The sequence below is a fragment of the Phacochoerus africanus genome, chromosome 9, assembly GCF_016906955.1.
Source record: "Phacochoerus africanus isolate WHEZ1 chromosome 9, ROS_Pafr_v1, whole genome shotgun sequence".
Lineage (NCBI taxonomy): Eukaryota > Metazoa > Chordata > Mammalia > Artiodactyla > Suidae > Phacochoerus > Phacochoerus africanus.
This window is the reverse complement of record NC_062552.1, coordinates 27,013,321-27,157,499: the sequence shown is the minus strand read 5'-3', so window position 1 is coordinate 27,157,499 and position 144,179 is coordinate 27,013,321. Positions and strand designations below refer to the sequence as shown.

General features: G+C 37.4%; 1 protein-coding gene and 1 non-coding gene across 2 annotated transcripts; both read left to right on the top strand.

Annotated features, from left to right (window-relative positions):
- Nucleotides 1-30,373: 30,373 nt before the first annotated feature.
- Nucleotides 30,374-30,480, top strand: LOC125137070 (U6 spliceosomal RNA). The gene has a single exon (XR_007137375.1). It is a non-coding gene; the product is annotated as a U6 spliceosomal RNA (small nuclear RNA).
- A 10,924-nt stretch (nt 30,481-41,404) lies between these two features.
- On the top strand, nt 41,405-141,224 carry HCRTR2 (hypocretin receptor 2). The gene is made up of 7 exons (XM_047796323.1): nt 41,405-41,992; nt 105,477-105,655; nt 114,344-114,587; nt 126,104-126,219; nt 136,114-136,334; nt 138,601-138,722; nt 140,698-141,224. Exons 1-7 carry the CDS (start codon nt 41,770-41,772, stop codon nt 140,925-140,927), a joined length of 1,335 nt encoding a protein of 444 aa, XP_047652279.1. The 5' UTR covers nt 41,405-41,769; the 3' UTR covers nt 140,928-141,224.
- The last annotated feature ends 2,955 nt before the right edge of the window (nt 141,225-144,179 follow it).

Here is a 144,179-nt window from a genome sequence, read left to right as displayed (position 1 = left end):
TCTTACGGGGTCGTGGTTCATGGTGCTCTGAGACAATTACAATAGCGTCATCCAAGGTCTCTGATCATAGATCATCTTAATAGAGAATGAAAATTTTGAAATATGGTGAGAATCACCAAAATGTGACATGATGAGCAAATGTTGTTGGAAAATGGCACTGATGCAGGATTACCACCAACCTTTGATTTGTAAAATATGCAATGTCCGGGAAGCTCAATAAAACAAGGTATGCCCATATTTTAAGGATTCTGAGGCACATAAATTATGGATCCAAATTATGTCAACTTTGCACTGATTTATGACTATATCATGGTAATCACTGCAATGTATTCAGAATAGAATATACCAGAGGATGGAGGCAAGCAATGTTTCTAGGCTATTGCTGAAAGTTCGATCTAAAATACCCTCCTGTTGAGAATACAGTCACATATATATGACAGTGTCAAATGGTCTCAGAGCCAGTTAATCTTTTCTATTGCTACAAGGAAATCTCAGTCCAAGTATTTGTCTCAGCTAAGTCAGACTACTAATTATATTGTCTTTTATTAACATGTGATTTTAAACAGTCAAATACATATAGCACCACAGAGAGCATTCTAGATCTGAATCTAATGTTTCATGTTCATTGGAGTGATATTGATAAGAGTAATTAAAAAAAAAGAAAAAAAGAGTTCCTGTTGTAGCTCAGCACATTAAGAACTCAACATAGTCTCAAAAAGGATGTGAGTTCGATCCCTGGCCTCATTCAGGGGATTAAGGATCAGGCATTGCCACAAGCCGTTGGCAGAGGTCGCAGATGCAGTTTGGATCGGGAGCTGCCATGTCTGTGGTGTAGGCTGGCAGCTTCAGCTCCGATTCAACCCCTAGGCCAGGGAACTTCCATATGCTGCAGGCGCAGTTCTAAAAAGAAGAAAAGAAAGAAAGAAAGGAAAAAGAAAAAGATCTTATAGTGTCTTGTGATGTTGACAGAAATTCAGTACCCATTCCCCTGATCCCAAATCTGCGGCAACTAGTCAATTCTGGGCCACTCTTCATCCTTAAAATGCATGGAGTTTCTCACTTCACACATTTCTTACCTCTTTTTGATGCTCATTTTCCTCCATGGAAACAGAGAACAATTTAACCTTGAGTTTAAAGCTCTTATCAGCACCTTCTCTTGCCAATTCACCTCAAAGTGAGATCTCAACTTTGCTGCTTGTGTAATTACAAAAAATTCATTAAATATAACAAAAAGTACACCTTTAAACATTCCTTTTGACTCACTGGGAAAAAAAATCAAGGGGTAAACATATGGGAGTGTGGTAGTCTATGGAAATGGTGCTGTTTGAACATTCAGACATACTTTAATTCATTTTATATGTATTTTTTCCTTTTTGCTAAAAAATCAATTTGACAAATATTTATTGAAAAACATACTATGTTTTAAAAAGTATTCTAAGGAATATTCCGACTTCTGCAAGATAATGTTTTAAATAATTTGATTTGATATTAATTTAAATTAATTGTTTAAATGTTCTTAACCACGAAGCATTTCACAAGTTCGATTTTCTCAGACTTCATCATGATAAATACATTCCATAAGGTCCAATGAAACACTGGGTTAAATTCAGCCAATCTACTGTTATTTCACACATGGCTCTCGCACGTATCTTGATGTCTCTTTTCCTAGCATCTTTCATTAAGGTAGTAAAAATGCCTGTGTTTACTTTGGCTCTTACAAAACATACTCAATTTTTTGTTCACTCCAACACAGATTTGACCCTTTCCATGGCTCAAGAAGTAATCAAAGCACCTTGCATTTTGCTAGTGTTTTTTTTTTTTTTTTTTCCTTCCAAGGTGACTCCACAAATGGCTGAAAAGACCACTTCAGAAAATTATTGATCGCTGGTTTACTTCTATTTGTCATTAGCTTGCTTTCCGTATGGATGTCTTATTGGTAGGCACAAAGATAATTCCGGTGATTTTTCCTTAGCAATGTGATTTTTATTGTTTCTTTATGCTGGCTTTATTTCTTGTCATTATTTTGAAATGGAAACTAGTCTACTTGCTAAAACGTTTACAGACTATAAAAGGACAGTGCTGCACAGGAAGTCTCCATCCCACCAGGACTTCTTTCCTGGTAATGTCGCTAAAGCAGCCACTCTTAGCAATTTCTTATCTTTTGTTTCCGAGATAATATAGACAGATGTGAATATATATCTATCCCCCTCTGTCTCTAGCTCCTGCTTTCTTTATTTTTTTCCCTCCGGGACTCCCTTTACTTATTTGAACATACCTATGTTTTTATTTTAAGGTATGATTTATTCCTTAGGTATGTGACTTTGCTGACTTCGGGGCTCATTTTCAATGACTATGATCATGACTATTCAATTACTTTTAAAGTTTATTTGTGTTGTTTTCTTTCTTCTTTTTTGTTGAAGTATAGTTGATTTGCCATGTTGTGTTTGTTTCACATGTGCAACATCTGTCTCTGTCTTTCCATAAAGAGGGATCGACATAGCAGATACATACATGAACTGCATGTATATATTTATTCCTCTTTTCCTCAAAAGGTATCATAGCTCATGTACTATACAATATTTCCCTCTTCACTTTTTTTTCCACTTAGCCTTTTATCTTAAGTGGCTTAATTTTTAAAATAAATTTATAAATTAGAATTATTGCAAAAAGGATAATTCCACAAAATATTTGCTTTGTTTCAGGTTTCTCCTTTAAGATATCAAGTTTTATGTGCATTTGAACTTCATGATAATGAGACCAATATTTCAAATATCCATTTCAGTATGTCCTTGACTTTTTAAATTTACTGCTGATGTTTCCAACCACCTACTCATTGTGGTTAGACAAGTACTTCCATCTTTTTATTATGCACCTGATCTGCCTCTGGAAAAATGCCACGGCTGCTGCATTCCATGAGTTTTTCTGAATATCCCTCGTGATTTACGTGTGTTTCCATTTATTTCAAACCGACATCTAAATTTCCTAACTTTAGCAGCCTATCCATCTTTTCAATTGAAAAAATAATTTTAAATAGTTTTGTCTAAACTACGGACTCTAAATTACACCAAAAAAAAGCTTGATCACATTTGAATTCTTATCAAGAAATAACATGATAATGGGAGGTGAAACCAGATTTTGCATTTAAAAAATATGATTTGAGGAGTTCCCGTCGTGGCGCAGTGGTTAATGAATCCGACTAGGAACCATGAAATTGCAGGTTCGATCCCTGCCCTTGCTCAGTGGGTTAAGGATCCAGCGTTGCCATGAGCTGTGGTGTAAGTTGCAAATGCGGCTCGGATCCCTCGTTGCTGTGGCTCTGGTGTAGGCCAGCGGCTACAGCTCCGATTCGACCCCTAGCCTGGGAATTTCCATGTGCCGTGGGAAGCGGCCCTAGAAAAGGCAAAAAGGCAAAAAAAAAATATATATATATATATATATACACACGTATATATATGATTTGAATAAAATTGCAACATGAAATCAAACTGCTTTATGGTAGTTTTATGTTGAAGGCAGTATACGTTTTAAATGGTTTCATAAGGTGATAGACTTACTTTACAGGAAAAAAAAGCAAAAGAAAACAAAACAAAATATCCAACCAGCTACCTGTGCCCCAGGGACGCCCCTGCACATTTGCAGACCCTCTCTTTTCTGCTCTGATGACCTCACATTCATCCTGCTCTCTGGCACTATTAGCAGCACCCCCCACCCCCCACCCCAGCAGAGCACCTGCCCACTCCAACTTGACCTCGTTTCAGATGACAACGTCTGTACCAAACTCCAACAAGCCAGATTACCCAACACTTAGAATCCAGTCAACTGTTTTAGTATCTGGGTTCACATACAAACAGAAGAAAATTGATGTGAAAAAGACTACTTCTTTTGTGCATGAAATAAAACGTTTAACACAATTTATGATTTGTTTTCCAAAATCTTCAAAGGAGGATGGAAAAGTGGTGATGTTAGGAGAAGGTCTCAACTTTCCAGTAAGGGAGAGCACTGTCTTCACACTTTGACCTGAGGAATAGTTTTAGTTGGGCTGGTTTTTGATGTTAGAACATTCTGAAGGGAGTGGAAATACTTAGCCCAGGAAGAGCCATGGATGGAGTGCAGGGATCAAATCCTAGTTGATAATCAATAAGTGGGTGGGTGGGAAGCAGTAAGACTTTCAGTCATCAGGTGCTTTTTTTCCAATGATAATACTGCATTTTTGGTTTGTTTGTTTTTTTTTTTGTATTTTTGGTCTTTTTGCCTTTTCATGGGCCGCTCCAGTGGCATATGGAGGTTCCCAGGCTAGGGGTCTAACCGGAGCTGTAGCCACCGGCCTACACCAGAGCCACAGCAACGTGGGATCCGAGCCTCATCTGCGACCTACACCACAGCTCACGGCAACGCTGGATCCTTAACCCACTGAGCAAGGCCAGGGACCGAACCTGCAATTTCATGGTTCCTAGTCGGATTCGTTAACCACTGCGCCACGACGGGAACTCCGATAATGCTACATTTTTTCAGAGGTGGATGGTCATAAAAGTTAGAAATGCGCAAACCAAGGTCTTGGGGACGGTAATCAAGTGGCAGAGGTAGAGCTGGGGGTGAGGATTCTGCAGAAGTGTCTGCAGAGCTAAGGTTTACTATCACAGTGTACCCACTTTTCCCTTCTAACTCTGTACCTTATGCAACTATGCCATTTTGCCTTCAGCGATATCTATTCTGTTGATTTTATTGACTTACGAGTTCTCAACCTACCTGCTCAATTTCGATGTCAGTGGCTTGGGCACAAAATCTAGTTATCAGTCTAGATTCTTAGCTCCTAATACAAAGTGGAAACTTTCTTTATTTAAAAGAATAATCAGATCGGTTTCAAATCCTGCTACAGTAATTATATAAAAATCACACAATTTCATCAATTTTCAGCCTCAGCTTAGCTACTTGTAGCATAAAGATGGTAACATCAAGTTCATTACGTGACTGAATTGTGTGTGTGTGTGTGTGTGTGTGTGTGTGTAGCAGATGTGTTGTTTGTCATCATGCCAGGTATAGTCTCTGAAATGGCAGTACCATTTTTTTTTAGGGTTATTATTAATTAATAATCTTTGTTAAGTGGAAAGGAACTGATGTGTCAACTAGTTTACATGTAGATTTTTGTAGATCTATAGATACTTCAACAGTTGCTTAATCTGAAAAAGACAAAAGTTGAAACAACAGAGAATGAAGCATAAATAGTAAATAGTTATTAATCCAAGATTACTCTAAGTTCACATTTAAATATGCACATTTAAGTTTTCAATTTCTACATCTCTACATTTTATATTGATTTTTTTCTGTGAGGTATGTGTGAGTAATGTATTAAATTATCTATGCCTGTTTTTCATGGGGCTTTAAAATGCCCTGGATATTCAAGATTTTTTTTAAATCTAAGCTAGTTTTCCAGTTTAAAGTGGCATCTTTTTGTGTCGAGATGTATTTCCATTTTTTTAACTTTTAGAAAACAGTGTCAACAGATGTGTGCTGTGCAGAAGTTTACTGATTTTGAAAAGAATCAGAGTAACACAGGAAGCTTGAAAAACTTCTCTGCTTAAGAATTGATCATCTTTTTAAGGGGATAGAAAAGAGAAGAGTGAAAAAGAAGACAGAGAGAAAGAGAGAGATAAGGAGGGAGAGGAGCAGGGGAGGGGAAGAGAGAAAAGAGAACCACCAATTTGTGGTTACAATTGGAGTCATTTCTTTAGGAAACGTCCAGAGTACAGTTGATCCAAAAGGAAATTCATAGTGATGTATTCCATTAGATCTGGTGGTTCCCAATGATTATATCAAAAACAGTAATTATTCTGAATAGTACTATAAAGAGAAAAAAATCAAGCTCTTATTCCAGCAGCATTGATTCAGAAGCCACTACTCAAAGGTCATAATAACGAAACGTACTAACAGTCTAAATGATATGAGTTCCGAGTGATTAGATTGGTTCACAAACCTCTCAGAAGTATCATTATGTGGAAAAAAGGAAAGTGCGAAGAAGTCACAGGCTACAGGGAGCATATTTCCATCATCACTAAATGGGCCTTCCTTGCTGCTGAGACATTGGGCTTTAAATAAAACCTCTGACACCAGAGTCTGCGACACTACATCTATAATTGCATATAGAAGATAGAATCAGGGGGAAAAAAAAACACACATTTACAGTATGAGGTCAACAATTGCATCGAAAGGAAAGAGATAAGCCGAGTCGAGATAACTTTTGAACTTGGGGACTGTTCCGATGATGCCTGGAATATAGACTCATACTATACAAGGGTCCAAGTTGACAAACCATCAGAAATGTAAACTTGAGAAATATCAACAACTTATATTTAAGTACAAATTTGTAATCTTTAAAGCACTCTTGAGTCCATTGCTATGTTTGATATTAATCACAGTTTTGAAAAATTAAACAGGAAAGTGTCATGATGGCCATTTTCCCACAGGATAACATAAAAGTTCCATGAGGTTGATTCAGACAGATCTAAATTAGTGAATCAGGGATTAGATTTAAGTCTCCTAGATCTCAGATCAGCGTTCTTTTTTCATGATTGTGTGATTGAACCCCTTGTAATTATTTTCTACCCTCTCTCCATCTACGGGGGTCCATTTCCTGCCTCCTCTATTTTTAAAAAATGGAAAGGGGTTAAAATACTTTGAAAGGGGGTGTAAAAAAGAAGAGTGAAAAAGAAAGGGAGGGAGATGAAGGAGAGGAGCAGGGGCAGAGGAGAGGGAAAGAGAGCAAAGAAAACCACCAATTTGTGGTTACCATTGGAGTTTCTTACTGGAGTTTCTCTTGAGGTTTTAGCCACCAGGCTGCTGTGACACTGTGATGTGTGCTAGCCCTTGGGATAAAGCCCTATCAGAAAAGAAAATGGAAAACTCACTCTCTTGTCATTTGCTCTTTCAAATTTTGACTCCCATCCACCATTTTCCTGTTTTTACTGAGTTTTTGGAATCCCCAGGGAGTAGGTGTTTCAATTTCATTTATTTATTTATTTATTTTCACAATTGTTTTTCATTGTAATAAGCAGAAGGAGTAGCGTGTAGTGGGTTTACACTGCTCTAGCATACTGGAACTCTCTATTTTTGAATTCCTAGCATAATATTATCATAAAGAGAGTTGGCAACATCCAAAAAAGACACACTGGATGCAGTGCCCCACATACCAGGCTTTCAAAGCCAAAGCTTCTCTTTGTGTCTTTTCTTCTGTGACACTCTTGATCTCTTGCTCCTGAAAATTTTGCTTCCTCGTCGTTCTCTTCAATAGCTCTGATTTTTTGTGTGTGTGTGTGTGTGTCTTTTTGCCATTTCTTGGGCCGCTCCCGTAGCATATGGAGGTTCCCAGGCTAGGGGTCAAATTGGAGCTGTAGCTGCTGGCCTGTGCCAGAGCCACAGCAACTCGGGATCCGAGCCGTGTTGTCGACCTACACCACAGCTCACAGCAACGCCAGATCCTTAACCCACTGAGCAAGGGTCGGGATCGAACCCGCAACCTCATGGTTCCTAGTCAGATTCATTAACCACTGGGCCATGATGGGAACTCCCCTGATCTTTTTTTATTATTATGATTATGTTAGCCATCTCTTTCTCAGCCTAAACTGCCTCCCTCTTTTCCTTTTTACAGGCTCAGCCTGTGGCATATGGAAGTACCTGGGCCAGGGGTCAAATCAGATCTGCAGCTGCAGCCTACACCACAGCCACGGTAATGCCAGATCCTTAACCCACTGAGCAAGGCCAGGGATCAAAGCTGCATCCTCACAGAGATAATGTGGGGTCCTTAACCCGCTGAGCCACAATGGGAAGACCAGAGCTTAACCTTAATAGCCAAGTTCCCTAGCAGACTGTCTTAGCACCACTGCTTTGTTGATGCTAATTGTGCAATTTCATCAAATCTCCTGCTTTTGAAAACAGCTCATATGCCGATGATTTAGAGATATTTCTTTCCCACTCAAAACTCGTCCTAAGTTTACTCACATATTTGACATTTGGTACTCATATTCCTTTATTATCCCATAATTATTCAGCATGTCCAACATGGAAACTCTTCTCCAAATGTGCCACCCTCTCAGTTGGCGCTGTAATCTGCTTAGTCTTCAGAACTACAAGCCTGCAAGTCAGGCCACAGGCTCTTCCTTTGGATGCTCCATTTCTGAACAAATGCGGTCTCCTGTGCCCTAAATACTTTTCATTCTGCCTTCTCCATATTTCAGGGATCTCTTCTCTCAACAACTTGTCCAGACAAATGCAAAAGCTACTTGTCAGAATTTCCTCATTCCTGTCTTGTTTTTCTTTTCTTTCTTTTTCCTCCCTTTTTTCCTTTTCTTTTTACAGCCACTCCTGCATCATATGGAAGTTCCCAGGCTAAGGACTGAATCAGAGCTGCAGCTGCCCACCTACGCCACAGCCGTGGCAACACCAGATCCAAGCCGCATCTGCAACTTACACTGCAGCTTGCGGCAACACCAGATCCTTAATCCACTGAGTGAGGCCAGGGATCAAACCTGCATCCTCACAGACACTCTGTCAGGTTCTTCACCCTCTGAGCCACAACAGGAACTCTAGTCTTCTTCCCTTTTTTAAACAAAAATTTTTTATTATGGTTGATTTACAATGTTCTGTCAATTTCTGCTGTACAGCAAAATGACCTAGTCATACACATATGTACATTCTTTTCCCCATATCATCTTCCATCTATCTATCACAAGTGATTGGCTATAGTTCCCCATGCTATGCAGCAGGACCTCATTGCTTATCCATTCTAAATGTAGTAATCTGCATTTACTAACCCCAGACTCCCAGTCCATCCCACGCCTTCCCCCTTGGCAACCTTCCTTTTAAATGTATCTCCTAAGCTCCAGTCAGTGTGTCCTATCTAAAATACAAACCTGGCCATGCATCCTCTTAGCCGATGTTCTCCAACTGCTCCACTTCTCCTGCCAGATGGCTTTCAGACTCCCATGCAGGTTGTCTTTGAAAGCAAATTTGTTTTCACCCTAAACCATTAATCAACACCTATTAACCTACCCCTATTTCCACTCCTTCTTCCTCGCTTTGTATTTTAGTAATACCAACTCACGTGTATTTTCCTGGACCGACCATGGGGTTTCAGGCCACCAGGTGGTCATTTGATTAACACTGATGTTTCAAAAGCCCTTTCAGGTGTCAGTGGAATTAAACTCAAGTAAGGCTTAATCCCTTCCTTGTCTATTACTTCTCTTTCCCTCATACATGTCTGAACATGTATGCCCAGAGACAACAAATTTTGACCTCTAAACCTCTATCAGACCTTTCTCTGACTCATGGGGATCTATTTCTAACTTCCTACTTGACCACTTCACTTGTGAAACTCAAAGGCAGCACACATTCAACGGGGCTTTCGTGCAACTTGTAATCTTTTGTCTCAGTGCTGATCCTCTCCCATGTTCCCGTGTGTGACTGTCACCACCACGGAGCCACTTGTACTACCAGGAAACTTGGGAATGTTCTTTTCATATTTTTTTCTCCTTTATTCCCAATAGGCATCTCCATTAATCCCATCTCTAATATATTTCTGGATTCATTTCTTTGGCTTTCAAAGCCATCACCACATACTACTTCATCCACTCTTTTCTCCCTTCTGCTCATTTCCCATGTTACAGCCAGAATGATACTTTTTCTTTTTTTTTTTTTTGGCATGTGGAATTTCCTAGGCCAGGGATGGAAGCTGCACCACAGTAGTAACCAGAGCTACAGCAGTAACCACAAGGGATCCTTAACCCACTGAGTCAACAAGGAACTTCCAGAATAATACTTTGAAAGTGAAAATCTAATGATATCAATTACATGCTACAATATTTCAGTGGCATTTTTTTAAGTTACAGTTGACGTACAATGTTGTACCCATCTCTGCTGTAGAGCAAAGTGACCCAGTCATATATATATATATATATATATATATATATATATATATATATATATACACACATATATATATATATGCATGTATTTATGCATTCCCTTTTTTATATTATCTTCCATCATGGTCTATCCCAAGAGACTGGATATAGTTCCCTGTGTTATATAGCAGGACCTCATTGCTCAATGGCATATTATTTTCCTTAGTGTCAAGGCAAACATTCTTCCTACAAGTCTAGAACATGACCTTTAAATCCAGCCTCAATCTTGGAAATCCACTGTTCCCTCATATCCCAGGGTTTTTCAAGATACTGTGTTTTTCTTTTGTCCTTACTTTATTAATCTCCACTCCACTATCACATGACACACACACACACACATATATATATACAGAAACAACTTATAAATACTTCTCTCCTTTTGAAAAAAATAGCATCCACTCCATTAGTCTGTTATAAGAAAAAATTGAGTTGAACATCTGGCATAGAGTAAATGCAGATACACTTAGTACTACTGCAAGTTTTTAGTGCTATTGTAAATTTTCATTTTAACGTACCTTCACAGATATTCTGAATTAATTTTAATTAATGACATTCATGTCACAAAATTTGGAAAACATTGCCAAGCAAAAGGAAAAAGTCAAAATCACCTAGAACTCTACTATCCAGAAGAACGACTTGACCACTTGATATGTTTTTAAATGTACTCTATTAAAAGCGTATCAGGTCAGTTATTTCCTCAAAGACAGCATCTCTGCCTTGGACATATCTTCATGCCTGAAAAGAATGTCCTTGAGATTCCTGAATCATAATCATCAGGGTTTAACAAATTCTAGACACTAAAGGAGGAACTGAAAAGGACCAGTGCTACTGCAATTTCAAAATGCAAATTAAGATTCCAAGTGGTGAGTTTAAGCTGAAGATTCAAAAGAGTAAGGTTGACTTGAAACATCTAGCACCATGAAATTAACAAAATTTAAGGGATGGTTTCAAGTGTATCTAATGGCCCATCAGTATTTTCTGCAATTAAAAATCTCTACTTTGATGATATCAAGAAATCCAAAGCTTTAAGGGTAGACTGTGAGTGATTTTATATATATACACACACACACACACATACACACACACATAAATATAATATAGTAGTATAATATATTAATATTATTATATAAGTTCAGAGTAATATAATAATATTATTATAGTATATTACATATATTATTATATAAATGCGGAGTAATTCATCTTTTCTAAGACTCTGACTTCGGAATTTTCCTGTTGTGGGAATGTTTTTGGTTGTGCAGAGAATGTAATTTATTTTCAATATTCAAATTCCAGATGTTTCTCAGAAGGTTGAAAGATAATGTAATTTGTTGGAAATGGCTTTTAAGCTATTTCAAAGATGATTGCAGGCTAACATTCTTGTGTGAATATTAAAACCTTTATAGCTTCCTAAGCCAATTTAGTTACTAATATAATTTTAAGGATAGCTCTTAAATATTAATTTCACAACTCAAACTGATTAGTAACATTAAATTGAATCAATAAGAGAATTAACACTTAGGTCAGTTTATTTACTATTTCAACAAGCTCCTCCCCCCCCCCAAAAAAAAGGGAAGTTTTCTTAAGGTAAAATACAAATTTGAAAATAGTCATTGTACAAAATTTCATTGGAATAAGAAAATTAACATGCGTTGGCAGTGCTAAAAATAGAATTGATCTCATGACAACAGAGTAATATAAGATCACTTGTTAAAAAATTAAAATATCTTATTCATTCCATCACTTATTTATTCTATAAACATTTGTCACACCAATACCAGGTGGAAAAACTCTGCATAGGGTGCTGAGGATGTGAAAAGAAGTGAGATGCTCCTGCTTCCAAGGAGTTAGTCAGTGAAACAGAAAAGGAAGCAATTTAGTAAACAATGTGACAAGCCTTACAATCAGCCTAAGTCTGATGTGTTTAGGGGACATAAAAAAAAGAACGTTGCCTTAAATCTGCACACCCAAGCCAGCTTTCTCTGTACATTAAATAACATAACTTGCACATGTATTTGTGGCTATTTTTAAAACATGTCTAAATGTCTCTTTAACAAAATTAATAATCATCAATAGAATTTTCCTTTTATAATAGTTTTGAGTAACCATATATAAAAGTCAATGACTGTCATAAGGATAAGACTTTTCAATAAGTATATGTGTACTTACACACACACACACATACACGCAGATATATATATGCACACATATTTTTGTTGCTGTTGTTGCTAATTTAATAAGAAATACTCATAAAAATAAATCTGAGATCCATCATTTTGTCTCCTGAACTTTTTTTTTTTTTACAATATATATTTCACATGAGAATGAGTAACCTAGGAGTAGTAAGTAGGTTTTAGCCCTGACTGACTGCTGAAGACTCTCTGAGTGCAGTGGTAATAAGATTTCTAAAGATGGCTGGACCAAATATAAACAATGTAGCTCTTGATTGTCTGTGTGCTATTGGCACAGGAAAGGGGACTATTGGCCCATTGTGCCTGCCATCCCTAGAGTGGGTTAACCACAGAGACGTCACCTGAGTAGCATCAAGAATATGGAAGCACAGGAGTTCCTAGTGGCACAGGAGTTCCTGGTGGCACAGCAGATAAAGGATTCTGTGTTGTCATTGCTATGCTCTGGTTACTGCTGTGGCTAGGGTTCGATCCATGGCCTGGGAGTTCTGCATGCTACAGGCATGGCCCAAAACAAAACAAAACAACAACAACAAATGAATAAGGAAGCATGTTAAAATTAAATGTGGCTGGGGAGTTAGGTGTGAACAGTCATTCAAAGATGGGGTGCTCCAGTAGGATGCCCCTTACACACTGAAGTCAGCTCTCACCTGGGAAGGAAGGCAAGAAGGGAGTCGAGGGGTAATGGGGAGGAACCCACATGCAGGTTGCAGACCAACTCCTTTTACCTCTCATTTAAGTTACATTCATGAGAAGAAACAAGAGTGTCTGGAGGCATTTTGCTTTATGATTGGGTGGATTTTCATGATTCATCCTTTAGGAGAGAAGACCAGCTTTTTACCTGGATTCCACAGATCCATAATGACCCTAGCTTTTCAGCTGCAGCAGCCTTCTGGGCAACAATAGGGAACAAAACAGTGTGGCGTGCAGTTACATGCAAACAATTCTTCAAAAAGTGGCATGAATGACAATCGCATATTAAGAACCTTGACATACTGAGCTCCATTGAGCAACAGAAATCTTAGCTTGATAGAATAACAATCTAGATATGATCACTGATAGACACAACATATTCATGTTGAATATAAAATCAAATTAACACCAGTAGGTTAAATGGTAGGTCTTATTTTTAGAGTAAATTTTTTCCCCTTAGCATGCCCTATCAAGGTTGACATTTCCTCTCTTTGCTCCTCTGTTTTCAGTCCCTTCTCTCATGCATTTTTAGGCATACAAAGCTGAAGCTGACAGGCCTATTCCTCCCATTTGCTTTCTCTCTCTCTCTCTCTGTGTACGTGTGTGTGAGACTGTAGACACACATTCACACTCACCATGGAGGCCCTTATAAAATGCCAAAAATGGCATCCTCTTCACTCCCACACTCTAACTTTGGTCTCCCTGTCTACTTTTCCTATAGGAATGGAATGTAGGAGATTGGAAAGAGAAATTCCTTTAATCAGAAAATGACAATTTCAAAGGAGCCAAAAATATGTCACCACATTTATGAACATAGATTGTGAACCCAACCTACACTATGCAATTTGATTTTCATAGTCATTCTTTCAAGTAGATAGGAAATATTTTATCATCTTTTCTTTACAAAGGAAGAAGATGGAACAACAAATTTAAGTGACTTTACCCAAGTTGATAAATCAATGAAATTGCATTGTTATCCAGATTTTCTGAATCCAATTCCTAGGCTCTTTTGACTATAACCTTAGAATTTTTAATTAGGATATCTCAGTAGCTTACCCTCCCCCCGCCTCAAAAAAAAAAGAAAAAAAAAAAACAACTCCTTTCTCTTCCTTACAAGGCTCACATGGTTTGGCAGTGTGTCCTGCTCCACATGGAGACCCTGGCTGATGAAGCGTCTCTATCTTGCAGCTATGCCATCTGGACTTTGATATCTCCTTAGCTGCTGAGGCAGAAGAAGAGAGCACTGAAGGGTCTCATACCAGCAATTAAATCCTTCATCATTTCTTCTTACAAACGGTTATCCAGAAATAGTCACATGGTAGGAAGTTTCAGCCTTCTGTGAGTCCAGAAGGGGAAGAGAATCGGATGAGTGAGTAAGCACTGTAAGTCTTCTGTCATGGTGACCTTGGATGAGCAATGGTCACAGAAATGAAACTAAACGTTAAAAATCATTATGGAATATTTCCTATTATTATATCAAGGAATAAAATGCATTTAAATTAAACCAAACACATTACGTAGGCTAGCCACGTTTTTTTAAATTTTATTAATTTTATTTTATATTGGAGTACTGTTGATTTACATTGTCGTGTTAGTTCCAGGTGTATAGCAAAGTGATTCAGTTACACATATACTTGAATCTATTCTTTTTCTGATTCTTTTCCCATATATGTTATTATAGGTCTACTCTATTGAGTATGGGTCCCTGTGCCACATAGTAGGTCCTCGTTGGTTATCTGTTTTCTATAGTGTGTATATGTTAATCCTAAAAACCTAATTTATACCCCTTTTTCCCCTTTGATAACCATAAGTTAGTTTTCAAAGTCTGTGCATCTGTTCCTATTTTGTAGACAAATTAATTTGTCTCTTTTTTTTTAGATTCCACATATAAGTGATATCATGTAATATTTGTCCTTCTCTATATGACTTACTTCACTTAGTATAATAATCTCTAGGTCCACTCATGTTGCTACAAATGGTATTATTTCATTGTAATGGCTGAGGAATATTCCATTGTATATATGCACCACATCTTCTTTATCCATCTCTCTGTCAATGGACATTTAGGTTGCTTCCATGCCTTGGCTACTGTAAACTGCTAGCCGCATTTACGTGTCAAAGCCCAAGAGGCATCCAGCTAAAATCTTCCATAATGTTTGTGAAAACAACAGCCTTTACTTGTCCTGAGAATACCGACAATTCTTATTTAGGAACTGAGCTTTTAGGTGCCTCCAACTTAAAGTCAAAACAAAGAGAAGGAATAAATAGAGCAGCAGAGTTGCTTATTAATGAATTATTTTTCCCTGATAAAGTAATTAAAAATTCCCAAATCTACTGTATTATTTCAGATAGCAGCACTGTATTACAATGTTACCTGTATCACCACAGGTAACACCGTGATTTTTTTTTGTAGCTAGAAGTTATCAGGCAATTATAAGAAAGGATTATCATTCAGTATTATTCTGAATACAGGAAGCTTGAGCGCTTAGCTAGGTAAATGACCAGAGCAATTTTAAATCTTAGAAATCAAAGAAACAGTATGATCTAGTGGAAAAAAAGATGGAGTGCAGGGTCAAATGTCCTTACTCTGGTTCTTGACTTTGCCATTCACTGAACCTCAGGTGGGTTGAATGTAAAAATATGTAATTATTGCACCTATCTTACTGGGTAATTGTGAGGAACCAATAGGATCATTTGACTACTAAATCATTTGGTCCTATGGACCAATAGGACTGTCAAGCACTGAAATAAAACTTAGTTGTTATTGAAAATCTGTTGGGGAGTTCCTGTTGTGGCGCAGTGGTTAACGAATCTGACTAGGAACCATGAGATTGCAGGTTCGATACCTGGCCTCGCTCAGTGGGTTAAGGATCCGGCGTTGCCATGACCTGTGATGTAGGTTGCAGACACGGCTCGGATCCCGAGTTGCTGTGGCTCTGGCGTAGGCTGGTGGCTACAGCTCCGATTCGACCCCTAGCCTGGGAACCTCCATATGCCGAGGAAGCGGCCTAAGAATTGGCAAAAAGAAAAAAAATTAAAAATAACAGTAAAAAAAGAAAATCTGTTGGCCTGATATAGAGAAAAGGAAAGAGCAAGTTCTATGAAATATAAGAACCAGACTCTACCATAAAAAATATGGCTGGAGGAACTTTCTGCTTTCAAGTCTCTTCCTTTCTCAGCATGGTATACCCTGCTCTTCCTTCCTCTGTGCAGGTATAAGAAACTTGGGGTTCATCTCATGGTTAAGAACAATGCTCACTTTTATAAGTATTTTTTCTAAATCCATTTTATATGATAAGTGAAAAAGTTGTGTGTCGGAAAAAAAGAAAAAACAAAGAAGCTTTAAATTTTGAAGCGTGCTGAAAAAAATGAAAGTTAATTTTTTGTCCTGGAATATTTACCTATAAAGTTATTCCATATGATCAATATGATAGACTTAGCCCAGTTTAAGGCAGATTTAATTTGCATATGTGTCTCCAGCAAGTAATGTGAACTCCTTTCAACAAAACGAGTATGAGTGAGATCCTGCAATTTAAACCATAGATGTGAACTTGATCAAATCAATGAATAATTTAATCAAATAAATGAAGAAAGTAATAACTCATTAAAATAAAATCTCTCCTGGAGGACACATGTGACCGGTGTTTCACAGTGATGTGCATTTGCTGTCATGGTGCTAGTATTTTAGTTCAAGCTAGTGGATTGAGAAATAGATGTTAAAAAAAATTTTGGTTTTTTTGGCTATAAAGTCTGCTTTATATGAAAGAATTCCTTCTGAAATATAATCCTCATCTTTCATTTTTTTTCTAGAATTAAAATTTTAACATGGGTCATTTTAAATTGCTTAAACAGCCCGAGGGTTAGAGATTTCCTGGAAAGATTCTGCTTCAGAAAGCCGGAACTTAACTCACATTTCCAGTGCACTTAGGAATATTTCCATATGGACCGGCTAACATGGGCAAACACCCAACCTTGCTCTGTCTCTTCCCTCTTAACATATGTTGAGTGAAGAAATGAATCATTCCTTCATTCAACATGTATTTGTTGAGACTTTTGTTAGCCACCCTTACGGGTACTGGGAATGCAGCTGGTAAGGGGCTGGGAGGTGAGCATGGGGGTGTGTGTTTTGGGGGAGAGGCTTTCTAGAGATAGAGGGCCTCTCAGAAGAGTTGGGAGGCAGCAGAGACCTGAATCAGTCATCCAGACAACATTGGAAGTGCAGATTTAGAAGGACAAATTGTGTTTGCATCTGGAAGGAGACTGTTCCACCAAAAGCCCAAGGTCTGAATACCCTTGGTATATTTAAGAAAGAAGTAGCAAAAAAAAAAAAAAAAAAAAAAAAGGAGTTCCCGTCGTGGCGCAGTGGAAATAAATCCAACTAGTAACCATGAGGTTGCGGGTTCAATCCTTGGCTTCAATCAGTGGGTTAAGGATCCGGCATTGCTATGAGCTGTGGTGTAAGTTGATGTCGTGGTTGATATGGCATTGCTGTGGCTGTGGTGTAGGCCAGCGGCTGTAGCTCCTATTCGACCCCTAGCCTGGAAACTTCCACATGCCACAGGTGCAGCCCTAAAAAGCCATAAAAAGAAAAGAAAGAAAGAAAGAAAGAAGTAAATGAGGTTACCATGGCCTGAGAAATGGCCTCAAAGCTAGATCCTGGAGGGCCTCAGATGTCAGAATGAAAACTGTGGGTTCCCCTTTAGATATGAATGGTAGCAGCAATGGAAAGGGTGTGCATAGGAGGGAGGATATGGATAAATTTGTGTTTGAAAGATGACCCAGGGCCAATCTGAAGACTAAAAAGGATTCCCATGCAAATAGGGACACAGCTGCATCAAGCCAAAAGCCCACCTCCACACACCAAAGATATTTCATGGTTGTTATTTAAGGAGCAGATTAATATATGAAATTAACTAAATACTGGAAGTTCTAGAAGCCCAGCTTTGATATGTCTGAACTTGGTGACTCTGTTTGGTTACTTCTATACTTTTTGAGGAAGTCGAGAAGTTCTGTAATCTTTAAAGTCTCAGTGACACTTATCAGTACAATAGAATGATACCTGACTTTCCCTCCACATGGAATGGCGGCAGGATCAAAGCAGACAACGTGTAATAAAAGCACTGGGAGAACCATAAACTTCAAAGCGTGGTGCTCTGCAAATGCCAGGTATTATTATGCATAATTATTGGTCCTGATTTGATTTTCAGCAAAGAACTCTTTGTTTTCTCTCTATTGGTCAAAGTAGAACCAAACATCATTCTAAACTACAACTAAATCTTGCTACCTAGTACCCCAAGTAAGGTAAGTAAAACTTAAGCAGGATTATTTAAAATTTTTTTAGAACTTTTCCCTGAAATTCAGGAGGTACAAAATTGGCCAATTTGACATTCTTAAAGCTGGTGATGTAATATATATATATATATGTTATATATATATAACATATATATATATGTATATATATGAAATACCACTGTTTTCATTATGAGAGTGAGCAATGGTGGCTTAACTAACTATATTAAAGATTACAGCTGCATCTCAAGACACCCAGCTACCTATCTGTGCCTGTGCACCCTGACTCCTGTCCAGACACACCGCAAAGAACAAAGCAGAGTGAAAATGTGCTCTTTGGAATTTCCGCTGTGGCTCAGTGGGTTCAGAACCTGATTAGTACCCATGGCCTCCCTCAGTGGGTTAAGGATTCAGCCAGTGAGCTGCAGCATAGATCGCAGTTGTGGTTTGGACCTGGCATTGCTGTGACTGTGGTGTAGGCCAGCAGCTGCAGCTACAATTTGACCCCTAGCCTGGGAACCTCCATATGCTGCAAGTACGGCCCAAAAGGAAGGAAGGAAAGAAGGAAGGAAGGAAGGAAAGGAAAAAGAAAATGGTGCTCTTGACTTTTTGCAGAATTTAATCTAATCTAACTTTTTCTGAGTGACTTGAGAACAAGCAGGAGGTCTCCCCAGACCTTCCTAACCTTCCTTTCATCTCACTTGCCCACTCTCCTTTTTCTCTCATGGTTTTGAAAATATTAAGACCAACAGGAGTTCCCACTGTGGCTCAGTGAGTTATGAACCTGACTAGTATCCATGAGGATGCAGGTTCAATACCTGGCCTTGCTCAATGGGTTAAGGATCTGGCCTTACTGTGAGCTGCAGTGTAGGTTGCAAACATGCTCAGATCTGGCGTTGCTGTGGCTGGGGTCTAGCCTGGCAGCTGCAGCTCCAATTCGACCCCTAGCCTGGGAACGTCCATATGCTGCAAGTGAGGCCATAAAAAGAAAAAAAGAAAGGAAAAAAAACCTACAAAGAAGTTTAAATGCCTGGTTAGGGAGATCCAGCCTAGTTTTGGAGAGTTCTAATCTATCAGGTCTTACTCTGTATTTGACTAATGGTTTCCTCATTGCTGGATTCAGGTTTTCTCCAATCTCTTCACTCAAATCTTGCCCTGGTTTCCTGGGGAGATGGCTCCATGATGGCTCCCTTTTTTTATTTTTTATTGTTATTTTTACTAGAATGTAGTTGATTTATGGCATTGTGTCAATTTCTGATGTACAGCATTGTGACCCAGTCATACATATATACACATTTTTTTTCTCATACTATCTTCCATTGGGTTCTATCCCAAGAGATTATAGAACAGAGAAAGGTGAGGGAGAGAGGAGAGAGAAGACCGTTTTTTTTTAACATGTTGCCTTCCTTTCCATCAAGTCTTTCGGGGATAGCATCACAACATATTTGTAATCAAAAGGTGGTACTTACAGCTATTTAGATTTTACAAAATGTGTGTTATGTATTACATGCTTCTTAAAAACGGACATACACACACACACACACACACAGAGGCGCTGCAAAAGAAATCATAATTTTATGATGCAGAACGGAAGCACACACATAAAAGGAAGTTGTAGAACAAGGAAATTGACCTACGTCTTTCCATTTTAATTCCAATTGTTTCCCACTATGGAATCAGAATTTCCTAGAGAGACTATGTTAGAATAGTCTCATAAATGTATACTCACAAGGAATTTAATATTTTGGATCAGATACAGATAAATTGGCCCTGACAGAATAAAGTAGGGTTTTCAGAGTGGCTGCAACTGACTTGGAATTCCTGCCCTTTCCCTCACTAGCTTTTTAAGTAAGTTCAACAAGTATTACTGGTCACTTATCAAATGAAGGGCACTGTGACAGACACATATGCCAGAAACAGTTAGGCTCTCATTTCTAGATGAGAAAACCAGGAAAGAGAAACAAAATACCTAGCTTTACAAAGGGAAGACAGGAGAAGTAAATACTCCTGATCCCAGTTTAATTATCTGCCCATTATGGCATACTGTTCTCTGATCGCTAATAAAGCATTGATTTCATTTGTTTAAAGAATATGACTTTGGCAAACAATATTTCTATGGAAGAGCTTGTTATTTCTTTAAAGGAAGCTGTTGGATGTTTCAAAATCTATAACATCTCTTTCCAAGGAAGCACTTATTCCCAAAAAACCACAAGTAGACAGAAATTTAACAAGTACATTAAGAAATTATTATTATTATTATTTGTCTTTTTGCCATTTCTTGGGCCGCTTCCGTGGCATATGGAGGTTCCCAGGCTAGGAGTCTAATCGGAGCTGTAGCCCCCGGCCTACACCAGAGCCACAGCTACGCAGGATACGAGCCACGTCTGCAACCTACACCACAGCTCACGGCAACGCTGGATCCTTAACCTACTGAGCAAGGGCAGGGATCGAACCCGCAACCTCATGGTTCCTAGTCGGATTCATTAACCACTGCACCATGACGGAAACTCCAAGAAATCATTTTAAAAGATAACATATTAATGGTGACTATTAACTGATACATACAATTAGAACATCACAAATATGAGATATGTATAATAAAACTATTGACAAAAATAAGATGAAATCTATCAAAAACATACAAAACACATCCAAAGATTTTTTCTTCATTAATCCACCAGACATAGACTACGAAGAAAAAAGATAATATATTATAAAATTTTATTATTATAATTGTAAAAATTTTTTAAATGCATAATTTATAAAACTATAAAATTTCACCTTATAATCATCAAAAATATCACAGTAAATTCCAATGTGGTTAATTAAAGAGTAAAATCAAGATGTGAGGGATGTCAAAACAGTACATAAAGAAAATTAAATAATGAGATTTATCTTTGCTAAATCTTAAATAATTTTGTAAAGACAGTTAAAGAAACTTATGGAAAAATTATGGCATTTTACAGAGTACATCTCAGCCAACCACTTAATTTTTTTACGTGACATTAATGGCATATTAGTTTTCTTGGACACAAATCTGTCAAAGTCTTTTAGAAACATCAATGTATAAGTAGTTGAAAGAGGACAAATACATTATTTTTCTTTTTGGAGGTTGGAAGCATAGTTCTCCAGATATTTCTTCTTTTTTTTTTTTTTTTTGTCTTTTTAGAGCTGCACTCACGGCATATGGAGGTTCCCAAGCTAGGGGTCTAATCGGAGCTGTAGCCACTGGCCTACGCCAGATCCGAGCCATGTCTTCAATCTACACCACAGCCCATGGCAATGTGGAATCCTCAACCCACGGAGCAAGGCCAGGGATTGAACCCGCAACCTCAAGGTTTCTAGTCGGACTCCTTTCCACTGCACCGTAATGGGAACTCCATTTTTTTTTAATTTTCATTTTTAAAATTAAAGAAGTAGCACTGAGCTGTAATGAAAACACCAAGATTGATAATAATGTATATTTTTCCAGCTGTGTGTGTTATCAGACCCATAGTTCTGAGTCACCCACATTGTTCTTATTCATGCAAACACCATTAAAAGTAATCAACAAATAGAATAGAATATTTTGAGTAAGTAGATGACATTTTTGAGTAAGTAGATGACATTTTTGGAATGCGCATATTCTCTTCCCATAACATCTCAGAGCCTAGGCACAATCTACTAAAAAATGGATAGAAGCAGATGATATGTAAGTAGGTAGGTAAGTAGGTGGTAGGTAGACAGATAGAAACAAAGAGGTCCTTGCAGTACATGTAAAAGATTATATGCAACTATTATTTCTAGGTAATCAATGAGAGTTTTAAACTATTGGATAAAATATCACTTTAAAAAAATTTTTTTGGTCTTTTTGTTTTTTTGTCCTTTTAGGGCCACTCCCGCGGCATATGGAGGTTCCCAGGCTAGGGGTCTAATTGGAGCTGTAGCCGTCGGCCTACGCCAGAGCCACAGCAACTCGGGATCCGAGCCACGTGTGCAACCTACATCACAGCTCATGGCAATGCCGGATCCCTAACCCACTGAGCAAGGCCAGGGATGGAATCTGCAACCTCATGGTTCCTAGTCAGATTTGTTAACCACTGAGCCATGACAGGAACTCCTGAAAATATTTTTTAAGTTAGTAGAATAATAGTTTCCTGTATTTATCAATTAACATACAATTAAAGAATGGTATAGATAGTTTGAAAGGCCATCCCTCAAATTCTCTTGAAAAAAAGTTTATCGAGGTATTATTGCCATACCAAGAGCTGTGCATATATGAAGCATACAGTTTAACGAGTTTGAATCTCTTGGATTCTTATAGTATGTTTTAGACATTTGGTGTTTTAATTTAGGAAATCGTCCATTTTTATCTACCATGTCCTTTTTTTTTTTTTTTTGTATTTTTCTTTGGAACACAAAAGGTAATTCTTTCCTGGAGTTTCTACAATGATTTCAAAACAGTGTGTGTCCACAGACCCACTGTCTGGGTCCTGCTATTGACATTTTCATCCCAAATGTTTCTGCCTTTCTTTAATGCAATGTTAAAAAATTATAGTTTGTTCAGAAGGAAGGTTTGTCAGAAACATATTGACTCTCTTAGAAAATGATTTCTATTTCTTTTTTGTTTGTTATCTTATTTAGCATTGTAACTGTGACTGATACAATCTTGGTCGATCCTTGCCAAGCTAAAGAAATTCTTTTTTATAATAATAGCTAATATTCAATTAGTGTATGTGCTTTGGCCAGCTATTTCTAAATTCTTACACTTTAGCATCTCATTTAACCCACACAATAATTGTGTTAGCGTGGGTAACACTGATATCCACTTAATATGTGGGAAAATGAGACATGGTGGGAGGTTAGGACACACTCAGGATTGCTTAGATATCAGCCAGGCTGACTCTAATCTCCTTCTTTAAAAAAAAAATTATGGAAATATACTTGATTTACAATGTTGTGTTAATTTCTGTCGTACGATAAAGTGATTCAATTATACATATACTTCTATTCATTCTTTTCCAATCTTCTTGCCTAACAGCCTCACTCTAACTATTCTATAATACAGATTAGAGCTAAATTTTAAGCAGCATTGGATTAGTCATTAACAGCTTTTTTTTTATCATATCTAAGTGTTAACATTAGTTTTATGTCATTATCAGGATCTTTAAAAAGGAACAGAACTCGCTCATTCGTCATAGATCATGGTAAGGAAAAAACGGAACAGCCCCGGACCTTTATGGGTACATATTTCCTCCTAGTTCTCGTGAAAATTCTTTTCTAACATCACTCTATCCTGTGTGTCTCTTGATCACAGCCTTTTCTCAATGTCATCTGCAGAATAGTTTTCTTCCATGAGTCCTTCAAATATTGGTGGTCTAGGATCTTAGGCTCCAGTCTCCCTCTCATCAATTTCTGAGTGATAGGAGCCATTGAGCGTCTATGCTCATTAATGGCTTGTGAATCTTCTTGGCTAGACCATGCTTTTCTGGGAGCTGTGGATTCGTATATACCAGTGTCTTCTTAAGAACAATGCCGAGATCTTCTACGTGGGTAAGATATCAGAATTGAATTCCTCAATGTCCTTCCTATTCAAACTGCCTTTTTCTTCTATTTTTCTCAACTTCAGTGATTAGCTTTATTGTTAGCATATTACCCCAAAGAAAAGCCACTCATATATTTTGTTGCCCATCTCACTACCTTTCCCTTTTATATTTCCCCAGTCATTGAGCCCTATAAATGTTACTTCTTCAGTGCTATTTAAATGTGCTCCTGCCTCCCATTCATTTTATTGCTGATGTACTTTGTGTCTTTATAATCCAATGTGTAACCCGTTGTAATAAACCCCTGCTTGGTCTCTATTGATTTTCTCCTCGATCTGTTCCATTTCCATTTGAAAACCCAGTATCTTTTCCAAAAAAAAAAAAAGAAAGAAAAGACAACCACTTTTATTGCTGTTGCTTACATGTTACAATAATTCCACACACCCAGGAAAATGACCTAATTCTCTGATGTGGCAAATAAGGTCTTGACAATTTTGCCCAATCTCCTTTTCCACCTTCTTCCCTACATCTCTCCTCATACTGCACTGTACGCACATGAAACCCCTTTATTTATTTTTATTTACTTATTTATTTTTTGTGTTTTTGCCATTTCTTGGGCCACTCCCATGGCATATAGAGGTTCCCAGGCCAGGGGTCGAATCAGAGCTGTAGCCACCGGCCTACGCCAGAGCCACAGCAACGCGGGATCCGAGCCCCGTCTGCAACCTACACCACAGCACAGGGCAACACCAGATCCTTAACCCACTGAGCAAGGCCAGGGATCGAACCTGCAACCTCATGGTTCCCAGTCGGATTCGTTAACCACTGCGCCACGACGGGAACCCCTGAAACTCCTTTCTATTTGCTGAACATGATATCTTTTTTTCATTTTTAAACAAAAATCTAGTATGCAATCTCTCTGACCTCTCTGTCACCATTTTCTTAAATCAGAATAGTCCTTTTATTTATGCTATAAATTGCAACTCCCCATACAACAGCCATTGATCGGGTGAGCATTCCTTCCTTCTGTTCTTCTACCTACTGTTGCCATCAGCATGCTGAAATTTATTTTTCTTAATGTACCGATTTTTAAACTTATGTTTATTTTTTTCGCTTTTTTTCTGGGTTCTTCATGGATATTGGTCTATAATTTTCTTTTCTAGCAGTGCGCATGTCCGGTTTTTGTAATGCTAGCCTCTTAATATGAACTTCAAAGTGTTCTCTCCTCTTCTATTTTTGGGGAAGGGTTTAAGAATTGATATTAACCCTTCTTTAAAGGTTTGGTAGAATTTACCATTTGGTACTGAACTTCTGTTTGTTGGGATGCATTTGGTTACTTGTTCAGTCTTGTTACTGGTAATTTGTCTGTTCAGATTTTTTTTTTCCTTATGATTCCCTCTTGGCAGGTCGCATGTTTCTAGACAGGCAAGACCATTTCTTCTAGGTTGTCTAACTTGTTTGTGTATAATTATAATATAATTCTTCGTATTTCTCATGATACTTTATATTTGGTGTGTCAGTTGTAACAACTCTTTCATTTATGATTTTATTTACTTGAGTCTTCTCTCTTCTTAGTGAGTCTGGCTAAAATGTCCTTTTTTTTTTTTTTTTTAACCCTTTCAAAAAAACAGATTTTAGTGCTATTTATCTTTTCTATTGTCTTTTTAGTCTCTATTTCATTTATATTCACTCTGATCGTTGCTATTCCCTTCCTTTCACTATCTTTGGGCTTAGTCTATTCTTTAAGTTCTTCAAGTTTTAAAGTTAGGTTTTATTTGAAATCTTTCTTGTTTCTAAATGTAGGCATTTATTGCTATGAAATTCCCTCTTAGAACTTGTTTTGATGCATCTCCTAAGTTTTGGTATGCTGTATTTCCGTTTTCATTTCTCTCAAGATGTTTTTAAACTTCTATTTCTTCTTTGACCTTTTTGTTGTTAAGTAACATGTTGTTTAATCTCCACATATTTGTGAATTTTCCAGTTTTGTTGTAATTTATTTCTAGTTTCATTCCACTGTTATTGAAAAAGATGACTGATATAATTTCAGTCTTCTTAAATTTATTGACTTGTTTTGTGACCTAACAAATGATCTATCCTAAATAAAATTCCAGGTGCTTAATAAGAATGTGTATTCTGCCGCTTTGGGATGAAAGTTCTGTAAATGTCTATTAAGTCCATCTGGTCTAGTGTGTTGTTTAAGGCAATGTTTCCTTACTGACTTTCTATCCACATTGTCTGGATTTCTAGATTGATGAAAGTAGGGTATTGACATCACTTCCTATTATTGTACTGCTTTCTTTTTCTTCTTCTTTTTTTTAAGACTATATGCATAGCATATGTAAGTTCCCAGGCCAGGGATGAAACTCATGCCACTGCAGTGACCCAAGCTGCTGCAGTGACAATGCCAGATCCTTAACCCACTGTGCCACAAGGGAACTCCCGCTACTTCTCCTTTTAGATTTGTTAACATTTGTTTTATATAAACCTAAGTTTCAAAATGAACAGAGTATGATATTAGTTATATAGTTGATATTATTTTGTAAAAAATTCCCCTGTAAAAAATTTGGTACATAGTAGATAAGCAGCAAATATTATCAAGATAGTAGAGAACAATTATAAAATTTGCATGGAATTGGCATATATTCAAAATTTATATCAGAAAGGAACAATGTTATCTAGTTTGGAGGCCATAAACTCTGAAAAAAGATACAAGCCTTAATGCAAAAGTAATAATTAATTCACATAATAGCAAGGAAAAAGTTATATTGTTATAAAATTCTTATTACTACACTGAAAAAGACTTGCAGACATTAATTTTCAAAATACAGATTTATAACAAGACTGACATTTTAAGGTCAAAAATGCTAATTGAGTCTTCGGCAAATGTAGGATGCCTTATTGGAAAGATGTTGGAATAATTAATTTTCCAGATAAAGTATCTGATGTTTGATTAATAAAGTCAGAATATCAGTTTTTGGTAAAGGTGAGTGAAAAAGATTTTCTCTTTAGGATTACTCTCACATACACTTTTGATGCCAATATTTTTGCTCAAACTATTTTCTATACACATAGGAATTTAGGAATTTTGTTCAGTTTATCTTTCAAATTTTAATCAAGTGTTTTTGAAACTTCAGAATAAATATGAATCACCTGGAGATATTGCTAATAATATGGAGTCTGATTTAGTACATCTGTGGTAGGGCCAAGGTTTCTGCATTTCTAGAAATCTCTCAGGTGATTCAATGCTGCTGACACAAGGACTACACTTTGAACAGAGATTTAGGGCAGTGTTTCCAAATTTTGTTTCACATTAGTTTAAACAGAGATCTTTAAAAACTACCGATGCCTGAACTATAAAAGCAAACTCAAAAGTTTCAGCACAGCAAAAGAAAAAATTAATAACATGAAAAGACAATGTATGGAATGGGAGAAAAACTTTCCAAACTATGTGTCAGATAAGGGATTATATCTAAAATATATAAAGAACTCATACAATTTAAATAATAACAGAAAAATAATCCGATTAAAAAATGGGCAGAGAACTAAATAGACATTTTTCCAAAGAGGACATCAAAATAACCAGCAGGCACCTGAAAAAATGCTTGACATCACAAATCACCAGAGAAATGCAAATATAAACCACAATGAGCTATCACTTCTTACCTGTTAGAATGGCTGTTGTCAAGAAGACAAGAAACCATAGGTTCTGGGGAGAATGTGGAGAAAAGGAAACCCTTACACATTTTTGTTGGGAATGTAAATTTATCCTACCACTATGGAAAACAAAACGGAGGTTCCTCAAAAAATTAAAAATGGATCTACCATATCATCCGACAATTGTATTTTTGAGTATCTACCCAATACAGATACATATGCCCTTTCCTGAAGAGATATATGCCCTTTCATGTTTATTGCAAAATTTCTCACAATAGCAAATATATGGAAACAAATGCCCATCAACAGAAGAATTGATAAAAAGATGTGGTGTGTACATATACAATGAAATAGTAAGTCATGAGAAAGAAAAATATTCTGCCATTTGTGACAACATGGATGAAACTTGAGAACATTATGCTAAGGGATAGAGGGTAGAAGGATTAAGAATGATGTCTTTAAAGGTACAAATTTATAGTAAGTAGTAAATAAGTCATAGGGATCTAATGCACGGTATAAGGAAAATAGACAACCATCATCAGACTTGCTAAGAGACTGAAAATTAGTTACCCCAACCACTAACAAAGAAGGATAGTTATATAATGTAATAGACATGCTAAATATTACTACAGTAGCAATCATATATTGCAACATTTAAATGTACCAGATTAACACTTTGTACACCTTAAAATTACACAATTTTATATGTCAAATATATTTGATTAAAATGGGCCCATTTCAATTGTAAACATAGATACAGAAATCTTAAATAAAATATTTACTAAATTTTTTTTTAAATACCTACTTGTGTCTAGCTCTTGTTGCAAGACATTTTGATTTAATTGGTATGAGATATTCCTGGGGCATTGTGAGTTTTTTCAACTCCCAGGTGTTTCTAATAGGCAGCAAATTGGCAAAGTGCCAGATTAGGAGATGTTTAAAACTATTGCATACCTATCTTTTCATAATATGTATGTTGATTCTTTATTTTGGTTATTTTCATTTGTTAGTTAAATTTGTAGTATGTCTACGAAACAGTATTTGGATAAAAGTTTAGAATACAAATTAACCCATGATATTTTACGAAAAATGTACCTGAGTGATGAAAATGCATACTATATTGTGGCTCTTTTGTAGTGAATGTATAGGGAAATATATGCTAATTTGAATAATAATGCTGTTGGCTTAATACAAGCATTTCGTTAAGTGTACACTACACAGGCCCACACGAATAGTTATTAACAAGAATATCCATTGATGACTGGAAATTATAAGGAAAGACATTCTTTCCTCAGATGTCGAGTGACTCTCACGCATTGACAGCCTTACCTTTCCCCCACCTACACCAGCATCTTTAGGTGTTTACATCAAACTTGAATGAAACAATTGTTCCAGAAGCAGGTGGCTAGAGTGGACTGAAAGATAGTTGCTAGGGAAACCTAATTCTGGGCAGTGGTAGAAAGGCAATTCCCTCTTCCTACACAGTTTCAGTTTGTGGATCCTCCTTAATTTGTGGCAGAAAAATGGCATATCTCCAAGATGCTTCCAATTGCTAAGACTCTACAGGGCTGGGGTTCTGAACTTGGAAGGCCCTGAAGGAGTTCCAGGTAGAGTTCCAGTTTGTTTATACAAACAATTTAAAGGGAATAGAAGCCTTTGCATTTCACTACGTATTTAAATGTGTATGGGAATCACTAAATCTTAAGAACCACCACATTAGAGGAATAACTGTATGCTAGTGCCATTTTACAGACAGAGCCTCCGAGGAATAATAAAACAAAATGGCCTTTTCTTGTAGAAACATTTTTTTTTTAATTTATCCTTGAGTGGTAAACTTAGATATTGCCATGAGTGAGGAAAGTTAATATCTTTTATTTAAAATATTTGTATGAATACTTATAGCCTAAGGACAATTATCTAGCTGACTATTCCAGCGTGAACATAGCCAGAGGACGTCATAAAAAAGAGAACTTCCCTGTCACCTAGACCGTCAAATCTTCTTTTCCCCTGTTGTATCTTATGTTCGCAATTCTTTCAAAGTTCTGCTTTATTTTCTTCCAACTAAATACGGCATTTATTTTGTAGGGAAAGAAAACCACTTTAATGTGAAGAGTTCAAAGTCTGTTCTCATAATTTTCATTTTATTTCAAAAGAGGTCATCAATGCATTTAATATGTAGACTAGTGTGGGCACCCAGCAGGCTTTAATACTGCACCGCAGGGCTCTTCTCTGAGATAGTGCAGATGTGGCTACTCTTTTGCAGAATCTTACCAATAAATGCAAGAGGACCCAACTGAGAGTGGAAAGTGAGGTGGGGAAATTGCTATTATTAGTTTTAGCTGTGCTTCTGTTCTGTTCTTTGTATCAAGCATGCGTACGAGGAAGACCAAATGAGGACATATCAAAATATCTTTTTTTTTTTTTGTCTTTTTGTTGTTATTGTTGTTGCTATTTCTTGGGCCGCTCCCGCGGCATATGGAGGTTCCCAGGCTAGGGGTTGAATCCGAGCTGTAGCCACCCGCCTACGCCAGAGCCACAGCAACGCGGGATCCAAGCCGCGTCTGCAACCTACACCACAGCTCACGGCAACGCCGGATCGTTAACCCACTGAGCAAGGTCAGGGACCGAACCCGCAACCTCATGGTTCCTAGTCGGATTCGTCAACCACTGCGCCACGACGGGAACTCCCAAAATATCTTGATAAAGCCAAACTGGCCATCCAAAAATGAGTAAATTAGAAAGTAAATCTAAATCCTTTAAACACAAGGTTCAAGTAAAATGTGTAGCCGTAATTCATACTTTACGTTATGTCAATGTCTCAACCATATAAAAAAATGTCCTTCACTTGTAATGGTACAAATAAAAGTATCAAAAATACTTTTTTATAATATTAGCTTCAGGATTTATGTATGTATGTATATAGGTGTCCTTTGTAAGATTAAGGAGGCTCTCTTTGATATCTTGGTTTCTGTGAGTTTTTATCATAAATAGAGATGGACTGCTATTTATTTATTTATTTTTTATTGACATGTAGTTGACATACAATATTATGTTAGCTTTAAGTTTATTACAATGAGTGCTTGCTTCGGCAGCACATATACTAAAATTGGAACGATACCGAGAAGATTAGCATGGCCCCTGCGCAAGGATGACACGCAAATTCGTGAAGCGTTCCATATTTTTTTATCAGACACAACTTAGAATAGATTTACAAGGAGATCCCGCTGAATAGCATTGAGAACTATGTCTAGATACTCATGTTGCAACAGAAGAAAGGCTGGGGGTAAAATGTAATTGTAATGTATCCTTGTAAGAATAACCTGACCCCCTTGCTGTACAGTGGGAAAATAAAAAAAAAAAAAAAGAAAAAGAAAAAAGAAATCCTTCACAGCAAAAAAAAAAAAAAAGTTTATTACAATGATATGACATTGACCTACATTACAAAATTATCACCATGATAAGTCTCCTAGCTATTTGTCCCCACATAAAATTATTACAATACCATAGACCGTATTCCTCATGCTCTCCATTGCGTACCTGTGGCTTATCTGTCTTACAACTGGAAGTTGAAATGAATTTAATTTAACGTCTATTTTAAGAGAGAAGGAAATTTACCTGTCCTGCATCTCTGTCTACCTTAAATTAAATTTAAATAGAATTTGGATCCTTATTTTCAAAAATTATTTGGAATACACTATTTAAACAAGACAAATGTTCTCAGTTCTCAGAATTTCTAATTGGATATGATTTAGAAAGCTTGGTAAGATTACAACACTTCGATGTGGCACTTTACTAAACTTTATATTTTTCAATTCTGAGCACTTTCATTCAAAATACAAAATAGTGTAATCTAATAAGGACCCTGTCTTTGATGGAGACACAAGGATCATCACTAGTCATGACATCTCCCTCAGGTCAACCTTAGGGTCAAGAATGCAATCCCAAAACATACTTAAAAGCTCACTCGCATTCTACTGGCAATACATTAAATTATTGATTTAATACTATATGTTTAAACCTATTAAAATCAAACCATGGTTTTACTGCTAGGTTACAGTGGTGTTGTTTTTCATTTGTTTCTGATTTGCCCCTACCAAATTTCGAAGTTTTGTCCCTACGTTTTATGTGAAATACCAAATAAACCCAGTTAGGGAACAGAAATATTTTAGGACTCTGATTCTTTTATAATTTCCAAATTTTATTTAAATAATGTTCTACATGTAAGCACAAGAAGCAGTCAAGGATGTTTAAATCAATCCAAATTCACCTCATTATGAGAGATCTTAAAAAAAAAGATAATTGTTATGTTTTGGGCTTTAGCGGGAGACATTCAGCCACTGATGTTAAATGTTTTCTATAAATGTATAGTGTTTAATCTCAGAAACACTTGTCTGAATTGCCAAGGCCTATGAGCTATTCACTGAAGAGATGTGCGAGGGTGGTGGTTAGACTTTTTCAGCATGCGTAATGTTAATTTATTCCAGCGCTATAGGAAAAAATTTTGTAAATAAGTTAGTTTTCAAGGTAATAGAAAAAAATAGAGTTCTTCTTATTTTAACTTAAATCCATTGGTATTTCATAAAATATATATATAGTTTTGAAAAAATTTTTGATTCATCTTATATAAACATGAGAGCAACTCTTGAACAAGAGTGAAAACTAATTTTATGAGTATTACTATGTCACAGATTTGACTGATTTTCTGTGACTTCAGAGCTGTGTGACCTTGAACAAGTTCAATCCAAACTTCAGACACCGTTCTTACTTAGAAAATGAGGAAAGAGTGGTTCCTGTTGTGGTTCAGTGGTTAATGATCCCAGCTAGTATCCATAAGGACACAGGTTCAATCACTGGCCTTGCTCTGTGGGTTAAGGATCCGGCATTGCTGTGAGCTGTGGTGTAGGTCACAGAGGCAGCTCGGATCCCGAGTTGATTGGTTGTGGTGTCATAGGCCAGCAGCTACAGCTCTGATTCTACCCCTAACCTGGGAACCTCCATATGCCATGAGTGTGGCCCCTAAAAGACAAAAGGCAAAAAAAAGAAAATGAGGAAAGATAATCACAGCTTCATCTGGCATTATGAGGATGAAATAAGGCAATATGTGTCAAGTTCTTGAGGCAGTGTGCACTCAATACATGTAGTATTTTATATATATATATGCACACACACACTGATGTCATTATATCATTATAGTTATATTACTATTACTAACGTGGCTATTGTAATACAATTGGAATGATTGTGACTCATTTTATACAAGCTATAATAAAGACTAAGAGAGATAGAGTAATCTTAGTTAAATTGCATAGGTGTCTAATTCTACCCCAAGCCTGATTGCTGCTATTATTCTCAACACCCAAACCAACACCTATAGTATGATATAAATACTGTGAGTGACAGTTTACAAAGCATGCATAATAAATTCATTTAACCCTCACAACCATTTATATGTACGAAGTTATTATTAATCTGGAGCTGAGGAATCCAAGCTTTAAGTTGAGTGACTACCTCGAATTTAAACGTGATGAATAGTAAAATTAAAATCAAAACCAAAGTCCCTCTGTGAGGCTGGTACTATTCTGATATCAAAGCCAGACAGTTATCACAAGAAAAAAAAAAAACTACACACCAATATTTTTTTTGAAAGTAGATGCAAAAATCCTCAGCAAAATACTAGCAAACTGAATCTAGCAATATAGAATAAGGATTATGTACCATGGACAAGTGGGATTTGCCCAAGGAATAGAAGATTGGTTAAACTTAATCAACCAGTGTGGTACACCACAGCACTAGCATAAAGGGTAAAAAAATTCGACACATGATCATCTCAATAGATGTAGAAAACATTGACAAAAATAAAACATGTCTTCCTGATAAAAATACTCAACAAACTAGGAATAGAAGGGAAATTCCTCAGTTTTACAAAGAGCATCTATGAAAACCCACAGGTAATAACATACTTAATACTGAAAGCTTTCCCCCTAAGATCAGGAAAAAGACAAGTAAATCCACTTTTACCTATTTTAGTCAACACTGTAGAGCAAGTTCTAGCTAGTTAGACAAGAAAAGGAAATAATAGACAACCAGATTATAAAGAAAGAAGCAAAACTCTCTCTGGCAGATGGCATGACCTTATGTATAGAAAATTCCAAAGATGTCACATACTACAAAATTACTGGAGTTGATAATGAGTTCTGCAAAATTGCAAGATACAAAGATGCAAAAATCAGTTGTACTCCTATACATTATCAATGAACAATCTGGAAGTGGAATTAGCAAAATGATTCCATTTGCAATAACATTAGTAGGAATAAAATGCCTAGGAATAAATTTAACAAAGGACATGCAGTTGTATTGACTCAAAAATATAAAATACTGTTGAAAAAGGAGTTCCAATTGTGGCTCATAGGGTTAAGAACTCAACTAGTATCCATGAGGATGTGGTTTTGATCTTTGGCTTTGCTCACTGTGTTAAAGATCTGATGTTGCTGCGAGCTGGGATGTAGGTCACAGATGAAGCTTGGATCCTGTGTGGCTATGGCTGTGGCTGCGGCAAAGTCCAGAAGCTATAGCTCTGATTCCACTGATTTGACTCCTAGCCTGAGAACTTCCATATGCCACAAGAGAGGCCCTAAAAAAAAAAAAAAAAAAAAAAAAAGAAAGAAAGAAAGAAAGAAAATAATTAACGAAGACCTAAATAAGTTGAAAGATACTCCATGCTTATAAATTGGAAGACAATATTTTTAAGATGCCATTATTCTGCAAATTGATCTACAAATTCAACACGGTCTCAATAAAAATTCCAACGCTTTTTTTTTCTCAGATGTGGACATGTTGATACTAAAATCATAATATATGGAACTATAAAGGATTCAAAATAGCCAAAACAGTGTTGGAAAAAGAAGAACAAAATTTGTGGACCCACACTTCTCAATTTTAAAATACACTACAAAACTCTAGCAATCAAAACTTTGTTATACTGGTATAAGGACAGACATATAGATTGATGGAATATAATTGAAAGGCCAAAATGAACCCTTGTTCATTATGGTTAATTGATTTTCAACAAGGATGCCAAAACCATTTAATGAGTAATAAGAGATTTTTTTTTGGCAAATGGTGCTTGGACAAATGGGTGTCCATATGCAAAAAAAAATTTTTTTAAGGAGAATTTGGACCCCTTTCTTACACCATATATGAAAATGAATTCAAATAGATCAAAGATCTAAAAGTAAGCACTAAAACAATAAAAGTCTTAAACGGAAACAGAGATGCAGATCTCTTGGGTCTTGGATTGGACAGTGGTGTCTTAAATACGATATCAAAAGCAAACTAACAAAATAAAACAGATAAATTGGACGTCATTGAAATTTAAAACTTTTTGCATCAAAAGACACTGTCAAGAGTGTGAAAATACAACCCACAGAATGGGGAAAAAAAATTTGCAAACCAAGTTTCTAATAAGGATCTAGTAACCAGAATATATATTTTAAGTACTCACAAGTCAATAGTGAAAATACAAGTTTCCAAATCAGCAAATAACTCAAGCAGATATTTTTCCAAAGAAGATACACAAATGGCCAATAAAAACATGGAAGGATGCAAGGGTCATTAGTCATTAGGGGACTAAAAATCAAACAATGAAAAAACACTTACCACCCACCATGATAGTTATAATTAAAAAAAAAAAGAGTGGAAAATAACAAGTACTGGTGAGAATTGAAGTAATTAGTAAACACAGACATTGCTAGTGGTAATGTTCACAAAAAACTTGTGCATGAATATCCACAGTGACATAATGTATAATAGCCAAAAGGTGAAAATAATCCAAAAGTTCATCAACTGCTGAATGGATAAATAGAATTTGATAGAGCCATACCATGGAGTATTATCCCTCCATAAGATTACTGATATATGCTACAACATGAATGAATCTTGAAAATATAAGGCTAAATGAAAGAAGGCAAAAAAAAAAATCCCACGTATTATTTGATTCCATTTGTAGGAAATTTCCAGAAGAGTTAAATTTGGGAAGTGCCAGCATTTGGGAAGATAGGTGAATGGGAAGTTATGGGATTTCCCTTTGGAGAGATGGGAACATTCTGGAGTTAAGTAAAGGTGATGGTTGCACAACCTTAGAAATATGTACACTTTAGAAAGGCAGGTATTGCACTCGCATTCTTCTTCTTGGGGAGCTATTCTTCAGAGGGGCTGAGAGTCATGGGCAGTTCTCAGAGACAGGTGCCTAGAGTGGGCAAGCACGCCCAAAGTTACAGTCATCACTTTACCAATAGAGTGCCTTGAAACTCATGATCTTTTGCTACTCTCTATCATGATTCTTTCCATTTTCACCATTTGTCATGGTAAAAAGGAAAGAGTTTTTAGATTATGGGAAGAAGTGAATTAACGGAGTAACATATTTGACAAGATGATTAAGTCCTTTCTAGACTAATGATTTAGTAATAGACAAATATACTCACATACTCATGGTTTTACTTAAACCAAGGTGACACATACTTACAATTTTTCAAATATACATTTTTGAAAAGGAATTCCTCCCTTCAATTCAGTTCAGACCTGATCAACAGGTAGTGACTGACCACTAGCTACATACAAACGGTTGTGCTAAATTCTGGAGCTGCGATGAACAATTAGACAATATTCATGACCTTAAGTGGATGCTATAGATAAAAATATTTATACCTGGGAGAACCTAGAAAGAGATTTACTTATTCTAGGGGAAATAGCACTCTGCAGGCTGTAAAAATTCCCCCTGCAATTCTGCTCTCCAGCACTCCTTAAAATATAATGGGAATCTTTAAAATATATGAAATGTATAGAATTTCACAAATGCTTTTTTTAAAGAATCAAAACTTTCCATACGATGAATACTAACAAAGGAAACAGTGATCATACTGAAAAGTTCTTGGTGCTTTACTGTAGAAACAAAATAGAGTAATGGACATCTGGAATTGGATCATGACAACCCTGCTCAAGGACCCTGCCGCTTTCTACCTGTGTGACCTTGGGAAAGTTACTTAACCTCTCTGTGTCTCACTATAGTCATCTGTAAATTTTGTAGTAATATAGTACTTCATAAGACCTACCTCCTAGAGCTGTGAGATCAATTGAACTGGTGCACATAATGTGCTAGGCAGAGAGCTTGGCCCATGTAAGCACAGAGGAGGGATGATGGTTCATTGGGTTTCACAAACAAGTCACTAGTTTCCATCTGGTCCCAACTGTCTTTCCCAAATCTCCCCTAATTTGGCTGCCGCCCTTTATTCTTTAGTTCTGAGCTTAGATAATACATCTTTCAGAGAGTCTTAACCCTACTTTGAGAGGGTGGATGTTTCTCCTTGCCCTTACAGACTTTTGTACACCTAAGGGCATTTGCTTTACCGAATTCAATTACTTGCTTACTCTTCTATGCTTTTCAGGAGATAAAAACTTAATAACAGGGGAACAGTGTCTGTCTATGTTCACCATAGGCCAGGAATAGAGCAGAAGTTTCAGATATTGTTGAATACAAGAATCCTGAGGGTAAAATGTCAGACCTGATAACACCGGATAGGAGGGAAAAAGGAACACAGAGAAACCCATCTGAGATAAAACTTAATTAAAAGAGGGAGGGGGTAAAAGAAGGATGGGAAGAAAAAAAAACAGAGGAGACAGAAATGTTGTGTCGTAATTCACAAAAAATGACTTTGATCATTGATGTTGGAGTCTTTAAGGGCAGGAGATGATTTCATTCTCAGGAACCCACTCAAGAGTCACTCCTAATTGTAACAAGTCATCAGAACTCCCTTTTCCTCTTTTTTATCTGAAAAATGTATTTCTAGCTCCCCCACCCCCCACCCCGTGATTCAGGGACTTTTCCAGAAAGAACTGGGTCAAGGTCATATCATAAGAAAATATGATGTCTGAAACCTAAAAGGTCGGATAACGTCCTGCACAACCAATGCATTTATTCTTGGAATTTTGAGCTCAGTATGGTCATTATGAAGAATGCTCCAACTTGAAATACTGTATTTTTATTTCTTTAGATAAAATTAAAAATGGTCATTCTGACAAAAAGGAAGGAAGGAAAACAATATCTTTTCAAGTACCAGGAAGTCAACAGTGAAACACTTCTCTGTTCCTTTCCTACCTTTAATCTTCAAAATATACAGCAAAACAGAGAAATAAACTTTAAACGTACTGATATCATGGAGTCAGGCTCCCTTAAGGCAGTGATACAGCAAGATGCTTTCATTCTGAATGATGTCTCTTCAAACTATTAAATTTTTTATTCACACCCAAATCCCCCTCCATCCCCACAACTACCACCTTCCTTTTGACAGCAGGATTAGTCTACTAGTCTCCTATGCAGCCCTTATCTTCAGTCTCACCAGTCTCTGTCTCTAATCCACTCTCCAGATGACTGCAAGGGATGGTCATACAAGCCTGTCCTTGCTCACTTCCCCTGGCTTTTGCCCACATGCTCCGTGTTTTCTCCTGCATCCAAGTCTCCAGGTGATGCTGCCCTCATCCTTGATCACTTAGGCATATCCTCCTTCTCTCCAAGGGGTCAGCCCAAGAGTGACTTTCCCTGTGGGGGAGCCATCCATTTCAGTTTTCTCCGGGCTAAATTACGTGTTCTTTCATGTACTCATCACACTCTGTGCTTCCCTCTACCCTAGAAACTCACAGAGTGATTCTATAATGATACTGTTTCTAATTCATCAGTGGACTGTGAGATCACAGAAGCTAGACTATGTCTAATTGATTGTTAAGTCCCCCCGCTCTTAGTTATGTGCTCTTGGACCCAAAGGAGATCCTCAGAAATATTTATTGAAATAGATCCATAATGTTATTATAGAGCTGCAAAAAGTATGGTCTCTCATCAAGAATAAGGATATAAAATCTGATTCACCCTATATCACCTGAGCTCTCTGAGCAACCTAACTACAACCACTGAGAGAACAAAAAATCCAATTGAGAGATGCGTTTTCCTTTTCTTTCACATTCTTAATATGTTCAGGTAGTGGGGAAGTTAAAAATCAAAGCGACAGAAAAAAAAATTAGGCTGGGTGGTTAAACAGAATTACTCTGACTATTGTGAGCTGCATTTCTTTTTTAAAGAAAATATATTAACACTTTGAGTAATTAGTATGTAAAGCAAATAATATTCACATCATGAGATCATATAGTTTAAAATTTTATTCCACAAACATTTTTCAGATCGCTTTCTCTATACCAGACATTGTTCTAAAAATATCAATTCATTTAATTCTTACAATGGCCTTAAGAGGTCATCACAGCAAATTTGGAACTTTCTTTACTGTCTTGTGATATTGGGCTGACTCCTTCTCCCCACATCCAGCAGAAAGATTTTGAGTTGTAGAGACTAATATCTACAGAACAAAAAATTCTTTTCAAATGTCCTAAACGTTATCCAAAAAAATCTAAGGACGGAGGTCACATCACAATGAGTACTGCAGTGTTTATCATCTCTAATGTGCTTGTAAAAGAAAAAACAAATGATAATTTGAAGATTTGAGTGAATTTTTATGTGCATGGAAGTGTAACACATTTAAAACAAATGGCCTAATCAACCCTGGACAGCAGGAAACGGAATACTTGCAGGATCAAGAGAAACCCAGTCTTGTCACAGCATAAAGCACATATCCTCATTTCTCCTTATTGACATCTTTAGGAAAGCGTTATGATTAATTGCAGGTAGAAGACTTAAAAAGAGCAGATGGAAGTATTGATGACTTGAAGTGCCACAAAATGAAAGCTAATGGTACTAAGTACATAGGATTAGCACACGGGGTCCATATTTATGGAGTGTCAATGATAAAGAATTTGCAGAGGTTAATGAATACAGGCGGGAACCAAAGTTGCAACAACTACCATTGTAAAAAGAGTAGCACCGGGAAGAGAAAAATACAGATATTACTAAATCAAAGGAACACATTATCCCACAGGATAACATTAGCAGGTTTGTATCAATGAACATGAAGGAAGCCGCAGAGGTCCTGCTTGTCAAATTTACTGATGGCATGAGGTCTAGAGGAGTAGCTGATGCTTTGGATAATAGCATCAGCATTTAAGACAGTCTGGTTAAGTCTCAAATTAACAAAATTAAACTAATATATGCATTTATCTTTTGGGTATCCTACTTACATGTCACCTCTGCATACAAGCCTTTTTGACAATGGGTTTCTAATACGGCCTTTGGGATTCTCCTCTCACCATCACTTCACCTTGTTTGGTTTTCATTGTAACACTAATCCCTTCCTCATATTTTTCTTATGTATTTATTAGTTGATTATTGGTTGATTTGTTTCCTTTCTAACTTCAGCAGAAAATAAAATGCATGAAAGCAGTAACCTTAACTTGCATCACTGAGTGAAATAAGAGCCCAAAGTAAATATTTGTTGACAAAAATAAAATGTCTATTTATTCATTCCCTTCTCTTACAAAGGAATTTGGCCAGTGCAGATTGGGAAAATACCACAGTAGTATTTCTTGTGAAACATGACACCTGTAGAATGACAGAAGCAGTAGGGTGGGCTTAGAAGAAATGATGGTTTTGCCACTGATGATTCACTTGACCTTTGGTAAATCATTTAATTCCTCCAGGAACAGTTTCCTCACCTGTAAAAACTGTGCTCAGGGGGGTTAGATTAATGTACATGAAAGAATTGTGTAAACTGTAAAGTATAAAATTAATGTGAAGAATTATGATTGAGGATGGGACGGGGGCTTAACTAAACACTCAATATGAATCAATAGAGTCTTGTGACTTTTGAAAAAAATAATTAGATACAAACATTGCTTGCATCCATAGAAGAGTGTACATTTTGTACTAGCAAACCAGATTACTGTATTTCCTCCTAGTCGCATTCTCTGCAAGATATCGACGATTGTCTAAAGGAAGACCCAGTGAGTGTCGGTGGTGGAGATAGGGTCATTTGGCAAAAATATTTCCAAATAACAGTGTTATTTGAAAATAATCGGGGAAAGAGTGAACCTAGGAAGCATGGAAGGCAGAAGGAGGAACTGCAATCCTTATTTTGAATATGTGATGGATTGTCATGTGAAAGATTCAGTGCATGTAGCACCAAGATGCAACTAGGACTTGGAGTAAAAGAGTGAGAATGACAAATGTTGGTTTAAGACATAATTTTAATGTAAGGAACAGTTCTCTAACCTTTAGAGCAATCCTGTGATAGTGGAAGACGTGAACTGAGGTAGTCACAGCCAAACCAGGTGTGAATACTCACCATATTATCAGAAGGCTTCTAATATTACATTGACGTTCAGGCTAGGTGATTCCAAGGGCCTTCCCAAGTCTGGGTTGTAATCAGTCAAATGCAATATTCCTATCGCAGTTATTGAAAGTGAAAGGGTCATGAACTCACACGCTGACAAATCCCCAAACGCTATTCTTAGAGACAAAAATCAATCCATGAGAGAAGGCAGGTGACATCAGTCCTGAGTCAATGAGAAGAAAGACCAGCCGGGGGGATGTGGTGTTCCCCAGAGAGAGCATCTCTACCTGAGTACCAGTACATCCTACTGGGGACCTGTTTAATGCTGCAGGGTAAGTCAGGACTTCCTCTGCTTGCCATTAACTGTGATCATATTTACGACCCTTACGTCCTTCAAGGATCTGCGGTTGTATTTGACACTTGCTGTTGCGAGTACAAATTCCAGCCATGTAGACCTTTCAATTCAAACCTTGCCTCCTTCTCCACTTTGGAGGGTGAGAGGAGAGGAGGGGGTGCCTTAAAGATTCGTGGGTACTAAGTTGGCAAAGCCAAGCAAATGTTAAAAGACTTACCAGAAATGACTTTTGCATCTTCTTGCCTGAGGAACACAGTGGCTCCCCCTCATTACTTTCTATTTACATGACCCAGACAAAAGCATCCGCAAATCTTGTATTAACCATGTGTTGCCTAGTTTGCCATGTCCATGGACCTACACACATCTCTGTTCACAGAATCTACACTTGGGAAATGCAAGGGAAAAAGTAGAAAAGAGGGAGATGAAACCTGCCGAGACACAGGTTAACATAATTTTCACGACTTTTTTTTTTTTTCTCCCACTTCAGCCCCAGCTCTCCCCAGGCGCGGGAGGAGGTTGTGGGCTGCGGACTCAGCGCTGGAATGAGGAGTCATTGAGCCTGAGCCGAGGTACCTTCCCCTCCCAGTGTCACCGCTGCAGCCTCCAGTGCCCCGGTCCCTAGATGCTCAGCCTCCTCGCTTCCCGGTGCAACATCGCCTGCAAAGCCAGCCCAGCAGCCGCACAAGTTGCCCGGCAGAAGACTGGGAGGCATTGGCTCCGTAACTTTTCACGTCATTTTCTGCTCGGGAGCCCCTTGTCGCCTGTCCGCGCCGCCTTCCCACCGCAGACCGCGGCGCCCATGGGGCAGGGGCCGAGCCGCTTGCAGCACTGAGCCGACCCGGACTCGAGCCCGTGATGTCCGGCACCAAACTGGAGGACTCCCCCCCTTGTCGCAACTGGTCGTCTGCTCCGGAGCTGAATGAAACTCAAGAGCCCTTTTTAAACCCCACCGATTATGACGACGAGGAATTCCTGCGGTACCTGTGGAGGGAATACCTCCATCCGAAAGAATATGAGTGGGTCCTGATCGCCGGCTACATCATCGTGTTCGTGGTGGCTCTCATTGGGAACGTCCTGGGTGAGTGTGCCCCTGGGCAGCCCCGGGAGGGGCCGCCACGTCCATGCGCCCAGGGCTGCAAAGACCCCTCCTTCCCCGCCCCGGGATGCAAACAAAGAGGTCGCTGCTCTCGGGGTGGGGTATGCTATTTGGAAAAAAAAAAAAAAAGTTTTCTGATTTTACTAACCAGGACCGAGCCCTGGAATGGTGAATCTTTTTTCTGCAGGGAGAAGCGGGCACCCGTGTTTCTTTCGCCAGCACCTGGGTTCTAAGCGCATGGAGACCTGCAGCGGCAGGGCTCTCTAGGTGGTTTTGGATGAGTGTGGGGAAATTAGTCATCCTTTTGTGTAACGTGGCCGGATGTTTGGGGGTCTTGGAGGGAGGTCAAGCTGGCTGGATGCAAAGCTGTGCTCTTAAGGAGCAAGCTCTCTTGGGCTGTGGAAGTCACAAAGGATTTGCGAGCTGGGTACAGTGGTTTTTGGCGAGGGGGTTGAGGCTCTGTCTAGAGGTGGTAAGAAAAGGGCAGGCAGTGGGGACAGAGGCAAAGCATGGAGATGCACTCACTCACTGAAGCTGAATTAAACAGGAACCATGCCGGGAGCTAGCAAGAAGAAGGAGGGGCATCTGAGAAAAGTACCAAGGAGATCGCAATCATTCATCCATCCATCCATTCATTCGTTTAGCCACTCTACCGATGTGTTTTCCAGAGCACGCTTGTATCTAGGCTCAGGAAATATTTGCAGCCGATCCCCCCACCCCCACCCCAAAGACGAGACCAAGCTTAGGGCTAGGTTCTTGCTATTTGTCCCTGTCTAGTTTTGTATGCAAACATAGATTCCTGCCCACTCCCCACCTCTGCACAATTTCTAAGGGTCAGGGAAGGGGTGCAGTGGCGTTATAGTGGCTGTAGTGATGGAGTTTATTAGGGCAGCTCGGAAATCCACTTTATGTTTAAAAAAAAAAAAAAAGGAGCTTTGGAAGAGAGGGACGACTGAACATGAATTGTGAATGGAAGGAGCCTGCACCTTGATGAATGGAGAGTGGGAGGCGTTTAAATGCAGAGGGCAGAGTGGAGGGAATCTCTGTGGAAAATGATGGGGGCAGGGGAGGCTAGGAAAAGATACTCTTGATTTTGAGTTATGAAATGGGGGAGAAGATGGGTGAGGTGAAATAGGCTCTGAGACTTTGAAGTCCAAAGCAAAATTTGTACCTCCAATGGAGAATGATAAGGGACTTATCAGGCTTTCAGCACTAGCCTGATTTTTACTTTCTCCAAGTGTGTCAGTCTGGGTAAGAAGCATTCAAAGTAGTCTCTCATCAATTTCAGAGAGTAGTTGGTACTATATGACTGAAAGGCATTCCTGAGAAAGTTGGTGGCATATTATTTGATAAGAAATATAGCAATCCTCTGAGAACTTTAGATTGTTGTGCCTGTAATTTTTTTTTCAGGCTATTTTTATTTTGTTGCTGTTTTTTTAAAAAGGCAAACCTAAAGGATGTAAACAAGGTGGATGAAGGTGGAAATACACATGATTAGGGCCATTTGTTGTAAGGATAAATCTTTTAATAATAATGCTTTTCTTGTTTTTCTTCTTGTCATCTCTCTTTAGAGTTACAACAATTTAGATCTATGGCTACTAGCATAGCAACATTTCACTGCCTTATGCTAATGCTTAATAAGTGAATAATCAAAATTGAACATCCCCTGAGTACCTACTATGTGCCACACACACACTCTCTCACTTAAACTTCAGAGTAATCACATTTGACAGAAGAAGCAAGGCTTATAGAAATGGGATGACTTACTAAGGAACATGATTCAGATTCTGTTCCATTTCTTCTGACCTCAGGTCCAGAATTCTCCATTGATTGATATTCCACTCTAGATCTAGAAAGCATATAGAGAATGAATCCTTTGCACCTGGTGTCTGCAAGCCTCTTAAATGCATTTCCTGTTCTCCCCTGCGTCTATGTCCACTGTTAATAAATTACCACAAGGAGTTAATGGTTCTGTAATTCTCCTCAACAAAAAACCATCCAGAGAGGAATGTTATTGCACTGCAGTAAAATTTTGACATGTTTTGCAGGAATAGCAACAAATCATGACTCTTTTCCTTCCTTCATTTTATTTCAAGCTTAATCTCTGTGATAAAATTTGCTCCTTTTTGCTGTTATTTTATTCTGGCTTGCACAGACCTGTGCTGTATAGTCTTCATATCCTAATTGCATAGTTTAGGGATACGTGTTTGCTAGCCTGTGTTTTAGTCTCAAGAAGGAAACACCTCTACAGTAAAGCAAATTGTTTCCTATGGTCAAGAAAGAGCACTGTCCACAGCCTCAAGTGCTGAAATGGCCAATTTTATTCAGTTAAAAAAAAAAGATGTACTCAAAGCACTCTGCTCTCAAGAAACTGACAGCTGTTTTCCTCAGGACTGAAAGATACTGAAATCCTCTCTGGCTGAACTGAAACCCATATTCTGTACTGAATATTCCCTGAAAGTTGATGAGGTTTAAGTTTGACATTTAAACAAATGAGCAGTGTCATTACTCACAGACAACTTCCTGCTCTTTGAAGTCACTGTCAAATCGACAAAACAGATTAGATTGAGAATTGCTTTTTTGCCCCCGTGGTGTAAGTAATTTTATGCAGAGAGTGGCAGGACAAGAAATCACATTATTCATACAAGATAAAGAGGCAACATTAGGTGTGAAGGTGAAATATCCGTGTAGGTGGGAGACCCTTCAGGTCCATCCACCATTTGCACCTTCATGTAACTGACTACTTGGAAAATCTCATCCTTGTTGAACTTACAGATATAATGGAATTAGTTAGAAGTCATTTCCCTCACTATGCGCTTTTGCGAAGTGATTTAACAGGATATGCCCTGAGACGAATGACAATGTCTTGCTCATGCCCATCTATTCTTCTACTCTCCATGGTACCTCTCTCATTATAGCTTCCTCCACTATTAGATGTTTCTTTCCAGAGACAGAAAGTGGTTTCCTGGAAAAAAAAAAATGTTAACAACAGTCATTCAAAATAAGGCAAAAAATACATGCAATTCATGAGTATATGATTCTAATAAAGACAGATACATGTCTCATTATAGAATTTTAAGCCCTAGGAAAGAAGAAGAGATGGATTCTTTTTGGAAGCAGTGTTTTTCCAGTATCTTCAAAATTATGTTACATACAACCTATTCCTAAGTTTGCCTTGTACGTTAGCCAAATAGATGCATTCAATTATTTGACCAGTACATTTTGAGCAATGTTATGTTTTTAAAATTAATGTGTTGGGGGGGGAGAGTTCTTGGGGACACTCAAGGGAATTTATTTGATATCATTCCTACTTCTTACACCTTGAGTAGAAACTAGATGGAGAGATGACTTCTAGTCAGTTCAAAGTATTAAACATCTGGAGGAAATGAGCAATTCTCTGCATCTCTTCCTTTCCCATGCAAAGATCATGATTCTCACCTGGGATGATTCTATCTTCCCTATTCTTGTCTTCATATGAAAAATGAGGAGAACATTCCACAAATGACATCAATCCAGCTGTGCTTCTTGCTTGTTGTGTGGCCACTAGCAAGTGATTGAATTCTCCAATTCCGTTACTTACAATTGAAAATTATGGTTGATACAACCTGTAGTATGGAAATCCTATGAGGATATAATATATGGATATCCTGTACGCAGATATATAGAGAGGTATACACAAATATTTTTTTTCTTGACTCAGGAGACACGAAATGCTGATTTCTATCCCTTCATTTCCACTATTGAAATCTCTCCCTAATGTGGCTGGTAGCCATTGTCTGCCTCCATGGCCAGTCTGTAGCTGTGTCACTCTCTATGGCCTCTGCCCTGGCATTTTTCTCACTTGAGTGTTTTCCTGAAAGCTGTTAGTAACATGGCAACGGCTCATGTTACTCTTCTCCATACCAGCCCCACCCACCCATCCCCCAACAGATGCTTAGTGCCTCCATGCTGACTACTTATCTTTGCCTTCCCACCGCTCTGTGAAAGGTCTCCCTATCATGATCATTTCCTCTCCATTTAAATTAGTCTGAACTAGATTCCATTCACCCAGAGTCTTTGAAGTGTTACTTGGCCCATCTTTCATTACTGATATTTTAAATAGCCCATGTGGTGTGTGTGTGTGTGCCCAATACATTGATTTAACTCAGTTAAAGCACACTACTCATTTAGAAATGTATCCAATTAGAGTTAAACTAAATTGGGTAAGTGGGATGGGAGGAGTACGTGTAATAGAGTTACTTCTTACAGAGCTAATTGTATGCCCCCGATGTGGCAGTGGCAGAGTTGCAAGTTCCCACTACTTGTAAGCCTAAGAGATCCTTCTTTTCTACTTCCCCCAATGCCTGTCTTAGGTCCGTGAGTGTTTTAAAACCCATCCTTTCCTACACAGGACGCAGAAAGAGGTTAGAGATAATACACTCCTATCTCTGCCAAGACTTGGGATAGAAGTCATGAGTAGTGTCTGTAAAAGGCAATTGTAGCCACTAAGCTTTAAACTTGCATATTTTAGTTAGAGAATGCAAATCATGCTTAAGAATGAAAGTAATACTTCTACATTTTTACTAAAATCATAGCCACTTAGTTTTACCGGATAAAATAAATCATGTTTTTGATTTGAACAGAACGTCAGTGATAACTTTTTAAATGGCTGTCTCATAGATAACAGTAACATTTATCATGGACAGACAATAATGAGACAACGTGTGCTACTGATCATTTAAATGGAATAGGTTCTTTCTATATTTGAAAAAAATTGTGTGGAAAGTGAAATAATGAAATGATACCAATGTTTAAAAGAGGCTAAACCTAATATTTGATTCAAATACATCAAGTTTGAAATTTTTCCTTGATTTTATTAGAGCATGCATATGTATTTTACATACGTATATGAATTTTTATTGTTTCCTATTTTAGAGCATATTTGCAAATGCTCCCATGCAGCAGTTATGTGAGCATTCCAAAGTCCCTGAATTCTTACTCAGCTCCTCAGATTTCAGGAGTATCCACCACCGGTATTATTTTCCTGGTGAGAGTCGATCTTTCCATCCCTCTTCCTGTAGAATTCTGATACACACCACAACCTTACTGATGCTGGCCCACTGGTGAGGTTTGGTCAGTGACATGAGATGGGTGAAACAAAGATTATTTTTCATCTCTAGTACTTCTTCTCGCTGCAAAGGAAAATGAACAATATTTATTGAGTCCTATATGCCAGGTCCTGGAGGCTAGGTTCCATGATGAATATATGTATTTCCTTTATGCCTCATAATATAGCAAGGTGATTGATAGCCTTAGTTGATAAATGAGAAAAATGAAACTCAAAACACTATTTTAACTTGTTTCAAAGTTTAGTCAGACAATATAAGACCTCGGTTTCAAATATGGATTTACAGGTTCCATGGCCCATCTGTGTTCCATGACTTCACTCTGCTTAGGTCCCGGGCTTCCAATCCTGATGGAAACAGGGATGAGAGGAGAGGCTGGGCATGATGCTGAGGTGTGCCCTCCAGACAATTTACAGAGCTGGGCTGGCCTGTTGCCACACTATTCCTCTGATAGACTGCATTTCTTCAGCTGGGAGGATGAGCTCATTTGATAAGCTAATCAAGGTCAGACTAGGGTTACTTTACAAGAGAAAATTTCAAGGTAAAATAGGCGCTGCCAAAAATACTTTATACTCATTGTATGAATGTTAGATCATTGTGGCCAAGGATGATTTTCTTATGAAGGTGCTGTCTTTAGACACCATTAGAGCCTGAGGTCCTAAACATTGACCATCTCAGATAAAGATCGTTTTCTTTGCCTCTTTTGGTTTTCAAACCTACTCATGCGCTTTATTGTTTTCTTTTCCTGATGAGAAAACAGTCATAAGTTTCAGTTATTGATTTACCTAAGTCAACCTTCATACCACGTAATAGAGTTCTAGAGCATAATGACGTTACATATATCCAAAGAGGCATGACTCAGTACCCCATACGTGAAATGACCTTTAGACGCTGACAGTGGAACATTATGAGAGGCTATTGAGTGAAATACATGACATATATGACCAGCCTTTTTTTAATATATATTTATTTTATTTGTTTATTTTTTGCCTTTTATGGCTGCACTTGTGACACATGGAAGTTCCCAGGCTAGGAGTCGAATCAGAGCTAAGCTTCCGGCCTGCACCACAGCCACAGCCCTGCCAGATCCCTGACCCACTGAGTGAGGCCAGGGATCAAACCCACATCCTCATGGATACCAGTCCAATTCATTTCCACTTCTCCACAGCAGGAACTCCTGTGACCGGTCTTTTGAACAGCTGACTCCTAGGACTGAGTTTACTCATTCTGTCTTTGTTCTCATTGAGAGATCATCTCCTAATCAAATATATGGATTGCATATATATTTAAACAGCCTGAAATTCCTTGCCATTTGAACTCTTTTTCCTTAAACAAAACAAAACAAAACCTGTTTGGAATAAGTATGTAAATATTGAAAATATTTTTGGATTATCATCACTGAGTCTTTTCCAGTAATTTACTTTCACTATCACAAACATAAGAACAATGATTAATATTTATATATTAAAGAAGTCATTGTTATATATATTTCCTCTTTATTCTTCAGAACAATCTAATGAGATAGGTCTGATTTAGTGAAAATAATCAGGTACTTGAAATGATTTGAAATCACTTTCAAAAAAGTTTGAATACATGCAAATATCTAGGGATTGTGAGTCAGCTTGGGAAAAGCTTGCCAGTTTTTTAAATTCTGAGAGGCCGGAATAAGGATACCAGCTCCCTTTGTCTGACCTTCAGCTAGGATGTCTTTAATCTGACTCTATCAATGTTCTGAATCCAGATGCACATTAACCAGATTTACAAAAATTGCAAATAAATAAACAAAAAGTCCAACATTTTAATTTAAAATAAGAGGTTATGGGAGTTCCCATTGTGGCTCATCAGGTTAAGAACCCAACAAAGTGTCTGTTAGGATCCGGTTCGATCCCTGGCCTGGCTCGGTGGGTTAAGGATCCAGCATTGCCACAAGCTGTGGTGTAGGTAACAGATGCAGCTCTAGCCTGGAAACTTTCATATGCCACAGGTGCAGCCATAAAAAGAAAAATAAATAAATAAATAATAAAAAGTCATGCTGCCTGCTGAAAGTCATGAGGTTGGATGTGACACGATGTTTACAGCTTTTGCTTGGATGTTTTACACATGAATTGAGCCTATGTTAAGAAAAAAAATAACAGTATATATTCTGCATCATTCAGCAATAAAAAGAATGAGAAAGAGCAAGAGGGACTATGGAAATAGCTTTAACATCCCCCTTTCCCCAACAAATACTAGGGGAAAAAATAAGAAAAATAAATTAATTAATTGACATAAATAATAAATAAATAAAATAAGAGGAGACTCGTACAAGTCTTAGAATACTTCAAGTTCTTTCAATCCTCACAGTCCTTTCTGTAGACATAACTATGTGAAGAGCTGTATTAGTCTGCAAAGGAAGGCTGAGCCATGGCAGCACATACACCCTAAATGCTCACTGGCTTAGCATCCAAAAAGTTTATTTCTTATTTTTTTAACACCTAAGTCGGTTTAGAGAATCTGTTTTCTTCCACTGATTCAAGGCCCAGGTGGCCTCCAGGTTTATGTCCCACCTCATCATGCGGCCTCCGTGGAATGAGCCTCCAGGATGGGAACCAGCGAACAAGGGTCCCCCATCTCCTGGTACTCACCCCCTTGTCGTCCCCTTCCATATCATGCCACAAGTGGTCTGGTGACCGACAGCATGCAACAGAAGTGACAGTGTGTCACTTTCGGAATTATGTTATACAAGTGTTCGTCTGCTGCCTTGAGTGCCCACTCTCTTTGATTTCTTGCTGGAAAGAAAGTACGCTGCCTGTTCAGAGCAACCCACATGGTGAGGAATTGAAATAGCCAGCCAACAGCCACAGATATGATCTTAGAAGCAAATCCTTCAGCCAGATTGAGTCTTGCGATGAGGGCAACAACAGCCTCCCTTCCTTCCACCAGTGTGACTAGATTATAGACCCAAGATGGAATGATCTGAGTCTCTCGCAGACCTCTGACCCTTTAGAAGCAGTCAGATAATTAATGTGTAGTGTTTTAAGTTTTTAAATTTGGGGCTAGTTCTTTTACACCTCTAAAGTTGTCATGGTGGGAGAAGAGTGAACTGGAAAAAAAAAAATACACTGGCTCTTAACTACCTTTACCAAAAAGCAACACATGCCCACAATTGCTTGGCCAAATCCAATCACAATGTATCAATCTAACTATAAGTCCGGCTGGAAAGTGTAAGGGAACTTTGTCTCTGTTACAGGAACCATACAATAGCTAAAAGTATTTTAAACTTGCATAGCCTCAGAAGAAGGGAATTTAGAGGAATCAAGTACTTGATGGCATAGGCTAAGATAAGCTGATAGAAAGAGCCACTTGAGCCACTTGATATCTCGGGACTCTGCCAATAGGAGTAACTTAAGACATTGGAAGACTTTGTGCCAATTCCTGTCCTAAGAATCTAGGGCACAAACATAATAGAAACCAAGGAACCTACACTCTAGGTGAAGAGACAAACATATTCACAGATCATTTCAATATAATGTGTTAAGTGCTCTGAGAGAGGGGTTATAGGATGTAGTGGGAACACATAAAAAGGACGCTTCATTTCTTTGGGGGGATTAGAGGGAGATCCAGGAAGAGATGACACCTAAGCAGAGTTTTAATGCATGAATTCAAGTAACACAGGTGACGAAAATTGAGCAAGGTGTTCTAGGCAGAGGAAACAACATGAGCAAAATCAAAGAAGCATGAAATAGCTTGGACCATGGAGAGAATGTTAAGCGACTGGCTAAGTCCAGTGTGAGTGCAGAAGAGGAGAGACTAGGGATGGAGCTGGGGCATTAGATAAGGGCTGAGGTATGAAATACTGAAGGGCTCAGCTGCCTCTGAGGCTACAGCATAAAGAGAGCCCCTCAAAGACTTTAAGGGGGGTGTCATTGGAAGACTCAGGAAGGTTTTTCACACTGGAATTTGTGTCCTGTTTGAGGCTCACTTAATCAAGCCTATTTTAATGAAAAAAAATGATAATAAAAGGCAATCAACATGCTTGCAGGTGGCAATCAAAATTACTTCTAGGAGGCTCTCTCCACATGCTGCATAAAGAAGAAAAGGAGAAAGGGAGAAAGAGATAAAATGAAGAAGAAAGAAATAAAGAAAAGGGGAAAGGGGAGAAGATAAAAATCCAGGGGAAATGTTCCCGTTTTTGCTTTACTGAGTATTTAAATTTGAGAAGTAATTCCTCTTTAAAATATTTTTTCATATTTCTTTCCCGAGATGCACTTATAAATCTCATGTGCCATAGCTCTCTTAATATTTTCCACTATCCTATACAGCTTTTCAGTAAAATTATTTTCTGTCTTAACTTATTTAGGGGGGTCTCGTTGGGTTGCTGTACTCTTCGTTATCCATCATTTTAAGTTCTAGAACATTTTTTGGTCTCACACTAAAACCCAAAAGATGACAAATTTGAGATCTAATGAAACATTTTCATATTTTCCAACCAAATCCCCAATTTTTTACTTCAGGTAACTTGCAATTTACTAAATATGCTCATTTCAAAATTTATCTTAAGTGGCATTTTTTTTTATTCTTATAATCAATGGAGATATTACATTAACCCCAAGTCAGCCTTTAGGGAATTACAGAAAACATTTCTCTACAAATTGACAGGGTAAAACTTGAAAATTTCTAAAACTGTCATTACTTTTAAAATATTTTATTTGCTCCTCTTACCTCACAAGGGGAATACAGCACAGATGAAAAAGTGTAATATCCTTTTCTAGATTTTCAGTGAGTTTTTATTCCTCCTTGGTGACTCTAGAATGAATTTATAAAGCACATGGTTTATAACCATGCAGAGCCCTGATTGTATCACTATATTGTTAGAACTGGGATCAGAAAAATCACTGTCTGTAGTAATTTATTTCATAAATTCAGAGTGAATTTGATGAGTCATCCACTTTGGTAGAGAACCATATTGCTTATAAATACCATTTTGAAGCCAACTTGTCTTTCTTAAAATGTGCAGATTGTGCTCATCTTTCTGGGGTGGAAGTAAAGAGGTGTGGATAAGCGCTTATGAATCCAGTTTGTCACTGGGTGAAACTGAGTCAACTTTTTGTTATAAAAAAAAATAGCTAAAACTTAATCTCTCCAATTAGAATACTCAGTAAAAAAAATTCCCCGAGTTTTGAAAGCTCAAAAACAAACACATTAACCAATCTTACCAGCTGGTGCAGGAAAGGGACTTCATAATTACTAGGACATTTATGTGCTGGGGCTTGATTTATATTTCAGACACAAGGAAGCCTAGAAAGCCTTGTTCTTTGAAGTCATCAGAGATGGTGATGGTGACTCAGAGATTCCTGAAAGTCAGGAAGATTATCCTCGTTCATAAATTTATGTGTTTTCTTTCTGCAGGCATGATGAACATTGCAACTGGTTACTGAGAGGAAGCCAAACTATCTCAGTGGGAGAGGGGAAAATAAGCATGTAAGAACTTAAAAACAGAGCTAAAAACGTGTGCATGCTCGTATGCTCACATACACGCATTTGGGGGATTGCATTCATATGATTAATGATTTTAAGGCACCCTTGTTTTTCATGCAGGATTAGGAAGCTACCTCCCAAACTTTAAAAATGCCAAAAAACTGGAATAGAAGGCCTCGACTTTCTCAAAAGTCAAGAGAGATTTTCGACTATCCCCTGAGTAAATGAGCTAGACTTTAGGGAAGCAAAAGGATAAATGCATTCGAGATGAGGATATCCTTGAATTAGCATTCATGTAAGAGAGGCATCCTTCAATGACTGATCTTTGTGGCATAACATATTTTCTCTGAACAGACTCAATCTATCCCTGCTTTTTCAACTTCATACTTTTTAACCCCTTCTGGCCCTCTCCTGGCTGGCTCCTGCTCAGCTCACTTGGCCGTATCTTCAGAGAGGGTCTCTAAGGAGGCCAGTCTGAATCCCTCTGTGACCACCCCATTTTGTCTCTGTATAGAACGTTATTACCATTAGAAATGACATTGTTGGTTGCTTTGTTAATTTTACTCTTGGCTCCCTGAAATAACATGGAAGTCCATGAGAACTGTTTCTTTATTTTTTGTTTTTATAGGTGCATCCTCAGCATCTAGAATAGTGCCAAGCATACAGCAATGTTTAGCTGCTAAATGAATTAAAGGATGAGACTTCCACCAGGAGGAAAACTTTAGATATAAGCATATTTTTTAAATTAGGCGTTGCAGCCATTAAATTTCTTCCATGCAATTTTTTAAAATAAAACCTCAATAATTTGAATTATGTTTGTGATAATAATGTTCCCTATCTTAAGGAACACACATTAAAATAAATATTATATAATTACCAAAGTGATGATTGTAGGAGATCATTTGTAAAATCTCTCCCCGACACTGCAATCCCCATGACATTATCATGGAACTCTTTTGCTTTTCTCTGGAAGAACAAGTGAGATTTACAAACCATGGCAGTTTTTTTTTTTTTTTCTTCTCAAGAAGGTTACATAAATACATTTCCAAATAACATGCTATATCTCTGCAGTTACTGAGGAGAACATGTAATATACAAAAGCCTTACTGAAGTCCTCTTTGTTTCAAAGTGATTGTTTGTTTGTTTATTTGTTTTTCATGTTTTTATATAAGTCTAAGGAAACTTTTGACCATTTGTTTCCCAGAGGGTGTGAGAGAGCTAAGACCAAATGTTATCTTGACTCTATAGTTTCTGCAAAAAATGGATGCCACACATATTCCTATATGAGCCCAGGATGATTCAGGAATGTCCAAAGGGTCTCAGCTTTAGAAATCCTTTGTCATTTTCCCCCATAAGTGACTTAGGCAACTCTGGTACATTAGACTGTGCAGACAGTTGAAAAAACAATTATATTTTCAGATGGAACCCAAGAGTGCTATTGGTAATAACTAGATAGTTCTAAACACTTCATTCAATGGCAAACAAGGGAAACAACAAGCCTGACTAATTCTGGTCCTCCATGTCCTGAAATACTCATCAAATTATAAAATTTTAAAAATCAAAGTACAATATTGCCCAGAGATGGGAGGCTTTTCTAATTCTAGCAGACCTGTGACCAACTGAAATGAGGTTATCAATAGTTCTCATTATTGTGAATTAAGTAAATTATAGTCAAATTTATATGTTAGGCTTTTGGGAGTCATTATATTGCCCTCATTACAAAACTCACCAAGAGGAATTGTCATCAACTGTCTTAAGTTACTCCTACAGCATCCTCGTGGTAGGGCTGTCATTCAGTGCCTTTTCCAGGAAGCGGAATTTAGTATTAAAGGCTGTTATTGCATTAGTTGTTTGAGTAGATCTACATATGATCTACATGGCCTCTACCTTTCTGATCAGTAAATCGATACAATTGCTTTCTTCTCCATTTCCTCTCTTCCTTTGATAGTGCACCTATGCTAGTGTGCATAACAAGTTGAGAAATTTTTGTGTGATTTAAGGAAAACACATTTTTTTATAAACTCAACTGAAACAGACTTGAGCTTCAGTGACTAATCAACCCTGCCTCAGTAATCCAAAAGTCATTGTAGATACCTGGCCTCAGAGACTAGAGGAGCAGCAGCAAGAGTCAAGCCGGGTGTAGATTTTTCTCTTCTGGTAAACAGGCGTTCCTAAGACTTCTCTGAATGCTGAGTCACCACCAGCAACAGTGACAGTATCTATGGCATTTTGGTTTGAAGTCATGCAAGTATATTTTTATCATCCACATGCAAAAGGCAACCTAGAGAAGCAGAGGGCTCCGTCCAACTGTAACAACAGAAGGCATACACACAAAAATAGGGCAGCCTGAACCAACACACTAGTTTTCTGGAGCTTATCTAATTTGGAGCTATTTCCTTTTCTTATTTCATTCAGCAAATATTTATTGAGCACCCACAACGTATAATCTGTTCTATTGCATTCTGTGGAGGAAATACAGAGTGAAAGAGGCATGGAACTTACCTACAAGGAATTTCTAATCTTGTGGGAGAGACTAACAGGTCAAGAATAGTCAATAGTATGAGGCTTATGGGACAGGCACATGCTAAATATTAGAACATAGAATCTGACTCAGGGCCGGAGGGGGAAAGTACTCCTTCTCCAAAGAGGTAGCATTTGAGGTTTTGTTGACATGTGAGTATCATTTTAGAAAATTCCAAAGGATGGAAAGAAATTACACTTAAGTTGATGAAGTAGAGGGTATAAATTTATGATTTCTCCCAGATCTATAAAGACTATGCAGAAAATGTTGTTCAGGGAATTCCAGTAAGCACAGGCTTTTATGAACTTCTTTTTTGGGGAAATTTCAAGTAATAGAGACTTCAAGTAATCTCCTTTGATGCTTTATGTTGCTTTTACCATCTGCTTTATCATGTGGGGATATCTGCCCAGTCTCACCTGTATTTTTAAAGCATGGTAGGTTGGATTTTTAAAGTCTGAAATGCCTGGAATTATTTTGAAATGAATTCTGATGGATCAGAGTTTCCCAAAGGAAGATAAATCTGGGACAGGGGTGAGAATGGGTTGAAATTATGATACAGCAGGTACTGGGAAGCCAGGAAGGAGCTGGCCTGAGACTCTTCAGAACAGTGATTATGAGGGTAAAACCAAAGCAGTGAGATTGAGTATAAAAAAGAAAAATATAAGGTATTCTGGAAATACAAATTGGTAACTTATCCAATGTGGAGAATTTGAGAGGAACAGAAAAGAATCTTAGTATTAATAGACATTTTTGGCCAAAGAAAGTGCAATGATGGTCTTATTTACCTTTTTCTTAACCTAGGCAGGAAATATAGAAAGAAAGTCAAGTGTTGTGAGTAGAAGGGCCATGATGAATTCTGCCAAGGCAAGTTGAGTTTATATAGTTAGAAGACCATGCATGTGATGCTGTCCAATAGGAAGTGGGGATGGCTTTCCCAAATGCCACTCACAATTAGTTTTCTACTCTAAAGGATCTTTTTTCTTTGATTATGCAGGCAACATCAACAGATTATGTGAGTATTATTTAGACTTCCGGAATAATAATAAGGGAATGTAAAGTTTTTCATGGGTACATCAAGCAGGGAGACCTTTTTTTCCAACCCTACATAAATTCATTGGTTCAAAAATATGTATGGTGTGTCCATAGCAGCAAACAAAATGGATAACACTTCTTCTTTTAGGAAGTTTATATTCTGGTGCTGATACTGAGGATGTATTTTGACAGTAGAACCAACAGGGTTGACTGACGGATGGTATGTGGGCATGAAGGAAAGAGAAAAACCTACATTTTCATGCCAAGTAGATGGGTGGTGGTGCTGTTTATTGAGATATGGGGTCCTGGGGGATGTGCAGGTTTGGTGTAGGGAAGGAGAGAGAATCAAATGTTTGATGTCAGACAGTCTAAATTTGAGATCATACCTGTAGGTGTATTGTGAACACTTGAATATGCAGTCAGGAATTTAAGGAAAAAGTCAAGCCAGGCAAAATAAACCTGAGATTTGTAACCAAGATCTTTTAACATATTCCCCACCAATATGAAAGACTCTCTATAGAAGGAACGTCACAGTGAATAGAAAAACAAATTCTTTCTTGCAGATTATTTTGCTCTTGGCTTTCTCATAATCGTGGCTCTATTTCTTTACATCTTGAAAAGGGTCACCTTGAACTGTATGTTTAAAAAAGAAATGAAAACAAAAAAACACTAGAGGATGTGTCCATGTGTGACTTTACTGAGTGAGAATTTCAGGGGTGCTGACTCTAGACTCTGCATTTTAAATAGGGTCCCAGTACACTGACTGAGAATTCCTGCCACAACGAAACATAATAGGAGGCCTCCTGCTATTGGAGACCCCCTATTTTTGGAAGCCACCATGACAGCCCAGTGCTTTTACATTTGACACAAATTCAGTTGTGTCAGTAAAAACCTCTCAGAGGCGAGAAGATTAAAATACCTGCTTTGAAATGGGATTTGGCAGAAAAACAAGAAAATGCAGCAAAAAGACCAATAGGAAGAGTGAAAGGAGAAAAAGGAAGGGTTAACTATGTGGAAGCCCCAAAATTTCTCTCACTGATAACTTCTAAGTAATACTTCATTATAACATGTTAAGCCAAGGTGTCAGAGTGTAGAGGGACTCAATTTCTTATTATAATAGTCCGTATATACTGAATGTCATACAACTTTACCAAAAATAGACATTTCAAAAGCCTGGCATGATAAGCAGAATTCGCTGCATATAGAATTGGTATTGTAAAGACTTAGAAAAATTCTAGAGAAAAATAGGAAAATGGATTTCAGAGTGCAAAGATTTCTTTCTCTATTTTCTAATTTATGATTTTCTATTTGGAGTCATTGTTTCAGGATTAAAGCAAAATCCCTTTCCTAGTGTGTATCCCTTAAACCATTAAATAAATTATATACATATTTCATTATGCATAATAAATGTAATTAATCAATTACATCATGGAAAGAATTGGGGGGATGTTATGGAAACAAAAGGTGCTTGACCATACAAAAGCTTGTGGAGGACTGGCTCTGATTTAGATGCGGTGGTGCAGATTTATTAAATTACAGATGTCAGGAGTTGTTGGTCACAGAATAGGTACTAAAGTTATGTGACAGTCTAAAAACAGCAAAAACTTTTCGGCAATGATATTGAAGGCATGGAAACACTGAATGGACATGGATTGAGACAAGGAATAAAAATTGTCCTCTGACGACTTGACCACACTAAGGTTTTAGAAAACGTTTTCACTGAAATATCCTTAATCCACTATGTGGAAACAAGGAGACAGGTGGCTACCTATTCTTTAATACACTGGAGTTTGCAAATATTCTACCTCCAAAGAGCAGATGTTAAAAAAATACTGTGAAATATTTATGACTTGAGATGTATTTGGCTATAGTAAGTTAGAGAGGAGGCTTTTTTTTTTGGACTGAAATAATTCAGATTTGGAATATGTAAGTCTAATTCTTTTCCTGTACATTGCGTATATGTGGTATATACATGGAAAAAACCTGTGTTTATTCACATGTATTTTAAGGAGTTATTAGTGGAATTCATTACAGAGAATTTAATTCTCCTTTATATTCAGTTCAATCTACTCAAATTTAAAGCATCCATTTTCAGTTCAAGAAAAATATTTAGAATTTCTCTTGGCTTTTATTAAGAAAGCCATTATCGTCAACTTGCTTTCAACTGGATCCTGCAAGGTATTACCTTGTGCTTACTTAGAGTATTGGTATGTAAGAAAAGTATTGATTGACAAAACTTTTAAAAGTCACTCGTTATTAAATCTGACTGACTTCCCCTTTGCAAGCTATCTCTAAGTACTCTCTATTATTATATACATCCTGAATACTGCACAGAGACAAGGTATATGCTGTATTTCTTCTGCCTCTTTTTCTATTCAACGTTATATTTAAGTGCTTAAAGTTCTGCTTTTTGCATTGAGTGAGTGTAAGAAAACATGATCTGTGCTCAGATTTAAGGAGTGAAGAAAATGTATGGAAGGTTTCTGGATAATGTTTGCAAGGTCACAGGGACAGATCCTTTTGGAAGGTCATGGAGTACCATTTTCTTGAGAGATAAGGTCAGTATTTCGTAGCCTGGATCCTGATGTTCTTCAGAGACCTAATTTGGGTGGTGTTGAATAGGTTTAAATGAAATCTGAATGTTGAGAGAACATTCATTCATTCACTCATTCATTCATTCATGAAATGATTATTGAGCATATATTTATTGGCAGGTATTCTTGACACTAGAAAAAACAAAGATCAAAAAGATTTTCATCATTGTCCTCAAGGATGTAATAGTCTCCCAGGAAGGACAAAAAAGAAATGTATGGAAGAAAAAGGCTGTGTAGTATCTATTGTTAAAGAGATATGAACATTGCCCTGAAATATAGGACTGTGTATAAAATTAGTTTCCTGATGAAAAGGAATTATTAACGCAGGAGATTGGTGCATCAAGGCAGTAAATGACAAGAGGGACAAAATATGAAAGAAAAAGTGCTTGTAGAAGCAGAGCAAACACAAACTATTTTTTTTGCCACCTCCAGCTTTAAGTATCCTCAGAATCACAAAAACAGTCTTGGTCCCTGAGAATTTGTTTTCTCTTCCACTCTGAGTAGCAAATTTAGGATTTTGTTACCTCTTTGACAAACCACAATTTACAGAGGAATTCTCTTGCCCCCCATGCCATCCTTCTGCTTACCTGTGAGACTTGACCAAAGTATCAGTATCTCCAAGTTTCCCGTCAAATATAATAGTTTGGTCGTTAGATTGTTACTTTCTTTTTTAAAAATCTTATTTGGCATAGCTGATTCACAATGTTGCATTAGTTTCAGGTGTACAAAAAGTGATTCAGTTATACATTTACATATATCCATTCTTATTTTCCCTTATACATTGAGTAGATTTCCCTTCCTGCTGTACAGTAGGTCCTTGCTAGCTATCTATTCTATGGTATATATTGCTACTTTCTTTTAAAGTGATTTTTAAAAATAAATCATTCAGTGTTAGCATCACTGTTTGCATCAATGTTGGACCCCAGTACTACAGAGTTAATGCTGTTAACGAGTGAGTTAGTACCCTTGGGTTTCTGACCTTTGCATGTCCTTTCCTCCTCTGTTTTTCCTGCCTTAAGACTAGTTTCTCAACTTGTTATCACCTCAGCAATGAAGCATAAATGGGTGGAAAAAAATCTCAAGTTGGTTTTCTCCCCGGGACACTTGGCAGAGTTTAATTTTTTCATAATAAATTTTTTTTTAATCTTTTTGCCTTTTCTAGGGCCGCTCCCATGGCATAGGGAGGTTTCAAGGCTAGGGGTCTAATTGGAGCTGTACACCACAGCCTACACCACAGCCACAGCAACACAGATCCAAGCCATGTCTGCGACCTACACCACAGCTCACGGCAAAGCTGGATCCTCAACCCACTGAGCAAGGCCAGGGATCGAACCTGCAACTTCATGGTTCCTACTCTGATTCATTAACCACTGAGCCACGATGGGAACTCAGACAACAAATTTAAAATTGTGGCTAAATAAGACTTTGTTTCATTTGTCTAAATTCCCTATATTTCCCATGGTCATATATAGTTGAGTTAAAAGCACAATTTCTCCTACATTTGTATTATCAACATTATTAGGAACAGGAGTTTCTTTTACAAATCTTAGGGTGGGAGTTTCTACAGCTAGCTTAAATGATTGGGTTTTACTTATTTGTAATAGCTTTAGGATGCATATGATATTATTGGAAACATTATCGATTTGAAATTCTAATAGGGGAAAATATGTTATTGAGTAATTAAGTGACTTCCCTTTAAAAGAGAATAATGCTTTATTACTGAACAACAAAAAGAAGTATAATTCACTTTAAACATGTGCTTTTATATTGCAACCCATTTCATCACCTGAAAAGCCTTATCATTTAGTGGAATTTTGAAAATGATTCAATATATAATTAAATATGGACATTAATTTTCAAATTTCAAATCTGAAAATATATCAGATATGGTAACTATTCTTTAACTATGTGTTTTTCCTATTTCACTACCAAGACTATAGGACTTAAAATATTAATATTAAAGTCTAACTTTTGGAGATTCCCAGGCTAGGAGTCTAATCGGACCTGTAGCTGCCACAGCAACGCGGGATCCGAGCTGCGCCTGCCACCTACACCACAGCTCACAGCAACGCCAAATCCTTAACCCACTGAGCAAGGCCAGGGATCGAACCCTCAACCTCATGGTTCCTAGTCGGATTCGTTAACCACTGCGCCATGAGGGGAACTCCTAAAGTCTAACTTTTTAATAAATGTGATGGACAATGTTATAGAAATAAACTTGAGATTTACTTTGGGAGATTCTATTCTGTTCTGCTCAACTCCCTAATATTCCATTTCTGTAAGGTTGGCATTTAATTATGTGCCTTTGTCACTGACTGGGCTGGAAGTATGACTACTGGGAACACAAAACAATGAAATATTAACGGCACTTCTTTGTCACAAATCTGGTGCCTTTTTAATGAAAGATTTATTGGCCTCTTGGATTTCTATAAAACAAAAGAAATGTGGCTTTTAGTGAAAATATAATCATATGGGAAGATAAAATTAGAAAAAATAATGGAGAGATTAATACAAAATATTTAAAAATCTAATAATGCAGACAAAGATACATTGTTACCTCTCATGTTTTTCAACAAAATTATCATAAAAACCACTGTGGAAATGATAACTGTGAAGCCATTAACTTTTAGAGTAAAGGGCAGGGAGAGACGCATGGATGAAGAAGATACCCAGTAACAATATAGAACAGAAATGGCAAATGAAGATAAAGTGAAAAATCAATAGGACATTAACTTTTTTAAAACACAAAAACATCACAATATATAAAACACCTCAGGAAGGGAAACATCACACACACAATAATAATAATAATAAGGAGTTCCCATTGTGGCTCAGCAGAAACAACTCTGACTAGGAACCATGAGGTTGCGGATTCAATCCCTGGCCTCGCTCAGTGGGTTAAGGATCCGGTGTTGCCGTGAGCTATGGTGTAGGTCGCAGACGTTGCTTGGGTCCCACATGGCTGTGGCTGTGGTGTAGGCGGGCAGCTGTAGCTCTGATTTGGCCCCCAGCCCGGGAACCTCCATATGCAAATAATAAAAATAATAAATAATAAAATGAAAGGAAAAGCATACTAAAAAGACATAAAGACTTAAAACATTTGAAATATTTTTTTTGAGAAAAGTGCTGTATCAAGTTGTTTTAGATACCCACTGAAGATAAAACCAGAGAAAATAGCTTACATGTAAATCAGAGCAAATTAGAGTCACTGAAACAGGCATGGTAAGAATATAGAAGACAAAAAGAAACATAATCTTCTATATCTCCACCGTGCCTAAAATGTCAAAAAATTTTAAATTTCACTATCGCATAGAGATCTGTAATAAATACCTGCTGCCTTTTGTCTTCCCAGAAACAACATTCCTTCTTCCCTTATCAGCACTAGTTCTACCTTGTCCATCCCATGGAAATGTGCTTGGAGAAGGAAGAACTGTCCGCAGGATCAGAGACAGAAAGGGCCACTCATTCCCTGTGCCCCCAGCCACCGTGCCTGACAAAGGGATAAAAACACGATTCACATGGAAATAACTGCTTTTTCTGATGGATTTTACAATCACTTATAGGAGATAAATGAACTTTTTTTAATCTAAGATTTTGTTGCTAGGAATGATTATATGTAGAGACTCCTTAAGATATTTCCTTAGCCCACAGATGAAAATCATCCATAGGAGCTGAATTAGACCAGCTGAGAAACGCTGAGAGATGGAGCGAAGCCTGGTGCAATAAACACACTTTATTTTGTTTACATTCATTCGATTTGGATGGTTGGACACAAAGTCCTGAGTAAAACAGGAACCAGCCTGCATCATATAGGTAGTGAGAAGGAAAAAGTGAGAAAAAATAAACTAAAAGGAAAAAAAGGTAAAAACGGAAAAAGAAAGTGAGAGGCTCTGACTACCTCTATTTTCTGGCATAGCTAACACCCATTGGAGATTGGTCTTCTCTAAGTGTATGCAGAAGGAGGAATACTCCATACATGTTTGCAGCCTGCGTGGACCCCCAGGAAACCCTGACATAACATGTCAAGGAGTAGGCCATTCCCTCAGGAATCTCAGATATACCTTGATGCTGAATTACACTGAAATATGACCAATACATGTGATCTTTCCTAGAACTTTAACCATACCCTAATTTCAGCATTCCTACCTCTAAACTACTCTAACATTAATTCCACAACTAACTTGAATTCTGACCGTAGCTATAAACCCATGGACTCCTAAATTTGACCTGAATACTGTAAAACTGAACCTAAATGCACCTTTAAGAGACCTAAGCCTAAACTAATCTCAATCCCATCTCTGTGCCCAACCATGAAGCTGACCCCAGTTGTATCTCTACTTCCAACACTAACCCCAAACCTATCTCTGATCCTACAACTAATCATAACCCTAACATTAACCCCAGACTTAGCTAACATTAGCTCTAACCCTAACCATAATCCTAACCTCAAACTTACTTCTAATTCTAATGATAACCCAAACTCCAACCTACCCCAATGCTAATTTTTATCTCAAATCTACCTCAAACCCCAACCATAACACTAATTACAATCCCACTTTGAACCCTAATCTTGACACTAAGTAGAGCCCCGAATATGAACTATCCAAGACTCCAAAACTAAACACAAACCCCGGATCTTGAATCCAAGCCTGTACACTAATCTCCATTCCACCAGTAATTCTACCTTTAATATTGGCAACACATTTATTTCTAACATTATCTATAATCTTACATCTAAACTAAATTTACACCTAAATCTAATTCTAACCTCAATCCCAACCCTACCAAGAACCATAATCTTAAAAAACCTAACTCTTTTTCTTACCTTAATACTAACATTAACCCCAAATCTAACTCCCATCTCATCCTATGACTAAACCGAAACCTATATTTAACCCTAACCAGAAACTTGGTCCTACCCCTAACCCCACTCAAACCTTAGTGAACACTATCTAATCATAATTTCTAATGTGAAATTTACCTCAAACCTTAATCTTAAAAAAAACCGCAATCCTAGCAATAACCCTAAACCTAAAACTGACCCCAACCCTTATCTCTATCTCAACCCTAATCTTCCCCATCACAATCACATATTTAACACTAATCTTAAATTTCAAACTCACTTTGAATCTATCTTTAATCCTAACCCTGAAACATTGACCCCAAGCCTGTCTTGAACCCTGTCTAACTCTAAAACTAATCCCAAACTTAATTTTTACCTTAACCTTAAAATTAATCCCAGTGCTATCTCTAACCCTAATCCTAATATTAACCCCAAACCTACCACTGACACTAACCCAAATCCCACCTCTAACCGCAACTGTAATTCCAAACCCCATCCATAATTTATCTCAGCACCCACTAGTGCTCCGAGCATCACTGCTTTGCTTTGCTATCTTGATTTCCTCACTGTATTTTGATAATGAATTGGGAAAAAGCATTGTGGAATCAGGATCTTAGAACTATTGCATTATCCAGGATTTTCTCTGATACAAGTGACTAAACACCGAAAACCAGCTAACAAAAAAGACATGTATGTGTGTGTGTTGTGTTGTGTTGCATTGTGTTGTGGTGGGGCAGATAGGAGCTAATGGCTCAAGGAACTGAAAATTCAGAATGCATTGCACAGATACCTGGATTCAGAAGTCCCATTGCTGCCAACAGGTCCTGTTCTGTTTCCAACTGCCGACTCTCACTCTTCTCCGTTGGCCCCCCTTTCAAGTTTCCTGTGACATACTAGCGTCAACGCCAATGGAAAAGAGTCATCCTCTTCTCCTGGTTGTTCAAGCCTACATCCCGGGATTTATTTAGAGTGAACAGAGTTGACTTTTCTTGAGTCAAGGTGCCACCCTTAACAATCATAACTAAATTGAAAACATGCTCTGATTGGCCAGCTTTAAATCCCATGCTGACTCCCAGGAACAGGAACTAACCCCGTTAGATGGACTTATATAAAGAGCAGGAGGCTTGGCGGGGGGGGTCCACAAAAGAAAAATCAGGTTACTATAACAGAAGGAAGAGAAGTGGATGCTGGATGACAAAAAGCACAAATGTCCACTAAAATGTTTGAGGAAGAATTTCCCTTCATTATCTAGGAATGAGGATATTATAGTTTTGACTATTTTTTAATGCAGCATGTCATAAAATCAAGGATGGGTCAGCATCTTGAAAATTTGGAGACTATTTTACTAAAGATATTTAGAAAGGAAAGGATTGAGTACTTTCGGGAATGTAAACAATGGCTTTCTATCTTGGGCAATGTAGGTGTTTGCCAGGAAAAATTTACTCTTGACTTTGCTCCTTTTCTAACTCTTTAATACTATATACATTTTTTTGATCTTTAAATTATCTCCTTTCTTCTTATCGATCCACCACAATCCACATATTCAAATCCAGGTACTAAACTGATTTTTCTAGTATTAGATTCTACATGTCAAAAAAAGCAATGGAAAAGTAAATATGAAACAATCGTGCATTTAGGAATAACAGTGTTCAGTGTCTCTTATGTGCACTTTAAAATAATCACATTTGTTTTATTTTGAAAAAAATAATGAGAAGATGCAATTTGAGGTTAATTTAAAGCTAAGGGACAAACATTCATTATAGTTGATGATGTGAGAAAAATATATTAAAATTCCAGGTTTCTCCCTTGTTTGTGTGAATGAAATGAAAAATTCATAAGAGAAGGATGTAATCAGTCAGTCAAAAATCTAAATCCATCAAAGCATCATTTACTGCATGCTATCAATGCGTTTGGGACTTGAATGAATACACTGAAAAATCTTCGTTTTGTGCTATGCATGCGAATGAATACAGGCGCCGGTGGTTTCATTACCCTTTGCCTTATTTCACATCTCGGATATTGCAGGTTTTTTAATTGGAAGTTTATGGCAACCCTGCATTGAGGGTTGTCTATCAGCATGATTTGTCTAAGAACATTTGTGTACTTTGTGTCTCCGTGTCACGTTTTGCTAATTCTCACAATGTTTCCAACTTTTTCAGTATTATATTTTTCCGGTGATCTGTGATCAGTGAACTTTGTTACTACTGTAATTATTCTGAGGTGCCAGGAATTACAACCATGTAAAATGTCAAACATAACCAATAAATATTGTAGGTGTTCTGACTGCTCTATTGACAGGCCATTTCCCCATCTCTCTCCTTCTCCTCTGACTTCCCTACTCCCTGACACAAAACAATATTTAAATTAGGGCCGTTAAAAACTCTACACTGTCCTGTAAGTGTTCAAGTGAAATGAAGAGTTGCGTGTCTGTCACTTGAAATCAAATCTAGAAATGATTAAACTTCGTGAGAAAGGCATGTTGAAAGCCAAGATAAGCTAAAAGCAAGGCCTCTTCTGTCAAAGTTAGCCAAGTCGTGAATGCAATGGAAAGCTCTTGAAGGAAATTAAAAGTGTTACTCCAGTGAAGACGTGAATCATAAGAAAGTGAAGCAGCCTTGTTACTGATATGGAGAAAGTTTTCGTTTCTGGCTAGATCAAACCAGCCACGACATTCCCTTAAGCCAAAGCCTGATCTAGAGCCAGGTCCTAACTCTCTTCAGTTCTGTGAAGGTGGAGAGAGAAGAAGCTGCAGAAGAAAATGTTGATGCTAGCGGGTGTTGGTTCATGAGATTTAAGGAAAGAGGCTATCTTTGTAACATAAAAGTGCAAAGTGAATCAGCAAGTGCCTAAAGAAAAAGTTCTAGCTAGTTATCCAGATGTAGCTAAGATAATTAATGAAGATAGCTGCATTATGTAACAGAGTGTCAGTGTAGATGATGCATCTAATTGGGAAAAGGTGCCATCTAGAATTTTCATAGTTTAAGAGGAGGAGTCAATGCGTGGCTTCAATGGACAGGCTGACCCTTTTGTTAGGAGCTAATGCAAGTGGTGCCTTGAAGTTGAAGCCAATGCTCATCTGGCATCTGAAAATGTGCCAGGGCCCTTAAGAAAATGTGCCTGTGCTCTATAAACCAAACAAAAAATCCTAGATGACAGCACATCTGCTTATAACATTGTTTGCTGAGTACTTTAAGCCCCATATTTAAACTCACCGTTCAGGAAAAACAAAAGATTACTTTCAAAGTATTACTGCTCATGGATAATGGACCTGGTCATTCAAGAGCTCTGATGAGGATGTACAAGCATATTCATTTTGTACTTCTGAGAGCACAGCATTCTTTCTGCAGTCCGTGGATCAAGGAGTAATTTTGACTTTTAAGGGAAGTACATTTCAGGGAGTTCCCACTGTAGCACAGTGGAAATGAATCCGACTAGGAACCATGAGCTTGTGGGTTCAGGATCCAGTGTTGCCATGAGCTGTGGTGTAGGTCACAGACATGGCTTGTATCTGGCATTGCTGTGGCTGTGGTGCAGGCCAGCAGCTATAGCTCCAATTGGACCCCTTGTCTGGGAACCTCCATATGCCATGGGTGCAGCCCTAAAAAAGCAAAAAAAAAAAAAAAAAGAAAAGAAAAGAAAAGTGAAAGAAATACATTTCATAAGGCTGTAGCTGCCATAGATGGTGATTCTTCTGGTGGATCTGAATAAAGTAAATTGAAAACCTTCTGGAAAGGATTTACCATTCTAGATGATATTAGGACATCTATGATTTCATAGAAAGGGGTCAAAATATCAACATTCACAAGAGTTTGGAAGAAGTTGATTCCAGCCCTCATGGATGATTTGGAGAGACTTGAGACTTCAGTGGAGGAAGTAACTGCAGATGTGGAAATAGCAAGAGAAAGAGAATTATAAGTGGAGCCCGAAGATATGACTGAATTGTCGCAATCTCATGATAAAGCTTGAATGGATGAAGAGTTGCTTCTCATGGATGAGCAAAGAAAGTGGCTTCTTTGAATGGGATCTACCCATGTGAAGATGCTATGAAGATAGTTGAATTGACAACAAAGGATTTAGAATATTACTCATGAACTTAGTTGACAACGCAGTGGCAGCATTTGAAAAGATTGACTCTGATTTTGAAATGTTCTACCATGAGTAAAATGCTATCAAACAGCATAATGTGATACAGAGAAATATTTTGTGAGAGTCAATCAGTGAGCAAAATTCATCATTGTCTTATTTTAAGAAATTGCCTCCCCAAACTTCAGCAACCACCATCCTGATTAAGGAACCACCAGCATGGAGGAAAGACCCTCCATCAGCAAAAAGATTATGACTCCCTGAAGGCTCAGATGATAACTAGCATTTTTATCAATAAAGTGTTTTTAAATTAAGACATTGAATTATTTTTATACATAATGCTATTATTGCACACTTAGACTGCATACGGAATAGAATAAATACAACATTTATGTGCTCTGGGAAACCAAAAAAAAAAAGTATGACCTGCTTTATTGTGATATTTGCTTGATTGCAGTGATTTGGACAGAACCCACAGTATCTCTGAGGTATTGAGGTATGCCTGTGCAGTAGAATGTGTTAAGAGTTGCTGTTTGGAAGTCTGACAAACCTGGGCTCTGCCATACACTGCCCCAAGTAAACATCCCTGTCCAGCTGAATTCTCTACCTGAAAAAAATTACTTTGATTGGAGCAATCAAGATGAAAATGCACATTTATTAAAGATCTTTCTGTAAACACTTTTTAGCTGAATCTAGATGCTCTTTTGTTGTATGTAAACTCTATCCTTAAAAAGTCCTTTTTAATTATTTTTTTACTATATGTTTTTGAGTTGCAAGATTAATTCTACCATAGTTGTTTCCAAGTCTGTCTTTTTTTTTTTTCTGCTTTTTAGGGCTGCACTCATAGCATATGGAGGTTGCATATGGAGGTTCTCAGGCTAGGGGTCTAATCAGAGCTACAGCGGCCGGCCACAGCCACAGCCACAGCCACAGCAATGCCAGATCCAAGCTGCATCTGTGACCTATATCATAGCTCGCGGCAAGTCCGGATCCTTAACCCACTGAGGAAGGCCAGGGATTGAACCTGCAACTTCATGGTTCCTAGTCGGATTCATTTCCGCTGTGCCACAATAAGAACTCCTGTCAATTTCTTAATAAAGGCATTCACTGCTTTTTTCCCTCTATCCTGCTGTAATTTTTCAAGATTCCATATTTCTCTTTACAATTTCCTTTATACCACTCTCAAAATTAAAATGTATTGAGTAATTTCTGATTTTTCCCACTGATGATAAAACATTTAGTATAATTTTGACTCTGCTTGTCTGCAGTTACAGGCTCACTATATTTTATGTGTTTTTATTACATATTTTATAAATTTTACTTTGTATAGGAGCTTTCAGCATTTCCTTTGAACTCAGTGTATATATTTACAAACTATTCACTACATTCTATAATCCACTTTAATATTCAACTACAGTTCCTCATACTTTGTTTTTCCAGTGTTGATGTCTTGTTTCTGATATATGTATTGATTCTCTGGATCCAAATTCTTCTTTCCTGGCAGAGTATAATTTCACTAGCTTAGCAAGTGAATGAAAGATTGACTGGACATAAAATTCTTCAGCAATAAAGTTTTAAAATCTGATTCTGTACATGTTTTTCCAAAGATCTTCGCACTGTTGTTCTCTGAAGAAGCGATTTTTAGTCAAGCCTGATGTTTTGTTTTTTTCAGAAGTAGCATGTTTTTCTCCTCCACAGTAATCACTTCTATAGATTATCTTAAATTTATTTGAATATATTTCATCGGATTTGAGTCTCATGTTTAAAAAATATTTCTATTCTTTATTTAGAGTTATGTTTTCCTCAGTAGTGCATATAATCTTAAGACTCTACCTATATCAGTTCAATTATTCTCACTTACACACTTTTATCTCATTCTCTTTTTCTTCTGAAGTCTAGTATATTTCTCTGCTCACTATTGGTTCTAATCTCTAGTGCCTCTGGTATTTTTAAATTCTTTCTTTGAATTTCAGGTCTCATGACACTGTCCTATTTTTAATGTTTAATGTTTTGTTGAGGGACCATTGATTTAAAACATTATCAAACATTATGTAAGTTTCTTGTGTACATTATTGTCCCCACTTCTGTATACACTGTGGTGTGCTCACCACCAAGAGTTAGGTTCCATACACCACATGCATATACTCTTCACCCATCTTTTGGCTACCATTGGCTTGGAGTATCATTTTACATCTTTTGCACATTTATAAATATATAATTATTTTTAAAGTACATGTCTAGTAATATATATAGTAATATTTTACGCTTTTTACATGATTTTTATTTCTTCCACTATAGCTGGTTTAGAGTGTTCTGTCAGTTTTATACTGTACAGCAAAGTGAGCCTATCATGCATACATATATACATTCTTTTTCTCACATTATGTTCCATCATGCTCCGTCATAAGTGACTAGCTATTGTCCCCAGTGCTATACCAGGATCTCATTGCTTTTCCATTGCAAAGGCAAGAGTTTGCATCAATTAACCCCAAATTCCTGGTGATCCCATTCCCTCCCCCCCTCCCTTGGCAATCAGAAGTGTATTATCCAAGTCTATGAGTTTCTTTTTTATGGAAAGGTTCATTTGTGCTATATATTAGATTCCAGATATAAGTGATATTGTACGGTATTTTTCTTTCTCTTTCTGACTTACTTCACTTAGTATGAGAGTCTCTAGTTCCCTCCATGTTGCTTCAAATGGCATTATTTTGTTCTTTTTAGGCTGCGTAGTACTCCATTGTGTATTATTAAATGATAAATACAGTACCTCAACTATCCTTTTTCTTACATTGATTTATTAGTAGGAGAAGAAAAAAGCAGGCAAAACTGATTTATCATGAGTATAAATAAACCCATAAATGCCATATTCAGTGCTTAGGAGGAATTTACATAAATCTAAGAGTTTCATTCCACCTCCTACTAGCTGTAGGTTAATTTAATATTCTACAGTTCAAGAAACATTTTAGTATATCTTGTTTTTTCCCCAGATTATTTAGATCCGCAAGCCGAAATTTTATAGCAAGTGTCTAGAAAATTAGCCAGAGACATCTTCTATTACCATCTACTTATATTACTCATAAATATGAATGATCATTGTGTTGGCTTGAAATGTTTCCTGACCGTAGATCTAATCAATGAATTTATTCAAGAAGCAATTTTAAAAATTTAATATTAGAGAAGAATTTGAAATAAAATTAGAAAAATTAAAATTTCCTGCACTCATAGTAGAGGTAAGTTCAAGATTATATAAAAGCCTATAGGTTCTCAGATTTGAGAAGATGAGTAGAGAAAACTTTTCAAATAATATGTTAGTTGCATTATAAATAAAAATTTGATAATATATATAAAATATTTTTAAGATTTTTCTATTTTTGCTATTCAAGTAGGAAATGATACTTGCTAGCTACATAGATCTGTTTCTTTTCCTTCCATCACCTATTCTTTCTTTTCACCCATTCACAAAATTAAATCCATTGGAAAGAATTGAATATCCATAAGCAAGAGGTCTACTTTTTTTTTTTTTTTTTTTTGTCTTTTTGCCATTTCTACGGCCGCTCCCGCGGCATGTAGAGGTTCCCAGGCTAGGGGTCCCATCGGAGCTGTAGCCTCCGGCCTATGCCAGAGCCACAGCAACGCGGGATCCGAGCCGAGTCTGCGACCTACACCACAGCTAGCGGCAACGCCGGATCCTTAACCCACTGAGCAAGGCCAGGGATCAAACCCACAACTTCATGGTTCTTAGTCGGATTTGTTAACCACTGCGCCACGACGGGAACTCCAAGAGGTCTACTTTTTGGGGAGGTAATTGACTTCTATTAAAGGAAGAGTCAAGCTGAATCCTAGCCTTCATCATCTTTCCCTTAAATGTGCCTGACTTCAGGAGCTGTCTTATTTTCATGGACTGAGTTTTTTCTAGACATGACTCTGTCAAAAGCATGACAGGAACAAAGAGTATTTGGGGGACAACAGCCACTCCTCCGCAGACACATATACCCGGTCCCATTGTGGTGCAGCAGAAATGAATCTGATTCGTTAGTATCCATGAGGATGCAGGTTCGATCCCTGGCCTCGCTCAGTGGGTCAGGGATCTGGCCTTGCTGTGAGCTGTGGTGTAGGTCACAGATGTGGCTGGGATCCTGTGTTGCGGTGGCTATGGCATAGGTTGGCAGCTGTAGCTCCGCTTTGACCTCTAGCCTGGGAACTTCCATTTGCCATGGGTGTGGCACTAAAAGGCAAAAAAGAAAAAAAAAAAAACTCTCTCACTTTTTCAGAAAATTGGGGCTTAAGTAAATGTTTAATTAGGCTTTGAGAGCGTTTAATAAGACTAAGAAAAGGCTGGGTATTGGCTGAAGGAAATTTCAGATGTTCTAATAGTAGAAATAACTAAGTTATGGTTCAACCAATTTTATCAGAAGTGTGGATGTAGTTATACAAGTTACCAATTAATTTTTGATTAAATATATATTTGAATCCATAATATTTGAAACAACTTGAAACTTAGAGAACCACTGGGAATAATTATAAAAATGTAAAATGGCAAGATAATTATAAATAAGAAAAAATAATTATAAATAAGAAAAGATATCATGACTGAAATTATACCTGGATATTCTCTTCACCTTCTTTGAGAGAAAAATATTTAATCTCCTATTTGTATTTATTTTATGAGACTAGCTATGTGTTCAAAAGATGAGCTAAGATAAAGCATGAGAAATAATACAGATTTTCCAACAGAAAATGGAGATAATGTAAACTGTGTGAAGCCATTAAGGATTTAATAAGCATTTGGTTTATTTTTTAAAAATAAGGGCAAGGAGTATGGTAAAAAAAATAGCATCTAACTATTCATATTTCCAAAGCCACTGATGCTTTTTAAAATGTCAACACACCAAGACTTCAGGTTCACATCCTTGGCTCATTTAACTAGAACAAAAATAATGCCTGCAAAAATAAGATATGTGACACTTATTGAAAATATAAAAGGTTTTATATGCATTGTTATAAATCAGAAAGATTTTATCATTTAATTAATTTCAAAAAGTTTTTAACATAACCTATTCCTCTTTAAAGATCACATCAAAAGAGGCAAAAAATGGATAATTATTAGAGAATAATTTTTGTGTATGTGAGTGTTATCACTAACAGAATAAATTTCCAAGTTCAGGACTTATTATGCAATGAAAGAAGGAAAAAGGGACTTTTAAAAAAAAGAATTTGGTGGAAGACAGGAGACTTTATTATAGTTCTGTCTTTGTAAGTAATTGAAGTGTGGGAATATAAAATATGCTTATTCTTCTTGGCCTTGTTTTGCTTTCCCATGAAATGGGAAGATTGAAGATAACTTCTAAGTTATCCGTAAGATAACCTTTGCAATTACACATTGAGATTTGAGTCTTCTTATTATGCTTCATAACAGGGTTGGAAATTCTGAATTCTGTCCAATTTATATTCATCAACAGATGAACACATTTCAGTAATAAAGGAAGAAAAAATTTATTTTACAAATGTATGTCCTAGCATGTAAAAGAAAAACACTCAGTTAGGAAAGGACATGGTGACATTCTAAATGAAGTATGTCCTATGAAAAACAGAAAGTTTTCTTTGCTTTGAACTCAGTTAAATGTAGAAAGCAATAAGTTAATGATTATCTTTCTTTTCAGTGCTTTCCATATCTGAAAAATACGGATGTGACTTCTTTCAAAATTGCCATTTGAAATAAACCTAAATATCCAATTAGATTATGAGCATCTGGGAGGCAGGGACCAAAATGATACTTTTGTGAAGTTCTAGTAGGACAAAAGGGTGGAAACAATAGGTAGAAAAAATTAGCCTACAATAGAGGGGAACATCTAAGAATTGTAAATGATGAAAAGGGAGGAAATGATGACGTCAGCTCCTAAACACTTTAAATGTTTAGACAATTTATTGTAAAGGGCTATTGTACTAAAGATTTTGCCTTGAGTGGGAAGTCAGACAAGGTGATATAGTTCCTTCCAACAGTCAAATAGCACAAATCACTTTTTTTTTCTATTCTCTATAAGTATTCAGTGTCATGAGAAGGCATGTAATAGGCATTGCTGAATTTCAGCATATATGCATTCATTTAAAATATCTGCTCCTACTCCAGATATTGAAAGAAACAGTTTATCTAGGTGATCCTAGAACAAATTTAGCTTTTAAAACGATACCAATATTTTTTTGGTTTCATATATCTTTCTCAGATCTAGCTAAGCTTCAGTGGCCTTATCATGGGATCACTGAGATTTCTGTTTGGACAACCATGGATGGCTAACTTAATGAGGCAACATTTGATCTTTTAAACAAGAGCTACTTTTGTTTAACCAAAGAAGCAGAATTCTGAATTTCATCTAAAATCCCCATTTAAGAATGTATCCTTCATAGATTTGCCTCATGACCGATTAGATCAAACCCTGCAGTGATGTATATATTTTTATGGGAACAGGATGGTTATTCCGGGGTGCTGTCCGTGTCATCTCTTGGTTTCTGCTGTGATTCATATAGATGAAGTTGCACCTTACACTTCAATCCCGAGTCATTCTTTGCATTTTTCTGCAGTGATGTGCATTTTGGGACTTCCACATTAAGTCTGAATGGAATCCAGCCATGATAAATATTTATAGGTAAATTTAGATGAGCTTAATGATGAGCTGGGTTTTAATCAACATCAGACTTAAATGCACTGTGTAAATGAAAGAATTATGCATTGAATTGACATTTGTGCAAAAGCATTACTTCCTAGAGTTTATGTGGGGCTAAGCAGAGTGCTTAGAACACAAGGATTATCCTATCTTGAACTATATTGTCATTTAAATCAGGTCCTTTGTACGGTAGGAAAAAAATCGTATTGGGGAAATAACAATTAAAAACATAAATAAATAAGAAAAAATATATATATAAGGAGAAATAAAATAAAATAAAACAAATCAGGTCCTTTGGGCCTTAATTCAAGGCCCAAATCTGGGTATGACTGCTGAGTTATCTCTCAAAAATGAGATGTGAAGAACTGAAAAATAATTGCAAGTTGAAAAGTTACTACAAGTTTTACTTACTATAATTCTTTTGTTATAGTTGTATTTTCTAAGTTAACTCTCTGCATACGAAAGTTCTGTGCTGTATTGACATAATGATAAGGTAAACCAGACTGTTTTCTAAATCCATTAAAGTGGAGGCCATGAAGGTAGTTATGTTATCGGCATGCTCAATATATGATTTAATCTCTAGGTTACCTGAATTCATGTACTTATGAGTCATACAATAAAGGAGTCTTAATCATGCTATTTAAGTGTCATTGAAAAAGTTTTATTAAGAAAATTTACCTAGAGAAAGATTATAGATTACCTCACTGAATGGAACAGTTCTCTCACAAAATGTCCTTAGGTTTCTCTTTCAGAATGGCACCATTCAAAACTACCTAAGTATAGCTTCTCCTCTGTTAACAAATAAAATACATAGATAAGAGGATTATTAAAAATGTAGCAGTCCAGCAACATGGATGAAACTAGAGGACTGTCATACTAAATGAAGTAATTTGGAAAGAGAAAGATGAACACCACACAGTATCATTTATATGTGGAATCTGAAATGTGGCATAAATGAACCTATCTACGAAGCAGAAACAGACTCACAGACATACAGAACAGACTTGTGGTTGCCAAGGGGTCTGGGAGGGAATGGGATGGACTGGGAGTTTGGGATTAGTAGATGCGAACTATTAATATATGGAATGGATAAGCAATGAGGTCCTAACATATAGCACAAGGAACTATATCCAATCTCTTGGGATAGACCATGATGGAAGATAATACGAGAAAGAGGAAATATACACATAGCAGGTATGTTAATAGACATAGTGTGCCTACATACTTTAAATTACTATATATGAATTAATAACACAATTATTAGAATAGGAGAAGTCTTCAGTTTGTTATGCCATAATGGAATCGTGTGTAGAATCCTGGAGGATAACATAGGAGAAAACCTATATGACTTCAGATATGCTGATGAGCTTCGGATATAACATCAAAGGCACCATCCATGGAAGAAATTATTTATAAGCTGATTTCATTAAATTAAAAAAATTCTGTTTTGCCAAAGTCAATTACATGAGGATGAGAAGACTTAGACTGAGTGAAAATATTTGCAAAAGACATATATAATAGAGAATTGTTATCCAAAAATATACAAAGAACTCTTAAAACTCAACAATAAGAAAATACACTATTCAATTTAAAAAGTGGGTCAAAGATCTTTAACAGACTCACCAAAAAGACATACGGCTGGCAAAAAAAAAAGACATATGAAATGCTCCACATTATATGTCATTAAAAGAACAATGAGATACCACTACACACCTCTGAGAATGGCCAATACTCTGGAACACTGATAACACGAAATGCTGATGACAATATAGAACACATTGCCGGTGGGAAAGCAAAATGACACAGCCACGTTGGAAGAACATTTGGTGGTTTTTACCAAACAAAACATAGTCCCACTGTATGAACTGGCACTTGCACTTCTTAGTACTTACCCAAATGAGTTGAAAATTTATGCCTATGCAAAAACTTTCACATGAATTCTTATATCAGCTTTATTCATAATTACCAAAATTTGGATGCAATCAAGATGTCCTTCAGTAACTGAGTGGATAAATAAACTGTAGTACATCTAGACTATGAAATACGGTTCGGTGCTAAAAAGAAATGAGCTATCAAGTCATGATAATAAATGGAGAAATTATTTAAATGCATACGAAGTGAAATATATTTCCTAAGCCCAAAAAGCTGAATATTTTTTATTCTGGAAATATTATGATTTCCATAATATGACATTCTGGAAAAGGTGAAACTTTGGAATAGATTTCATGTGATGTGTTTACCACAATAACAATTTTAAAAAATAATAATTGCTCGAGAACTTGCCAAGTGTACTTGTGGTAACTTAAGTTCTTATTGCTAAAAAGAGAGGGGGGGGCAGAAGAGTACAGTCTATTTAATATTCCAAGCTATCTATTGTAGTTTTAGAGAAATTTTACTGAAGCAAAGTATATAAAGTATTTTTTGTACTAGTGACCCATTTTTTTTTCTAGTTTATTTCCCATTTTTTGGTACTGAATTTTTAATTAATCTAAATTATTGACACCATATTTGACATTTTCCTAAATTCTCTATTAGCAGCTGGGAACCTTTCAGCTGTATCTCTGAGATGCCAAGCAATTAGTAGATGTGGTCAATTCTGTAACAACAGTCCATCTGGTTGCTTTGGTGAATAAGCCCTTACTCAATTTTCTTCATGTCCTCTGAATTATCATTGTCCCATAAGCAAGAATTAAAAATACAGCACTGCTTATGAAATTTCCTTTTATTTTTTAGGGTGGCATAAGGAGGTTCCCAGGCTAAGGGTCAAATCAGAGCTGTAGCCGCTACCCTACACCACAGCTCACAGTAACATCGAATTTTTAACCCACTGAGCAAGGCCAGGGATTGAACCTGTGTCCTCATGCATCACACTAGTCAGATTCGTTTCCGATGAGCCACAATGGGAACTCTTTCTTTTTTTTTTTTTTTTTGTCTCTTAGGGAACTTCCTGAAGGAATTTTTAACCCCATGGAATGGGATGTGTTTTCTTTGTTTGATGTCCTTTGACCCTAATTAACTTTTAGAAGTAAACAATATTTGCAAAATCATTTTTAATTGATAGGGGTCAGGAAGAATTTTTTTTTTTAGTTTGTCATTACTTTTGTTACTAATGTAATATGTTATACATTATTTCCATTTCTAAACTTAACTCTAGATTTGTTTCATATTGCTATTTTATCACTTGAATACTTTATATACCATATTTTTCAACTTTCTGTAAGGTATGTAACATTTTCAAATTTAAGATAAACTGTAGGTTTAAATAAAAATTTGATTGTCATGGAAAAAGCTGCAGAAAAAATCTCCAACAGTTCACCTGGCATAAAATGTAGTCAAACTTAATTCACACATATCACATACTAATTTTTAGCTAATTGACCATTTAAAAATAATTGTTTTCCTTAGGAGTAAGGAGGAAATTGCTCATATTAAGCACCATTAACAGCAATAAACTCTAAGCCAAATGTCTACCTAGTAAGCATCAGTAATAGTAGAACAAACGCGTACTTCCAAGTGGGCACACTTTTTGTAACTCGTGTTTTGGAGACAGTTGCTGGCATTTTTTCAAATGTGTGATATTATTCATTATGTATATAATGGGTTATCTTTTCAGATTTAGAGTTATCTTGAGTACTCCTTACTACTTTAACTTAAAGCATTCTATTTTCTTAAATACATTTTGGTTTCTAAACATTAAGTTAGACAAATGAAAGGCATCTAACAATTAGGATGTGACAATTATTTAGAGTACATATTATTGGTCTATATTCACGTAGGTGTTTGCACACCTTTATTATACAAATATACAAACAGAAATATAACTTTACACATGTTCTTTTATCTCTATCCCTAGGTTTTTAGCTCCAACACTTTTTAAAAAATTAAACATGTTCTCATTCTATTTTTTTTTTTTTTTTGGTTTTGGGGCTGCACGTGTAGCATGTGGAAGTTCCCAGGCTAGGGGGCAAGTTGGAGCTGCAGCTACCAGCCTACACTGCAGCTCACCGTAATGCCAGATTCTTAACCCACTAAGCAAGGCCAGGGATAGAACCTGCATCCTCATGGATGCTAGTCAGGTTCATTACACCTGAGCCAGAACAGGAACTCCTGTTCTCATTCTTGCTGCCACCTTTCTATAAATTTATTGATAATAATCCAGAGCAGCATGGTGCTCTCGTCCCAAATAGTGAGCCAAAGCCATGTGAGGTGTTGCAAGCTTGGTCTGCGAAGGCAAAGGAACTGATTCAGCAGATGCTTCTTGAAAGTTTCTATTCTATGTTCCAGAACCTGTGTATGGCATGGAGAATAAAAACATGAACACAACTCAGTCACCCTCATTCAACAAGGTTCAAGTACATGGTAACACCAAAGCACTGTATTGTAACTCCATATGCACATGGAACATATATGAAGAATTATGTTGCAATCACTGCAATCACTATACTATAAATGCATTTAAACATTTAATCCATTGAAATTGTAATTCATATTTTTTTATTTTAATAGCACAGTGTATCTTTAAGTGGTTTGGACTTTTTTATTTTAAGTATTGTAGATTTACCGTGTTGTGTTCACATCTGCTGCACAGCAAAGTGATTCAGTTGTACATATATATAATGCTCAAAAAAATATTCTTTTCCATTATGGTCTATCATTGGACATTGAGTATAGTTCCCTGTGCTATACAGTAGGATCTTGTTGATTATTCCCTCTGTGTATTATAGCTTACATCTGCTAACCCCAACCTCCCACTCATCCCTCCCCCAAACCTTCTGCCTTGGCAACCACAAGTCTGTTCTCTATGTCTGTGAGTCTACTTCTGTTTCATAGATAGACTCGTTTGTGTCATATTTTCGATTCCACACATAAGTGATATCACATGATGTTTATCTTTCACTGTCTAACTTTACTTAGTATGATAATCTCTAGCTCCATCCATGTTGCTGCAAATGGCATTACTTCATTCTTTTTCATGATTGGGTAACATTCCATGGTGTATATTTACCACATCTTCTGTATCCATTCATCTATCGATGGACATTTAGGTTGTTTCCATGTCTTGGCTATTGCGAATAGTGCTGCTTTGAACGTAGGGGTGCATATATCTTTTTGAATTATAGTTTTGTCTGAATGTATGACCAGGAGTGTGATTACTGAATCATATGGTAACTCTATCCTTACTTTTCTGAGAAGCCTCTATACTGTTTTCCATAGTGGCTTTACAAACTTACATTCATACCAACAATATAGGAGAATTCCCTTTTCTCCACATAATTAGCATGTTCTTCACAGATACTAAAAATGTAAATTATGTTCAGTATAGCTTCTTTTAAGTATAACCACTGTTAAATGCCTTTGTCACTCTTTGCCTTACATATACTCATTTGTACTTGAAATGTTTGGTAAGCCCTACTTCATATACTTATCATTTTCATCTATTCTCCATGAAAACCCTTCCTCCCTAATTGGTCTTGGATATGTAATGGGAGGAGCCAACAAGATGGTTTTAATTTCAGGGACATCAGGTCACAGAATCCTTTATAAGAGCAACAGTTACCAGAGGTCACCAATGTGTGTGTCTTTAGAAGTGGGCTGATCCTTATGCCTTTCATCTTGACTTTCTCCTTTTTCTTTTTCCCACTGTGGTTTCATGGCCATGGCTAAGCCCATATTATAATATGAATCAAAGTGCTCTAAAGTGCTATTCAAGATGGAGTCTGAAAGAAAAAAAAATGTTGATCCTTATGGCATAAGGAAAGTTTACAGACATCTAAAGTCGTTGTATTGACATTCATGCAATCTCTGAGCTATCTGAGCTGGAGGAGGGATATCAAATCCCAGATGATTCTTCAAAGTATCAAAACAATCATGAAAACAGGATGAAGTGATAGAACATAAATTTTGAAATAGGGATGAAGTAAAGCAAGAGGCAATCGGCATAATCTAATAATTATAATTGGTGTTCCCTGAGTATCCCATTAGATGCCAGGCATTTTTCTGTTACTTGGATCTTCTCACTTAGACTTACACCTTTCTATATGGTCAATATTTTTATATCAGTGTTACAGATAGGGCTTAAGAGAGGTTTAAGTGACTAGACAAGGTTATACACCAGTAATAAGGGGTTGATGCTCTTTCAGCTGGGTGATATATATTGATTGTTTATTGGGAGTCAGGCATGAAGATATCAGTATGTGCATTTCAATTAATTTTTACATTAATTCAATGTGGTAGGAATTAGTGCCCCATTAGATTCATGTCACTGAAAGAGATTGACCAAAGTCACAGAGATATGATATATTGGAACCTGTATTAGAATCCAGTACTATCTGGGAGCTCCTATTGTGGCTCAGCAGGTTAAGAAACTGACTAATATCTTCGAGGATGTGGGTTCAATCCCTGGCCTTGCTCAGTGGGTTAGGGATCTGGTGCTGCTACAAGCTGCAGCATAGGTCACTGATGTGGCTCAGATCTGGTGTTGCTATGGCTGTGGTATAGGCTGGAGGCTGCAGCTCTAATTTGACCTCTAGCCCGGGAACATCCAGAGGCCACAGTTGTAGTCCTGGGGAAAAAAAAAAAATCAAGTTCTATATGACTCCAATTTCTCTCCCCCATCTCTTGAAACTCTGTGTGTATGCACACATGCAAACACATAAAAACCCATCCTAATTTTTTGTAACATGATTAATGTTTTAATATCTGTGTTTGAACAGGGAATTGAGCACTGCATAAAAATCTGTTCTTCGACAGTATACCTGCCAATAACACAGAATTGAATATTTGGCTATTGGCTGTCCTTTTGTATTCCTATAGTTTTATTCTATTCCCATGAAAACTGTATTATTCCGAGGACAGGTACTGCAGTGTATGCCTCTCTAGTTTTCTCATAGTGTGTAGTCCTTGATTCAAAGTAGATGTTCATGGATTTTCTTGGCGGGAAGAATGGGGGGAATTAAAAATAAAAGGGTGATTTATATTGTAAACAAGGAAAGGAGAAATGGGAAAGATACATGGAACTAAACAAAATGAAATTGAGATTTAGGGGTGTAGATAAATCTATATAAGTATCAACATCATGGGACACAGCATTCAGAGAAGATATATAAAGAGGGACAGAACCATTATATTTATCCGAATAAGTAGTCCCTTGACAGTTGAAAGACAGGACATTATTTGGGTACTGGGTAGAGTTTGGAAGATTATTCAGTGGGCTAGTTTGTTGGGGCCTAAGGCAATGGGATGCAAACAGATAACAAGGAAGGAGTCAGCTAATACTCAGAACAAATGCAAAAGTCATGGTTGAAGTAGAGAGGGTTACCAGAATAGTGATAAATTACAGAATCACAGCAGAAAAACTCATTGCATAGCATGAATAGTGGTAGAACCAGGGGGAAATAAGACAAGCAGAATAGGGGCATAAAAAATGTGTGAAATTTTTATGTAAGAGTTCAAATAAGGAAGTTAAATCCTGAAGAACAAAGAATTTTTAGTTCCAGTTTTGAAAGAATATGAGAGTTTTAGAAACACAAATTAAAATGTAAAGGCTCAATATGGGATGTTACAGGATTTGATCACCCTGAGCATGTGAATTCAGTTAGTGATGCTATTTTATAGCATCTTTAATTTGCAATATAGATGGAAAAGTAAGACGTCCTGCATCTTACAGTCTGTGACTGCTGAGAAGTCAGGGTCATAATACTCATTACATCCATTCTTTTCCATTGGAATCACAATGACTTCTTCAGTAAATTACTAGCTATAATGTTGATAGACGTTATAAGGGAAGCAATTTTTTCCCCAATAACATGTTCCATTGTTTTGAAGCCATCAAATAAATAGCCCCTGAGCTCTCATCTACATTCTATTTTTCTGTCGAGGTCTAGTTCAACTTGCTGTATGAAGTGGAAACAACTTTCTTAGAAGATAAGTTCATTTGTATTCTTAAGCTTTTTCAGACTAGACACTTCAATTTTGTTGTCTTTTTTTCCTAAAATAATTTTCCTTAACAATAAAACAACCAAAAGCTTTTCAAATTCTCTTCATTCCAGTTTAAATTCTGTAGTATAGATCTAGATATTAAAAAAATTACTCAGATTTGACTAACAACCATGAACTTAATAAGCGGTTTGTTTTTATAAGTGGTATTTACACCAATATCTCTAATTATTACTACTACTACTAATAAAGTCAACAACAACAAAAAAATTTGAGATCCTTAGAGCCTCATAACTCATATCTTATAGACTGGCAGCAGTATTTACCTAATCCAGAAGCATCAATTTTTTTTTCAAAAAGTACCATATGAATTAAAGAAAAGAGGTGTTTATGCATGAATGTAAATGAATCTATTTAAATAAATTAAAATGAATTTATAACATCTAATATGAGTTAACAAAAAGATGAATTGGTCTATTCCAGGATGTGGAGGGAACGAATGTGAAGGAATGACATCAGAATATTTTCTCTATCACAGAGCATAGTGACGAACATATCACTTCTATATAAATTTCCTCTTAATATGAATGGATGCATGATTCTTGGAACAGATGAGAAAAATCCAAATCACAGCACATAGTTTTGTATTTTTGACCCAAATGAACAATTATATGTTAATATGTGGAAGTTTATTTTTGCAAACAAATATCACCTACAATAAATATATCTTGAAAGAACAAATGAATGAATAAGAGTTCAGCCAAAAACTCAAATGTGGCTCAATCAATGCTGTTACCCAAGGAAACATTTCAAAGACTTCCCTTCTAGTTCATGTCTAGCCAACAAGACCAAGGTCCATACCGCTTGTTAACCTCTGTACTTACCCCTGCTTCAGCAGGTATCTCTGGAATGACAGGGAATTTGCATCACTTCTGTACAACATCCTTCACTGGGGGCTGTGAGTCCATGAGAAGAATGAGTGATATAAAATTTTCCATGACTAACTCAGGAATTACTACTTCTCATAACTCTAATGCCCCTAGGTTCTTCCCAATGCCACTTCTAGAGTAGCGTCATTCTGGGTAAGCATTGAGAAAAAGACACAATTGTACTGAAAAACAAGTTCTATCAATATCCTCCTTACACAAGTGATCTATAGTCATTTCAATAACTAAGCAAAAATGCTTGAAATTTTAAAATAGCAATCACTTATATTTATCATACTAAGCCTAGACATGGGTGTTCTGTTAAGGATACTTTTTAATCTTAGACCAGCAAACATTTAAATATCCATTCTCAGCTTTTTACATTACTGTTAACAAAATTAGACAGGCGTGGAGAGAATAATGCTCTCTTTTAAGAAGAGAAGCAAGGGCAAATATCTATATAAAAGTATATAGTCAATCATTGTCCTTGTTTTATTGGGGAAGTGTATTAAAAAGAACTCACACTTTCACCATTAAAAGTGTCAGGGTTGTTGATTTAAAAACAAATGTCTACTTCATATCTTTTCAAATTAGAAATACATGACCCTAACATAGTAGATTCAGTTGTTATGAAGTGACATTTGAACAAAAACAACAACAAATGGAATGAAAGGAAAAGAAGAAAAAGCAAAGGGCTCAGCCATTAGAGGAAAAAGATTGCCAACATTTGCAAAACCATGAGGTGGTGAATGACAAACTACAGACAAGCCAATGTGAGCTATTTTGACAAGCCTTCCCCTTAATAAATGCTACATCATCTTAGGCGAGTTTCTGTCTTTAATCATGCATTCTGTTGTTGTTGTGCTAAATTTAACTGCACCACAGCACATTTTCTGATGGATGTTCCTTAAGCACATCACATTGAAGGTTTTTGAAATGAACCTCATAATCTCCTCACCTCCACGCTGCTCCTCCTGCTATGATGAATTCCTCCATCTTTGTTCATTCTCCACCATCATTCACAGAACAGATGTGTCCTAACCCATTTTCCCAAACACATTTTTGTATATCAAATTATTTCCTGTCTTACTTCAAAGATCTATTCTGACAGAAACATTTGGCCTCAGCATATAATTAAAAACTTAACAATACTAATAGTTGCTTCAAAGAGCATCTTCTCTTTGTCAATATGCAACTATTTACATTCATTTGCATGTAATTCACTTTCATACTCATTCACCAGGGGAGGAATATTACTTTTTCAAATGGGCAATTAATTAATACAACCTTTACATATTCACTTATTAAAATGCACTGCACAATTCCTATTTCCTTGGGACTTCTCACTGAATCCGTGGGATGTGAATTTTGCACAGCTGTGGCCATTTATGCCATTACTCTTATTATCTAGAAGAGTCAGGTACACATTCTTTTCAATTTTTTTTTTCTTTCTCTACATGGACAATAAAAAGTCTCACTTTCTGTGACATGCTGTCTAAAAGGACGACACCCTACCTAATTCGGTGTGAGCCCTAATGATTGCAGGTCAAGTTTATCTAATGAATAAAGATCATTATCTCCAGTGAGATTGTTTAACTAGCCAGTGTGTACTGTTGGATGACTGAGATAACTTGTGGGAAATTTTATTGTCTCACACTTTGAAAAATGTATACTTTTTTAGTGAATTTCTATCATGCGCTCATGTTGCAAACTCTGTGCCAAGCATGTTTATGTTCATTAAAACAATCTTATGAGATATGTACAAGCATCTCAACCTTATATGTGTCAAAACTGAAGCACAGGGAGGTTCAGGAATTTGTACAAGTTTAAAGGATATTGAAGCTGGCATTTGAATTAGGTTTTTTAACTTTAAAATATATGATCTTTACCTACATAGAATCTATGTTTGAAAAGGAGAATTTTAATACAAGTCAATTGATGATGATTTTAAACACTAGGCTTTTTTTTTTTTTAATTTCTATTTTTCTTTCAAAAAACAATGCTTTTATACCTCCACACTTTGTAGCTGTGATTTGGAGACTTGAACGTCTTGCGATCCAAGAGAGGTGAGATACATTTTATATGGCCAAGTGGGAGATAAAGATGCATTTTTCCAAATTAACAAAGCTATTTTTAAAAAAGGGTTAGTGTACAGTCTTATTTAACTTCATGCGAACGTCATGATCCTGGACAAGCCTAAAATTAGTACTATCTGGGGGAGATGCAAATGGCCTTTCCTCACACTTATTTACTCAGTTACTGCAACTATATTCAGAGGTAAGAAAGGAAATATGATTTAAAATTATTTAGTGAAGTTAAGCATATGGTAATAAGTAGCAGATCCACTTCCATTCATCAAATATAAATTAGTGTAAAATAGAAAGTAACATGGTTTGTAACAGAGATTGAACTTTTCATAATCGTAATACACATACCCAGACAGAAAGGTTTTCCTTTGGTCTCTAGTTTAGGTGCAAACACATTTAATGTGGTCCATCCCTTTATCTAAAAGGTCATTCTGTTGTTTTCAGTCTCCATTGAAGACACTCTCAGACACTATTTCAGGGATTTATGTGAGCAGAAATGACATAAAGTGTCAAAGGAGAAGTAGGTACTATAATTTACCTATATTGAATTTTTTTTCTCTCCAGGATTAAATAGTCATGATAAATTATCTAATGTCAAAAACTAAATGAGCCATGAGAATATCACATAATCAATCACTCAGCAACCATTCATTGGTCACCTAATATCTTCAGAATAGAGGCCCTGACCCTAGGAAATAAAACATAAAATATAGATTCTGTAAAATGACATACACAATTTAAGATACAAGAGACTATATGAGATGGTTTAAAAACTTGAAAAGTACTGTAGGAAGATGGGAGAAAAGTACCTGGACTGATTTGGAGAATATATCATTTTTAAAATAGGTCTAGGTTTAAACCAAAAAATCCTCAGGTTAATTCTGAAAAAAATCACATCCTAAAGTAGCCATCAAATTGCCCCATAAAATTTTTAATAAGACTTCTTTAAAATAACACAAGTTCTGGTGTTTTTGCCATGGTACAGTGGGTTAAGAATCTGACTGAAACTGCTCAGCTTGCTGTGGATGTGTGGGTTCAATCCTCAGCCTGGTGTAGGGGGTTAAGGATCCTGTAGTGCCAAAGCTGTGGTGTAGGTATGGATTTAATCTTTAGCCCAGGAACTTCCATGTGCTGCGGGTGCAGCCATTAAAAAAAAAAAAAAAAATCTCTTCTGCTTCCAAATAGCCAATAAACACATAAAAATATGTTAAACATGACTCAATAAAATATCTAACATAAAAAAAGATTGACAATATCAAGTGCTGACAACGACATAGAGCAACTAGGACATTTGCACCCAGTAGTGAGAATAAGAACTGGGAGTTCCCATTGTGGCTCAGTGGAAACGAATCTGACTAGGAACCATATGTTATGGGTTCGATCCCTGGCATCGCTCAGTGGGTTAAGGATCCGGCATTTCTGTGAGCTGTGGAGTAGGTCGCGGATGTGGCTCGGATCTGGCATTGCTGTGGCTGTGGTGTAAACTGGCAGCTACAGCTCTGATTCGACCCTTAGCCTGGGGACCTCCATATGCTGCGGATGTGGCCCTAAAAAGACCAAAAAAAAAAAAAAGAGAGAGAGAGAGAGAGAGAGAGAGAGAGAGAGAATAAGAACTGATAGTGCAACCAGCATTTTGGAAAATATTTTTGCAACTCCATAGTAATGGAGTCGGATTACTTCGGATAGTAATCCGACTCTTCAGTATGTAACTACCAGAAACGTATACACATATCCATCAAAAAGCATACACAAGAATGTTAATAGGAAACTTGTTTACCATAGTCTTGAATTAGAACCAACCAATGTCCATGGATAGAAGGTAAATGGTAAGCTAATCACACATTGGAATAATATACAGCAAACAAAATTATAGAACTGCAGCTACATATATAACACAGAATGTCTTGCATAACGTAAGGATGAGTGAAAGAGACACAAAATAACGTGTGGGATTTTCTTCCCTTTAAATAAAATTAAAAAGACATAAAGAATAGTCTATGGTGTTACAAATCAGGATATGGGTTTCCACTGGGTTACATGTTGGTAGAAGAGAAATGTGCAGAGGGCTTTGGTCATATTCTATTTCTTGGTCTCATTTAAGACCAAGTGTAGGAGTTCCTGCTGTGGCTTGGTGGGTTAAGAACCTGACTACTATCCATGAGGATGTGGGTTTGATCTCTGGCCTTGCTCAGTGGGTTAAGGATCTGGCATTGCTGCAGGTTGTGCCCAGATTGCAGATAGGGCTTGGATTTGGCATTGCTGTGGCTATGGTGTAGGCCAGTGGCCACCACTCAGATTCAACCCCTAGCCTGGGAACTTCCATATGCTGTGGGCACAACCCTAAAAAGATTTTTAAAAAAAGACCAAGTGTACAGTTGTGTACATTTTGTTCACACTTGGCCTTGGGGGTATCTTGTCTAGTGGTATATCTGTACCTTTTTCTATATTTGTGATACTTCAATAAAAAGTAAGTTAAAAGCAATGAAAACAACAGTAGCAATAACAAATCCCATTAATAATAAGAAATAATTATTCAAACTAACATTTTAAAATAAATGCATTGATAATAACATTTCACTCTGTGGCATTATTTTCATATTTGTCTGATATGCCTTAACTTTAGAGTTGTTTAATTTATCAAACTTTCCCTTTAATATTTTTGAGGAACTTTGTTCAAGAAAAGCCTTATTTATTCCAAAGTCATAATGATGAGAGTTTTTTTTTATCTTTTATATTTAGATTTATAATTGACCTGGAATTAACTTTTGTATATGGTGTGATATAGAACGGATATCTTATTCCATGTAGATAACAATTTCCTTAGCACCATTTATAGAAATGGAACTTCTTTCATAATGCAGAATGATTTTCCCTTTTCCGTACATCATGAGTCCATATAAGTGTAGGTCAATTTCTCAACTTTTAATTTTGTTTTTGTGACCTCTTTTTCTTTGTGCCAGTTTATTGTACTGTTTTCTTTAATGAAGCTTTATAATAAGATTTGATAGCTGGTAGAGTGTGTTCTTTTAAACGTTTTCTTCTTCAATACCATCTTGACAATTTTGGGCCCATTGATTTTAAAATAAAATTCAAAATCAGTTTGTCAATCTCCAGCTGCCCCCCAAAAATGCTGAGGTTTTGATTGGGAATGCATTGACTCTACACAAAAATTTTAGAGAAAATTCATATCCTTATACTCTTCTTTCTTTTTATATGAATATGTTATCTTTACACTTATTTTTATTATAATTATTTTTTTGTCTTTTTAGGGCTGCACCCACGGCATATGGAGGTTTCCCAGGGTAGAGGTCCAACCAGAGGTGTAGCCACCAGCCTATGCCAGGGCCACAGCAACACGGGATCCAAGTCATGTCTGCCACCTACACCACAGCTCACGGCAACACAGGATCCTTAACCCACTGAGAGAGGCCAGGGATCTAACCCATGTCCTCATGGATGCTAGTTGGGTTCATTAACCGCTGAGCCATGACAGGAACTCCTGATTATTTTTCAATTTTTCATATTTTGTAATTTTCTATGTAGAAGGTATATGTATCTCTCATTAAATTTATCCTAGATATTCAATATTTTGATGCTATTATAAAAGGTATTATCTTTAAAATTGCATTTGCTAGTTATTTATTTTTGGTTTATGGAAGCAAAATTGATTTCTATACGTATGCTTTATATTTTGTATACTGATTTTGTATACTTTGTATAGAGTGTGCTACCAGCAAATGTGATGAATTCATTTAATAAGATTAATAGTTTATCTGGAGATATTTTTCCACACCTTTACTTACAAAATTATGCCTCTATGAATAATAATAGGTTTTATTGCATTCTTTCTAACCTCTATGAATTTTATTTCTTACTTAATTGCACTGACCCCAGTGCAATGGTGAGTAGAAGTGGCCACTGGGAGAAATAATTTACTCATGTCTGATCTTTGGGGGAGAGACTCTGAGAATTAGTAAATTTTTTTGTTGCTAGTATTTCTGAGATTAGGGAAGAGATCTACTCCTGGTGTGCTAAGAATTTATTTGCGGATGCTGAATGATGGCAAATGTTTTCTCTCCATTTGTTAAGAGAGCACAGGAATTTGGTGCATTTTCCTGTTAATATTGAGAATTACATTGAGTGATTTTTTTACATGTTAAGACAAATTTATATTCCTGAAATAAGCCCCTAATTGGTAATGATGGATTATTCTTATTACATATCTCTAGATCTATTTTGCTGATGTTTAGTTTAAGCTTTTAGCATTCATTTTCAAAATAGTTTCTAAGATCATGGCTTTTTCTGCTGAAATATCTTTTTCAGGTCTTTGGTATTGATGTTTGTGTGGGCGCATAAAAGATTGGGAAGTATGCTCTTCATTTTAATTTTATAGGATATTTAGAAAAAAATCATTTCTTTAATGTTTAGAAGAATTCAACAGTGAAGACATAAGGACTTGGAGCTTTCTTTGTGGAATTTTTTTTCCAATTATAGATTAAACTTTTTATATTGATATAGGGCACCTCAGACTTTCTTTTTCTTGTATCAATTGTGATGAGCTATAATTGTCTACTACATTTAAATTTTTAAATATAATGCCATACGTTCTTAAATTCACCACACTTTAATGTGCATAAGATGTAAAGTTCTAATTTTATTTCTGATTTCAATATTTGTAACTTCTCTGGTTTTTTTTTATTCTTCTTGGTATTAAGTTTATAATTAATTAGTATTCACAAAGAACAAACTTTTGGCTTTTTGGTTCTAGTTCTACTTATTCTTTAATTCATTATTTCTATTCTTTATTTCTTTCTACTTTCTTTAGTTTTAATGTTTTATGTTCTTTTTCTTTTAACTTTTTGAGATAAATATTTACATTACTGATTTTCAGCTTTCATTTTCTGGGAGATTCATTTTATATTTTTAAACTATAACTTAGTTTATTTACCTGGGTTTTTGATAGTTTGTATTTTAACTGTCATTCAGTTCAAAATAATTTAATTCGTGTTGTAACTTAGTTTATACCTCAGGAGTTGTTTAGAAGTGCATTACCTAAAATTCGAACATTTGTGTGTTTTTCCCAATATTTTTGTTGAATTTATGTTTCATTCTACTAAGTTCAGTTAAGTTAACCACTATGATTTCCATACTTTCAAGATTGTTGAGACTTGCTTATATCCCAGTATATGATACATTTTTGTCCAAGTCCCATGCATACTCTGAAATAATGGGTATTCTTCAATGTGGTATACAGTATTGCAGATGGAGGTGAATCAAGATTCATAAATATACTAGGTAAAATTTGTTCATGACATGAATCTGAAATGGATCTTGCTGTCTGTTTATCCTATCAGTTACTTAGAAAAATATAATATCCCTCTGTGATTCCTATTTTGGTTGTATCATCTTTTGCTTTGTATATTTTTGAGGCTTTGATATTAGAATTGTTCTCTCTTCCTAGTGGATTCGTCCTTTTATTATTACAAAATTTCCCTCTTTAGCTCTAGTAATTCTTATTGCCTTAGCATCTTGTCCAAATTCTGATTTTAAATTTTTTTTAAATCGCCTTAAAATTTTGTCCACAATTAATTTAGCTACATCATTATTTTTTAAATTCATATTTGCACCCTTGCATTTTCCATTTTGTCACTTCCTTTTATTAAAAGTATGTTGCTTGTAAAAGCAGCATATCATTGAGTCCTTTTTTAAAAATCCTCCCAAGTAATCTTTGTTTTTCATTTGGAGTTTTAGAGTCTTTTATACGTAATATAATTACTGGTCTATTTGTTTAAATCAGTCATCTTATTTGTTTTCTTTTTGTTCCCTTTGTTCAATTTTTCTTGTCTTTTACCTTTTAATAACTAATATTCTCTCCAGTTTGGCTTGTTAAGGATTCACTTGCTCTTCTCTTAGAGATGTTCCTAGAAATGAAAACATGTCATTGACAATACAGTTTAATATAAATTAGTATTTTTAAAACTTCTTAACACTGCAATAAACCCTGCTTCTTTTTCTGCTACTCTTATTTAAACCCCACAAAACATGGTGAGGATGAAGATGTTTATTATTTTATATAGCCAATCAAAACTGATATTTATACACATATTTGTAATTTCCATTATTCTTTATTACTTTCTACATTTTTGTATTTTCAGCTGATCATTTTGTTTCTGTCTAACTCCCTTTAGTTTTTTCTTTGGTTTGGGAATGTTGTGGACAAATTTCCCCAGTTTTTGTTTGTCTGAAAAATACTTTATTTCATTTTTATTTATCAAGTATATTTTCATTAAATATGCAATTCTACATTATTGTTAATCTCAGCATGCTGAAGATGATGTGTTTTATCATTCCAATTTTTTTCTTTTGAAAATTTAGCTGTCAATCCCATTATGATACATTAATGTTGATGCAGTTTTTACATGAATTAAGATTTTTCTCTTTGTTACTGGTTTTCAGCACCTTTACTAAAATGTAACTGCACATAGTTTTCACTTATATTTGTCCTGGTTTAGATTTATAACACTTCTGATATCTGTGGATAGTTGCCTTTTTTTTTTTTTTCTGGTAAAATGGAGTGCACCTATCATAAATTTGGCACTTAAGTGCAGGGTTACATTTATTCCTGTAATATCTCATATTGTATTTCCTCCAATGCTCCACCCTGGTAAGAATGCTATGGAACCTAAAATATTAACTATATCTCCCAGCTTTGCGCCATCTTCAAATTTAATGAATATGTTCTTCTATTCCATCTTTTAAGTAATTGCTGAAAGATTGAACAGGAGTTCCCTGGTGGCCTAGCAGGTTAAGGATCCCACGTTGTCACTGCTAGAGCTCAGGCCACTGCTGTGGTGCAGGTCCAGTCCCTAGCCTAGGAACTTCCATACACTGTGGGAGTGGCCAGAAAAGTAAAAACAAAAATAATTTTTAAAAACTAAAAAAAGGTAGAACAATAAGCGATATGCAATATTGATAAATTACTAACATTAATTTGGAATGAGGTCTCTAGTGATATGTCAACATGACTCTAGCTTTTCATTAACTTAAAAAATTATTGGATAATATCTCTCCTTGGCCAAGATATTTTTCAGTATTGTTTCTGCCTCATTTTACTTCTCACATATCCAGTTACATGTGTTTTAGAATTTGAATCATGTATTACTCATGTTATTTCTGCATTTTCAATTTTTTTTTCTCTTTGTTGTTTCGTTTGGATACCTTTCTGTTAGCCTGGATAGTTCTAGAGGGTGGCTCTCTCTATCTGATCTTCTGTTGAATTTACAGTTAACACATTTTTAAATTCTACAATTTCCCTTTAATATTTTTCTATTACTTATTAATAGTCTACCAAATATCACAACATTTCTTGAATTTATTAATCCAATTATTTTTAAATTTATGAAAGACATATTCTTTTCTATTCCTATAGACTTTGGTCTTGTAGTATTGCTTTCTTGTCTGCCTGACACTTTTTTTATTGAATGAGTGACAGCTCATACACAACCTTGTAGAAATCATTTGATAGTCTAGATAACATTATGTTCTTTTGCAGAGAATTTGCTTTTGCTTTGGCAGGCAGTGAATATTGAGACAGAAGAACCTCTATCCAATCAGGAAGTGAAGATATTTGAAACTGGGCTAGATACTTTAGGAGCACTGGTCTCCTTCAGGCTCATCTCTACCAGCATTTGCTCTTTGGGGTTGCTGCTGAAAGCCAGGGTTGCTTACTTAGTTGATAGACCTGGAGCTCCAGCTATTGCTCTCTGTTCAGTAAGACTGTTCATGTTCCTGCTTAGCTTCTCATATTATTGGCTGCTACATTTTATTCTCAGTCATTAGCTGGTGCTTGCCAACTGCCAAAAGCTTTGAGATGGAAAGAGGTGCTGAATGTCAGACAAATATCTATCTTCTTTCCTTTTCGCCAGCATACAAACCTTTCAAGTCTTTTTTGCTTTGGAAGCTTTCCGATGTTGTAAAGAGATGTGTCACACTCCCAGTTATTTTAGATGGGAGGTTCTCTCTGCAACAAGTCGATCTGTCCTAACTAGAAATGTAAACTGTTTCGTAATAGTAAAACCAATGGACTATTCAGAACTGTAATATTTAACACTCGGAGGAATATTGGCACTTTTTGGATATTTGCCAGCCAAGATTATCTGGCTGAAATTGCACAGTTCTCTGGGTATGACTTAGGTCTTTCCCTTCTTACTCTACCTCTTGGTTGATCTTTTCCTTACTCAACCAGCTTTAACCACTATTGCTATTCTGATGAATCCCAAATATGTGCCTGTAACTGAACTATATCTCCTGAAATACAGACCCATAAATCCAAATGCCAAATGGATATTGACGGTAAGATAACTCACAAGTGTTTCAAACTCACATATACAAAATGGAATTTCTCATCTTCTATCCCTATTTCCAAATGAAACTGCCTCATTCTCCTTTGTTTCATAGCTCCGTGGGCAATATGCTCCTCTCCACAACTGCCAAGCAATGTACCTGGTTATTATCCTCAGTCCTTCTTAACTCTTTCATCCTCATATCTAATCCCTCACCATGGCCTCATAGTCCAAGCTTATTATTTCTAGATCTCATTTATTTTTTCCCATTCTTCTGACCTTACTTTATTTCCTTGATATTCTAAAAAGTCTCAAAATTGGTCCCCTTGCTTCCTTTAAGAGCATATATGATTCCCACATTTCCTCCGTCATCTTTGAGAAATTGAGAGTCTTGTCACTCTGTTGCTTAAAATTTTTCATGGATCCTCTCCAATCTTTGGGATTAAGTCTAAATGATATAGATGCATTTCATGATCCATGAGTTGAATACGAAGTAAAGACAAAATATACAAAAATGAAAAAAAAATAGTTAGAAATTTTAGTATGGAAAGCAAGAAAGAGCCAAGAACCAGAGTTATAGCTTTGGAAATTAATCTCTAAGACATGAGAACTGAAGCTATGAAAGTAAATAATAACAAAGAAGGAAAGGGCATAGAAGAAAAAGACAAAAAAAGATCAAAGATATATATGGAGTGAAAGAGAGAACGTGTTTCTACAAAGGAGGGCAAACAAATAAGTTCCTTGAAGGCAGTATGATCCCCAGAAGTCAAGTGCCAGGGAAGGATAACTTACCCCCGTGTGCTAATTAGTGCAAAAGGGCCAAAGACAAGAACTAACCACATGTCCCTAGAGATTAGCTCTGAGGACAGGGTAGGGATCCAGATGCAGTTTTGAGAGGCTGCCCTGGGAACAAGCTCTTGTAGTGATCTACCTGTAAAGAGTGAAAAGACATGGGTAACCAAGACGTTGACACCTCCCACCCCAGACAAATTCCACTGGCATCTACCAGATGTAGCCATTAATAGAACTACGAATGTTAAGACCTTGGAGCCTTCCTCCCACTCAGGGATACCTGTTAACATCAATGCTGCTGTGGTCTCTGGCAGTTCCCATAGAGAGACCTGGTGCCCTGAGCCCCTCCTTTGCCACTCATCGACAGAGGGAGTCAAGCCCAGTTTCCCAGTTTCCTCCCTGAAGAATCTCTTCCTCCCTGAAGAAATCCCTTGCATTTCTGTTTTATAGCATTCTTCTATGTATTTTTCTCCTGGCACATTTTTGCCCATGTGAAGTTATTGTCTTTCTAAATGCCTTCCCAGACAATTTATTAACTGTGCTCTCTTTATTATTCCCCATATGTCCCCCCTGCTATCAACATGAGAGTTCCTGCCTATGTTAAAATAATGAGCTGGTGCCAATGAGAACAAATTTGTTAAATTGTAGACGTTTATGTTTTCTTGCACAAACTTAGATATATTCAAAGCATTGTTGTCTGTGCTTATATAGTAACTTTTCAAAAGTTTGCTTTCTCTTAATATTAGATAACCTTGGCGGGGGTGGGGGGAGGAAGGAGAGCATATTTCACACCACAGATGTGCTTCTTGGTAGTGTTGAATCTGTCAGACTTTGCAAGAAAAAGAGTGACATCTCTGCCCACAGCTCTTCTGAGCACAGACAGGGAGGTTCATAGACAACCTTGCCCAAGTGTAGGTGGAGACGGGAGATTGAGTCAGGAATTATGGCGCATTAGCCCGGGAAGAGAAGGAAGCAAAACTGAAAATAGGAAGGAGTGCCAACACTAGGGAGGAGGGGTGAAATGGAGATGAGGAAAAGGAAAGTAACTCAGGATTTCATGAAGACTTTGTTTTACTCTAGGAGGACCCACCCATAGTCGATTTCCCTGTGCCTTAAATCTATACGCTGCAATGACTCTGGATTACTCCATCCTTGCTTTCAAGAGAGATACCCCATGGCAGTTAAATATATGCTCTCTTCTATGTGTCTTCAATTGCTTTTCTGTTGTTGTTTTTCATTTAGAAAACTAGTTTTAGTTCATCTCATTTATTTGTATTTAATTTAAAAGATGTTTAAAGATGTTATTTTATTCATTCTATTCTTCCTTAAAGATTCTTTTTGGTCTAGAAAATCCCATTTGAAACAAATATATTTATTTATACATTATAAAGAGCATTTCAATTGATTTAATGTTTGAAACTCACCTCTGGCATGACAGGGGTAAGCAGTTTCAAAGGCTTTCACTGACACTTTGTGGCAAAACATGGAACTACAGTATTTTTGGAAGTTGTTTATTTTATATGTATGATAAAATATGTTTATTTTATATGTGTGATATAAAAAATAATAATCAAGACTATTACATTTAGAATGAATGAGCAATGAGGCCCTACTGCATAGCACAGGGAACTGTATCCAGTCTCTTGGGATAGAACATGATGCAAGATAATATGAGGAAAAGAATGTATGTACATATGTATGAGTCACTATGCTATACAGCAAAGTTAATGCATCCCTGTAAATTTACTATACCCAAATAAAAATAAATGTGGTTTTAAAAATCAAGGAATTGTCATTTTATATATCTATATACATACATATGTACATTAAATAAAGAACAGTCAAGAAATTGAATAACCGTTTAAGATAATCTCTAAATTACAATATCACAACCTACTACAAACAATACTTTGATTTCAGAAAGAAACTTAAATTATACCTAAAAAAACATGCTTTGCTATCTTTAATAGCCATTAATGTATTGGCACTGCACTATATTTGAAAAGTTGTGTTTTCTTTTTTATTGTATTTTTAATTTTTTGTCTTTTTAGGGCTGCACCTGCAGCATAAGGAAGTTCCCAGGCTAGGGATGGAATCGGAGCTATAGCTGCCGGCCTACGCCACAGCCACGCCAACGACAGATCCGAGCTGAGTCTTCAACCTACACGAGAGCTCATGGCAACGCTGGATACTAACCCACTGAGCAAGGCCAGGGATCGAACCTGCGTTCTCATGGATACTGGTCAGATTTGTTTCCCCTGAGTCATGATGGGAACTCCGTGTTTTCTTTCATTATTTTAGCTATTAACAAGTTTTTTAAAAAATCATAAAATGACCAATTAGATTGTCCCTTGGAATCTTCATTCTCTGTTAAAGATTTTTTTTTTTTTTTTGTCTTTTTCGCAATTTCTTTGGGCCGCTCCCGCGGCATATGGAGGTTCCCAGGCTAGGGGTCCAATCGGAGCTGTAGCCACTGGCCTACGCCAGAGCCACAGCAACGCAGGATCCGAGCCGTGTCTGCAACCTACACCACAGCTCACGGCAACGCCGGATCCTTAACCCACTGAGCAAGGGCAGGGACCGAACCCACAACCTCATGGTTCCTAGTCAAATTCGTTAACCACTGCGCCACGACGGGAACTCCTGTTAAAGATTTTTGAGGAACATTATTATTGGTTCAAAATGTTATTTCCCAAATTATTGTTTATTTTTTCAATGAAAATGATTTTTTTTAATTGTGATAAATACACAGAATTGAAAATTTACCTCTTTAACCATTTTTAAGTGTACAGTTTTTTGGCAGTAAGCATATTCATATTGTTGTACAGCCATCGCCACTAAATATCTCCAGAACTTTTTTCATCTTGCAAAACTATAATTCTTTTGACTTAATAACAGCTCATTCTCCCCTCCTCCCAGACCCTGGCAACCACCATTCTCCTTTCTTGTTTTAAGGGATTTGACCACCCTAAGTATTTCGTATAAGAAGAATCATACAATCATTGTCATTTTGTATCTGGCTTATTTTGCTTCACATAATATCCATAACTGGGTGAATGTTAAAAAATCACTTTGAAAATATTTAAACTAACCTGAAACATTTAGGAGAGATCTTTTTCGAGATGCTCAGTAAGATACCAATTATATACCATGCGCAATCTCCTCTTGATAGCATAATATCTATTATTAGACCTAAGCATACATTTAATAAGAGATGCAGTCTCACCAGCAGATTAACAGCATATCGCTTAGTTTACATTTTTCCAAGTGCAAGGATTGATTTGAGAGAAACTCTGTCCCTATGTAGCCTGACAGATACTAAAACAAAAGCCAGTTTACCATAAGTGCAGATTAAAATTGCAAAGATTGGGTCAATTTGCTGCACCACAGAAATTGAAGAAACATTGTAAATCAACTATATGTTAACAAAAAAAAATAAAAATTTTTTAAAAATTTGAAAAAGAAATATGCCTAGTCAGAATTGAGATGTGCTATGGTGTAAAATACAACCAGATATCAAACACTTGGAAAGTATCTCAAAATTTTAATATTGATTACATTTGAAATTATGCTATTTTCAATATATTGAATTCCAGAAAATATATAAACAAGATTTTTAAAAATCCCAAAGACCCTTTTATACTAATATATTCTTTTCCCATTTGAAAGTCAGTTTAATCTTTGGCCCATCCAATAACAGGCAAAGGGGTCAGGTCATTTTTGAAGAGGGTATCTTTATATTACGCTTTAAATCCCTCCCTGCATCACAGGTGGCAGATGTTCTCATATGGCTGAGGAATTACATTCCATCTGTCAGTCCTGCAGAGAAAAAAATGGGAGCTCTGTTATCATCGGATTCTTACAGAAGTGAAGATGGGGGGTGAAAGAGCAAGGGATAAATGGACTTTCATCTTCTTGGCCCCTCTGCATCTCAAATATCTCTATTTCCATCAAGTTGGAATTGCCTTCCAGCTGCATCCCTGTCTCCTGCTATCTCCTTTCTCCCTTCTGTGCCCAGCTACTCCTCATGTGTTGCTGGTTAATGCAGGCAGATTTGTAACTGCAGCCTAACCACAAACTAACTTTAATATTGGTATATCATGACCAGTTGGGGAACTGATTTCAAAAACAGTACCACGCTCATGGTCTTGCAATATCAGAGGCTCATCAAGAGTACAGTATATGGAGAATTGAGATCCAAGAAAATAATTGGCAGGCAACTAAGTTCTCTGTCAAATGTCAGGCTTTACTCAAAAGGAATGAAGAAAAGAAATGCTCTGTCGACTTGGGGTTTTTTTCTCCTTTTAAAGAACCTCCTGGGTAGATTGCTATACCAATGGCAGCAACACAGGTACGCTGATGAACAAGTCAATTTCATGAATATTAATTTGTTGCAAAGTAAGTTCTGGGCAGTGTTTGTGTTGGGAGGAAAGCTGTAAAAACCAAGTAGAGTAAGAGAAAGAAAAATCCCAGGTCTAAATGAAAAAGAGCCTTGTACCAGTTGAGAAAATACAAACACTAATAATAATCCATAACTTTAGAATGTGATTACCAGGAAAGGTATAAGAAGTAACGTGGTTTTTGAAAGGGAATAAGTCATCTTGAGTTAAACTAATTCAGTGAAATTTTGTGAAACAAACTTTTTTGTTTGACTGGTTTGGTTTTGTTTCTTGGTTTTATTTATTTATTTATTGGTAGCATTTAATTAGTTGAAAAAGGGGTTGAAATGGAATGTGGTCATTTCTAAAAAGGAATTTGCATTGCGTTAGCAATAGCATGGTCATACAAAGTGAGATAACAAACTTATCCTACAGTTCTGAATTTTTGTTCCTTTTTTTTTTTTTTAAGGGCTAAACAGCTCTATCAATTCTTTTTCTTTTTTGCCTTTTTTTTTTTTGTCTTTTCGGGACCACACCCAAGGCATATAGCATTTCCCAGGCGAGGGGTTTAATGGGAGCTGCAGCTGCCAGCCTATGCCACAGCCACAGCAACATGGGATCTGAGCTGCAATTGCGACCTACACCGCAGCTCACAGCAACGCAGTATCCTTAACCCACTGAGCAAGGCCAAGGACTGAACCCGAGTCTTCATGGATATTAGTCGAGTTCATTACTGCTGAGCCATGACAGGAACTCCCAGTTCTGAGTATTTTATGGGCAGCGTTGCAAAAGGGAAAAGTTCAATGAGAACTGAGTGATAGAATGGTCATCTGAGAATTTTTACTTACCCCAGAAGAAAAGGGAGAGACCCCCCTAGTGAAATGAAAGAATTAGTATAACTAGAGTAAATGGTATCAATGGATAAAACGGATAAGCGTAAAGAAAGGCAACATGGAAAGCCAACATATTAGGAGGTTATTGCCATGCTCTAGGTAATGGTTACCACAATATGACCAGGTATTTGCAGTAGGAGTAGAAAAACAATTACAGAGGATTTGGAGGATTTTAAACATAGGTTATTCGAGAAAAACAGGAAGAATGTTATACTTCAGAGAAATATAATGTCCAGGAAGAGAATATGGGAAAAGATGATGAATTTAACTTTGCATAAATTTGCTGAACTATCAGGAGAAGGTGGTGTTTCCCTTGAATTTTTGATATTTTGAATAGAGACATGAATAAACAAATGGAGAGCTGTTCAACCCAAATTTAGGGGATAGGCACCTAAAGTTCTGGATAGCGAACTCACTTAGGGATAGTAAATGCTGGTGATCTGCGGTATTTTCACAATAAGGAGACGGGTCATGAGAGCAATGCTACTGCTCTTATGTGTGAAGGACCTGGCAATGTTCAACCCAGAGAAACGAAGTCTTGGGAAATAGGCACAGTCATGCTCTTTAACATTTCGAGTGTATGTAATGTGAACCCCATACCGAAGATATTTTAAATGGCACAATAGTATTATCGAACATAAAAGTCCAACTTCAAATTTCTCCCCTTGTCCTAATAATATTCTTCAGAGATTAATTTTTTCCCCTTTTTGCTCCCCAAGATTCAGAGATAAGGAAAGATCTACAGGAGGGAGCCATTTTCTAATAATTGTATACATACATGATCCAAAAACGTGTGACGTGGCTGTCAAGAAAGCTACCGAGACCTCAGGCTGTTTTACGAGAGCGATATTGATGAAAGGCAACCACCCTGTTCTTTGCCGCCTATTAGACCACAGCTGGAAGTGTGCGTGCAGTTGCAGATAGCTCATTTAGAGCCACCACTGGTCATCTGGAGCGTGCGCAGAATAAAGGAAGCAGGGTGATGGGAGATGCAATGCCCTGCAGGTGCACAGGAGGGTTCTGAAGATATTTAGCCTGGGTTAGCAAAGGCTTAGGGAAGAGTCATAGCTATGGTCTTTAACAATTTGAACGGCTATTGTTTTAGGTTGAATTGTGTCTCCACAGAAAAATATGATGAAGTCCTAACGCCTAGTACCTCAGAATATGACTTTATTTGGAAATAGGGTCACTGCAGATATAACAAGTTATAAATACCTCATACTAGGATAGGGTAGACCCCTAATCCAATATGACTGAGGTCCTTATAAAAAGATGGCCATGTGAAGACAGAGACACAGAAGGCTGCTGTGCGATGATGGAGGCAGAGGTTGCATGATCAGCTGCAAGTCAAAGAGCACCAGAGATTGCTGGCAAACTCCTGGAAGCTAGGAAGAGGCAAGGACAGATTTCCTAGAGGTTCTAGAGGGTTGGGTGACCTCCCACACACCCCAGGGCTGAGGGGTTGTGACCATCACCCAGCTGAGCTCAGAGAACAGAGCATCAAGCCACAGATGATAATTAAATCTTAAAATGTTATAGAATTTGCTCTGCTGCATTGAAAACTTACTTTGGACCAGTGACCTCTTTTACTTCCAATTTCTCCAGTTTAAATTGGAAATGCCACTCTTTCCTTACCCCATCATTGCATTTCAGAAATAGGTAACTTGTTTTCTAGGTTTCACTGTCTCACAGATGGAGAGGAACTGTACCCTGGGAAGGACCATACCCCAAATCTCACCCATTCTTGACTTAGATGAGATTTGGAATTTAGAGTTGATACTGAAATAGGTTAAGAATTTGAAGGGCTGTCAAGAGAGTGAACTACTGTCTTTTGCATGTGGGAAGAACATGGGGGCCCAGGGGCCGACTATTGTAGGTTGTGTACCCCCCAAAATATGCTAAAGTGTTAACCCCCATATATCCACGTGTGATCTTATTTGGAAATGAGGTCATTGCAGATATGATTAGTTAAGATGAATCATACTGGAGTATGGTTAATATATTATAATCCAGTACACTGGGGTCCTTATAAGAAGTTGGCCAAGTGAGTACAGAGAGGCAGGAGAATGCCATGGGACTATGGAAGCAGAGATTGGAGTCACAGGCTACATCCCAAGGGGTTAAAGAAGGCCATATTTGCCAGCAAACTACAAGAAGCCATGAGAGAGGCAAGAAAGGATTGCCCTACCAATTTCAAAGGGAACTGGGCTCTGCTAGATTTTGGACTTCCACGTCCCTAGACTTGTGGGACAACAAGTTTATGTTGTCTTGAAACACCCAACCTGTGGTACTTTTTTAATGCAGCCCTGGGAAACTGATATAGGTGCAATGTAGAAAAAGAGAGATAAGGTTATTCCTTGAGTTCTAGGAAAGAATAAAGAACCCATGGTGAGGCCACTATGGGGAACAATATGGAGGTTCCTTAAAAAACTAAAAATAGAACTGGTGTATTATCCAACAATCCCAATCTTAGACATACATCCAGGAAAAACTATAATTCAAAAAATATACATGTGCCTCGATGTTCATGTTGCAGCACTGTTTACAGTAGCCAAGATGTAAAATCAACCTAAATGTCCATCGACAGAGGAATGGATAAAAATATTTTGTGTGTGTGTGTGTGTGCGCACGTGCGTGTGTGCACAACTGTATGAATATATATCATATATAATGAATCACTTTGCAGTACACCTAAAACTGACACAATTATGTACATCAACTATACTTCAATTTTAAAAAACAGTATAAATAAATAAATAAATAAGTAACCCCTGAACAGAACTGAAAGGGAAACAGATATGGATTCAACATGAACTTGCTAGTGGTTACGGTCACCACAAAAATGAAGTCAAGGGCTTAAGCAAGTCATAAATCCCCTGCTATTAAGGATGTTCAGACAAGATGAATCAGGAATGTTGCGGAGGTGACTGATGCATCAGATAGCAAACTGAAGGCTCTCCAACTCCAGAATTCTATGAACTACATTAAAGCCCTGCCAAGGAGAGATTGGCAGCTGCCTTTTACCTCCTGCTTCAATAGTAAATAGCAGTACAAGAGAACAGCATGCATGGTGAATAAGATTAAATCTAAGCTCGGCATTTAGCAGCTGTTTGTCCTTAGGTGGGTCCATAACCTCTCCAGCCTCAGTTTCCCACACATTAAACAGGGATATTAACAGTGATGATTTCTTAGTTTTATTATGAAGATTAAACTAGTTAATAATTTAAATCACTTAGAACAGAACCTGGGCCATAGTAAGTCCTTACAGAAGTGTGGGTCGCAGATCTACTTGCTCTCGCGTTGGTTAGACTTAATAATACATCAGTGCTGAACTCCCATCTCTACCATTCCTCATCTCTAAAATAGGGAAAATTGGGAGTCAAACTAAAACTGATTGTATTTTTTTCTTTTGTTTTTAGGGCTGCACCTGTGGCATATGGAAATTCCCAGGATAGGGGTCGAATCGGAGCTGCAGCTTATGGCAACATTGAATCAGAGTTGCAGCCTATGGCAATGCCTGATCCTTAACCCACTGAGGAAGGTCAGGGATTGAACCTACACCCTCATGGACATTGTCAGGTTTTAACCTGCTGAGCCACAACATGGACTCCAGAACTGACTGTATTTTTTATGTCTCGTTCTCTTTTCTCAATCCAAAATTGCACCATTTGGACCAATTATTGACCAAGTATCAGAAATGTGATACTTTTGTTAATCTTCTCATAACAAGCCATGATAATGTGTTAGTCATCTGCTAAGATGGGTCTGTGCTTGTGTGTGTGTTTATGTTTTCAGTGTTTCTAAGAAACAAATGGTTCAGCAGCAGCATTTTCAGACAATAAAGACTACATTCACCCTAAGAGAGCTCACTCAAGTTTTTGGTACTTTTGTGCTGGAGTTAGAGGAAGATGTGAAGTTTTCAAATTTAATTCCTCAGAAATTCAGGTACTTCATTAAATTAGCATCCGTGGTTAACAGAAGGGTATTTTTCAGCATATGGAACTCATAATAACTGGTGCATAATTGTCAAAAAGAAATCCCCACTCAGTGACTTAAATTTAACAAGATGTGCTTTTATATCTTCACAGCATAAGGTTACTAATCACTGCATCATTTGGGGTGCATAGGCGACAGCACTGACAGGTTAATGATACACCAGGTAAATTCAGTTACTTTCAGTGAAGCAATCCCATCAAGAGATGTGGGTAGCCGTGCATATTGTACGGTGCCTAACCTATATCATTCTGGAACCAGTGATTATGTAATCTTTGGGTTCATCAGACAGAGGGAGGATGGAGAATCAAGGAACAAGATGTTCTTTCCGTAAAAAGCAGCTGAGTGAGAAGAACAACTTTTGAACATGGAGATACATCAAAGCACAGTGAGGACGCCTTGGCTATGAATGTATTGAAAAGAGAGAGGATTGAGTTTCTAGGATTTGTATGTGCTTTTTTATAACTTCTTCATATTTGCAAAACAAGTCAACCAGTGGGGTGCAAAGACCAGCTCTTCACTGTTTAAGTCCAGTTGTAAATGTGGTTCTTTGCTTTATGAGCCATTTGTCTTCAAAGAGGTTCCAGGAAATCCCTGTGTTTCAATGACCTCATATATACAACTTGAGTAACGGTGTCTTCTCTTGGGATTATCATTGAGATTAAAGGACCTAAGGATATAACCATCCACCTCAGTATTTGGCAGCAATGGGGACTTTTGTCTTTTGTCTTTAAACCTCTTCATCTCTTAAAAGTCCCAAAGGCAAAGTTTGGGACCAGATATGGGTCGAGGCCATGGGTGAGGCAAACACTGCACTTCATTGAAAAAGAGCAAGCTCCCCATTCATCTTAAATCAGTAACTATTTCTTGAGTATCTACTACATGCTGACCCCTGAAGGAACAGAACAACAAATCAAAGGATGTTCTTTAACGTCTGGAGAACAAAATTCGAAAATCAAGTAAAAACAAACACAGTTTGATGATCCATTGAGAAATGTCTTCCAAGGTAAATGAACTGATTTTAAGCATATAGTCATCATTCATACAGATTGACTAATTCAATGGAAACAGCACAGCAAGCACTAAAGAACTAAATAGTATTTCGTCATCACTACCAATTTTCTTTTTTTCTTTTTTTTTTTTCTGTCTTTTGTCTTTTTAGGACCACACCTGGGGCATATGGAGGTTCCTAGGCTAGAGGTCAAATCAAAGCTATAGCTGCTGGCTACAGCCACAGCCATAACCACAGCAATCCAAGCCACATCTGCGACCTATACCACAGCTCTCAGCAACACCAGATCCTTAACCCACTTAGCACGGCCAGGGATGGAACCTGCATTCTCATGTCCTCATGGATACTAGTTCGGCTCGTTAACCACTGAGCCATGATGGGAACTCCTTTTTTTTTTTTTTTGTGCCAATTTTCTTCATTTAGTTACTACCTTGAGTCTGTCCAGCCTGCTGTTACAAGGACCATAAAGCGAAGGATTTATAAGCAACGGAAGTTTGTTTGTCATAGTTCTGGAGGCTGAAAAGTCCAAGATCAAAGCTCTGGCAGATTCAGTATCTGGGGACAGCCCACTTCCTGGCTCCTATGCAGCAGATTTTTGCTGAATCCTCCCGTGGTAGAAGGGTGAACAATCTGCATTCCTTTTATAAGGACTTAATGCCATTCGCAAGGGCTCCACCCTCATCAACTAATCGCCTCCCAAAGCCCAACCTCCTAAGACCAGCAAGCTGGGGTCAGGGTCTTAATATATGAATTTCTGGGGGGTACAAGTGTTCAGTCTATAACAGTTCCTATTCCTTTTTCTTTCCAAACTAGTTTGTGTGGCCGTGTGGAAGAACCACCACATGAGGACGGTGACCAATTACTTCATTGTCAACCTTTCTCTGGCGGACGTGCTCGTGACCATCACCTGCCTCCCAGCCACGCTAGTGGTGGACATCACGGAGACCTGGTTCTTCGGACAGTCCCTCTGCAAAGTGATTCCTTATTTACAGGTAATTGCTTTGCACACGTTTTTGGTTCAAACACAGAAACTACCCAAAAAGTCATCTTCGATTAGAGTATGGCCCAATGGCAAATTATCTACTGAACTAATAAAGAAACAGAGTTGCCTATGACATTAACAAACTTAAGGAAAATAATACTAGAGACTTTCAGGGGAAACAGGGTAAGTTCTGTATAAAAATAAAACATCAGAATCCTCAAGTCATCAATAGATGCTGCACAAACCTTCTACATCATTGACCTCTAATTTTCTGGTTATAGAATAAGGCACTTGAACAAAGGAATGATTGAGCCTTTCCCAGTCCAAGTAATTGATGACCATCTGCTTTTATAAGTAGTCTCATTTAATACTGAGAAATTAAGAGCTGTCTGATCAAAACAGTGCAGCGAACAGGTTTTAGTCTAAGTTCTGAATTAAACTACCAGGTTTGGAATCTCTGTTCTGCCATTGCCCAACTGTATGCTACTGAGGCAAAGACATAAGCTCTTTGAGATACACTTCTTTTAAAAGATTACTAATTTTAATTATCGTTATTATTGCTGGATTTGGGCCTCTGCTCACCAGTGCCAAATAGAAAGGTGGAGACAGAGTTTTGGGTGAAGAAGAAAAAGATAGCTCTATTGCTTTGCCAGCCAAAGGGAGCCACAGCAGGCTAGTGCTTCAAAGAGATGTCCCCCTTGGAAAAGACTGGGAGTGAAAAATAGGGCCATTGATAAGGACCAAGATAGATGGGAGCTTGCATTGTTTTTCAAGCTAGTGTTTGGGTGGTCCCAGGATTGGTTCTGAAATGAAGAATGCTTCATCAGCATCTTCCATTTGTTGGGGGTTTCAATTCTGTGGAAGAACTCAAAAGTATTGTTATCCATATTCCTTGAGGAGGAACCAGGACCCTGACTCAAGGCTGTGCTATTGTCTCTTGACTGCTCCTCCCTGGTCTCTGTATCCCCTCCCTTTCCTGATTAGCAACTGTTGGAACCTACTTTTTGGAACTCAGAGAAAGTCATGGAGGCCAATTCCTGTTCTCAAAAAATGAGAAATGAGGGATACATAGAAGCTTGTGTGCTCAGGAGCCCCTCAGGACTCTGCTGTTTCATTATCTCAGGTGGTTGTGGTGCTCCTTTACTTAATTTATATAAGCCACTTTGCATAGGGATTACTCTCTGGAAAACTGTGACCTTATAAAGACACAGTATGTTCTCAATGAACATCAATCCTCATCATCTTCCTCAGATGTTTTATCGTTCTGTTCCGAAAGCAGATTTTGCTAGAACTGGTTCCACTATAAGAAATTAAGAGCAGGGAGTTCTCATTATAGCACAGTGGAAATGAATCCAACCTAGTATCCAGGAAGATTCAGGTTCAATCCCTGGCCTCGCTCAATGGGTTAAGGATCTGGCATTGCCGTGACCTGTGCTGAGGTCACAGACGCAGCTCAGATCCTGTGTTGCTATGGTCGCGATGTAGGCCAGCAGCGGTAGCTCCAGTTCGACTCCTAGTCTGGGAACTTCCATATGCTGTGAGTGCAGCCCTAAAAGTGCAAAAAAAAAAATTAAGACCAAATACGTTCAGAGAGTAATTTTCTTTTTTTTTCTTTTCTTTTTTTTTTTTGGCTTTTTGCCTTTCCTTGGGCCACTCCTGTGGCATATGGAGGTTCCCAGGCTAGGCGTCAAATCGGAGCTGTAGCCACCTACACCAGAGCCACAGCAACGTGGAAGCCGAGCCACATCTGTACACCACAGCTCACAGCAATGCTGGATCCTTAACCCACTGAGCAAGGCCTGGGATCGAACCTACAACCTCATGGTTCCTAGTCAGATTCGTTAACCACTGAGCCACGACGGGAACTCCGAGAGTAATTTTCTGATTGATATTTTGATGACTCTAAAATCTTCAAACATTTTTCCAAAGCTGATGTCCACAGTCATGGTACTAAAACACATGGATTTCCTTTAGCAATTGGACAGTGAGTGAATGGTGGCCACTCTCTACTGGTTCCCATGAGCATCCTCCACCCCCTCCCCCAAGTTCTTATTCTATCTAGTCTCCCAGATCATATCATAGTATTTTCAGGAAATGAAAATATGCCCCAATGATGACAAGCTGGAGCACAGGGTATAATTGAATCTAGACACAGATCTTACACTTTTCAGATAAATGGACTCAAAATGGATCATTGGCCTAAAGGCAAAATGCAAACTATGGAAAGTCTAGAAGATAAAACAGGAGAAAGGCTAAAAGATCTTGGACATATTGATGACTTTTAAAATATAACAACAAAGGCATGATGCTTGAAATAAATAATTGATAAGCTGACCTCATTAAAATTAGAACTTCTGTTCTGCAAAAGTCAATGTAAAGGAAATGAAAAGACAAGGCACAGACTGAGAGAAAATATTTTCAAAAGACACGCAGTTATCTAATATATACAAAAAGTTGTTAAAACTAAACAATATGGAAGCAAACAATTGGATTAAAAGAAGGTGAAAGACCTTAACAAACACATCACCAAAGAAGACATACAAGTGGTAAAGAAACATTTGAAAAGATGCTTCTCATGGTATATCGTCAGTGAAATGCAAATTGAAACAATGATATACCACTCTATACCTTTTAGAATGGCTAAATTCTGGAACACTGACAATACCAAAAGCTGACAAGGATGTGGAGCAAGAAACAAGTAACTCTCCTTAAGCATTGGTGGTAATGCAAATTGTTACAGCCACTTTGCAGGACAGTTAGGTTTTGGGGGAGTTTTGTTTGTTTACAAAACTAAATATAGTGCCAACATACAATCCAGCAATTGCATTCCTTGGTATTTACTCAAAAAAGTTGAAAATTTATATCCACGCAAAAACTTACATGCAAATATTTATAGCAGTTTTATTCATAATTACCAAAACTTGAAAGTAACCTAGACGTCCGTTAGTAGATGAATGGATAAATAAACTGGAGTACAACCAGACAATAGGCTGTTATTCAGTGATTAAAAGAAATGAGTTATCAAGCCATGGAAAGACATGGATGAATATGAAATACTTATTGCTAAGTAAAAGAAGCCAATTTGAAAAGGCTATGTACTGCATAATTCCAATAATAGGACATTCTGAAAAAAGGACAATACTATGGTGACTGTAAAACTATGAGTGGTTGCCAGCGGTTGGAAGAGATGAACAGGAAGAGCACAGAGGACTTTGAAGGCAGTATAATGTATAATGGTATAATACTGGATATATGTCCTTATACATTTGTCCAAATTCATAGAACATAGAACATAGAGAATGTATTGATTATGAGGTACCAATGTAAGGTCACCAATTGTATCAAATATACCACTTGGGCGAGGTGTGTTGATAATGGCAGAGGCTAAATGGGAACAGGGGGTTTACAGAAATCTCTGTACCTTTCCTTCAATTTTGCTGTGATCTTAAAAGTACTCCAAAAAATAACATCTTAATAAAAACAAAAGTTGAGGGAGACCACAAACAGCCCATTCCTAGGAGTTATATTAATTAGGCTTTGGGGATCTGTACTGTTACAAAGAGATTTTTAGCTCACCAGTTCTTCAATGACCTGTTATCAAGAGAAGCAACAATTTTTGACATCAGACATCACTGATAGAATAGTAGGTGGAAAATGCCAGGGAATTTATAAGTTTCATTGCAAACATGAAGTTTAACTATAAGGTTAGTTTGTGTCAATCGCCTAAAAACCATGAGGGGGTTGCAAAAATAAACTATAGCAAAACTATAGTACATTGAGCAACAGAGGAAAATATCCCCTTGCTAGGGAGAAGGGGGGAAACCAGTAAGCGAGGGAATTTATGGTGTTTGCATGGAGAGACTGAGAAAATCATAAGTACCAGAGAAATCTAATATCTCACCATGTCTGTGGTACTTTCAGCAAATTTTTCTTGGTTCCAATAACCACCCCTGGGGAAACTTAGGGGAACCTCTTCTGTTTCAAGATGGCTTAAGTTGCCCAAAATCTTCAATTGGCTGAGATAATATTTCATGCTCTCTCTATAAACCAAAAGATGTCATAATGGAGAGTTGGGTGATGGGGTGGGATGCATTACCCTGCAGTAGGTGCAGCCCTGCTCCAGTTCACAGTGATACCTTTGTATAGACTAAGTATTTTAGATTCTCCTAGGTGGATTCAAGGACAGACTGAAAGCAATGTGTAACCAACGAATGATGCAGGGCTTGGGTCTTCCTTAATGTTTGTCATTGACAGTATTCTTTTGAGCAGCACAATTTAAATCTTACAGTTGAAAGAACATCTTCATCTCTTGACAATATCACTCTGCTTCTCTATAAACTGTGCCCAGTTTAGTCAACTCTTCAGTTGATCCTTCTCTCTATAGGCCAAGGAGAAAACTGTTGATAACCACAAGATCTGAATCAGATGGAAAAGACTAGACCCATTCATTACTTCATTCAACATAACTTCTTTCCTTTTTTTCTCTAATGGCTGCACCTAAGGCATATGAAAGTTCCTGGGCCAGGGATTGAACCTGAGCCCACAGCTATGACCAAGCCACTGTAGTCAGAGGCTTAAACCACCCCACCACAATGGGCACTCTCAGCAGAGTTTCTTGATGGAGAGTGATAAATGCACAAAAATATTGGCATACTAGTAAAACGTGTATCTCTAAAATTCTCTCAATATTTATCACAAATTTCCATAGAATTTTCCCAAATAGAACAAATAGTGCCAGTGTGCAATAAGCCAATCATTTAGATTTGAGTAGATGTTTTTTTTTTTCCCCTTAGTTGTGATGTTCTGAAACTGATGGTCCCTGATATGATGCTTATGCCTTACTGAGTATTTAAAAACATATACAAAAGTCCCAGTCAAATTTTAAGGTTATTTGGTTGCATTTAAGATGGATAGCTTTGGGCATTTACTAACGTCCTATTATTTATATGTTCTTTTTCTTTTAAATACAATTTAATACCACCTTTAGATTTATGAATACGACTAGCAAATTCTCATAAATGTTTTTTAAAATCTTGCAAATACCATCAAACTTAGCCAAATAATTAAAATGACTTACCTTTTTGTTTTTTCTTGCCACTCTCATGGCATGTGGAAGTTCTCAGGCCAGGGATCAACCAGTGCCACAGCAGCGACCTGAGCCCCTGCAGTGACAACAGTGGATCCTCAACCTGCTGCACCACAAGGGAACCCTTAAAATGGCCCTTTTGTCTTTAATCATTCCATAGGTCCAAAATCATTAACATTTATTGGGCTATTTGCTGAATAATTATCTTAAATTTCTAGAAAAAGTGTAAACTATTTCACTTTACTTCTCACGCTTACTGTAGCAGTTGGCTGCTTTTGCAGAGTGACTTTATTTTTGCAACTGCAAGAACAGTCTCGGCACAGGATATGCCAGGAAATGAACAAAAGCCAACTCAGCCGTGGGTGGTGGGACAGGCTCCCTCACTCTCTCAGTCACACTTTCCCACCTTCCAATCTAGTAGTACCTGTCATGCAAACTTGTGATTTGGCAAAATTCCATGTCTACTTGTCACAGATTTCTGAGCTCTATGCTAGCAGGAAGCTGACTCCTCCTTTAGCAAAGAAATTTTCCCACTCTCGCCTGACCACAGACAACTCATAGCGTGGGCAAAAGATCAAACACCGACAGCGGAGGGACGTTCACGTCATCTCACTGCGCTTCCCGCACAATGCTCATAATTCTCACTAGGTTCTTTTCTCAAATGAGTTACCATTAGGTCGATTTGAGCTAATATCAAAATCTCAGTGAAAAAAAAAGGCACCCGGAAGTGCACGCCCACAAGTGAAAAGCAACAACAAAACTCTCATTTATAATCACTTATGATAGGGTGCAATTTTATATCCCCTTCAAGAAAATCTTGTAAATTGGATGCTAATTGTATAGTAGAGCATAGCACACATCAGCGAAGATAGTTGTCAAACAGTGACTATTAAATCACTGATTGCCAAGGATTCAATGAACTCTGCCATTATATTAACCAAACCAGCAGGTCCTCTCATGAGAAGGCACTGCCCCCTGGCTCCACCATTGGCACTGGACCACCATCTCTCAAGTGCGCTGTGTTGAACTGATTATTACTGTCTAGTGATAGAGGGTGATGCTAGAAAGGAATTTGAATTTGAACCACACTGCTTCTATCCCATTCACCCACGTTAATTAGAATTCATGAAAAATAGATCATTTTACATTTCTAATTGCTAGAGAGGATAAATATAGCCCTGGCTCGGTACTGTGAAAGGCCAGCTGGGCAAAGCTAGATGCCACCATTCTAGTCCCAGGTCGTCAAGGGTGTGAAGGACCCTGGGTGTTGGACACATGCTCATGGAAGGAATGGACTTTGGAGGAGAAGGGGAGTGTTGGAGAAGGAGGTGTGAATGCCCTCTAAAGCAGCACCAAGGAATTCCCAGGTGCCATCAACCAACCTAAGCCTACCCTGGTAGAGTTCATCCCTTTGTGATTACACTTGAAATTAACCTCTAAGAATTTAGCATAGTTGATACCTTTGCTTATAATCTCTATGACTATTATTCACTGAAAAACAGTCTGTTCCAATTAAAAGCTAGAACCCCAAGTTTGAGTTCTAGCTTTTGCACTCTTGCTATCCTTGGAAGAGAATACCAACAGTGCAACCACCATTATCACGACCCTAATCACAATAAGAATTAACAAATGTTCCCACAGCATTTATATACCAGCCCTGGGCCAGGCATTTCATATCTCCACTGCCTCTTCCCACAATTCCATTATGCAAGTTTACAGATGAGAAAACTGAAGCACAGAGAGGCTAAGTAACTTTGCCAAGATCACACATTTAGCAAGTGTAATGGGGTGCATACCCAAGAAACCTAGTAGCAGAATTGATTTCAACCACACTCTGCTGCCTTTCCAAAAGAGAATCAAAAGAGTCAGAGTTGGCAAGAATCTTATCCTGTCATTTCACTCATTTAATAGAAAACAACAACACAATCACATTTTGCCTACACCCGTGAAGTGGGCAACCCAACACGGTGAACAAAACTGTCCCTCCTGTCATTGCTTTATTCCAACAGAGAAGATACACGATAATTAAACAAAGGAATTTACTGTAAGTGTTGAGAAGAAAATAAATAGAAATCTGTAAAAAAAAAAATGGAAAAGAGAATGAGGCTTTTTTTTAAAGAGAGTTTTGAGAGCAATATCAGAATCAATGGTCCATTTATCCAGTGTGGAAAATACCAAAAATAACTACATAAACTGACCACGTGGGGATAGGCATGCTGGACATATTTCTTCACTATTTCCTTAAAGTTTCAAGTTAAAGTGCCATTTGTGGTACTGTTAATTATATAGAAATCTGGATTGAGTGAACCTATCTGAATTTTAAAGGCAGGTTGCTTATTCCAGGAATGGGCAAACTAGGGTAAGGAAATCCATGTAGAGACTTATTTTTTACCATGATTCATGCCTCTCTTTGGGTGCAACATGTTGGAAATGAACTCATGTACAAATAGCATTTGTTATTTCCTACTTAGGAAATGAGATACTCATAATTCCAAAATGTTAATTAAATGTAATTGCAATCAGATTCTTGCATGATAATTTTAAAGAAAGCCATGCCATCATATTATTCCTTATAAGTGAAATAAATTTTTCCAGTTCAGACTAAACATGTATTTTTTTTCCATTTGAAGATAAGATTTACTCTGTCATAATGGAAGATATTATGAGAAAAAGAATATATATATGCATAACCAGGCACTTTGATGTGCAGCAATAATTGACAGAACATTGTAAATCAACTATTATAATAAAAAAGAAAAAATATATCCTCTATCAATGGAAAAGTTTTGAGATAAAATAATGATTACAATTATTTAAAGAATGCTATGTTATAAGAAAAAGATTGGCATAAGAAAGATTCTGGAGTTCCCGTCGTGGCGTAGTGGTTAACGAATCCGACTAGGAACCATGAGGTTGCGGGTTCGATCCCTGCCCTTGCTCAGTGGGTTAACAATCCGGTGTTGCCGTGATCTGTGGTGTAGGTTGCAGACACGGCTCGGATCCTGTGTTGCTGTGGCTCTGGCATAGGCTGGCAGCTACAGCTCCGATTCGACCCCTAGCCTGGGAACCTCCATATGCTGAGGGAGCAGCCCAAGAAATGGCAAAAAGACAAAAAAAAAAAAAGAAAAAAATTCTAAGATTTGTGTGGTACATATATTCAATGGGAAATGTATTTTTTTCCCTCACATATATCTAGTATTTTTTGGCAGAGGTTTTTTTTGGTTTTTTGTTTTGTTTTGTTTTGTTTTTTAATAGAAAGCACTTGCCTGAAATGTTTTTTAACAAATCTCAATCTCATTATCTATGTACCTACCTTTCTAATACAATAAAAATATTGAGAGGCGTTCCCACCATGGCACAATGGTTAAGAATCTGACTGTTCAGGTCACTGTGGAGGTGCTGGTTCAATCTCCAGCTGGGTGCAGTGGGTTAAAGGATCCTGCATTGCAGCTGTGGCCTAAGTCGAAACTGCGGCATGGATTCCATTCCTGGCCCAAGGAACTTCCACATGCCCCTGGTGCAGCCATACATTTTTTTAAAAAATAGGTACATACTGAGAGTGATCCATTAAACACCTGGTGCTTCCCTCATACTACACTGTTTTTTCTCTAGACTGTGTCGGTGTCTGTGTCTGTCCTCACGCTGAGCTGCATCGCCCTTGATCGGTGGTATGCCATCTGTCATCCCTTGATGTTTAAGAGCACAGCCAAGAGGGCCCGGAACAGCATCGTCATCATCTGGATCGTCTCCTGCATCATAATGATCCCTCAGGCCATCGTCATGGAATGCAGCACCATGCTGCCCGGCTTAGCCAATAAAACCACTCTGTTTACAGTCTGCGATGAGCGCTGGGGTGGTAAGTTCATCGTGGTCCACGAGCCTATACTTATACGACACTTGCAAATGGAACATCGGATGGGCATGGCCCTCGTAAAGCTGGCCTTGTGTATTTTATTGGCATTTGTTAATAGAGTTTTGCAAAAGCATTAAAAACAAATTGAAATGCAAAACAATGTCCCAGAATCCCTCCACGTCTCTTGACCCTCTAGAGGTATTATGCACTACTGTATACCTTTCCTGTTGTTCAGTTAGGGAGTGAAAGGGAGAGCTTATTCCACAATTCAGATTCGTTATGTTAGATTTTCTTAATGTCTCTAAAATGAAAAGGACTCCTAAGAACCCAAATATGTATTCTGGAATGATTGGCATTTTATAACATGGTAGAACATTACATTGCCTCAGGTGTCAGTTTCCTTAATAGGCTTCAAATACAACTAGATTTTTTACGCTTTAAAATGATATCCAGGAGGTTCCCTTGTGGCTTAGTGGGTTAAGGATCTGGCATCATTGCAGTGGCTTGGGGTCAATTCCTGGCCCAGGAATTTCTGTATGCCACAGGCATGGCCAAAAATAAAAAATGAAATATTTTATACCATGTCTGGAGAGTTCCTGTTGTGGCTCAGCAGGTTGCAAATCAGACTAGTATCCATGAGGATGCAGGTTGGATACCTGGCCTGACCCAGTGGTTTAGGGATCTGACGTTGCTGTGAGCTGCAGTGTAGGTCAAAGATGCGGCTCAGATCCGGTGTTGCCGTAGCTGCAGCTTTAGCTCCAATTAACCCCTTAGCCTGGGAACTTCTATATGGTGCAGGTGTGCCCTAAAAAGCAAAAAAACAAAACAAAAAATCATTCATGGCCTGGGAACATGACTGTCCTGCCTATGGACCTTTGCTGTTCTCTGAGTCAAATTAGCTGAATATGCTTTATTTATTCACGTTATATTAAACTGATAAACTTTATCACTGGCATAATTATTTTCTGATAAGAATTATATTAATTATGGATCCTTTTTGGTTTTGTATCTGATAGTTTCAGTAGTTAAATTTAAACAATCAGAAGTTTGAAAGTCTTTGTTTCAAAATTCTCAGGAACAGTCTTTGAGGTTTTTCTGTAACGAGAAACCCCTTTTTTTTTTTGGCTTTTTGCCTTTTCTAGGGCCACTCCTGTGGCATATGGAGGTTCCCAGGCTAGGGGTTTAATTGGAGCTGTAGCCGCTGGCTTACACCAGAGCCACAGCAACGTGGGATCCGAGCCAGATCTAAGACCTACACCACAGCTCACGGCAATGCCGGGTCCTTAACCCACCGAGCAAGGGCAGGGATCGAACCCACAACCTCATGGTTCCTAGTTGGATTTGTTAACCACTGTGCCACGACAGGAACTCCGGAAACACTTTTATAAATGCCTGGTAATGGCACAAATCTGGACATAGCAGAGAATGGAAGTAAATAAAATAATCCTTCCATTTCAGCATAGCATGCACTAGTTACAAAATATTGCATGAAATTTAAAGAAAACAATCTTTCTTTTTCTGGATAAGTATATAACAATGGCTCATATTTAGGGACTATAAACATTAAGAAAGCATTTGTTTATTAGAAAGGTGGATCAGGAGTTCCCTTGTGGTACAGTGAGTTAAAGATTCAGAATGCTGGAGTTCCCGTCGTGGCGCAGTGGTTAACGAATCCGACTAGGAACCATGAGGTTGTGGGTTCGATCCCTGCCCTTGCTCAGTGGGTTAACCATCCGGCGTTGCCATGAGCTGTGGTGTAGGTTGCAGACGCGGCTTGGATCCCGCGTTGCTGTGGCTCTGGCGTAGGCCCGGCAGCTACAGCTCCGATTGGACCCCTAGCCTGGGAACCTCCATATGCCACGAGAGCGGCCCGAGAAATATCAAAAAAACAAAAAAAATAAATAAATAAAAATAAATAAGATTCAGAATGCTGAATGCAGCATCTTGGGTCACTGTTATGACGTAAGTTCACCCCCTGGCCTGGGAACTTCCACATGCCACAGGTGAGGCCGAAATTTGTGCTAAATAAATAAATAAAAATAAAAAGCTCTCTTGTTCACCCAGATGTAGAAAGAAAGAAAGAAAGAAAGAAAGAAAGAAAGAAAGAAAGAAAGAAAGAAAGAAAGAAAGAAAGAAAGAAAGAAAGAAAGAAAGAAAGAAGAAAGAAAGAAAAACAGAGGCAGTGCACCCGGGGAGCTGTTTATGGCATTTTCAAGTATTTGAATCTTTGAATTCATGTTAATTCCTACCTTAATACTTTTATTGGAACACTGAAAAGAGAAAAATCAGGAACTGAAAAACTAGGTATATGTTTTCACTGTAGTAAGATAAAATTCCAAAGACACTGTGATTATTCCATATATCACCCAAAGGCCTATAAGAACTAAGATTTCACAGTTTGCTTTATCTATTACCCCAAACATTAAATGTCCCCCTTTAAAACTGAGCTTTACTCTTCCTTTATAATGCTGCAATCCTTTTGCTATATTTCTTTCTGGATCCTCTTCAGGTTTTTCCAGGTTTCCCCATTAACAATGCAGACAAAACCAAAGTGAATGGAAAGTTCCAAAATGATAGAAATATTTCTTAAGTGTCTTAGGTCCCATTTATTTAATGATCAAACAACATCTTGAGAACTTAGGCGACACCAGGAATGGTGCCAGTCTGGAGAGAAATAGACTCTGCCTAAGGGAACACATTGTATATAGTGAGGTTGAAAGGCAAATAAATAAAAGTTTATAGCGTGATTAGTATCTTAATATACTTATGCACACAGTGCCAGGAGCACAAATGAGAGGAAAGCCTCAGTCTTTGCCATTTGAACCAAAGTGTACAAGGAGCTGCTAACATTTTACCAAAGCGTTAGAGATGAGGTAGATGGAGTGACTGGCCAACAGAGACCTGCTGTATGGCAGAGAACTCTACCCAATATTCTGTGATCATCTATGCAGGAAAAGAATCTGAAAGAGAAGGGATATGTGTACATGTATAACTGCATCACTTTGTTGTGCAGCAGAAATTATCACAACCTTGTAAATCAACTATACTTCAATAAAACTTTAAAAAATGAAACAAAGCAAAAAACAAAACAAAACAAAACAAAAAGATGAGCAAGGAGGAAGCCCACTGGGCGAGTCCTTTACTCAGGGTTTGAACTCTGGTCACTTGGAATGAACTCGTTTTGCCTTTTGACTAGACTAGTAGGTCTTAATGTTCAATATCTCAATTATTTTTCCATTTAAGGAAGCCTTTAAAAATGTGGAGATTTGGAGTTCCCGTCGTGGCACAGTGGTTAACGAATCCGACTAGGAACCATGAGGTTGCGGGTTCGGTCCCTGCCCTTGCTCAGTGGGTTGACGATCCGGCGTTGCCGTGAGCTGTGGTGTAGGTTGCAGACGCGGCTCGGATCCCACGTTGCTGTGGCTATGGTGTGGGCCGGTGGCTACAGCTCCGATTCGACCCCTAGCCTGGGAACCTCCATATGCCGCGGGAGCGGCCCAAAGAAATAGCAAAAAGCCAAAAAAAAAATGTGGAGATTCACTAGCATCAGTGTGATTCTCTGTCAGGGTACGATCTAATGGTTTGGTCAATTAAATGACTATAAGCTACCCAAACATTAATAATAAGCAGTGATTTTTTTTCAGACAGGGAAGAGGGAGAAAAGTGTTGTTAGAAGCAAGTAAGCCCACACATGGGCACCATCCCTTGAGGAAGAAAGGGAGGACCCAAAAGTATCATTTCTTTCTACCCCCAGAGCAGACAGTCCAAAGGATTGTGTTTGGAAAAAGGTGGGCTGGAGACCAATGGTAACATGTCTCTTAGGTAATTCCTACCCAGGGAGTTCTGTCTGAAAAACAGCCTGCAGATCCCTTGGTCAGAATGCTTTAGTTTATCACGATGAAACAGAACCGTAAATGAAATCATTTCCTCAATATTATGAAGCAAACAAACTCATTCAAATCTAAATGGTACTGAACTCACATTCAACAGCTCTCTGCTTAGAAGCCAATGGGGAAAAGGCAAGTGTCAGTAGGAAGGAAAGCTGTTTCTATCAGATAAACTGGCCATCTGGAGAGAAGGTACACTCATGTCCCAAGACCCACTCCAAAGATCCTGCTCAGCCGTGATGGTTTTTAAAGGGGAAAAAAAAGGGGGAAGAATCTCAGTGAAATATTGAGGCAGGAGGTGGGGTTCGGCATCACTCTCCATTGCGTGCAAACTGGCCGACTCTTCAGATGTTAGCTTGCCCACATGGTCTGCCTGCAGGATTGCTAAGGGGGCTGGTGAGGGTAGACAGCATTCTTCCTTTATTGAATTCTTCATTCTTCTTCTCATCTAGGAAAACAATCAACAGGTTAGGCAAGGCGTGGAGTACATTCAAGAGAGGATAAGTCAGGAGTTCTTAGGTAAAATTGCCTAGTGATCTCATTCCTATACTTAGATTCTTCAAAGGTTAGAGGAGAACAGAAATGGGCAAACAGAAAAAGGGCAATTAAGAGCTGCTTTCGTAGGCTTCAAACTCTCAAGGTGGGATTCTTGAAGTTTATGGAGATGGTAATTAGATTAAAATACCTACCTTTTCTTCAACGTATGTCCGTGGTATTTTCTCTAAAGTATTTTGGTAATTAGTTTCATTTATAACTATGTGGGCTGCTTTTATAAACTTGTCATTTAGTGTTGCCTGGAATAATCAAGCAGCATTAACACTCATGAACAAAAGGATAGCAAAGCTAAGAGCTAAGGAATCCCACCAGTTATCATGATTATCTAAATAGCTGCATCAATTCTTTTTCTTTTTTTTTTTTTTTGTCTTTTTAGGGCCACACCCAAGGCATATGAAAGTTCCTAGGCTAGGGGTCTAACTGGAGCTGCAGTTCATCGCCTAAACCTCAGCCACAGAAATGTGGGAGCCAAGCTGCATCTGTGACCTATACCACAGCTCATAGCAACACCAGATCCTTAACCCCCTGAGCAAGGCCAGGGATCGAACCCACGACCTGATGGATACTAGCTAGTTTTGTTACTGCTGAGCCACAAGGGGAACACTAGCTGCACCACTTCTACTTACCTTTGAACAACAGATATAAACATGTAAAACACATTTCAACCTGCCACATTTTACTCTCTAACTCTAGAAGGGATATTTTTCCTTTAAAAAAAAAAAAAGCAATTATTGTTGAATTTGTTGCAGAAACTTGGCCTGCGACAACTGGTGCCAAATAGAAACTCAGAGACAAAAAAAAAAAAAAATGGAGTTCTCGTCGTGGCTCAGTGGTTAATGAATCCGACTAGGAACCATGAGGTTGCGGATTCGATCCCTGGCCTTGCTCAGTAGGTTAAGGATCCGGCATTGCCGTGAGCTGTGGTGTAGGTCGCAGACGCAGCCCGGATCCCGCGTTGCTGTGGCTGTGGCATAGGCTGGTGGCTACAGCTCCAATTAGACCCCTAGCCTGGGAACCTCCATATGCTGTGGGTGCGGCCCTAGAAAGGGCAAAAAGACGGAAAAAAAAAAGAAAAAAAGAAAAGAAAAGAAACTCAGAGACAGAGTTTGGGGTGAATGAGAAAAAGATAGCTTTTATTGCTTTGCCAGGCCAAGAAAGCCACAGCAGGCTAATGCCTTTGAGACTGTGTCCTCCATTGGGAAGAACTGTGGGGAGTTTTATCGTAAAAGGGAGAGAAACAGCATTCCAAATAAGAATCAGGGTTGAGGGCAAAGGTGCATTCTTCTTTCTTAGGGGGAATCCGAGTCATCAAAACTGGTGTCAGGGCGTGATCATGACGGCAGTCTTCAGGGTTATTGCCTAGAATAACAATACTTGTGAAAGGGGCAAACGGATCAGAGGTTAGAACAAACGAGGGAAGCTCCTGAAAAACTTCATGTGCTAATAATCTTTAACTCAGAGGCAACTGTGCTCAGAGCACCTCATCTTCAGCTTACGGGTGATTGTGTTTGGGGTACGATTAAGGCAGGGGGAAGGACAAGGAAGGACTCTAAGCTGTTCAATTATAAAGCATTCATTTCTAAAAGAAGCATAAGGAATATAACTTTTAGTGTATAAGGTGCCTACGTCATTATATGTAGCACTTGAGAGGGAATCAGGATCCTGCCCCGAGGCTGTACTCTGGTTTCTCGGCTGTTCCTCCTCTGTCTTCGCCTCCCCTTTCTTCCCAGATCAGCAACCGGCCCCTTGGAACTCAGGGAAAGTCATGGAGTCTGAATGAGGCCTATTTCCTAAAAGCAAGAAGTGGGGGACACAGAAAGGCTTTTGTGCCCAGGAGCCCCACAGGGCCCTGTTCAGTCACAAATACCTAAACATCAAAACTCTGTCTTCAGAAGTCATTTAGAAAACTATTTGAAAGTGATTTTACATTAGCCTATGATTACTTAAAATGATTTTAAAGGCAAAATGCTACTGAATTGAGTTCATCATCCAGAAAATCAAAAAATAACATCTATGAAATGAGCTTTTCCTATATTAAATCCTTAGCACACATTTGTGTGCCCTACGCACAGCGAGGCCAAACAAACCAAAACGTCAGAGTTTGGAGCAGAAAGAGGTTTATTGCTGGGTCATCCAAGGAGACGGGTGGCTAGTCATCACCCCCCCCCCACCCCCGCCGCCGCCCCCCACCAGCTGCCAGAAAAAAGCCTGAAGAAGTACCTGAAGAAAATTGCAAAGCATTTTTAAAAGCCAGGTGAGGGGGGTGGGTCACAGGGTTTGTGACCAGCTTGCACACACTTCTCTGATTGGCTGATGCTGACTGGGTGGTGTCACCAGGTTAACGTTACCAGTCCTCAGGCTCCAGGAGGCCTGGGGCTAGTGCTCTTGGTCATCAAGTGGTTAAAGTCTTTCATTTGGTGAGGGTTTTAGCATCTGTAAAACGACTCAGGAAATGGGCATCAGCTACTTCAGAGACTGTTATCTAGGTACTTTAGAGAAGAGCTAAAGCAGAGGTTATGGGGGAAGGGCCTGCCCCTAGAAGTTCCCATAGGGTCCTGCTTGGTTACAAAATGAAATTTTTAATCATTTAATGTTTTTAAGGAGAATATAAAAGAATTCAAAACCTGTTCGTATTATGCTGCTTATTAGACAGTTTATTATGATGATTTGTACACAGCGTCAGCTTTGTTACTGTAAGCTATGTATAAGTCTATGTTTAACTTAAAATTTTACAGCTTGGATGCAAATGTGATAGACACAATCTAAAATCACTATAGGAAATTATATTATATATATTACAGTATGTATACAGTGTCAACTCTCTAAAGTTCAAACATCTTGAAAGTCCAAATACCATTTAGCCCAATTTGTAAAAAAATTTGTTATGAGATATCTTTGGGGATTAAGTCATGAACTGTGTCTCTTATCTTTATCTGACATTAAATCAATAATGTAGTTTTAAAAGTAGTCGGCTATGTCATTGTCCTACAACCAGTATTACAGTGTGGAAAAGTCGGTAAACCATGTGGTCCCTTGATTCATATCGATCAAATCACTTTTGGGCAAGTCTTGCTAAGGTAGTCTTACTCATGGTACAGAATAACTGAAAACTCTGTTCTACTGAAAATACTCCCACAAATATGTAATGTTTTATGGATACATTATTTCTGCAACACATGTTCCTCATTGCCTATGACATGTTCAAATACAAGATCACAAACCCTCAGTTCTTGGCAGATACACTTGACACTCAAAACAAATAAAATCTGTTAATACCTATTTTTAATGATCTTTAAAATATGTCTTCGTATACTTTCACTGTTTGCTTCAGTCACGTCAATTCACACTTCTGAAATGTTAAAATTCTTCCAGAATTATATCCATACTTTTTTGATTGCTTGGTTTATAAATGCAGTTTCACAGGATAGAGCCTATGGGAAGAAAGTAACTTTTGTTGTGCATTCAGTCCAAAATGTAAGTCTTAGGGTTCACTCATTCCACTTTTAAGGAACATGTACTGTTTGTCAAACGTTGTTTTGGACACTGGGGATTTATAATCTTCTTGAATGGTACTGCCAAATTATTCTTTGGTGGTCTGAAAAATAATAATAATGGAGCCTTTCTTTACATTGAAACTAATGATGGCATCTGGCCTATTATGTATATATATAGTATATAAATACTATATACTATAGTATATAATAAATACTATATACTAAAGTATATAAATATGTGTATTAAAAGGAACATTTATTGAAAACACTTATTGGGAAGATGATAATAAAATATGTTAAAGATTAGTGGATGTATGAACTTTGAAAAGTCTTGTCCAAATTGCATTTTTGGGAAATTATATTTAATTTACTTTTCCATTGACTCCCTGATAGGTGCACTACGAAGGAGAAAAATGTTTGCAGTTTTGAGATAATTATATCAACATGTTGACTCAATACTTGACCCCTTAACTCATCTGAGAGAAATTAAGTTTTGTGTATTATTCTTTTTCTGATTTCAAAGATCAAAGAAAAACACACAATTTCTCCTTACTTGGAAAAAATTTCTCCACTTACTTTATATATATCTGAATTTATTCAGATTATGCCTATTCATTAGTTGAGTAGAACACTGATTTCTACTGGTTGTCAATCTTTAAAATGCTTTTTCTAATTTAGGGAATGCGTAAGTGACAAATTTAATGTAGCTACTTTCTAGGTTATATATAACCGTCAAAAATATATTGAAGATATTGGTCATCAACTGCAGAGAAACTTCAAAGATTGTTTCAACGCATACAATTTAAATTTTAAACTTTCAGTGGGTTTTCAATTAGTTTAGAATCTAAGCATGAAATGAGGAATTTAAACTATCATGTTTCTCCAATTATCTATAATAATCTTTTTATTAAAACTATCCGTCTTAGCCTGCAAGCATAATTTGGCTTGATCAACTTTTCTCCATGTTGGCGTTCATTATCATAATATGCATTTACCAGCCAATTACATATTTTCCCAACTATTTATACATACACCAAGTGCAGAATGAGCTTTCTTTCCCATCTGTTTAAAACTCCAGGCTTTTATCACAGTGATGGTATCCATCTCTGCAGTTAAAAAAAAAAAAGACCTGCCAAATCTACTTTCCTCTACTCAATGTAGTTTGATGCAGACATCAGGGATTCTCAGGTATGTAAGCTTCAAAGGTATATTTTTATGTGGGAAGCTTATATGATACTTTCTACAAAACAAATAAAAGTTCAAAGCCCCTAAGGTGCTGGGGAAGTGCCTAGTTACTCACTCTCAGGCTCCTTTGAAATTGGCTCAGCAAATGCTGCAAGGGCTGCAGCACTTCAAAGAGAGAGGCTGTTTGTTATTCCTCCAGTCCGGCTGCTGCTCACATTCTACCATTTTTGTGTGTGTGTGTAGCTGGCCTGTTTTATAGGATAAACTTGAAAGGAAGTCAGAAAGTTAGAAATTGATGAGCTAGGTGTGAGCCACCTGGGCCCCAGGGAAGCTAAAAATGCCACCTCGAATTGGTCTCTTAGACCTCCTAGCAGGAGGTCCTCTACTAAAGATAGTAGTGGAGAAAAACATCTGTCCTCTCTAAAGATAGCAGTGAAGAAAAACATCTGTCTGAGAAAGAAGACAGCTTTTGGGGAGTAAGAGTAAAGAGACTATTAAACGCTAGCAGAACAAGACTCTGAAATCAAGATGGTAGAAGGGATTTAACTCATAGATATGTTTAAAACACACTGAGTAAGAATCCAATGAATGTTCAATAATGATATCCGTGATTACAGATCATCATCATTATTATTGGCGAATCCTAAGTATAAATTGCTCTTAGCATATTTGATCACACAACTGAGTCTTCATGCTTCTACACTCTCGCGAAAGTAACAAAAAGTAAAGTCATCCCTCCATATTGGTGCAGAACCAACCCCACTGGCAATATCAAAATCAAAATAAGATATGTAATATTTAGAATTAAAAAAACAAAACAAAACACAGTTCCCACTGTGGCTCAGCAGTAATGAATCTGACTAGTATCTATAAGAATGCAGGTTTGATCTCTGGCCTCGCTCAGTGGGTTAAGGATCCGGTGTTGCCATGAGCTGTGGTGTAGGTCAGCAGGCACTGCTAGGATCCGGCATTGCTGTGGCTGTTGCATAGGCCATCAGCTACAGATCTGATTCCACCCCTAGCCTGGGGGCTTCCGTAAACTACAGGTGCAGCCCTAAAAAAAGCAAAACAAAACAAAACAAAACCCTTTGTTTTATTAGTGTTCACTTAGAATTCTATATAAATATTGCATTTAATATCCATGAAATTCATTTAGGATATATTCTCTTTCCTATTTTACATAGAAGTGAAAGTAGCTGGATCACTGTGGCATATTCAAATACTAGTATAGGGGAAATATCCCTTAAAGCATTTTAAATATCAACAATGGATATATTTTAGAAAAGCTAAAAATTGATATTAAGCCACAGTTCCACTGGATTGATTGACTCATTAGTAAATGCCTTAATCTATGATACATTTACCCTGTGTACATAGAATTGATGATAAATAAGAAATCACTACAATCCTAGATGTACTTATGTCTGATAAGTAAGATGGATATTAAAAAAGAAAATACTCAAATCGATTTAAAATCTAGCATTCAAGAACCCTAAATGTCTTACTTTTCATTAAAAGTACATGCATACATACTTTAGACACACAACTTACTTAAAAAAGAATTTCGTATGTTTTAGTAAGTCAACAAAAAGAATCATCATCAAATGTTCGCTGTATTTTTCCAAAACTTTTCCACTTTTGTATTTGGAAGTACAGCTGGGAATAGTTTCTCATTTCTCAGGAGAGAACTGAGGAAGAATCCCTTTAGTTGGCAGTCTCTTCTCATTTTAACAAACACATTAGCAGTTACATTTTGATTTTGTCCCTCCTTGTAAATCCAAGTATAAGACAATCCGAAGTAATTTTTACTAATTAGCCAGATGTAACTGAGACAAAAAAGGGCTTTTTGATAAATGAACACTTTTACTTTGGATAGACCGTGGTAGCACAAATTAAGAAATAGCTACTGTTGCTCCTCTCTGTGTATATTAAATGAAATTGACTGCACATTTAGTACTTAAATGTAAGTAGTTAATACAGTAAACTATGGAGTTCTCGTTGTGGCTCAGTGGTTAACAAATCCGACTAGGAACCATGAGGTTGCGGGTTCGATCCCTGCCCTTGCTCAGTGGGTTAATGATCCAGCGCTGCCGCGAGCTGTGGGGTAGGTTGCAGATGCGGCTCGGATCCCGCATTGCTGTGGCTCTGGGGTAGGTGGGGCTCTACAGCGCCGATTTGACCCCTAGCCTGGGAACCTCCATATGCTGCGGAGCGGCCCAAGAAATGGCAAAAAGACCAAAAAAAAAAAATTGTAAATTGTTTTTCCCTTTCGTGTATATAAAGTGCCAGTGTAATCGTATAAAAAGTAAACATGTGTTTTAAAGGAGAACATTAATAGACATGCCTTTAAAAAAATCCTATGAATTATAAGATTTTATTATTTTGACTTTCATTCCAGGTGAAATTTATCCCAAGATGTATCACATCTGTTTCTTTCTGGTAACATATATGGCACCACTGTGTCTTATGGTGTTGGCCTATCTGCAAATATTCCGTAAACTCTGGTGCCGACAGGTATGTAATTTCAAATAGTTTTCTTGTATATTCTTTAAAATATGCTTAAAAACAAAATTTAAGAGTGTGTTGAACCCATGTAATATTCTTGGCAAAGGATTGTGTGTTCTTATAAAATAATGAGGTCCTAGCCATGAGAATATGTCTGGACATTTTTTTAGGGTGATATTTAGGGAATGTAGTATATGAATTGCCCCAATGATTAAATTTTAAACTTCTGGGATTAATTGACTTTTGTTTAGGAATAATATTATAAATTTTACTTTTTATGAGGTATAAAAAATAAAAATTCCTTTAAAGTTTCCTGAGACTGTAAGTAAAGAACATTTTATTCTTGATGAGACTTGTGTGTTACATTTTTATTATATGGGTTAAATATCCAACCTCAAAACTCATTTGTTTTAGAAAAGTAGAAGAATCAGGCAGAGTTGAAAATTTCAGAAATTGCTTATAATACTGATTTGAGAGTCCTGAAATCTTGTAAATAATTTTGCTTTGTCAGTGAATGTATTCATTCACCCAGTTATTCATTCATCAAACATTTCTATTTCTTTTGTATGCATTTCTATTTCTTTTTGTATGATGAATAGGTAAAAGCTCCAGGCTATTCCATTGATGAATTCATAGTCTAGAGGAAGGAAACAGTTGCGGAGTGAAAATCACCTTAATAAACATAAGTGGGGGGGGCAGGGGGGGTCAAAGGAAAACTTTGTGGAGAAGGATCTAATCCAGAGCAGGTAATGTTTAAGTTGAACTTTAATGATTCGAAGAAAATCAACAAACACATGTGGTGGATTTATAAAGGTATAGTCCAAGAATACAACTCAGCTTCCTGTACTTGAAAATTGTATCTTAAAATGCTACATTTCTGAGAAATGTATCTCTCTCTTTTCCTAAACTTCCTACTGGTACTTTGAGCTTATCAGGCTTGTGAAAAACCATGCGCTTGGTCTGTTTGTTCTGACGTATTTTATCCCACTGAAAAACTTACTGGGCCACTTTACTCATTAAAAGGATTTTATAAACTTTTATTTGGTCTTCAAGAATGAGTCTTCATTTGGGTCTCCTTCAACCCTTGCTATTCAAAGCAACTTTCAAAATTATGTTCTACTCTTGGCATATGAGCAACAGTCACATTTTTCAACTTTTTATGTCTCATACTTCCAATTTCTTTCTTTTCCTCTATTTTTATAAAGAAGTCACTTCTTTTATGACCTAATAAATGAAACCAGCACCAACACTTATTAGCATGCATTTTGTCCTCCAATCTTTGTAACTACACTAATGAATGTCTATCACTGTAAAACACAAGCGGGGATTTTCTATATCCTAGAGAGTGTCTCCAACACTCTCCACCTGCTCATGAAGCCAGTTGTAAATAACTTAGTATTTTTTTCTCTTGCACCCCACCTCTTTGTAACTATTGTCATACTTGTCTTTTTGCTAGGTTATTCTGCTGTAAAAACAAAACAAAAACAAAGAAACAAAAGCAAAAAAACAAAAACTAGGTCTGTGGCTTGCAGCAACAGTTTGTCTCACTCATATTCCATGGGCTGCGGCTACGCTCCCCTGGTCCCTTCAGTCCAGAACTCCATCTGAAGGAACAGCACTTCCTGGGCATGCTATTCTGGAAGAAATATACAATGTCCCTTAAAATATTTGCTTTGAACTGGCCAAGTCTCCTCACTTTTCATGGGCCAAAATAAGTCATGTGGTTAAGCTTAAACAAGTGGAGATCTCCTTACAAGCTGGGGAGTGAATGGTCCAACACGATGGATGTAACACAGAAGTCAAAAACACAGGAGTTCCTGCTGGTTCAGCAGGTTAAGCATGTGGCATTGTCATTGCTGTGGCTCTGGTCACTGCTGGGGTGTGGGTTTGATCTCTGGCCCAGGAATTTCCACATGCTGTGGGTGCAGTCAAACAAAACAAAACAAAATTTTAAAACTCTCAAAAACACAGAATCAAGGTCCAGACTGCATGAGCGTAAATTCTGACCTTACAATAGATGCATAAAATTTGTTAATTATTTAAATTTCTGTGCCTCTCTTTCACTGTATTTACACTTACCCGACAGGGTTGGTACACTTATTAGATGAATTAATTCAAGTGCCTCAGCATAGAAAGTGCTCAATAAATAAAATATTTTTAATACTATATTGCTGTTTTTTGGCCTTTCAATAATTCTGTTTATTTTACTTTCTAAAATAACAAGCAGGTGTTGACTTGATCTATGTGACTACTTTCTTTCTTTTTTTTTTTTTGTATGTGTTCTGAAAGACCTTTTCTTTTTAAATTATTTCCCCAATACAACTTTTCTTCTACTGTACAGTATGGTGACCTAGCTACACATACATATATACATTCTGTTTTCTCACATTATCATGCTCCATCATAAGTGACTAGACATAGCTCCACTACTTCCTTAAATAGATCTTTTTCATAGCACTTTTAAATAACATTATAATGACTTTTTATTTGTCTGCTCTACTATACTAAGATAGAGACAATACATGCTCAGCATATATCATTTGCTCAATAAATTATAAGAAAAAAGTTAGTGGAGGAGTTTCCTGGAGGCTTTGGTGCTTAAGGACTCAGTGTTGTCCCTGCTGTGGCGTGGGGTCCATCCCTGGCCTGGGAACTTCTGCATGCTGTGGGTATGGCAAAAAAAAAAAAAAGAAAAAATTAGTGGAAGAATAAAAGAAAGTACTAGGAAAGCTTAGACAGAAGTCAGAGGGGAATCTATTGCCTAGTTACTCAGAAAATATTTATAGAAAAATTAAAATTTGAAAAGTTATCGAAGGAGAAAAAAACATTGATGAACATGCAGGAATAAAGATATTTTACATTTAGATCCATATTTTTACTAGGAATGCTCAGTGTTAGATTCATTCCCTACTTATATTTTTTACTGGCTAGTATATATTAAATATAATAGATGTGTATTTTGTTATTCATTTATTTACAGAATGACATAACTTAAAATTCCTTGGATATACATAAATTCATCTTGTTCATCACTGTCTTCTCAACACAATGAGAAACCAAATCCCAACCTGTCTACTTCTTCATTAAGCTCATAGCTCTCCATTTCTCAAACTCTAAAGTAAGTTCAAAATTGTATTGCAGGTTTAGAAAGAATCCACATTCTTTTGACGAATTGTCCTGGTTAGTACAAGCCACAGGATCCAGAAGATTTGCAGTAAAATACTTGGGCTGTGAAACTAAAAACATTTACAAACAGATTGCCATAGAAAATGACAAGTTCAGCTAAGCTCACTTTAGCAACCACAATAAAGTAAATTAACCTCAAATGGGTGATTATATAGAATTCTGCTTGAGCAACTCTCAATTTCCAACTGTTAATGTCTATAAACAGAGTTTCAAGGCATTATGTGTGCTATAGGCTATATCAAGTGAGCCATCAAATAGAGGGCCTATCCTATTTGCTTAAAATTATGGAGAGCCATGGAATCTGTTACATATTTTGAAATTTGTGAGGATAAGGTTATTAGTAAACAAAATGTCTGTCCTTGTTTGACTTTCTCAAGAACTTAACTCTCATTAAAAGAATTGCCCAATGCTTTGCTCTAATCAAGGACTTAAATATTCTTTTTATTTGGCAATGTGACTCAGAGAACTCAGTCTAGAAATTCTACAGACTCTTCTCTAAAACTCCTCTTTTTCAGATCCACTTAATCTTAGCTTGTGCATCGTCAGCATTTTTTTCAGTTCTAGCTCATATAATTGACTGTGTGATAGAATAATGTTGAGAGACAAGGAATCTAGGGGTGATGAAGAAACAGGAGGCATTGGAGTTCCCGTGGTGGCTCAGTGGTTAACAAATCCGATGACGAACCATGAGGTTGCTGGTTCAATCCCTGGCCTTGCTCAGTGGGTTAAGGATCTGGTGTTGCCACGAGCTGTGGTGTAGGTTGCAGACGCAGCTCAAATCCTGCGTTGCTGTGGCTCTGGCATAGGCCAACAGCTACAGCTCCAATAGACCCCTAGCCTGGGAACCTCCATATGCCGTGGGAGTGGCCCTAGAAAAGGCAAAAAGACAAAAAAAAAGAAAAGAAAAGAAACAGGAGGATGGGTCGAAGGGTTGGTTAAGAGAATCGGGGACAAGAGTTGTAGTCCATAAGGGCATAAGGGTTATTTATACAATTGGAAAGTAGAGCTATTTATTGTGAGAATGAAGTCAAGAAACGAGACAGAGAACAATCATATGATCCTGATTGTAGGAACTTGGCATGTGCATCTAAATTCTAAAAGAGCAAAGCCAAGATTAAAAAAAAAAAAAATTCAAGAAACCATAGAGCTAAAGGGAAAAAAGTTTCTGGCTCTTAGAGCATGGTCATGCTCAAATAGTACTTGGTATATGAAACAAGAGAAAGTCCCATTGTTCTTGCAATGCAGAGAGATACAAGAGGTTATTTTATCATATGAGACAGCTTCTACTGAGCATTGATTTTACTCTATTTCAACAAAATGGGTAATGAGTTAAAGAATAGGAAAGAGATAAAGTCCTGTCCTAGAGCAAGGATTCATTGAGCACCAAGAAAAAACAGCATCCAAGCTCTAAGACCTTTCCAGCTACCAACTTAACTCTGCTTACTCTCCTCTCTCCCCTTTCTCTCCTCCTCTTCTTCCTCCTCCTAAAATTCTTGGTTCATTTCTATTTTCCTCACCAACACTCCATCGCCACTGACGTCTCAGCCCACTTTATTCTGACTTCAGCTTCCATCACTGAAACAGCTCTCACAAAGATACCAATTATTTTAAAAAAATCAAAAAACAAAAAACTTTCCTAAAGTGTTCTTACTTGATCATTGTCAGCACTGAGCAATGCTATGCATGGCTTTATTGTTCAAGAGCTCCCTTCCCAGGGTCCCCCTGTCTTTCTGCTTCTCTCTGATCGAATAGTCATCCCCCCTTCCCTGTCCATTTAAGGACTCTTCAGTAGATTTCTTCACAACTCCATACCATTTTTAGGTGATCTTTTTTCCAGGCAGTTTTTAAAAAAAATGAGATGACTTGCAAATGTATATATGAGGCTAGTCCTCCTTTTTCCTCTGAGATACACACAATGACGCATACCCAAAAATACTTATTATGTATACAGCTCAATTATTAGTCTCAAAATCAGATATGAGTCCTCCAACTTTGTTCATTTTTTTTGAAATTGTTTTTGTAATTCCAGATTCTTTCCATTTTCATTTAAAATTTAAAAATTGGGGAGTTCCCGTCGTGGCACAGTGGTTAACGAATCCGGCTAGGAACTATGAGATTGCGGGTTTGGTCCCTGGCCTTGCTCAGTGGGTTAAGGATCTGGCATTGCCACGAGCTGTGGTGTAGGTTGCAGACGCGGCTTGGATCCTGCATTGCTGTGGCTCTGGCATAGGCTGGCGGCTACAGCTCCGATTTGACCCCTAGCCTGGGAAACTCCATATCCACAGGAGTGGCCCTAGAAAAGGCAAAAAGACAAAAAAATAAATAAATAAAAAATAAATAAATAAAATTTAAAAATCAATGTTTCAGTTTCTACAAAGAGATTGCTATTATTTTGAATGAGATTGATAGCATTAAATCCATAGATTAATCCAGGGAAAATTGCATGATTAACAATATTAAATCTCCTTATCCATGAACATGGTATACCTCTTCATGTATATAGGTCTTCTTCAATAGCTCTTAGCAATTTTCATAATTTTATGTATACATATTTTGTTAAATATTTCCCTTAAATCCATATTTTTCTATTGAAATTTGTGTTGTTTTGTAATTTAAATTTCCAATTATGTATTGCTAGTATATAGAAATATAGTTGACTTTTGTTTATTAATTTAGGGTTCTGCATATTGCTAAATTTATCTATTTAGTTCTATTTAGGGCGTTTTTGTATATCCCTTAAGACTATCTTTGTAAGAAATAATGTCTTCTTGGTAGAATCAACCTATTCTATTGATATGTGGCTTTTGTCTATTTTTCTTGTCTTCTTGTACTGGTTAGGACCTCCACTTCAAGGTTAGGTAGAAGTGGTGAGAAAAGTCTTCACTGGCTTATTACCAATCTTAGAGGAAAGTGTTCATCTTTCACATTATGTAGGATGATACCTAAAGGCCTTTCATGGATTCTCTTTGTCAAGTTAAGAAAGCTTCCCTCTACTAATAGTTTATGTGAAAACGTGTTGACTTTTCCAAATGCTTTTCCTTTCTCTATTGAGATAACCGAAGTTTAGTTAATAAGGTAAATTATATTGATTTTTAAAGTTTAAATCAACACTGCATTGTGGGAATACATCTGATTATTTTATTACACCAAATCTATCATTATTTCATGTACTACTGATTTGGTTTGATAGTATATTTTTAAGGGACATTTTTCATCTCTTCATGTGGGATATTTGATCAGTGGTTTTCTTTTGTTCTCTTGTCTTTGATTATCAGGGTAACTGACCTTATTAGTATGCATTGGAATATTATATTTTCTTTGAATTTCAGAAAGAGTCTAAATAAGATTGATATTATTTATTTGCTATAGTTTAATTGAATACTACATCCATGAGCCTATCTGGGCCTGAAGTTTTGTTTATTTTGTTTTGTTTTGTTGTAACAGGGTTTGTCATGAAAATTGTCAGTTTTGGTTATCTTTGTTTTTCACTTTAAGTTCTTTGAGTTTGCAAATTTACTGGTTCTTCATAATATTCTCTTCTCCTCTTTTCAATGTCTGTAGCATTAAATTTTGTTTATCCTAGCCACAAAAATTTCTTTAGACAGGGCAGGTTTCAAGGTAAATCGTTTACATTTTAGTTCCAATTCATAAATGTGATAATACCTCTTCCAGGATGTATTTTCACATCAAAAGTGATTTGAAAGTTTCTTTGTGATAATGGAAAAAAAGGGGTATGTGTGTGTCTGCTGTGTGTGGGCTTTCCATAGTTAGGGATTGTTAATCCTTGACTGAGACAGCAAGGGAAACACCTTCCCACATGGACAGTCCCATAGACTGGATCTCTTAAAGTCCTTTTGTGTGACTATTATTGCTTTTTGTAACAAGGCATCTATTTTAGAAATTGCTGATTTCCATATCAGATTGTGTTGAAGTTTATAAAAATGCCTCACAGTGGGAAAAGATGAGCTTTGCAATCAAACAGACATGAGTGCAAATTCTGGCATGACGATTATTAAAGATATAGACTTGTATATTTTATTTCATCCTTCTTAGTGTTTGCTTGACCATCTATAAAATGGGATTTATAATAAAATACTTTTAAGGATGTGTTAATGACTCAAGATTGTGCATGGTTCTTGGTGCTCAGTTATCATCAGTGATTTCTATTGTTACTATGTTGACTTTCTCTAAATACAGACAAATTATCAGTGGGAATTATTGTGTGTCTCCTCAAATGAGTGCAGGATTAAACATCTTCCATCTGTATTTAGATTATCATCTAAGAGGGGACATTATTACTGCCCTTTTTTTTATGATTGCAGGGACCATAGCTATGCTCCCCATGGCAGTTTCTCTTTATGGGAACTCTTTCTGATGGTTGCAAAAGTCATCAAATGCAGAATATTGATTTTTTCCCTTGGGGGAACACTGAATGATAGATTGCTAAAGTTTAAATGATCTCTTAGAGATCATTTAGGAAACAGTTCAAGGCCATTTAGCAGACATTAATAGGGTTACTCATGCTAGAGGTCTCCTGGAAATTTCCATCATCCCTTGAAACTTCTCCTCATTATTTAAAAAATTACTAAGAAGAGCCCCTCAGAGGAGAAAAGGTTCTCCACCAGTGGATAAGAAGTTTGAGTGGGGTCACCATTATGTGAAATGGTCAGCCTACGTGACAAGACACACAGAATCCAAAGAGAAATCATTTATCAAATGTTTTTCAACTTAAGGGCAGGTTTTCTTAAATTTATTTGCTTCTTTTTGAGACATAATAGGTTGTCAAAAGGAGCATCGTATTTAATTCATCTATGTAGACATCAAAGAAAAATTCTGTTCTCAAATTAAAGATTATCTAATAGACTTGGATCTTATTATGTATAAAGCAGCAGAATCCATCCAACATCCATTCTGAGAGACCACAAGGACACACTGGTCTGTCTTGGCTTGCAGCACAGAGATAAAAACAATAGCTGAATAATCTTAATAGAACTAGGATGGCCTTATGTGCACATTTTCCTCTTAAAAAAATTACATGGGCTGAATTTTATTGTTTTGCTCACAAAACCCTATCAATCTTCATGAGCTTATAATTAAGCAAATATTATACTTGGAACTCCCTGCTATTATCAAATAACTTTGGAAAGAAATGGAAAAGTATGTTATGTAACTGTAGTTACAAATGCCAGCTATGTGAAACATTAATGTAAGACCCCTCAAGGGATTTTCAAGTTTTTTTACGTGCATTTGAAAGGGCTGGACCACAAAATTGATTTCAAGCAATTTTATAACAACATATGGCAAGCAACAGAGACTATTTTATTTTATTTTTATTCCTTTTTATTCAAAGCTTTGCCTTGCCGAAACCTGCCAATCAGAAAACCTAATAGAAAGTACTGGATTGTTAAATCCTATCTCTCCATCTGGCAGCAGATGGCAGTATCGATGCATGAAAAATCCATTTAGGTTCTTTCCACAGTTACCTGTTACGTTTTCCTTATGTTTAAACTCCAGGTGTTTAAACTGAATAAGAATTCGTAATATTATGTAGTTGTCCTCTCTTTACTGCTCTTCCTCCCCAGTTTTAATTCCTCTCCTTTTTAAACTAAGAAGTTTTTTTGATTTTTGGTTTTTTAGGGTAGTTATAGACTCAAGAAAAATTGAATGGAAGGTACAGAGAAGTTTCCTATCTTTCCCCTCCTCCGTTTATGAACAGCCTTCTTATTATAAATATCCCCCCCCCCCCGGAATGATACATGCGTTAAAACTGATGAGCCTATGTTGACACATCACAGTCAAAGGAAGTCCATAGTTCACATGATGGCTTTATGGTTCACTCTTTTTTTTTTTTTTTTTTCTTTTTAGGGCTGTACCTGTGGCATATGGAAGTTCCCAGGCTAGGTGTCGAATCAGAGCTGCAGCTGCTGGCCCATGCCACAGCCAGGACAACTCCGGATCCAAGCTGCATCTGTGACCTACACGGGAACCTTAACCCACTGAGCAAGGCCAGGGATTGAACCTGAATCCTCATGGATACTAGTCAGGTGCTCAATCCACTGAGTCACTATGAGAACTCCTTTATGGTTCACTCCTGATGTTGTACCTTCCATGGGTTTGGATAGTGTATCCAAATCCTGGATACACATTGTATATATACATGTATAATGATGTGTATCCATCATGTGGCATCACGCAGAATATTTTCCCTGCCCTAAAAGTTCTCTGTGATCTGTTTATCCTTCCCCCATTACCACTGGCAACCACTGATCTTTTCACTGTCTCCGTAGTTTCACCTTCTCCAGGATATCATATAGTTGGAATGCTAGCCTTTTCAGATTGGCTTCTTGCAGTTAGTAATATGCATTTAAGTTTCCTCTGTATTTATTCATGGCTTGATAGCTCATTTCTTTTTAGGGTTGAATACTATTCCGTTATGTGGACGACTTCTCTTTCTATAAAGAGATAACTTTTCCATCTGCAGCTCTCTTTAGACCTTGTGATGCTGCAACTTTTTTTTCACCCAGACTCCTATTTAGCCCTTGACCATGTTACCCAAGAATATACTCCACTCAGTAAGGGTTTTTTATGTAAAACAGGCTCGCAAACCTCCCTGACCACAGGTGTCTGGGACACTCTCCTTACTGAGTTTTCCGATTATTCCTGCAAAGTGGAACTTTCCTAAATCAGATAGCAATAAAGAGTCTTCGCTCCTTTCAGATTCCTGGAACATCATCTGTAGTTCAGAGAAAATGGAAGCCCCTGCAGCCTGTTTCCCAGCCTCGGGGGCCAGGACAGCAGACCAAGTCCAGGATTAGCGCTGTGGCCGCTGAAATAAAGCAGATCCGAGCCAGACGGAAAACAGCCCGGATGCTGATGGTTGTGCTTTTGGTGTTTGCAATTTGCTATCTACCAATTAGCATCCTCAATGTACTGAAGAGGTAACATTCACCTACTATTCTGAAAATGAAGAAACCTGCCATTTCTTGGTCTTTAGTTAAGAACTTTTTTTTTTTTTTTTTTTAAAGCCAGAGAAAAATCTAAACCGGCTGCCTAGATAGCTTGTCAGGCCAGATAATTCAATGTGTTGTTGTTACCAGCAGGTAGGGAGCTCAGCCTTTTAGAGCGTTCAGGCTAAATGCTCTCGTCCATGCAAATTCTCTGTTGAATGGCAGACATAAAACAGATGTTCCTCTGACCTCTTCAGGCTAATTGCTAAGCCTTAGATGTGGAAAAAGTTCTAATGCAAAAATCTCATTTACAGCTTGGAGTTCTTTTTTGATCAGAACAAATGGGTTTTCTAAACTTTGTTCTCAAAGACCTAGGGAATGGTGACAGAGTTTTATCTAAAGGCTAAAGAGAGATAAGAATTTTGTTAGCATTCTAATTATACTTAAAAGCACCTCTGTGAGCACATGCACCAAAAAAAAAAAAAAAAAAAATGGAATCACAGCGCCGTATTGTGTTTTGAATGTTTAAACAGAGAGAAAGAAAATCCATTTCCTGAAGTCACTGAATCAACTTTAGGGTGACTATTAATAAAAAATCAGCACACAATCTTTCAGGGAGAGAAAGAATATTATTAGGAATGCTGCAGACACATTATTAAAACAACTGATGGATACACAGAGCCAGTGTAGAGGGAGTGGTACCCATGAACTTTTGGCCAACCGTCTTTATTGGGAATGATCGTAATAATTGCACAAAGACTTGCCCCAAAGTAATATTAATTCTGTTTATCAGAGGCTTCAAACTGAAACTAGGATGGCCTCTCTCATGTTCTGGCTGATCCAGAGTCAATATCATATTCCTCACAGCTGGGGACTCTGGAGACAGGGAGTTTTGGCCTGAATCACACAGACCGAAGGTGGAATAACCAGCTGCAAACATTTCTTTTTCTCTTTGGTCCTTGTTTTTGATTGCTTAATGACTTTCTCAATGGAAAGAAAATAGAGAATGAACTTCTGTTCAGCAGTGTTATTTAGTGCAGACGCTGCCTTAAAGGTCTAAGATTTGTGGCAGCTTGGGTCCTTGAGACACAGGAAGGCTCCCAAGAAAATGAAAACGACTTTGCCCTCTATATTTTTTCATAATTCCCTTCTTATTTTTCTTGCCCAGAGAAATCCCATACCAATGTATTCTAGTCGGTTACTGGATGATGTTTTCTGTTCTTAAGAATGATATAAACAAGCCAGGATCCTGGATAGGTCCCCCCCACCCCCTTTTTTTGCACTTTTATTTTAGTCAGGCTAAACTCAATGAAAATTGGATTTACTGCTTTCTGGATGACTCATTTGGATTTTCTGCATCTCAGCACTTGTACCTTCCTTTTAGCTAGTTCCAGATATCTACTTGTCCACAATATTTCTCTATTCTTCTGACTTACAGACCTTCCTTTCCAAGAAAAATAAATGGCTTTCTAAGGAGAAAGTCCATATTAAATATAAAAATAGTTTCAATTTTTTGAGGCTTCTGCTCTTCATTACAAAACACAAATTTTAAAATAGTCTTGAAAATTGTTTTTCTCTTTACCACAGAGGGTTTTTTTTAATCTCTGGTTACCCTTGTATGTTATACTTGTGTTTTCTTTCTCTTAGAAATTAATTCCTAAGTTCTTTTCCCTGAAACTTAATGTTTTGTCTGACTAGTCAAAACCAGCTTCTTTAAAGTAGGTCTGGTTTGTCTGTGATTTCAAAAATATATTTTGGTAGAGGCTCATAACATATTAATTCCATTTGTCCATGCTATTTCACTACGTATTATATTTTTGTAAAACGCCACAGAAACACCACTTTATTCTGGAAACACATTTCTATCATGGGCACAAATTCCACAATCGATGATGGAGCCGCTAGCAGGAAATGCATTATAATCTTTAGTCTATAAAGTTATCAAATAGTTACAAGTGACCTGCTATTGTTTAGTGAATAGAATGTGATAGATGAGACATATCTAAGTATGGAACAGATCTTTAAAATGATCTTTAAGGATATACTAATAAAATATTTGTCAGAGTTTACAATAGTGCATTAAAATATTAAAACTCGGGTATTTTAAGAAATCACTAGAATTTTGCCTGCTGCAAACTAGGTCTTCTCTGGGTAGAAAGAAGTCCTAGAAACCAGTTGGCTTTGTGCATTCTTGAACGATTTAAGATGTCCTTTCCAGGCTCACAATGGATTTCCCGTCACTGTTTCTTTCCTACAGAGTATTCGGGATGTTTACTCACACTGAAGACAGAGAGACCGTATATGCCTGGTTTACATTTTCACACTGGCTTGTTTACGCCAACAGTGCTGCGAACCCAATCATTTATAACTTTCTCAGTGGTGAGTTTTCAACTCTTTCTTCTGTACAAAGACATGTCTAACCTAGGGTGAAGGATCGATGACCAGAGGTTCGAACACTCTTGAACTGAAGCAAGAGCTTCGTTGCTATACAATGAGAATTTTTTCCCCTGCTCTGGTTGCTCTGGGGTTTTTTCCTTTATAAAGGGGAACCCATGTTACCTAATGTACCTGATAAAATTGTCTAAGTAATTATTTCCATACAATTTAGAAGAAAAGTTGAAATAGGAGGGAAGTGAAAATTGTAAGAACCGAGTAAGGCAGAATCTTACTTGTCATACATTTAACTTAAGATTTACAAAAATGTAAAATAATTTTATTTGAAAATAAAACAGCCTTGCTTACCCCATTTCCTTTGCCAGCACTTTTAGCCTAATTGAGATGGAGTTGTAACCTGTCCACTTTTAGCTATTTCTGTGTATTTACAGTTCTCTTGTGGGTAACATGTCTTGGGTTTATCTCAAGATATCTCACTGACCTCAAAAAAAGAAAGAAAGAAATTCCTCCTAAATAACCCATACGCTAAATGACACACATATACACACATTTGCAACTGATTTAACCCATCTCTATTTATGGAATCTATGTAATTATAAAAATCATTTAACTAATTATTGTCTTATTTACAAATATTTTGCCTGATTAACTTTTAGAACTATGTTTTAATTAGCTATATCTTTACATTGTCTTCTCCAACAGGTTGGCTATTTCTTTTTCATGTCTGTCTTCAAATATATGATAATTTTATATGAAAGAATTAGAAATTCATTTTATTGCATGCTTAAAAAAGCATGTGCACTTTCCAACATCATCTTTGGCCTTCTGGGTTATATAGGTTATATATATATATATATAAAAGATAAAAATCCAGTCAATTGAGGTTTTTTAAAATGCCTTTTTTTTAGTCACATCTCTTACCCTATATAGATCTGCTTTATTTCACCTTTGGTGAATCGGGTGGTATATATGTGAGATACATTCTGTATTTAGTTGCCCCTTTTCATGACTTCCTCTGCTTCATCAATCTCAGGTTCCAAGATAAAGACCACATTAAGACTGAGATAACCAAGGCGTTCCCTCATGGTCTAGTGGTTAGGACTTGATGCCTTCACTGCTGTGGTGTTTGATCCCTGGTCTGGGAACTGAGATCCCACATCAAGCCACTGTGTGCCACCATGGCCAAAAGCAAACAAACAAAAAATAAAAATACAATGTGTCTCTTTAAAAAAAGAAAAGGCTGAGATAACCAGAGACCAGGGCTCACTTCCTGTTTGAAGGGAGAAGGGGTATGTGGAGCTATTGGCTTGGAAAGCAATGTGGATGCACTTGCCCTGGGCTTAGGGATGACTGTAGCCCTGAGCCTTGCACCAAGCAGGAAAACCTATTAAAGGCTCCTAGGGAGAAGTATCTGATGCGAAGCCACCGAACCGAGTAAATGTGCTGTGATATGGGTGGAGTGAAGCAAGAAGGCAGCTGGTAATTATGTTCTTTTTTTTTAAGGGCGGCATCTGAAGCATGTGGAAATTCTCGGGCTAGGGTTTGAATCTGAGCTACAGCTCCTGGCCTACACCACAGCCACGGCCAGATCTGAGCCTTGTCTGCGACCTACACCACAGCTCACGGCAACGCCGGATCCTTAGCCCACTGAACAAGGCCAGGGATCGAACCCGCAACCTCATGGTTCCTAGTCAGGTTCGTTAACCACTAAGCCACCGAGGGGAACTCCCAGTCTCACTGTTTGATGGCAACGCCTCATTGTTTCAAGCGTGTGTGTTTCAAGCGTGTACCAAGCTTCCAAAAACGCAGTCTCCGTTTCCTATTTTCCTCATCATTGCAAAAATGTCCCACCTCCTTGTAAGTCTGGCTCCTGGGAGCCCCTCGGCCGTATCTGAGTCATAGTTGGTGAAACCCTATTGACGCAGAATTCTTCTCCCTTTCCCTCTCCCTGGTCTGCCAGGAAAATTTCGAGAGGAATTTAAAGCCGCATTTTCTTGCTGCTGCCTTGGAGTTCACCACCGCCAGGAGGATCGGCTGGCCCGGGGACGGACGAGCACCGAAAGCCGAAAGTCTCTGACCACCCAGATCAGCAACTTTGATAACATATCGAAACTGTCCGAGCAAGTCCTGCTCACCAGCATGAGCACGCTCCCAGCGGCCAACGGCGCGGGACAGCTCCAAAACTGGTAGAAGGTGGACGCCCGGGAGAGGAGGCCTGAGTACATCTGTTCTTTTATAAAAATCTCTGTACACAGGAAATTTTAGTATCCTAATGATCGAAAATTACTGTATGGACCCATTTTTTTTTTCAAAGAAAATGATTGATTGCTCTTTGAAAATCAAGTCAGCTTAACATCCTTTCTCAACTTTTGATTTAAATATGTGAGAAGCTGAACTTTCCACTGAATTGATTTTCAGGCCATTTCCCTTTTGAGTTCATGTATTATGATGTGTGGAAATTAAACGTGTGAACATTGCCAAATCGAATTATTTTAATCTCACCTTCAAATTGGTGGCTAAAAGTGACCAAAACATATCCATTGGTTTTCTTTTGGCTACTAAAAGAAGCAGCAGTTACTAACTCTGAATGAACAAGAGATATGTTCATGGACTTTATAGTTTAAAAAAAAACATCACTGGAAAGAGTCATTAGGGTGTGATATCTGAGAGTATATTTATATACAAAATAGTGTATTATATTAGATAACTGAAAAGCTATCTTTCAAAACTATGTAAGCATATATACTATTAAACCTAATTTTCTATTAATTTTATAATTCATTTTCACAGTTTTCTTGGGTTTGTAACCCGGCCATTGCTGATATTTCTCATTTCAACATACGGCCAGTAAGACTCTGTTAATATAAAAATTTTGTAGTGACTACAAATACACAATCTCCACCTCTAAGGAAAGATTTCAACATTTAAAATAAGATAAAAATCACATTATTGTATTCATCTAATCAATAAAAATGATGCAGTTGGCCTTGCTAGATTAAATGAAGAATGCAATTTACAAAGAAAAGGAGTGGACTCCCAAATCACATCTGGGTCCCATATTGAACAGGTTAATGCCATGGAAATTTGATGGTAAATATTTGCATTTATTTACACTTTGTAAACATTTACCAAACACCTCTCAGAAAGCACCCACTGTGCTAGGTGCTAGGGCGTGAGGTAGGGTTGATATGAACAATCCCCTTCAAGAGAGCTCCACTCCACTGAGGGGGGCTGCAGGGCAGCAAGGCATTCTGGGGGATGATTCAGACTCAGGCAGAGCAGGAAGCACCCAATGACTGTGGTACTCACCCTGACAGGCAGAAATGTGGCACTCTTTTGTTTCTACTAAGTTACAGTGACTCTGTTGATCTCAGTGAATTCTACCTGGGCCTGTGGCTGAGAGCCAGGTAATTAAGAGAATGGAGGAGCTTGCTTTTATTATTTTTTATTTTTATTTTTTTGCTTTTTAGGGTGCACCCAAGGCATATGGAGGTTCCCAGGCGAGGGGTCTAATTGGAGCTATAGCTGCCAGCCATAGCCCCAGCCACAGAAATGCCAAATCCAAGGCACATCTGCGACCTACACCACAGCTCACAGCAATGCCGTATCCTGAACCCACTGAGCGAGGCCAGGGATCGAACCAGCCACCTCTTGGTTCCTAGTCAGATGTGTTTCCACTGAGCCACTACAAGAACTCTGAGGAGGAGCTTGCTTTATACTCACACACAAATGAACAGGAATGTACTATATTTTGAATGAATGTAAGATGTGAGGTTCAAAGCACTGAATGTTTTCGATTTGCTTCTCTGCAAAATTATTTTGATTCAAATATTCACTTTAAATTTAAAATTAAGGAGTTCTCGTTGTGGCTTGGTGGGTTAAGAACCTGACTGGTATCCATGAGGATTGCAGGTTTGATCCCTGGCCTCGCTCAGTGGGTTAACAATCTGACTTTGCCACAAGCTGCAGTGTAGGTTCACAGATGCAGCTCAGATTTGGTGCTGCTGTGGCTGTGGTGTAGGCCAGCAGCTGCAGTCCCCATTTGACCCCTAGCCTGGGAACATGCCATGGGTGTGGCCTTAAAAAAGAAAATTAAATTAAAATTAGAACAGATTTTTATAGAAAGTTACTCTTTTCATTTTTATAGTAGCAGGCATTCTTATTTTATTAAAAACAAGATATGGAGCATATTTAAGAAAGATTTTCATAGAACATAAAAATGATCTTCTTTTCTAACTTTTTCTCAAGTCATCACTTTCAGAAAGAGTATAACCAAAATTATCCACAACTGGTTTTCACGTCTTAGAATTTGGGATTACCTTGTGCTCTTTCCTACTAAAGGCGAAACCTACCCTCAAATATGAGGTTTCTTGAAATTATGTTGCTAATTATCAGAATGGTATCAAAGAAAGCAAAGTATCGTAACTCTCTCCTTTCTCCCCTTTGTACACTTGAGAACTTTTTTCTTATTTATGCTGCATGACAGGAGAGTTGTAATTTTCAGATTGCGATGGAAGCTAGCACTTTATTTTGAGGATAACTTCAAATAATATTGATCATATGCCTTAATAGCTAAGTAATATCTCAGAGTAAGAGCTAAAATTTTCAGATCCTACTATATCTAGTTATTGTCATTTAAGAAGAGAGATTGAGAGAGAAAGAGAAGGAACGTGAGAGTCAGAGGTGGGGGGGGGGATCAGAGAGGCGTTAGTTGTGTGAAGGTATTAACAGACTCAGAGGTCAGAATCCCCTTGCTCTGAATCAGTGATTCTCAAAGTGCGGTTCCCGAACACTTCACATCAGCATCACCTGAGAACTCATTGGACAGACAAATGATCATCCTATCCCAGATCCACTGGATCAGAAACTCTGGGGATGTGCCCAGGAATCTGTGTGTGCCTGTAACAAGCCCTACAGGCAGATTCTCAAGGGCCCTAAAACTTGAGAACCATTGCTCCAGATACTACCACCTGGCCCCTGTACATTAATTCATGTGAAATAAAGTATTTTACTGCCCAGGTGTCTACAACAGGGACCACTGTCATCCCTCCTGTCAACCTGATTGGAAGTCTGAAAGAAGAGGCTGAGTACGCATGTTGAAAGTCACTCAGCATCATTTTACCCAAAGAGAGAATGGTTTATGAAACTGTGGCCCCTGTGTTACCAGTGCAGTGTGGAAGAAGACTGATTTTAAAGCGCTGGCATGCTTTATGGCTGCCTGGATGATTTGAGTGTCTAGCTACAACTTTCAAATCTCCAGCTTTATTAATACTTACGAAAGTCTAATGTTTGTGTGTTTGTAAAAATGAGCATTGTGTGGAAGGAAAAAGCAAACACGCACCAGTACTTACCAGGAACTGGGAATGGAACAGCAGCCTGTGTACACAGGCTCATCAATACAGAAATCCTTCTAAGAGGTCTGGATTTAGTATTTACCTTAAT

Coding starts and splice junctions, on each gene's coding strand:
- HCRTR2 (XM_047796323.1), top strand. CDS start 41,770: ATGTCCGGCACCAAACTGGAGGACTCCCCCCCTTGTCGCAACTGGTCG. Junction 41,993..105,476: donor TCTCATTGGGAACGTCCTGG/GTGAGTGTGCCC, acceptor TTTCCAAACTAG/TTTGTGTGGCCGTGTGGAAG. Junction 136,335..138,600: donor ATCCTCAATGTACTGAAGAG/GTAACATTCACC, acceptor TCTTTCCTACAG/AGTATTCGGGATGTTTACTC.